This window comes from Bos indicus, chromosome 16, assembly GCF_029378745.1.
Source record: "Bos indicus isolate NIAB-ARS_2022 breed Sahiwal x Tharparkar chromosome 16, NIAB-ARS_B.indTharparkar_mat_pri_1.0, whole genome shotgun sequence".
NCBI classification, from domain to species: domain Eukaryota; kingdom Metazoa; phylum Chordata; class Mammalia; order Artiodactyla; family Bovidae; genus Bos; species Bos indicus.
Window position 1 is genome coordinate 8,622,062 of NC_091775.1, and position 144,179 is coordinate 8,766,240.

Genomic DNA, 144,179 nt, shown 5'->3' on the forward strand with positions numbered 1-144,179 from the left:
TCTCATGATGTACTCTGCATATAAGTTAAATAAGCAGGGTGACAATATTCAGCTTTGACGTACTCCTTTTCATATTTGGAACCAGTCTGTTGTTCCATGTCCAGTTCTAACTGTTGCTTCCTGACCTGCATACAGATTTCTCAAGAGGCAGGTCAGGTGGTCTGGTATTCCCATCTCTTTCAGAATTTTCCACAGTTTATTGTGATTCACACAGTCAAAGGCTTTGTGAATAAAGCAGAAATAGATGTTTTTTTTTTTTTTTTTTTCTGGAACTCTCTTGCTTTTTCGATGATCCAGCGGATGTTGGCAATTTGATCTCTGGTTCCTCTGCCTTTTCTAAAACCAGCTTGAACGTCAGGAAGTTCACGGTTCACATATTGCTGAAGCCTGGCTTGGAGAATTGTGAGCATTACTTTACTAGCATGTGAGATGAGTGCAATTATGTGGTAGTTTGAGCATTCTTTGGCATTGCCTTTCTTTGGAATTGGAATGAAAAGGGACCTTTTCCAGTCCTGTGGCCACTGCTGAGTTTTCCAAATTTGCTGGCATATTGAGTGCAGCAGTTTAATGGCATCATCTTTCAGGATTTTAAATAGCTCAACTGGAATTCCATCACCTCCACTAGCTTTGTTCGTAGTGATGCTTTCTAAGGCGCACTTGACTTCACATTCCAGGATGTCTGGCTCTGCGTCAGTGATCACATCATCGTGTTTATCTGGGTCGTGAAGATCTTTTTTGTTAGTTCTTCTGTGCATTCTTGCCACCTCTTCTTAATATCTTCTGCTTCTGTTAGGTCCATACCATTTCTGTCCTTTATGGAGCCCATCTTTGCATGAAATGTTTCCTTGGTATCTCTAGTTTTCTTGAAGTGATCTTTAGTCTTTTCCATTCTGTTGTTTTCCTCTATTTCTTTGCAATGATCACTGAAGAAGGCTTTCTTATCTCTTCTTGCTATTCTTTGGAACTCTGCACTCAGATGCTTATATCCTTCCTTTTCTCCTTTGCTTTTCGCTTCTCTTCTTTTCACAGCTATTTGTAAGGCCTCCCCAGACAGCCATTTTGTTTTTTTGCATTTCTTTTCCATGGGGATGGTCTTGAATCCTGTCTCCTGTAGAATGTCACGAACCTCATTCCATAGTTCATCAGGCACTCTATCTATCAGATCTAGGCCCTTAAATCTATTTCTCACTTCCACTGTATATCATCTAACCCTAATTAGTCAGACAGACATAGACAGCATATTAAAAAGCTGAGACATAATTTTGCTGACAAAGGTCTGTATAGTCAAAGCTATGGTTTTTCCAGTAGGCACGTATGGATGCAAGAGTTGAACCATAAAGAAAGCTGAGCACCAAAGAATTGATGCTATTGAACTATGGTGTTGGAGAAGACTCTCAAGAGTCCCCTGGATGGCAAGGAGATCCAACCAGTCAATCCTAAAAGAAATCAGTCCTCAATATTCATTGGAAGGACTGATGCTGAAGCTGAACCTCCAATACTTTGGCTACCTGATGTGAAGAAGTGACTCATTAGAAAAGACCCTGATTTTCAAAAAGACTGTAAGCGGGAGAGCAGAGGATGACAGAGGATGAGAGGCTTGGAGGGCATCACTGACTCAATGGACATGGGTTTGAGCAAGCTCCCGGAGTTGGTGATGAACAGGGAAGCCTGGAGTGCTGCAGTCCATGGGGTTTCAGAGTCAGACATGACTGAGTGACTGAACTGAACTGAAGGAAAGTAACTAAATTACTATATAATAGCAAACTGCTTAAAACTGACTTAAAGCAGAATTTAATACAAAACACCAAATCTTGATTTTTCCAGTTTTTCTAGGAGTGTCCTTTAAAAAACAAAACAAACAAAAAAAAACAAAAACAAAAACAAAACATAATGGTGCTTTTCTAGGTATAGAAAATGTGTCAAAAATCGTTCTTTTGAAATGGACATTGTACACTTTGCAAATAGACCTTCTGTTCCGAACTTTGGATTTAAAAAAGGAAGTAAAAATGTCTTTGCTCTTGAAATCCTCTCATTCATCTTCTTGGTTTTGTTCTTGACTGCATTAGCAACATGTCCCAATTTATTATCTTCAGATTATGTTTTTAAAATCATGTTTGTCAGAGTTTGTCGTCGTTAGGGTTTTCTACAGTAATTTACATCACATGTGCTTCCTTCATCTTACTTATATAGTGTCAGATGGTGACTGACAGGAAAGTCTGGTATGTGCATGGGGTCACAGAGACTAGAGGACACAACTAAACAACTGAACTGAACTGAACCCTAATTACTTCCTCAAAGCCCCATATCTAAGTATCATCATATTGGGAGTTAGGAGTTCAATATATCAATTTGTGGGGACACATTCAGTCCATAACACTTTATCTCCTTATCTTCTATTCATCTTCCCCTGATACCTTTCTTCACCCTACTGAACTTACTTTTCACTGAACACACTTCTGCTTCATGGACTTTAATACTTCTTGTTTCGTCTGCCTGGAAATACATTTCAAATATCTTCCCATTTTCCACATCCTGCAGCTCCTTCAATATTTGACTCATCTCAGTAAATAATTCCCTAAATCTGCTCTAGAATATTATAACACTCTAATTCTCCTCAATTCATTTCTTTTCTTTCATAGCACTAATCACCAGTGACCCTGCATGGCATGGCTCATAGCTTCATTCAGCTATGCACAACCCCTCACCATGACAAAGCTGTGAACCATGAAGAGGCACCTAGTAATAGTCTATGTAACATACAATTTTAGGATTCTCAGCCTCATGAAAATTGAAACTTTATTAGAGCAGAGATTTAATTTTTTTTTCAGTTTACTGTTACATTCCCAACTACTATAGTCATGTATGACACAATTAAAAATGCATACTTTTAAACTGAATCAAATTAAAATGAAGTAATTTAAGTCACCTAAGGAAATACAAAATTAAATTATTAAAATTATGACTGAATGTCAGTAACATAATTTGTTGTTTAGTATCTGTTCTTCTTTATTAGAAGGCTAGCTCTATGAAGCAATGAATTATTCAGTACTGAAGTTTTAGCAGTCTGGACACTGTTCATTCCTGGAATTAACTCAGTACTGTTGAGTACATGGCTATATTTCCATTAATTTATCTTATATAATAATAGCTTGCCAATAGCACTCCTGTTGGATTTTCTGCTTTGAACTATAAAACTCTTACTAAACTACTATGCACTATTTTGTATTGTCTATGTGTTATGTATGTGTTACAATAGCAAATGCAAGAAACTGAACTTAATGTAGGAAGAACCCTTCCTTTTGAACTTAAAAGATACTTTTTAGAGCAATTTTCAGTTATTTTACACAAAATGTTTTATTGTTTTTAACTCAATGACCTTAATAAACCTAGCCTGTCAAAATAATGCCACCAGCAGTATTATGTATTATGTTCATTAAAATGACTCATTTGTGCACAAACTTGTTGCTGTATAATGTTTTCCATGAAGGCTGGCACAGCTGGTTTTTAATTTTCTGTAAGGCAAAACCATTCCCTTTGGAGTAAATGTTTTCATTTGGATACTTCGATTTACCACATTTGCAAACAGTATTTTGCTCACTTTGTTGTGCAAAGGAAAGAGTAATAAGTGAGTAAATCTGAACACATACAAGTGCAAATCAAGTAACTTCTTTCCTCTTTAGCTTGCTTCTTATTCTAGATTAGCAGATAATGTTCAAAAATAAATTAATTGGCTTAACATACTTAAATTATGAGCTTGGTTATCCAAATAAACATGTTTGTTTAGAACTTTACATTTCCACCTACTTAGTACAAGCTTGGAGAAGGAAATGGCAGCCCACTCCAATATTCTTGTCAGGAATATCTCATGGACAGAAGAACTTGGTGGGCTGCAGTCCATTGGATCACAAAGAGTCAGACATGGCTGAACACACACACACAATATAGCTTAATGAGATGACAGCAAAAAGCACTGCTGCCATTTTGTAAATGAAGAGGAGAAAATCCAACATCATGAATTGACTTGTCCCTTAATTCCAGGGTCAAGAATAATGCCCTAATTCATTTTGTTCTGGTATTTTTCTCTATTCCGTATATTAGTCTACACATATTATCAGTAGGTTGTGAATTTGGCTTTGGTTTCACTGATATAAGAACATGTTTATACTTGGCTCTCAGAATTCTTTAAAATTTCTACCGCTTTAAAGCAAAAAAAAAAAAAAGTGACCAAGGAGTCAAATGAAGATACTTATATCCAAATATTAAGAAGCCATGATTCTAATGTCATTATCATTCCTGGTGAAATTTATCTAGACTGAAAAGGTAGAACAGGTGAGACAAAGGCCAAGTTTGCTACTTTGAAGAGTGTTTCAATCATAGTGCACAGGCCCTACTTCTTCAAAGTGTAACTAATGTGTAGCATGTTTAGTGTCACAACTGTATTTTAAGGGTTAGCTTTATATTCTTTCATGCCTCATTTATTATGCGTAAATCTGCTTCAGCAATTATGATAAAATAATTCTATCTTTGTATTTATTGTTTCAAGTTGGGGGTTAACATCAATGATTAACAGAAATCTAGCTTTTAACATGCCTTACAGGCAATCCTGTTGCAATCAAAGCCATGAGCAGTACAGATTTAGGGTGTAGGGTCAATCTTTGGAAGAAAGGGCTCCCATAACACAGCAGCTCAAAGATAACAGATATTTGATTTTCTTTTAAACAGGAGTCTAGGTGCAGGAGGGGAGTTCATAATAGTTCATGGTGCCACTGTTACAGGAGACTCTGCTCATAGACCCAGCTGCTGTCATTCTAAGACTGTTGAAGGCTGGCTCTCAAACAAGCATGTATATTTCAGCTTGGGAAAATAAGAAAGACAGGATACGGAACTACTGGTGCAGGTGATGCTTACAGCTCCAAAGATAAACCCAGACCATGGCGGACTTACCACCTGAATTTATTTATTAATTACATGAAGTCCCAAACAGTCCTGTGCACTGGGTAGATTTACTCTAAGAGGATCTTCAAGGACCTAGAACCCTTCCTTGTACATTTGTTATTTTCAACATGTGAATTCCAGGCTAGTCCTGCTTGTCTTCCTCCAGCTTGTTGAGGGGGAAATGATCATGAAGGAGCAATTTGGGAATTACTAATGGAACACAGAAGTGGCATGGATCATTTCCATCACACCCAGTCTCCAGAATGCATGGCCATGTGCAGGAGGAGAGGAAATGTGCTCACTGAGCAGCTACAAAATTTATGCCAACTGGAGTGTAATTTTATTTTTTTAAGTGGTAATCAATAAAATTCTTCTCTATTTATTATTGACTTAGTCCTACTTTGATTCAACAAGTTGTTATTAATTTAGCAAAAGGCTTCTGATTTAAGTACTCTAGAATTTCAAAGAAAGCATTTACTAAAACATTCATAGGTTTAGATAAATGCTTTGCTTTTATTGGGAATATGGCAGATGTCAGTCTAAACAGATTTCTATATAAATGACTAGCAGCTGTCTCTCTGTATAATGTCTAAAAAGCATCACAGCACTTACTGAAGAATTTGTCCTTCATTAGTATGAAGGATGCTCTCTTTCATATGAACAGTATACTCTCAAAGGAAACTGTCTCTAGGAAAAAAGAAAAACAACCTAATATTTAACTAGAATTAAGCAATTGATTGTCAGGAACACTGCTAAATATTTTCACATATAATTAAATGGTGTCATTGGTAGTAAGGCTGTTTCTCTAAGGAAGGGCTGGATAAAGAAGAAATTAAAGAGGAGGCTGAGCACCAAAGAATTGATGTTTCCCAAATTGTGGTGATGGAAAAGAATCTTGAGAGTCCCTCAGACAACAAGGAGATCAAACCAGTCCATCCTAAAGGAAATCAACCCTGAATATTCATTGGAAGAACTGTGCTAAAGCTGAAGCTCCAATACTTTAGCCACCTGATGCCAAGAGCCAACTTATTGTATAAAACTCTGATGCTGGGAAAGACTGAGGGCAGGAGAATGGGGTGACAGAGGATGAAATGGTTAGATGGCATCACTGACTTCATGGATGTGAATTTGAGCAAACTTGGGGAAACAGTGAAGGACAGGGGAACCTGGCATGCTGCAGTCCATGGGGTTGCAAAGAGTTGGACACAACTTAGCAACTGAACAACAACAATGAAGGGCAAAATGTAAAACTAGCGAGAAGCGGAGGATAATTCATGGAGGATGTGAGTCCAGTAAGACAGGTCATTGAGTCAAGGAGAAGAATCTTTGGCAGACACTACAGAGCTGAGGAGTATTACAACGAAATAACAGGAAATTCAAATAGGTCCTGATCCATACCCAGTGATTCTACTCTGTTTTTCTGGTTTGCTCTTATAAGTTTGTTTCCCTATTTTCAGCAAAGGGTCTTAAACACATTTTTTTAAGATATTAGACAGAGAGGAACTTCATAGCAGGCTGGTCCCTAGGCTTTTCATTTAAACTGGAGTGCATCATTTGTAGCAAATACCAATCAGGTTAATCTCCAGCTCACAACAGTCACCCTTCATTGAGAGAAGTCCCAACCATAGAGGTGGGTCTGAAGTAATGATGTACAAGGTCCTTGCACTTGAACCTTGACCTCTGGCCATCTTCTGGAGGTGGACAACTGATCAATGCTGGACCAAGTTTGGTAACTTGAATGGAGACACAGAAGTTGGTTGAAGCTCTTACCTTAATGATCCTGTAATATCCTCCAGCTGCTGAGGACTCCAGGGATCAGAGCGTGGAAGGGGGTGAGGTTCCTGGCTGCTTCCAGGTCTGGACCTGGCCGGTGGGTGGTGGTAAGGGAGGCTCCGGCCTTCACGGGGGCTCCAGAGTTCTGTGAGACACAATCCTCAGCCTGTTCTGGGTCCTCAGCCTGTCCTGGGCCCCCAGCTCACCCAATGGTGCTGAGGCCAAAGGGCCTGGAGGGCCACGGAATAAGACCCAGGGCCACGTCTTGCTGCACTCTGCCAAGAGGACCACCGCTAGGCTAATCATCAGTGGAGCAGGAAGACCTTTAACCACCAGGCTAACGGTCTCCTGACCTTTAAGTAAGTAAGTGAAGTCGCTCAGTAGTGTATGACTCTTTGCGACCCCATGGACTGTAGCCTACCAGGTTTCTCCCTCTCTGCATGGGATTTTCCAGGCAATAGTACTGGAGTGGGTTGCCATTTCCTTCTCTAGTGGATCTTCCCGATCCAGGGATAGAACCCAGGTCTCCCGCATTCCAGGCAGACGCTTTAACCTCTGAGCCACCAGGGAATCCTGAGCCCCCGACCTTTAACCCCCATGCTAATGGTCTCGCGATAACAGCCTCGCGCCTGCGCCGTTACACTTTCATTTCACAGACGCGTTCCGTCTTTGCGGTCACGAGGCAGTCATCCTCATATGCTATCAGCACAGGCTTCACAGTCTGTCACTCTTCATCTCATTCCAGCCAGCTTGTGCTTCTCACATACACTAAAACCATTTCTTCCACTGTCACAAAGGAACTCTGTGTTGGCCGCTCCACAGGTACGTAGTTTTAATCTCCTCGCTTTACTCAGTATTTCAGAGATGTTTAATTAAATGGTTGATTCTCCTTTTGTCAAATGAGCTTCTGCTGTTTAAATTCCTTGATGGTTTCCTCATCCATCTCTGTTTCTTCTAGATAATTTTTTTTCTCGATAATTTTTTTTTTCCCTATCCTTTCCTCGTAATTCTTAAATAAGGTGCTTCGAATAATCTCCCTTTTCCTCATTGGATTTCAAATGAATAAAGAAATAAAAGAAGTGAGTTAAGCAAATGAGAATAAAATATTAAAGTCAATGGGAATAAAATAAAAGTCAACGTTTAACACTGTGGCTTAAGTATGTGGACTGATGGTCTTCCCAGTAACAGATCCTAGATATGAACCCAGTCACTCAGACAGTAACAGGTTAGAGCCTTTCTACATGCCCGGCTCTTTTGGAAGCTGGCTCCCAAGAAAAAGAGAGGAGGAAAGAAGAGAGCTAAGCTTCTGTTGTGCTGTGTTTAGTGGCACAGTCCTATCTGATCTTTGTGACCAACCCCATGGAATAGATAGCCTGCTAGACTCCTCTGTCCATGGGGATTTTCTAGCAAGAATACTAGAATGAGTTGCCATGCCCTCCTTCAGGGGATCTTCCCAATCCAGGGATCAAACTGAGGTCTCCTGCATTCATTGCAGGAGGATTTGTTACCATCTGGGCCACCAGGGAAGCTTATGAATACTTGAGTGAGTAGCCTATGGATTCTCCAGGGAATCTTCCTAACTCAGATATCAAACTGGGGTCTCCTGCATTGGAGGAAGATTCTTTACTAGCTGAGCCAGGAAGCCCAGAGCTAAGCTTAAGCAGGATCATTATCCTAAACTGAATATATGCCATGGTAGGAGGAAAAAAAAAGAGAACCCAGCAGTGCTGTTTCCTCTCTGTGGAAGGAAACATTGCATATGTGTGTGAACAGATACAGACAACCCATGGAAGAGCTGGAACTCTGTAGGATGTATAAAGAAATATTAACCTTAAATACTGTGTGACAAGTATGTGATAAGTCCATAAATAGTTGAGAAAAGACACCTGAGCAGAAAGGCCTTTGTAGGCTACCCAACAGAAGATAGTGTTCTTATCCACTTGTGTTGTCATTTAATCTCTAAGTCATATCTGACTTTTAGTCTCTAAGTCATATCTTCTTGTAGCCCTCTGTCCATGGGATTCCCCAGGAAAGAATACAAGAATGGTTGGCATTTCCTTCACCAAGTGGTCTTCCAGACAGGGGTGGAACCCACATCTCCTGCATCGGCAGGCAGATTCTTTACCACTGAGCCACTTGGGAAGCCCCTTGCACATATACTCCATGCTTGCTCTCCTCTTAGGAGAAGGCAATGGCACCCTACTCCAGTACTCTTGCCTGGAGGATCCCATGGATGGAGGAGCCTGGTAGGCTGTGGTTCATGGAGTGGCTAAGAGTTGGACACGACTGAGCAACTTCACTTTTACTTTTCACTTTCACACCTTGGAGAAGAAAATGGCAAACCACTCCAGTGTTTTGCCTGGAGAATCCCAGGGATGGGGGATCCTGGTGGGCTGCCGTCTGTGGAGTCACACAGAGTCGGACACGACTGAAGTGACTTAGCAGCTGCAGCCACAGCTTTCCTCTTATACCCTTAGAGACTGATCCAAATGGTTACTTGTTTATGATTTGCCTAAAGTGCATCTTCATTTTGTTCAATCTGTATCCCCACTCTCTACAATAGTAACCAGAATGTAGGATGAATGAATGAATGTATAAAACAAATATATAAAAATGTCATACCACTTCCATTGTTGGAAGAGATTACTGCTCTGTAGGCTTCAAGGAGATAAAATTTGAGCTGGATTATAAAGAATATTAAAGGAAATCAACCCAGAATATTCGTTGGAACGACTGATAGCTGAAGTTGAAGCTCCAAAACTTTGGCCACCTGATGCAAAGAGCTGACTTATTAGAAAAGACCCTGATGCTGGGAAAGATTGAAGGCAGGAGGATAAGGGGATGACAGAATGAGATGCTTGGATGGCATCACCGACTCGATGGACATGAATTTGAGAAAGCTCCAGGAGTTGGTGATGGACAGGGACGCCTGTTGTGCTGCAATCCATGGGGTCTCAGAGTCGGACACTGACTGAGCGACTGAACTGAAGTGAACGGATGTATACATATACATAACACCAAAATTTACTTGCAATTTTCCTCTCTAGTCTCCAAAAAGAAGTTAAAATGGGGATATTTTTCTTTCTCCATGGAAATTAGATTAGTAATACTGTCAGATTTTAAGACAAATCGTGAAAAACTTCAGAATGAACTCTGGAGAAAATATGCAAAGGCCACCATATGTTCTCTTGTTTTTACTTTTCATGATTCATGAGTCCAGAGTCAGTTGTTAGAGACTTAAACTCTATATGAAACTAGAAAACTTATTTATTTTCAATAAGAAAAATGATTAATGCCTCACATTAGCAGAGTGTTTGCAGATCACAGAAAACTTCTTTGTGGATATCTATTGATATTTGCAATATTAAATATTAGACTTAGAGAATAAATATTTATTTATTCCAAAAATGATAGAATGAATGTATTTGGTTAAAAGTGTCACTAAGTAACCTATTATGGGTTAATATATTTCCTAGTCCAGGGTATCTTCCTGAACTAGGTATTGAACCTGCATCTCTTGCATCTCCTGTGGGTTCTTGACCACCATGCCAATTGGGAAGCCCTGGTAGCAGATGGCTTAGTAGGATAAAGTGATTAATTGCTAGATATGTTCAGAAGACAGAGTTCTTAGGAATTTCTAACTGGTTGAATGGATGCTGTGAGAAAAAGACATGTGTAGAAAGACTCTAGAGTTCTTGACCTGAACTTTTGACATGACAATATTACCATTAATGATAATAGTTTGCACTTTGTGTAAGTTTGAACAAGATCAGTGTAGTTTTTACACAGGACATTTGAGGTATCTTTTAGATCCATAACATAAGATACTAAGTATGTAGTTGAATGGGATATATTGGACAGGCTTGAGGGATGAGTTGATGCTAGAGATAAGGAGTTCCTCATCGTTAGACACAGAGTGTGTATAGATTGAGAAGAAGAGAAAATACATACTTAAATACATACTTAAATACATACTTAAATACATACATAGACCCTTCCCATATTAGGAAGATGGGCAGAAGAGAAAGAAGAAAAGACACCAGAAGAAGCAAACAGTGAAGTAGAGGTTCATTAAAGGGATTCTGAGTTTATTAGGTCAAGTGAAAAATAGTAGGGCTGATTTTCTATGTCAAATTTTGTCAACAATAAGATGAGAACTGATCATTGAATTTAACAACATGAAAACCAGGGGTGGCATATGATAAAAAGTTGCCTAGCGGTATTATAAGCAAAATCCTGATTACATTGATCCAAGAGACAATAGGATCCTTAACATTAAGCTGGAAATCTTAGAATACTTTGAAGCAAAACACAATAGAGCCTTTTAAAGCAATCTATTAATATCCTTCAACATCATATTTAGTTTTGTTATAAATCAAGGCTAGTTGTTGTTTTTCAGTGACTAAGTAATGTCATACTCTTTGTGACTCCATGGACTGCAGCACGCCAGGCTCCCCTGTCCTTCACTATCTTCTGGAGTTTACTCAACCTCATGTCCATTGAATCAGTGATACTATCCAACTCAACTATCATCTTCTACCACCCTCTTCTTCTTTTGCCTTCAATACTAAACATTACCCATTTTCAGATTTTGTATTCTATTTAAAATTCTAAAAATAAGAAGTTCAAGAGAAAAAATACAGCATGTTTAAATAGGCATTTAACTTTTATAATATTATGGAAATTATAGTTTATCAAAATATGCAAGTTTATCAAAACTATATGATCATTGCCAAAAAGGATGCTAGATTTTCAGCATTTTTAACTTTCCTTTATGTCAGGAGAAAGTCTTGTAAGAAGCACAGGGGACATATATAATCAATTTCATTCAAATAATTTTTTCTTAACTTATAAATACAGAGAAATCAGTATAGTACCACTAATTATGTTTGCATTAATCACATTAAATACACCTCAAAGAAATAATACAGTTCATACTGAGATATCACTGTTGACATGTGCTTTCTTCCTTAATATGTGAAAAGTTACCTAAGCTTCACTAAGTTTTAGTATTTTTAAAACTTTCAATTTATTTATTAAATCTTTTTTTTTTTTTTTTAAGCTCTATCTGCTAGGCACTTTTCCAGGAACTGGATGAAAGTCAGCAAAGAAAACTGCTAAAATGTGTGCTTTCTGTCTATAATGCTTTGCGATTTAAAAAAACAAGAGGTCATGGAAGACTGCAATAAAATGGCAAACATTTAGCAAAACTTAAATGCTAAATTGAAAACATTTGGCAGGTTCTTCTATACGCTGTACCCAGGGCACATGATCAATCATGACATTTCCCCCCACCCGAAATTGGCTTAAACTCTTTTTTTGAGTAAAAAAATATATAATATTTTTTGATACCAGGTGTAACACCATGTAACCATATCTGTTCCTGATGTATTGTGACTGTCCCAGAATTATGAAACTAAGCTTTTGCCTTGACTCTATTTTTACAACCAAAGAGAAATGAAATGACATGGAAACCCAGAGAATAGAACCCTAAGGAATGAACCCGAAAAATGAAGATATGTTTCAACCAGGCTTGAAAAATATCTGGAAACCACATATCTCTAAGAGATAAAGGAAAAGAAAGTGCAAGAAATATTTGTAAGAAGTCATTAGGGAGAGATGTATATTTAGGTCTTTCCCCCATTTTTTGATTGGGTTGCTTTTTTGATGTTGATCTCCATGAGCTATTTTATATATTTTGGAGGTTAATCCTTGGTTGCTTTGTTTGCAAATATTTTCTCCCATTCTGAGGGTTGTCTTTCCATCTTAATTACCTAATTCTGAGGCAGGGTAAGAGACAGATGTGCAGAATGGACATATGGACACACAGAGATTGGGAGGGGAGACTGGGACAAATTGGGAGATTGGGATAGATATATATATATATACATTACCATGTGTAAAATAGATAGCTAGTAGGAATGTGTTATAAAGCACAGGAAGCTCAGCTTGGTGCTCTGTGGTGATGTAGAGGGATGGGATGGGGTTGGGGTGGGAGGGAGTCTTAAGAAGGGTTGGATATATGTATGCATATGGTTGAATGACTTCATTGTACAGCATAAACTAACACAACATTGTAAAACATTTATATTCCAAAAAAAAAAGTCAGAAGGAGAGTCTGTGATTCAAGACTAAGCCCTGGAAAAAATAAACTGAATGCATATTGCTGTCTTATAGCTTAGACATGGAACTAATAGAATAAATACAGAAAAGGTAGAAAAAATAAGAATAAACAAATATAATTGATAGAACATAAATTAAGACAATAGGTATGAATCTAAGAATCAGTCAATATAGTAAATCTGAATATGTTAAATTTCTGTTCTGAAAGGTAAAAAGGTTTATGGAAATGAATTCAACCATATGCATTTTTGCAAATGATTCACTAAATTATATTAATAGATATACAGAAAAGTTGAAAATGAAGAGTTAAAAGGTTTCAGGCTAGCAAGCAGACAGCTATATTAATGTTGTCAGATAAAAAAGAATTTAAGAAAAAACTTTAATACAACAGAGGACAGTTCAGATTATTGTTATGAACTAAATTCTTGTGTTACCAAGTTCAGGTGTAGAAGCCCTTATCCCCGGTGTGATGGTATTTGGAGATAAGACTGCTAGGAGGTAATTAGAGTTTATGAGGTCATGAGAGTGGGATCCTTCTAGATTTTAGGATTATTTCCCTTCTAAGAAGAGACCCCAAGAGTATAGTCTTTGTCTTTCCACTCACACACGAAAGAGGGGTCATGTTACCACATTATGAGATGGAAACTGCCTCCAAGCCAAGAGAAGAGGCCTCAGAATGAACCCTATCTTGATGGCACTTGGATTTTGGACTGGCCAGCCTGTAGATGTGTGAGAGAGAAATTTATATTTTTTAATCTGAATGTGCATGCATGCATGCTAAGTTGCTTCAGTCATGTCTGAATTTTTGCGACCTTAGGGCCCATAGCCTGGTAACCTGTCTGTCTGTGGGATTCTCCAGTCAAGAATACCAGAGTGAGTTGCCATGCCCTCCTCCAGGGGACATTCCTGACTCATTAATTGAACACATGTCTTTTATGTCTCCTGCATTTGCAGGTAGGTTCTTTACCACTAGTGCCACCTGAAAAGCCCCTTAATCTGCCCAGTCCATGGTATTTTATTATGATAGGTCAAGCAAACTAAGACAGTTATTTTGAGATAAAATCCATAATATTCATGGGTCTTTATACATGTAACTAGATATGTATTACAGCAAAAAAGTCACTATAAAATTGAAGACACTGAACTTCTTTCAGAAAAGAAAAAACAATAACAAAAGAATAGGAATAAGAAATTTGATTGACACAACTGTAAATCTTGATCTAATGAATGTATATTGAACCATACACTCACAAGTTCAGCATTTACACTCTTCTGAAGCATGTATAGAAACACTAGTAGATAGTTTCTGTGTACATCGTCTTAAAAGAACTGTCAAGTAATTTTAAAAGAAAAAGCCTAATTTTACTTAATACATTTTAAAAATGCAAAATGCTACACAAAATTATGCTTCACCATTAATTAAAATACACTATTCTAAATAGTTATTGAATAAGAAGAAAATTTAAATTATCATTTTTAAGAACAAAAATATGTGATATGAGTAGTATAACAGGAAAATATATAAATAAAAAATGGCTAATGCTAAAACAAGATTTATTCTATGAAAGCCTATTTTATATAATAAACTCAAGGCAAGAGAAATCCTAAAAGACAAAAAATAATAATTTTAAATAGAATAAAAAACTTTCATATTCATTAAAACTCAATATTAGTCTTTTGGGAAACAAACAAAAGAAATACTGGCAAATTTGATCACTTATAAGTACACATAACCTTAAAAATCAAAAAGTAAAGACAGAGTAGATAAAATCATGGGAGCATATTATATATGTTTATGTCAATAAATTTAAAACTTTAAACAGCATAAATGCTTTTCTAGAGAAAAAATTCCATACAGCAATTCTTTTTTTTTTTAATATAAATTTATTTATTTTAATTGGAGGCTAATTACTTTACAATATTGTATGGTTTTGCCATACATCAAGTATTTGATGAAGCAGTTTTTTTTCTTGAATAACATACAGCTCTTTGATGATATTACTGAAAAAGAAATAGAGAATGTTGCAATTCTGTCCATTCTAAGTTATATAGTTAAAAAACGGTCAACAATTAATACAAAAAGAAAGTTATGGAGGGTTTTTGTTTTCTTTTATCCCTTTCTGAAGGTATCATCAGCTGTTGTTGTTTAGTCGCTAAGTCATATCTGACTCTTTTGCGACCCCCTGTCAAGCTCCTCTGTCCATGGGATTTCTTAGGGAAGGATACTGGAGTGGGTAACCATTTCCTTCCCCAGGGCATCTTTCCAACCTGGAGACTGAACCCATGTCGCCTGCATCGGCAGGCAGATTCTTTACCACTGAGCCTCCAAAGAAATCCATCATCAACTGAGTCACCTCAAACAAAACTATCCAGGCTCCAGCAGGCAGTGGTTCTAAAGTGGTTATGGTCTGGTTCCAGTCATTTTAGGAGAAGGCATTTTGGATCTGTGGAAGGGAGTCAGCATCTCTCATTTGTATATACTTCTGAAATAATTCTGTATGTGTCCATATGGAATTTGTGACTTAATTTGAATATGATGCTAATAAAAGCAAATTGGACTTCCAGTGTCTTGATCCATATCTACACTAGGCAGTCAGGACCCTGAGTTAGGAACATGACTGGTGAGAACCCCAGTCTAATTCCCAAAAAGGTTTGGTTTCTACTGTGTTTGGAGTGATTTTTGAAAGTATGGGAATATTTACATTAATATTTTTAATTAACTTTTGAAGTAAACTATCCTTGTAAACACATATACTTAATTAAGTAGTAAGTAATAATTTGAAACACTCAGCAGTGGCCACAGGACTGGAAGAGGGCAGTTTTTATTTCAATCCCAAAGAAAGGAAATGCCAAAGAATGCTCAAACTACCGCACAATTAACACTCATCTCACACACTAGTAAAGTAATGGTCAAAATTTTCCAAGCAAGGCTTCAGCAATATGTGAACCATGAACTTCCAGATGTTCAAGCTGGTTTTAAAAAAGGCAGAGGAACCAGAGATCAAATTGCCAACATCTGCTGGATCATCAAAAAACAAGAGAGTTACAGAAAAACATCTACTTCTGCTTTATAGACTATGCCAAAGCCTTTGTGTGGATCACAATAAACTGTGGAAAATTCTGAAAGAGATGGGAATACCAGATCACCTGACCTACCTCTCGAGAAACCTATATGCAGGTCAGGAAGCAACAGTTAGAACTGGACATGGAACAACAGACTGGTTCCAAATAGGAAAAGGAGTATGTCAGGCTGTATATTGTCACCCTGCTTGTTTAACTTCTATGTAGAGTACATCATGAAAAACGCTGGGCTGGAAGAAGCACAAGCTAGAATCAAGATTGGTGGGAGAAATATCAATAATCTCAGATATGCAGATGACACCTTATGGCAGACAGTGAAGAGGAACTAAAAAGCCTCTTAGTGAAAGAGGAGAGTGAAAAAGTTGGCTTAAAACTCAACATTCAGTAAATGAAGATCATGGCATCTGGTCCCATCACTTCATGGGAAATAGATGGGGAAAAATGGAAAGTGTCGGACTTTATTTTTTTGCGGCTCCAAAATCACTGCAGATGGTGATTGCAGCCATGAAATTAAAAGACACTACTCCTTGGAAGGAAAGTTATGACCAACCTAGGTAGCATATTCAAAACCAGAGACATTACTTTGCCAACAAAGGTCCGTTTAGTCAAAGCTGTGGTTTTTCCAGTGGTCATGTATGGATGTGAGAGTTGGACTGTGAAGAAAGCTGAATGCTGAAGAATTGATGCTTTTAAACTGTGGTATTGGAGAAGACACTTGAGAGTCCCTTGGACTGCAAGGAGATCCAACCAGTCCATTCTAAAATAGATCAGTCCTGGGTGTTCTTTGGAAGGAATGATGCTAAAGCTGAAACTCCAGTACTTTGGCCACCTCATGTGAAGAGTTGATGCATTGGAAAAGACTTTGATGCTGGGAGGGATTGGGGGCAGGAGGAGAAGGGAATGACAGAGGATGAGATGGCTGGTTGGCATCACCGGCTAGATGGACGTGAATTTGAGTGAACTCCGGGAGTTGGTGATGGACAGGGAGGCCTGGCATGCTGTAATTCATGGGGTCGCAAAGAATTGGACACGACTGAGCGACTGAACTGAACTGAACTGAATAATAAATCTTACATCTATCAGACTAGTGTTGCCCCATGAGTGAAGAGTTCTCTTGAGGGCTGTCTGTCTTGAGGGAGAGGAAGAAGCAGAGCAGTTGTTGTTTAGTTGCTCAGTCGTGTCTGTCTTTTTGCGACTCCTTGGACTGCAGCATGCCAGGCTTCCCTGTCCTTCACTATCTCCTAGACTTTGCTCAATCTCATGTCCACTGAGTCAGTAATGCCATCCAACCATCTCATCCACTGTCGCTTCCTTCTCCTGCCCTCAGTCTTTCCCAGCATCAGGATCTTAAAGCAGGGAGGATGTCTGATCCTCTGAGGTGGCAGATCATAAGATTGTGGGTTGCACCTCATCTGTAAATTGCTAGAATAACAGGAATCCTTTCCCATGAATGCTGAAAACTGCCCTAGGAACCCTAGAGTGTTTTTTGTATCAATGCTAGAAGCACTCAGTTATGCACTAGAAACTGCAAAACTGCATAGCTGGAGAAAACTAATTTTGAGGAGGCAGTAACTATAATTCTAAGGTTAGTTTTGGATATAATGGTTGTGAGTCAGGGTTTCTAAACTAAGAAACACTTTAAAAAATGTTTCTTCTATCTCTCCATGTCAGACCAAAATTGGCCTTCTAAGAAAGCCAGCACACAATGGAAAAAAGCAATCCAGAGAGACTTAGATATTTCAAACACATTATGTGGAATAGTTTTTGTTGACCTCTTTTAGCAAGATATTTAAAATAGTCTTTATGTCCTGCCATAGAATTTTCCAGTATTTCTATTTAGTAATTTTTACATGATGATTCTTAGTTTCTTGATGCTGCTATGTAATTACTTTTCAGAAGCAAGACTAGGCCCATTTTCTTATTTCTATTGAGCTAGTGTTCATTTTGGCAGTCACTATAATTATATTGTGCTGAATTCAGGAACACTGGTCAGAAAAATAAAATGCAAATGGGTGCAGCACTATTACAGTCCACATACTAGTTTCCCTATAAATGATTTCACAAGTGTAACATTCCTGTCTCTCCAAAGACTTTCAAAACACTACAAAAGGAATATTATCAAAAGCATTTTTTCTAACTCAAAGCAAAACAAGTGGAAGAAAACAAAAACATAAAAGGAGCAAAGCAATCTCTGTAATTATACTTGCAAAAATGTTTCATTTTCCCTAAATATCACATGTTATTTTTAGCAGTACTTATTTTGCATGTTTTATATTATACAGTTACTGGAAAAAAAAAACTGTTCTTGAGAATCAAGTCCATTACATAAAAAAAGCCCTCTTCTGTTAAACTAGTTTGAATAACAAACAAACTTCTCTAATATATTCAAGATTGTAATTGTATTTTTTAAACAGATAAATCTATTTTTAAAAAATAAGTTTTTCTGGGATAGAAAAGCTTCATCTCAAAAGTGATGAGAGAGAGATTTATAAAATCAAAGAATCTAGAAATGCAAATAGTTGATCCAGGCAACAAAGGGAAAAGAATAACATTCTCAAATAATGATAAAGCTTCCAAGATTTTAATAGTAGTGGGGACCATTTGAATATTCTTATTAAATGAATGGGATTCCCTAGTGGCTCAGATGTAAAGAATCTGCCTGCAGTGGAGGAGACTTGGGTTCAGTCCCTGGGTTTAAAAGATCCCCTGAAGGCCGAAATGCCAACCCACTCCAGTATCCTTGCCTGGAGAATCCCATAGACAGAGGAGCTTGGTGGGCTACAGTCACTGGGTTGGAAAATAATAAGAAGACATAGTTAAAAAATATTTATTATGTTCCTGCTTTCCATTAAGCTAATATGAAAAATTCAAGCATAAAAATGCATTGAAATTTATAATAAGGCTATACCCTATGAGTGAGCAGTCTGATCTTTGTGATTTTTGTTGACATGTAGCAGTTCAGGTGTCCATGTGGCCTTTGTGATAACTACTTATACTGAAAATTTAGGACTACTCTTTCCAGTTCTCCATTTTTCTAATTTCCCTGCTATAGTTTCTTTATATACCTATTTCATCACTCCAAAAGTAGTCCAGGTAATGGTTATCAAATAAACTCTAAGCACTTGATAAGCTTTCAATTAATGTTCATTAAAGAAAGACTGAACAAATTACTCTCTTTCAGACTTAGCTTATGAGTAAATATTTTATTCATCAATGGATAAAAGAATACTTAGGAAATTTTATAATACATAACTAATTTTTGTGTAGTACTTGGCATATATAATCATCTAAGCTGATATATTTGTTACATTTCAGATTACATCATTTTAGCTGGCTTATGTACTGTGTAAAAGGGCAACCCCAGAAAAATAAATATTATTTTACATTTGATACATTTTTAAAAATTTGTTTTGGAATAATTATGAAATCATTGCAAATTCCAGAAATAGTACATTGATTACTCTGTAACATTCACCAAATTTCTGCTAGTGATAACCACTTAAATAATTATAGTACAGCTAAGAAATTTTACATTAGCACTGTTAAAGAGGAAAAATTTTCCTCTTCTCATGATGGTTAATTTGGTCTAATAATTAAGTTGACATAAGAAAAACAAATGTGATTTTGTGTATATGGAACCTCACAAAAACTTTGGAGGACTCAAGACAGGTGACTGAGGCTTATATGCCATCCTGAGCTAGGGAGAAAATGTGTGGGTCTGGGACTATAAAGGGGAGGAATACAATTTACAGGGAGATAGGAAAAACCAGTGTCTGGAAAACAAATGTTTGTCATGCCATGTAGAGATAATGGGACAAGAGGAAGTTCTTGAGAACAAGAGCAGTGGTAGCATTTTTTCTTATAATATTTAGTCTTTTGTCCTCAATTCCTAGAAAACTCCAGAGCCATAAAGGTGAAATGGGTGTCTTATTATTTATAGCAAGCCCCTTTCTGCCACAACTGGGTTTAAATTAATGGGGTGACTTTTGAAAGCATCAAAAGGTGGAGGCTGGTGGTCTGGAGAACCAACATTGTGGTTAGAGAGTTGGAACATTTAGTCCCACTTGAGGATATCTGGAGGAGGAAGAGGGGCTAGAAATTAAAGTAGTCACTGAAGGCCAGTGATTTACTCAACCATGGTTAGTCGGGAAGCCTTCATGAACATCCAGAATGACTGTGTAAGAGCTTCTGGGCTGGTGAACACATTGGGAGAGTGATGCTTTCAGAAGTTGTAGAAGTTCCTGCCCTTCCTCATACCTTGCCCTACATGTCTGGCACATCCCAAGTTATATCCTTTTATTAGAAAACTCGTAGCCAAGTGAGTCAGTGGGTTTCCTGAGTTCTGTCAGCTACTCTAGCAAGTAATAGAACTCGAAAAGGAATTTATGGGAACCTGTGATGTACAGCCAGTCAGGTAGAAGTACAGGTGATACCTTGGGCTTGTGACTGGTGTCTCAGATATGTGGAGGAGAGCAGTGTCCTAAGGCTGATCCTCTAACTTGTAGAGTATGATGCAGTCTCCATGTAGATCAGGTAAATGGTGTTTGATTATAGGAGACACAGCTGGTGTCTGGAAAATTGTTTGGTGGTTATGAGGAGATCAATATTGCTGGGAGAAATATCAATAACCTCAGATATGCAGATGACACTACTCTTATGGCAGAAAGAGAAGAGGAATTAAAGAGCCTTCTGATGAAACTGAAAGAGAAGAGTGAAAAAGCTGAAATAACTAAACATTCAGAAAATTAAGATCATGGCATCATCCAGTCCGCTCACTTATTGGCAAATAGATGGGGAAACAGTGGAAACAGTGACAGACTTTATTTTCTTGGGCTCCAAAATCACTGCAGATGGTGACTGCAGCTATGAAATTAAAAGATGTTTGCTCCTTGGAAGAAAAGCCATGACAAACCTAGACCACATATTAAAAAGCTGAGACATTACTTAGCCAACAAAGGTCCATATAGTCAAAGCTATGGTTTTTCTAGTAGTCATGTATGGATGTGAGAGTTGGACTATAAAGAAAGCTAAGCACTGAAGAATTGATGCTTTTGAACTGTGGTGTTGAAGAAGGCTCTTGAGAGTCCCTTGGACTGCAAGAAGATCAAACCAGTCAATCCTAAAGGGAATCAATACTGAATATTTATTGGAAGGACTGATGCTGAAGCTCCAACACTTTGGCCACCTGATGCGAAGAGCTGACGCATTAGAAAAGACCGTGATGCTGGGAAATATTGAAGGCAGAAGGAGAAGGGGATGACAAAGGACAAGATGATTGAATGGCATCATCAACTCAATGGACATGAGTTTGAGCATGTTCTGGAAGATAGTGAAGAACAGGGAAACCTGGTGTCCTGCATTCCATGGGGTCACACAGAGTTGACATAACTGAACAACAATGAAGTGAACTCCTCTCTCCATGGTAAAACTGGGCAAAACCCAAAAGAGTAGAGTTAAACGATTATAGGTACCTGAAAAATTAATTAATTACCTCCTATTTTTTTTTTTCAAATCAGAATGTAAACAAATAGAAGTTGTAATTTGTATAATCACAGTGAAATTATTGGTAACACTCAGGCTGACTTCTGAATGCTGCAAGAATCATGGTGACCAAACATTGCAAGAGAACCTGCTACTGGAATGAAGAAAACTAATAAAAAGAACCAAGCAATAACAGCAACACATTCTCGGCTTCACTCATAATTTGAATTGTTGTTTAGTCTCTCAGTTATATCCGACTTTTTTATGACCCTGTGGACTATAGCCTGCCAGGCTCATCTGTCCATGGATTTTCCCAAGCAAGAGTACTGGAGTGGGTTGCCATTTCTTTCTCCAGGGGATCTTCCCAACCCAGGAATCAAACCCATGTCTCCTGCATTGGGAGGTGATTCTTTACTGCTGAGCCACCAGGGAAGCCCCATAATTTGACTACATAACATTAAAAACTGCAGTGGTATTTATTTAGACATTCATATTTTTAGTGGCTGAAAATTCCCCTTCATATATGAAAGACTGGATCTAAATTCAGGAGACCTGATATTAAGTCCAGACTCTAATAATTATTGGCTACATGATTTCAGATGATTTCTCCCCTATTTTTCATCAGTAAAAGAGAATGAGATCTGTGACCATCAGACAGGGTCATTTTGAATGTCAAATAAGACCATTTAATAAGATCTCTTAACTCTAAAATCATATGCTAAATTTAGTAGTTATTTTTGCTCTTCAATCCTATGTATCTTAGCTCATAATTGAATCTATAAACATAATCCATCTTTCATTCTGTCCTAACTTTATATTCTTCTAATGATCTAGCTATTTTCAGTGGAAAACTACAATCAGTTTCAGTTCAGTCGCTCAGTCGTGTCTGACTCTTTGAGACCCCATGAACCACAGCACGCCAGGCCTCCCTGTCCACCACCAACTCCTGGAGTCCACCCAAACCCATGCCCATTGAGTCGGTGATGCCATCCAACCATCTCATCCTCTGTCATCCCCTTCTTTTCCTGCCCTCAATCTTTCCCAACATCAGGGTCTTTTCAAATGAGTCAGCTCTTCACATCAGGTGGAAAACTACAATGAAAATATCACAATAAAAAAATAGGTTTCTGAATGACTTCTAAATATATGAAACACTAAACTTGTGTAACTTTTTAGTTCTTCTATTTATTATTATTTTTTTACTTTACAATATTGTATTGGTTTCGCCATACATGAACATGCATCTTTAAACAATTATTTTTCTTTCTTTTTTATGATGACCTCATAGCATTTCTTTTCTGTCAGGCTAGTAGTTATTTTTTTTTTACACAGTGTCTAAGGTAGGATATAGCCTGCTCTGTGACATCCTATGTTTGCTTGTCTGATTTTTTTAATAATAACTGAGAAATTTTTGAAGCAAAGTAAATACGTGAAACTGCCCATCAAAATGATTTTTGTTGTTTTACTTTAAATACTGTTTTGTACAACTGGGAAATAACACTTCCAATAGCATTGGCCTTGTATCATAGAAATTATTTAAATACACTAAATCACATTTAAAGTATTCTGAGAAGTGGAAAAAAGCAAAATTCACCTTTTTTCACCTTATTTACCTGAATCTAAAGAAATTTATTTCATTTACACTTAATAAACAGCAATCAGCAACATATAGGTTCACATTAAAACCCTCATTAAATTAAAGGACTACTTTAATGTATTTTCCTGAGTACTGCCATGGAAGAAAAACTGAATTTTTGGCTCATTTTAGAGTTAAGATCAACAGGTAACAATATTAGACCTATTATCTAAATTGACTTGTTTAAGCATTACCAATCATGATACAAATTAAAAGGAAAATAAGAAGACAGGCATATTATTGAAAACTGAGTTGATAAAATACTTGGTTTATTGATGTCAGTGGCTTATTTTTGTAATCAAGTTTTTCTCAGACTAAAAAAATTATTTCATAACTTGTCAGCAATTCTTTGATAAAGAACAATTAAAGGAATGTCAGCAGAAGTTCAAAATGATGCTAAACTGGAGAGGAAGGTCTGCCTGGAATTATAATGTTGCCAAAATGATCCTTGAATGATCTGCAACTATTAGATCATTATATTTTCAATCCAGTGGAGGCCTCTCAATACAGGTATTGTTGCCCTTGTAACAGAAAGGAAAATCACAAAGAAGGGAAAAAAGAAAAAAAAAAAAAAAAAAAACCCTCAATGCTTGTAATTTAAGAATCAATGTTAAACCTGATGTCTGATGATGGTATTTATTGTATTGCTTGAATAATTTCTGTAACTCACAGATTAGTATTTTTCTTTGAATTTGTACCAAGATGATAATATATATACAACTAGGGTGAAAGACAAGCAGAAACAAGTCATGTACAGAGACTGGGGAATAACATTCCAGGTTCAAAAGCCCTAAGGTGAGAACTGTGTTATCATGTTAGCATTCATTCAGTAGTGTAACATTTACAGAATAAGATAAATATTCACCCTTTGTCTACATAACGTACAGGGTTGATAATTATGTACAAAAGTTAACACATGTATTTCTCTGCAAGCATCTTGGGTTAGTTACTGGTGAAAATACATATTCATTTAGAAAATATTACTAGATAGGAATACTTGATCTTTACCTTTATCAATAAAATTGTAAACTTGGATTCAGTTCAGTTCAGTTCAGTGTCTCAGTTGTGTCCAACTCTTTGAGACCCCAAAGCACACCAGGCCTCCCTGTCCATCACCAACTCCTGGAGTTCACTCAAACTCATATCCTTCGAGTCGGTGATGCCATCCAGCCATCTCATCCTCTGTTGTCCCCTTCTCCTCCTGCCCCAAATCCCTTCCATCATCAGAGTCTTTTCCAGTGAGTCAACTCTAGTGGGATTAAAATGTGATATCTTCTCTTGTTCTTTATTTATTATCTTTACAGCACAGCAGTGAGCCAGAAACCAGTTCTTTTGAGGATAGTAGTATATATTATTGGAGAAGGCAATGGCACCCCACTCCAGTACTCTTGGCTGGAAAATCCCATGGATGGAGGAGCCTGGTGGGCTGCAGTCCATGGGGTCGCTAAAAGTCAGACACGACTGAGTGACTTCACTTTCACTTTTCACTTTCATGCACTGGAGAAGGAAATGGAAACCCACTCCAGTGTTCTTGCCTGGAGAATCCCAGGGACAGTGGAGCCTGATGGGCTGCCGTCTATGGGGTCGCACAGAGTCGGACACGACTGAGCGACTGAACTGAACTGAACTGAATCCAAGTTGACAATTTTATTGATAAAGGTAAAGATCAAGCATTCCTATCTAGTAATCTTTTCTAAATGACTTTGTTTTCACCAGTACCTAACCCAAGATGCATGCTAACCACACTAACAGGCAAATTTGGCCTCTAAATATGGAATGAAGCAGGGCAAAGACCAATAGAGTTTTGCCAAGAAAATGCACTGGTCATAGCAAACACCCTCTTCCAACAACACAAGAGAAGACTCTACACATGGACATCACCAGCTGTGACAACATGAAAATCAGATTGATTATATTCTTTGCAGCCAAAGATGGAGAAGCTCTATACAGTCAACAACAACAAAAAAAAGACCAGGAGCTGACTGTGGCTCAGATCATGAACTCCTTATTGCCAAATTCAGACTGAAATTGAAGAAAGTAGGGAAAACCACTAGACCATTCAGGTATGACCTAAATCAAATCCCTTATGATTATACAGTGGAAGTGAGAAATAGATTTAAGGGCCTAGAACTGATAGATAGAGTGCCTGATGAACTACAGAATGAGGTTCATGACATTGTACAGCAGACAGGGATTAAGACCATCCCCATGGAAAAGAAATGCAAAAAAGCAAAGTGGCTGTCTGGGGAGGCCTTACAAATAGTTGTGAAAAGGAGAGAAGTGAAAATCAAAGGAGAAAAGGAAAGATATAAGCATCTGAAGACAGAGTTCCAAAGAATAGCAAGAAGAGATAAGAAAGCCTTCCTCAGCTACCAATGCAAAGAAATAGAGGAAAACAACAGAATGAGAAAGACTAGAGATCACTTCAAGAAAATTAGAGATACCAAGGGAACATTTCATGCAAAGATGGGCTCAATAAAGGGCAGAAATGCTATGGACCTAACAGAAGCAGTAGATATCAAGAAGAGGTGGCAGGAATACACAGAAGAACTATACAAAAAATTCTTCACAACCAAGATAATAACGATGGTGTGATCACTCACCTAGAGCCAGACATCCTGGAATGTGAAGACAAGTGGGCCTTAGCATCACTACGAACAAAGTTAGTGGAGGTGATGGAATTCCAGTTGAGCTATTTCAAATCCTGAAAGATGATGCAGTGAAAGTGCTGCACTCAATATGCCAGCAAATTTGGAAAACTCAGCAGTGTCCACAGGACTGGAAAAGGTCAGTTTTCATTCCAATCCCAAAGAAAGGCAATGCCAAAGAATGCTCAAACTACCGCACAATTGCACTCATTTCACACGCTAGTAAAGTAATGCTCAAAATTCTCCAAGCCAGGCTTCAGCAGTATGTGAACCGTGAACTTCCAGATGTTCAAGCTGGTTTTAGAAAAGGGAGAGGAATCAGAGATGAAATTGCCAACATCTGCTGGATCATGGAAAAAGCAAGAGAGTTCCAGAAAAACATCTATTTCTGCTTTATTGACTATGCCAAAGCCTTTCACTGTGTGGATCACAATAAACTGGAAAATTCTGCAAGAGATGGGAATACCAGACCACTTGAGCTGCCTCTTGAGAAACTTGTATGCAGGTGAGAAAACAACAGTTAGAACTGGACATGGAACAACAGACTGGTTCCAAATAGGAAAAGGAGTACATCAAGGCTGTATATTGTTACACTACTTATTTAACTTCTATGTAGAGTACATCATGAGAAACGTTGGGCTGGAAGAAGCACAAGCTGGAATCAAGATTGGTGGGAGAAATATCAATAACCTCAGATATGCAGATGACACCAACCCTATGGCAGACACTGAAGAGAAACTAAAAAGCCTCTTGATGAAAGTGAAAGTAGAGAGTGAAAAAGTTGGCTTAAAGCTCAACATTCAGAAAACAAAGATCATGGCATCTGGTCCCATCACATCATGGCAAATAGATGGGGAAACAGTGGAAACAGTGTCAGACTTTATTTTTGGCAGGCTCCAGAATCACTGCAGATGGTGACTGCAGCCATGAAATTAAAAGACGCTTACTCCTTAGAAGGAAAGTAATGACCAACCTAGATAGCATATTGAAAAGCAGAGACATTACTTTGCCAACAAAGGTCCTTCTAGTCAAGCCTATGGTTTTTCCTGTGGTCATGTATGGATGTGAGAGTTGGAGTGTGAAGAAAGCTGAGCGCCGAAGAATTGATGCTTTTGAAGTGTGTTGGAGAAGACTCTTGAGAGTCCCTTGGACTGCAAGGAGATCCATCCAGTCCATTCTGAATGAGATTAGCCCTGGGATATCTTTGGAAGGAATGATGCTGAAGCTGAAACTCCAGTACTTTGGCCACCTGATGCGAAGAGCTGACTCATTGGAAAAGACTCTGATGCTGGGAGGGATTGGGGGCAGGAGGAGAAGGGGATGACAGAGGATGAAATGGCTGGATGGCATCATTGATTCGATGGACGTGAGTTTGAGTGAACTCTGGGAGTTGGTGATGGACAGGGAGGCCTGGTGTGCTGCGATTCATGGGGTCGCAAAGAGTCGGACACGCCTGAACAACTGAACTGATCTGAACCACAGCTTGGTTGATAAAGATGTCACATCTAATTTAATCTAAATTCTCTGTGGATATTAGCAATTTAACACACTGTTACCTGAAGTTATGTTAACTTTTTATGTTGGAAAATGATTTATTTTCATAAGTATAGGATTAAATTTTTTTTTCTTCCAAATAATAACAGACATTATCTGAGAGTAAATTTCAAGTATATAGTTTCTAAGGGAATACAAGTTAAAGCCAAGAAACTCAACTAGACTCTTCAACTATCTTAATATACAGGACTTCCTATAAAAAATACACTAAAATTTTCATTGATTCCCAGTACCTGCTGCACCTCCCTGCTTATATTCTTGTGACTTTGTGCACCCCACTGTTTTAAAATTCCTGGTATCTGCATCTCGGTGCTTTTCTCCCCAATGGTGCTTCTGGAACCTCCTTATTCTGGTCTTCCTTAAAGCATTCAGGTTTGTATTTTCCGTCAGTGTAAACCACCCTGTAACTTTTCATATTGAAAGCATTTTTCAGATACCCAAGTTGGCTTCTCACTCTATGATTGTAATTCTTGGTTAGACATCTAATCTTCATAATTTCTACTTTGATAACACATGGTTTCAGTATCCATGAAGATAAAAATTTCCACCTTCTTGGTTATCTCATCAATATTCAGTATATCAAATGCCAGATATATGGGGGGTAACCAATGTTTTGTCTAAATTCTCCCTTTTTACATCTATGAAAGTACTGGCACAATCAAGATTCTGAGCCTCTAACCTCCAAGAGTTTCCTCATTCCCTTTGAACTCCCCGTCCTGTGCTCCTTCTCTCCCTGGCCAAGGATCTGTTTGCTTTAAAGTGCTATCAGCTAGTTAAATCTGTTCTCTGCTCATATTGGCTGCAAGTGAAAGCTAATTTATGTGGTTTTAAAATTTAGAATAACCCTTATTTATTCCTGGCATCTTCCAAATTTTTCTTTTTTTCTTTTTGGCCAAATTGGTTTTGGAAAGAGTAGAAACCATAAAAGAGAAATAAAAGTATCAGACAGTATATGTAATATCAAGATTAAAATAAGACAATGACTTGATTTACTGATCCATTTTTAAACTCTGATTCCATCTCCATTCTACACTCCCAGACTTTTGTCCTACTATTAAAAAGAGTCTCTAGGGACTTCCCTGACAGCCCAGTGGTTAAGACTGTACTTCCAATGCAGGGAGGGCATTGGTTCAATTCCAGGTCAGGGAATTAAGACCCCACATGCTGTATTGCATGACCAAGAATAAAATAAAAAGCCTTAAAAAGTGTTTCTAGCTTATTAAAATCTGCTCCGTACTTTTAAGTTTGATTTTTATTTTTTGAGATGAACAGGTATATCTACTGTTTAGTATTTATGAACATGACCTTTAGAATTTTAATTCTGGTTGAGGTATTAGGCAAGGTATTTAATCTTCCCATGCTGTTTTCCCTCCACAGTAATACAGTGATATACATTGTGCTTACTTTCTAGGGTTGTGTGAAGTTCAGGTTAGTAAATCACAATAAAGAAAACAGAAAAAAAAATCAGCCTTACTCATAAAACCATTTCAAAATAATTTCAGTAACATTTAGAGACAAATGTATTCATTTTTACAATGTTTCAAATGTTTGTTTTCTAAAACTGTAAGAGTAGGTACACTAAACATATTATCTGGCTGGTCTAAAGTTCCATCTATTCTAGTGGCATCAGGGCTTATTTTTGCAAGAACCATCATAATAATTACTGGTATGAGGCAATGTCCTTCATGATGACCAGCCTCACTTCATCACCTTCAAAAGGTCATTTTTGGCCAATTTTCCTCGGTTCCTGTGACCTCAGGGAGCTGATCACAGCAACCTTGCAAATCAGAAACAAGATTTCTCCCTTCTTGGTCCATTATATATAAAATTGTGATGTTAAAATGCTTTCTGGAAACACTTGGATTAGCCCAAATGATGATGGTTTGATGTTTTCCTGGAATTTCTTCATACATTGTCTGCTCCAAAATGAAATAATGATTCATAACGTAGTCCTCACTCAAGGCACAAACACATTACTAATGAACATTTGCCTTAATGGAGTGGGTTCTATTACAGCGAAAGATGACTTATTATTCCTTGGCAAATCTATCTTAGTACTTCTGTGGATTTATAAAGAATAATAATGATTTAAGCAATGCAGAAACATGTGCAGTTAGATTTCTCTACAGAGAGCAATGCAACAAAAACTCAGCAGTGGATCTTTTACTGTGAGTAGATGTTCAATAGATGTGTATAATTGATAAAGTCAAATCATTTTTAATACAGATATTGAGGGGTGGGCTTCCCTCATAGTTCAGTCGGTAAAGAATCTGCCTGCAGTTCAGGAGACCTGAGTTCAATCCCTGGGTCTGGAAGAGGAGCCTGGTGGGCTGCAGTCCATGGGGTCACAAAGAGTCAAGCACAACTGAGTGACTAACACTTCATTCATTGAGAAGCACCACTTGAGGTTGATAATGGTGACTAATTTTATTTTTTATTTGTATTGGAGTGTAATTGCTTTACCATGTTGTGTTAATTTCTCCTGTACAATGAAGTGAATCAGCTATAGGTGTACATATATTTCCTCCCTCTTGAGCCTCTGTCCAGCCCCCACATCCCACTCCTCTAGGTCATGAAGAACACTGAGCTGAGTTCTCTGTGCTATACAGCAGCTTCCCACAGCTGTCTGTTTTACACATGGTAGTGTATATATGCCAGAACTACTGGCTCAGTTCATCCCACTGAAGTCTTATAACTATGTTTCTAGTGCAGATCAGTTGGAAATCTTGTGATTAAAATAGTAATAAATACGATTTGGGAGTTAGGAATCTAATAATCTGTTGCAAATAGATTATCAACAGTTTTTATTTCTGAAATAGAAAAGTTACTAAAGATACCTAAAACATGCAGAAAGACAGAGAGAGAAGGGGAACAGATTCTATCAAATGTTTATATTTTATGTAGTATGTGGGTAGGTGATAGATGAATTATAGATGATTAAAAAAAACAGCTGCGTGTGCATGTATACTTGTCTCACACTCCCTGTTTGCAATAACACAGGCCTATAAAACAGCAAGCGGGGTAGGACCCAGGGTCTGCCAGAAAGGCAGGCAAAATAAGTAATGTATTTGAGCCTTCAGCAAGTGTCAATCAAATGATTTAAATCTCCACACTTAACCTTCACAACAACCCCACACAGAATGCTCAGGTCAAGATCCCACATCCAACCATTCCTAAAAACAAACAAACAAATAAACAACAACAACAACAAAAAATGGTAAAAACTGAGTTTGTTTTGATTGTAAACATCTATAAATGTATTTGGTTAGCAAATCATACTTTAAATTGTGATGCTGTTAATGTTATTCATAGTCTTTTTTTCATCTGACCAAGTGAGAGTATCCAGTTGCTTCCCTAAAGAAATATTAATAGGTTTGTTTATGAGGTGTAACATAGCTTGCAAACTGTGTAATGTAATACTTATCAAAATGTTTAAAAAATAGATTCAAACATATATCTGGCCCCATGGATTTGGGATCATAGAATTACGGGACTGTGTCCCTCCTGCATCAGGGAGAGAGTATGATTATAGGCCAGCATATCAGTGCCTTATTCTTTCTGCTTAAACAATAGTGTAGACATAATAAGTAATCACCATCATTAGCAGCAACAGCAAAGGGAATTTTCACTTAATTGCAAATAAATAAGCTGGGATCTTTGGGATTGTCTCTCGATGAGCCAGAGAATAATTCAACTCTTTTTATTTGTCCATTTATTACAGTGATGCTTTTAAGAAAACTGGTTGAATGTTTCTATTCTGTTTCATCTCCCTTCCTGCTGAAGAGAACTAAATTTGCTCATAAAGTGCTGAGGAGTCTGAGACAGCACAGAAAAGTCTAGCAGGTGATGTGTCAAGTTTATCTGGCTCGTACTAAAACAGCCAGCTTGCCTTCTCTTGCAGATGCTCTAAATCATATAACTGAACTTGGTTTTTATTAGGAAAAGTTGGTTTTGAGGATGCTTACAGTAAATTATGGGTCCAAATACAGCAAGTGTGTAAAACATCCTTTGGCAAATTTTCACAAGTAAAGTTGAATAATGTTTCACTTTATTACCTAATAAGTTTCCCTTTTCAATCATTTACGCGGTATAACATATTTTTGTCATGTTGAATAATGTGCAGTTTTGTAAGCTACCTTAAAATTTTTGCAACAAAGTAGATAATATGAAAAGTAATGCAATGTAATTCATGGTTTTTCATTCAGCATTGTAACAAAAATCTTTTTATTAGAACTTTTCATAAATATCATATTTCAATGACTACCTGAGATTACATTCCTCCATGATTTACTTTGTCACTTCCTTCTAGTTCGTTGAACAAATCTCCACACAGTTATTAAAATAATTATGTGATTAACATAATTATGTATAAAGTTTATAATTTAGTTTAGGTAGATTGATAGAAAAATAGAATAAAGGGTATTGGAAAGCAAGAAAGAAGTCAGTTTAGTATTAGACCAATGTATATATTTTCAAAATTAATGTATACTTGAAAGACAAAATATTAGACTAAAATATATGAAATCTCTGGGAACCCATGCTTGTCTAGAGGTGAGGACAGAGGCAGTCAAGCTCCGACATGAAGCCAGTCCAGGAAGAGACAAAATCACATTTTTCCTTTCATGGGGGAAAATTGTTGAATTAAAACCTGTCTGTAATTAATTTTAAAGAAATTTTAAACAACTCACTTTAAATATAGCTGGGGTTAGACAAACTCAATCTAAGTCTTTATATTATATTCAAGAAGAAGTAAACTCACTTCAAAATCTTAGGTTAATAATAATTTTATATGTTGAAATATTCATTTGATTTCTAAGAATTCCAGAAATCATGAATATTTATAGTTAAATCCTTCAAATATGGTCAGAGTATAAAATAATCAAATAAATAAAACATATCACTTTTAGTCTGTCTTCATTTTTAAGGAAATTTATTTCGCTAGCTAATGAGAATAGTTCAGACCCTCCTTCCTTTTTATACACTTTGAATAATTGAATCCTCTTCTCCTCCTCCAAGATTTACCTCATAATTATGGAAAAACCAATACAATATTGTAAAGTTAAAAAATAAAATAAATAAAACAAAAATGAATATAAGCAAGACTCCTAAAATGCTTCATATTTGCAATCCTACACTATCTGCCTCTCCACTCATAGTTCTGCCTTTAAGCTTCATACGAAGAAAAAAGATAATTCCTGTTACTATCAAAGTCTTGTCCAGATCCTCCATTTTTTCTCGAATTCTCATAACCTCTAGACCTCTTAAAAAATTCATTCCTGAAATAACCTTCATGCAGAATCCTAAGTTTCTCCTATGGTACTAAATCATTTTCATTAACATAAAATAAAAGAAATACCTCTCTAAAAAATCAAACAAAAATGGCAGTTATAAAACCTTTAATCTGCCTTTGCTTATGTTTATCACCCTGTTTTTTCCTCTCTTTCACAGTGAGCATTTTAGAAAGTATATTCTATGATATTGACTCCAGTCCTTACCACCTGTTCTCTAGCCAGTTCACTCCAATTGAATTTCAAGTGGAAATCCATTTTTTTTCTTAGTAACTTGTAGAAATGTGCTTTATTTCATGCTAAGCTAATAATACCCCATATTTTAACAGCTAGACAAGTATTTTTTAAAAACTCATTACATCAATAAATTAAAATGCTGCGAAGCAATTCCAAGTCCATGACTTTGTCAAAAACAAACTGAGAGAACATTATGCGAAGTTAAGGGAAAGATGCTATCTTACTTATAGATAGCAGCTTACAGGTTTTTTCAAATACATACTGAGTGAGAATAAGTAGAGAATAATAGTTTCCTGGAACTGTTCTCTTTAAGTCATAGTGAATTCAAATTAAATATTGCTGTCTGATCTCCATATTTAGCAGTCTCCTTGAGACACAAACTTGCCTTACTCGCAGATATGAAATAATTTTCTCACTTGCTGTCAACATCCCTTTAGTGGTGCTTTCTCCTCACCTGTATTTTTAATGCAAGAATCCACAGAGCTTGATTCAAGTCTGTCTCTGCTATATTTTTATTTTTATTTATTTTGAAAATTAATCATTATTTATTTCTCACCACTTCTACATTTTTTTCAAGTTTTTCCATTTTAATTTTTAATAGAAATGAGTTTCAGGCTTAAATTTACACACTGGCAAACACACTTGCAAATCATATAGTTAAGCTTCACATTAATAAAACCAAACATATATTTTTCTTTTTAAAAAATATTTAATTGGAGGATAATTACTTTGCAGTGTTGTGATAGTTTTTTTGCTATATATTGACTTGAATCAGCCACAGGTGCATGTGTCACCCTCCATCCTGAACCCCCCCCCCAACCTCCCCCACTCCCTCTCTACCTCATCCCTCTGGGTTGTCCCAGAGCACTAGCTTTGAGTGCCCTGCTTCATGCATCAAACTTGCACTGGTCATCTATTTTGCATATGGTAATATATATGTTTCGATGCTATTCTCTCAATAGCCTTCTCCCACATAGTCTGAAAGTCTGTTCTTTACATATGTGTCTCTTTTGCTGCCTTGCTTATAGGATCATCATTACTGTCTTTCTAAATTCTTCATATATGCATTCATATAGTGCATTGGTGTTTCTCTTTCTGACTTATTTCATCCACCTCACTAGAACTAACTCAAATGTGTTCCTTTTTATAGCTGAATAATATTCCATTGTGTGTATGTACCAAAACTTCCTTATCCATTCATCTGCCAATAGACATCTAGGTTGCTTCCATGTCCTAGCTATTGTAAACAGTGTTGCATTGAACGTTGGGGTACATGTGTCTCTTTCAATTCTGGTTTCCTTGGTGTGTATCCCCAGCAGTGGGATTACTGGGCCGTATGGCAGTTTATTTCCAGTTTTTTAAGGAATCTCCACGCTGTTCTCCATAGTGGCTGTACTAGTTTGCATTTCCACCGACAGTGTAAGAGGGTTCACTTTTCTCCACACCCTCTTTAGCATTTATTGTTTGTAGACTTTTTGATGGCGGCCATTCTGACCGGCATGACATGATACTTCATTGTGGTTTTGATTTGCATTTCTCTAATAATGAGTGATGTTGAACATCTTTTCGTGTGTTTGTTAGCCATCTGTATGTCTTCTTTGGAGAAATGTCTGTTTAGTTCTTTTGCCTGGTGTATTTTTAATATGCCACAGTTTGGTGATCTCCTCTAACCTCATGAATATTAAATATCATCTTTATGATAAAAATTCCTAAATTTCAGACAAATGAATAGAGTACAGGTATCTCAAATTGGATATGTTCTCCAGATATCTAAGCTTAATAAGGTAGCTTTGCATTCTCCATTTAACCTGCTCTGTAACTGTGTACCCCAAGTTACCTACAGTTTAGTAAATGGCACCATCATCTACTCTGGTACTAAATCACCTAATATCAGAAGCATCCTTAATTATTCCCATTTCCTTAATCTGCACATCTATTCAATTAGTAAGTCTTATCACCTTTATTTCCAAAATGAAACTTGATTTTACCACATTCTCTCCATATGATCTCCATTTCCAGTGGGACCATTCTGTCATTTCTAGAGAAGGATTATCTCTTCTTTCCCAGCTGGACTCAGTGCTTCCCCATGTAACCTGATAGTGCATTTCCTTTTTAGTGCCAGTGTGATAATTCAAATATGGAAATTGGATCATTAGCAGACATAAAGAACAGACTATTGGTCACAGTGGAAGAGGTGGAGTGGGGATGACTTGAGAGGATGGTAGTGAAACATACACATTACCATATGTAAATTAGAGAGCAAGTGGGAATTTACTATATGATGCAGGGAACCCAAAGCAGAACCCAAAGCTGGTGTTCTGTGATAACATGGAGGTGTGGGGTGGGGAGGGATGTGGCAGGGAGGCTTAAGTGGGAGGGGACATGTGTATACCTGTGGCTGATTCATGATGATGTGTGGCAGAAATCATCACAGTATAGTAAAGTAACTATCTTCCAATTAAAAATTAAATTTAAACAAAGAAATTGGATTACTTAATTCTCCTGTTTAAACATCTTCATTGACTTTTCATTGCTCTTAAAGGAACATATGTATTCCTTTGATGGTATTCAAGATACCACCTATATGGACACACCTCTTATTCAAATATGTGTCCTGATTCTTTTACCCTTTTCCCCCAGATCTTCAAATATTTGTGTCTAGGTTATCATTTAGACCTCAACACAAACATTATCTGGGCATGATCAAGATTGTCACAAAAATTTTCAGTGAATTTCCTATAATCAAGAAACGGAAACCAAAAAGGCTTTGTCCGTATAAACGTTGGATATATATAATTTGACAAGCAATATATATATTTTTTTTATCTTAAGGAGAATCTTTAAGTAATTTGTTCTAAAACAGTAAGAAAAGCAGAAGAGTTCCACGGACATGAGGCAAAATCTTTCTCCCCTTGGAATCCAGGCACAGTGAACTTCAGGTCCCTCTGTCATAGCCACATACATTCATACCATCTTTTTTCTGAATTTATTTGTGTAAGTTTTTGATACTTTAACAGTAAAACTAAGTGAAGACCAACAGAACGAATTTCAAGTCATGCTTTACTCTAATTTTCAAATCTACATCAGTCTCTTAGATCTGGCATAGCTCAACCCATCTTACATGGGATAAGGGACCACTTTAGTTTACTTCTCTGCTTAGCGTTGAACCAGAAATTCGGCCTCTATAATCCACCATCTAATTAAATCTCAGAGATAGGTTGTCAATTGAAGTAGAAAAGAATTGTTTTATTGCTTTGCCAGGCAAAGAGGGCCACACTGGGTTAATGCCCTCAAAACTATGTGTCCCAACCTGGAACGGACAGTGAGAAGTTTTATAATCATGGTTCAAACGGCATGATCAGCTTGTGGACATTCTTCTGATTGGTGGTGAGGTAAGTGGGAGTCAGCATCATCAACCTTCTGGTTCTAACCAATCTGAGGTCTATGTGCTTATGGGCAGCATACAGTTAACTTCTTCTACGCAGTAGGGGTTTTGGTCTCTGTAAAACAGCTCAAGATATTGTTGTATGTATCTCTTGATGGGGAACCAGGACCCTGCCCCAAGGCTGCACTATTTCTCTTGACTGTCAGTTTCTCCTTTGTCTCCATCCCCTCCTTACCTAATGAGCAACTGCTTGAATCTCCCCTTTGGAACTCAGGAAGGTCATGGACACTAAATGAAGCCTATTTCCTGAAATCAAGAAATGGGAAAACAGAAAGGCTTTGTGCTCAGGAGTCCCACAGGGTCCTGCTGGATTTCACCATCGTCAGTCATTCATTTCATTTTCTTGATGACATTTATCACTATCTGAATATAGGTTATCTGTTCATTTGCTTTCTTTTTACCCTCTCTCTCCTTCCCACAAATGTTAAGTTTTGTTAAAACAGAGATTCTTATCTCTAGTTCTTTTTATATTCCTACTTTATAGATTGCAGTTACTAGCATAAAGTAGGTGGTCAGTAAATATTTTACTAAAGTAATGTTGTTGTTCAGTCACTTAAGTCGTGTCTGACTCTTTGTGACCTCATGAAGTGCAGCATGCCAGGCTTCCTTGTCCTTCACTATCTCTCAGAGTTTGCTCAAACTCATATCCTTTGAGTCAGTGATGCTATCTAACCACCTTACCCTCTGTCATTCCCTTCTCCTCCTGCCCTCAAAGTTTCCTAGCATCAGATTCTTTTCTAATGAGTTAGCTCTTCACATCAGGTGGCCAAAGTATTGGAGTTTCAGCTTCAGCATCAGTCCTTCCAATGAGTATTTAGGGTTGATTTCCTTTAGGATTGACTTGTTTGATCTCCTTACTGTCCAAGGGACTCTCAAAAGGCTCTTCTCTAGCACTAGGTTTCAAAAGTATCAATTCATTGGTACCCAGCCTTCTTTATGATCCAATTCTCACATCCATGCATAAGTACTGTGTCAGGAAGCATTTTACAGGAGGCTTCCTGTGTGCTGTTTTGGATCTGTCAGGAATCCTCTGTTCCTTATTAATTCAGGAACTAAGACGAGAAGCAAGCTTCTCCTGGGGCTGAGGGATCCAGGCATTTTCTTTGTTAGTTTTTCAATACAATGAAAAGTACCCTCTTCCTTCTTGTGAACCATACGGTAAAAGTGATTGTTTACAACTCTCTCTCTCTTTAATATGGATCGCCTATGTTTTGTAAGTCTGGAATTTTAATCTTTGTCTTTGCTGAGAATAACTACAATATATATGCCCACACCATGTTGATTAAAACACCTTTGCTCCATCAGAGCTTTGGTCCCCGTGTCTTGCTTTCTATCTCTCTTTCTCTCTCTCTCTCTTTCTCAGGCTATTTCTTTGGAGTGCAGAGGCTCTCTGAGTTCACTTTCCTGCCCGAGCTTCTAGGACCCTCTCGAGAAGGCGCTCTGTGCCTTCACCCCATCGAGAGGGCACCTGAGGCCTCTGTGAACAGAGCAAGCCCCGTGTCAGGGACTTACTGGCTTTCTGCATAAACCAAGGAATATCAGCCTCTTTCACTCTCCTTTACTTTCTTATTGATCGACTCAGGACCACCAGGTTCCAGTCAATTAAAGGACCTCAACAGTACTGAAAACACCATAGGTTTGACTATAGGGAACTATGTTAGCAAAATGATGTCTTTGCTTTTTAGTACACCGTGTAGGTGTAGCTACACATGTGGCTACACCGTGTAGCTATGTATAGTCATAGCTTTTTCTTCCAAGGGGCAGGCATCTATAGCTAAATCATATTTCCTCCCAGAATGTTTTCCATTAATTGTTATTCTTAGTTAATATACAAAAACATGAAATAGTTAATACTGTATAATTACTCGTGCATCTTTCTTTCATTTTCTCTAGCATATTTACAGTTTTGCTCACCTGCATTTATTATACTGATTAATGTACTTGTAGCAAAAGAAGTCTCTATGGATGAATAAATTTAATACCACTTATAATTGGAGATACAATTTGATTATAAAATTATCATTTATGCAGGGGGATATATTCAGACAACATATGCTTAAACCAAAGTAGTTATAAGAAATTAGGGAAGTAAATACATGTGTTATTGGCATGGAACATGTATTATTTACACAGAAAAATACTTATAATTAGGATAGCCAGAAACAAAAATAGAGCATTTCTAATTATAATTCAAGAATCAGACACATAACTGTATTTTAATCTATCAGTTAATAAAATGTAAAAACATTTCAAAAAACATTAGAGATCTTTAATCAAGTTACATAGTTTTCTGTCTGTTTGTGGCAGTGCGCTAGAGAAAGAAAGCAACAATTCTAAAGCATGCTTATCAAACACCTTGGAGTTCAATATTCTTCTTTTTTTTTTTTTTTTTCTTTTTAGATTGAGAAGCTAAATGGTCTCACAGCAACACATCTGGTAAAGTGACAGACTGTGACCTCAGGCTCACCCTCTTGCTTTCCTGTTGCTTCTCATACAAGGTCTGTGGCATTACTCAGTGACCAGGAATATTTTAACCTGTATTTCAGTATTGCATCCAGAGTTATATGATAATGACTGCTGTGAATTGCCATTTAGCTAGAACTTTTATTTTTCTAATGCGAAACCCGACCTTTCTTTTTTGAAGGAAACTTACTAGCTTTGTTCCTGTTTTGCTGCTTTTTTTCCAATGATATTTAGAATTTATTTCAGAATCTTAGAAGATGTTTCACAAGACAGTTTTCAAAGATGGAATGTGCTGTATCAGCAGGCATAATAGCACAGAAAATATTTTTAAATTTGTAATTAAATTATTGTATCCTGATCAGTTATTCACCAGTAGTTTTGGTGTTGCAGCAAGTTATAGTTTTATAGGAATTAATAACTTAAAACTTAATATGACATTCAAAACTATATTGTGGAATAGATTAATGGCTACAGTCAGTCAGATATTCACTGGGAAACCATTTTTGTTATCTATTTGAGCTCTTCTGTATCCTTCCCAAAATATAAAATATGATTATGTCATACAAGATACATATAGGGCTAGTCACCCAGTGGTGTTTCACATATAAAATGATGTTTTGCACTTCTTGTTCATGTACATTGAACATAGTAATTTTGAATGAAGTATACATAAAATGAAAAATCGTGATCATTCTCATATTCTAGGACACAAAACAGTTTAAGAAGCTAGAAAAAATTGTTCTTAAAAAGTTGGGCTTGGGACAGGGCTGTGCCTGCCGCTTCCCACCCAAGCTGAAAGGGCTCGGGAAGCTAGCTGGCCTTGTTGGCCCTTAAATCGCACACTGGATGGCCTGGCCGGAGCTACCCTCGCCGAGCCATGCAAAGAAGGATGCTCCTGGCTCTCGTCGGCCTCCCAGGCTTGCTTTCCTTCTTTTCCTGAAGGTGGGCCCTTGGGTTCACCGTACAAAGCCTGTGGCCGCAGGGAAAGCCAAACCCCAAGTGTCCGAGAGTCCGGAGAGTAACCGGAAGTGCCCTTCCAGGCAGAGGGGTGGTGCCGGCAGTAGCCAGGGAGAGGAAGGAATTGAGTATTGTTAATAACTATGGACTAGAGACCTTTTGGAGCCAAAAGGAAGACAGTCTTGAGTCTTTCTTGTTATGGGTTGTAAATACCACATAAAGAACAAGTGCATGTAATGCTGGAAACTTGTAAAGAGGAACTGCTTGTGACGGAAAGGCCTAAGACAGATGTATCTTTCAAGTTCTTATCGAGAAAATGACTATGAAGAAAATGATGGGTCAGTAATACCAGTGGAAAACTCCCTAGAAGAGAGCCATCGAAAATGTACACTTCAGAAGAGAAATATAATCAGAGAACTCAAGGAAAATATACCAGGTATGCCCTCAGAAGGGTAAAAAAAAAAAATTTATTCATGTGCATGAGATTACTCAAATAGATGATCAGATATACCAGTGCCTTGAACTTGACCAAAACTTTTGTGAAAACTTAGCACTTATTATGTGTGAGAGAACCCACACTGGGGAGAAAACTTGTAGATTGTTATGTGTGAGAAAACCTTCATCCAAAGCTCAGATCTTATTTCATATCAGAGGATTCACAGTTAATGAGAAACCTTATAAATGTAGCAAATGTGAGAAGAGCTTCTGGCACCACTTAGCCCTTTCAGGACATCAGAGAATGCATGCAGGTAAAAAATTGTATACATGTTATATCTGTGGCAAGAATTTTGGTCAGAGCTCTGATCTGCTTGTCCACCAGCGAAGCCATACAGGTGAGAAACTGTATCTCTGTAGTGAGTGTGACAAATGCTTCAGCCGAAGTACAAACCTCATTAGGCACCGAACGCACACGGGTGAGAAACCATTTGTCTGCAGTGTGAAAAAGCTTTTAGTGGGAAATCCGATCTTACTAGCCACCAGAGAACTCATAATGGTGAAAGACCCTACAAATGTAATAAGTGTGAGAAAACTTACCCACACCAGTGAGCCTTCATTGTTCATAAAACAGTACATACTGGGGAGAAGCCCTATGTGCGGTGCCTATGAGAAATGCTTTGCCCAGAAATCAGATCTTATTGTACACCAGATAGTCCACACAGGTGAGAAGCCATATAAATGCTTGGAACATATGAGAAGTTTTACCTGGAGTGCCAACCTCATCAGGCACCAAGCAACTCACACTCACACTTTTAAATGCCTTGAATATGAGAAGAGCTTCAGCTGTAGTTCAGACCTTATTGTTCATCAAAGAATTCACATGGAAGAGAAACCGCATCAGTGGTCTGCATGTGAGAGTGGCTTCCTCCTAGGCATGGACTTCATTGCCCAACAGAAAATGAGAACTCAGACAGAGGAGCTGCATTATAAATACAGTGTCTGTGATGAAAGCTTTCATCAGAGCTCAGCCCTTCTTCAACATCAGACAATCCACATTGGTGAAAAACCATATATCTCTAATGTGGCTGAGAAAGGTCTTGAGCTCAGCCCTCCCCATGTATCAGAATCCTCACAGATGTCTTGACCAGACAAGAAGTTATTATACCATTAAAAAAATATATGTATTTACAATGTAAGAGAACTCATTTAAGATGGAGAACTCAAAGCAAATCTCAGACTTTCCTCAGAGCTCAGACTTTATTGGGGACCAGAAAATCTGTAGTTGTAGGAACTCGACAAATTGTTTGACCAGAGAGCTGTCTTTACAGAACTGTATCAATCACTCCAGTGAGAAACCTTACAAATGCCTTGAGTTTTTGGAAAACCTCAGTCCAAGCTCATGTCTGATCACCCACAAGAAGATTTATACAGGTGGGAAACTTACAAGTTCAGTGAATGTGAGAAAGCTCTCTAGCAATGCTCACCTCTCCTCATTCCAAGAGAATTCAGATCAGAGGATGATATTTTTTTAATGCCCTGTGAAACAGTGCTTCAGACAATATGCACATCTCATTGGACGACAGAAAGCCCCACTGGAAAGAAACCCCAACAGTTGTGAAAAAGCCTCTTAATATAACTGTGACTTTATTACCTATCAGAGAAGCCATACTGGTGAAAATTTGTGTATATGCCTTGAATGTGGCAAAAACATTAAGTGGAGAGCCTTCTTGGGTTTGCAACCCCCCCCCCAAAAAAAAATCTGATGAAGGACCTTATGAATTATCTGAATGAGAAAAACTTCTATCAATGATCAGTTCTTGTACACCAGGGAACTTGTATAAGTGAAAGACCCTATAAATAACCCTAAGTCTAGGGGGAGGGGAAAAGTCCTTGCAGGAAATCTCTACCTTATTGGGCCCCAAAGAACTACTCTGGAGAGCATTTTGTAGACCTCTATGGAGGTCTAACTGTGGACTGTGTACGTTTAATAGGTACGAGAAGAACTGTTCTCATAGTTAGTTGACCCCTGTAGTAGAGATGACTTTTAATGGAGTCGACATGCAAACCGTTTTGTTCAGATACCCAGAAACTTGTTCTGGGAAGAGCTAGGGCAGGTGAGAGTAGGCCTGATGGGTAACTCAGGTAAAGATGCTTTTCTTTTATCTGAACCACTGAATGATTGCTTTACTTTCAGTTTTTAAAATTTGGAACTCCAATAAAAGAAAGGACTGTAATTGAAAAAAGAAGAAAAAAAGTTGGGCTTTCGTAAAATAACTGTTCGAAAACTTAGGACATATTCTTAAAACCATCTACATAAACAGCATTCATAATTTTAAGATAATAATTGAAATTTAATTTATATACAGAAGAAGTACACAAATCATGAGTGTACATTTAAGTAAACATTCAGACAATGAACACAACCGTGTAAGTACCACCAGTTCAACAAATAGAGTATTTCCAGAAAGTTAGAAGCAATTCTCATGCTCCCTTCAACTTACGAGCTTTTCATTTATTTTATAAAAGTAAAGGTTGCTCTGACCTTTAGCCCACCATAATATATGTTCCTGAAATTTATATAAATCAAATAATAAAAAAGCATTCTATTCTGGTTTTTGCTCAAATTTACATTTTTGAAGTCTTATTTTTGCTCTTATGAATGTAGTTTTTTATTAGTAATCTCATTCATTTATTCATATTAGTGTTGATGGCCATTAGAGTTGTTTGCTGCTTCGGGATATTACACATCAGTTCAGTTCAGTTCAGTCACTCAGTCATGTCCAATTCTTGGTGACCCCATGGACTGCAGCACGCCAGGCCTCTCTGTCCATCACCGGCTCCTGGAGCTTACTCAAACTCATGTCCATTCAGTCTGTGATGCCATCCAACTATCGCATTCTTGGTCATCCCCTTCTCCTGCCTTCAGTCTTCCCCAGCATCAGGGTCTTTCCAAATGAATCAACTGTTCGCATCAGGTGGCAGAAGTATTGGAGTGTCAGCTTCAGCATCAGTCCTTCCAATGAATATTCAGGACTGATTTCCTTTAGGATGGACTGGTTGGATCTCCTTGCAGTCCAAGGGACTCTCAAGAGTCTTCTCCAACACCACAGTTTAAAAGCATCAATTCTTTGGTGCTCAACTTTCTTTATTGTCCAAATCTCACATCCATACATGACTACTGGAAAAACCATAGCCTTGACTAGATGGGCTTTTGTTAGCAAAGTAATGTCTCTGCTTTTTACTATGGTGTGTAGGTTGGTCATAACTTTCCTTCCAAGGAGTAAGCGTCTTTTAATTTCATGGCTGCAATCACCATCTGCAGTGATTTTGGAGCTCAGAAAAATAAAGTCAGCCACTGTTTCCCCGTCTATTTGCCATGAAATGATGGGACCAGGTGCCATGATCTTAGTTTTCTGAATGTTGAGCTTTAAGCCAACTTTGTCACTCTCCTCTTTCACTTTCATCAAGAGGCTCTTTTGTTCCTCTTCACTTTCTGCCATAGGGGTTATGTCATCTGCATATCTGAGGTTACTGATATTTCTCCCAGCAATCTTGATTCCAGCTTGTGCTTCAGCCCAGCGTTTCTCATGATGTACTCTGCATAGAAGTTAAATAAGCAGGTGACAATATACAGCCTTGCCATACTCATTTTCCTATTTGGAACCAATCTGTTGTTCCATGTCCAGTTCTTTTTTTTTTTTTTTTTTCCATGTCCAGTTCTACCTGTTGCTTTATGACATGCATACAGGTTTCTCAAGAGACAGGTCACCTGGTCAGGTAATCCCATCTTTTTTAGGAATTTTCCAGAGTTTATTGTGATCCACACAGTCAAAGGCTTTGGCATAGTCAATAAAGCAGAAATAGATGTTTTTCTGGAACTCTCTTGCTTTTTCCATGATCCAGTGGATGTTGGCATTTTGATCTCTGGTTCCTCTGCCTTTTCTAGATCCAGCCTGAACATCTGGCAGTTCATGATTCATGTATTGTTGAAGCCTGGGTTGGAGAATTTTGAGCATTACTTTACTAGTGTTTGAGATGAGTGCAATTGTGTGGTAGTTTGAACATTCTTTGGCATTGCCTTTCTTTGGGATTGGAATGAAAACTGACCTTTTCCAGTCCTGTGGCCACTGCTGAGTTTCCAAATTTTCTGGCATATTGAGTGCAGCACTTTGACAGCATCATCTTTTAGGATTTGAAATAATTCAACTGGAATTCCATCACCTGCACTAACGTTGTTTGTAGTGATGCTTCCTGAGGCCCACTTGACTTCACATTCCAGAATGTCTGGCTCTAGGTGAGTGATCATGCCATCAAGAGTATTTAGGTCATGAAGATCTTTTTGGTACAGTTCTGTGTATTCTTGCCACATCTTCTTAATATCTTCTGCTTCTGTTAGATCCTTACTGTTTCTGTCCTTTATTTTGCCCATCTTTGCATGAAATGTTTCCTTGATATCTCTAATTTTCTTGAAGAGATCTCTAGTCTTTCCCATTCTATTGTTTTCCTCTATTTCTTTGCATTGATCACTGAAAGGCTTTCTTATTTCTCCTTGTTATTCTTTGGAACTCTGCATTCAGATGGTTATATCTTTCCTTTTCTCCTTTGCATTTCACCTCTCTTCTTTTCACAGCTATTTGTGAGATCTCCCCAGACAATCATTTTGCCTTTTTGCCTTTATTTTTCTTGTTGATGGTCTTGATCCCTGTCTCCTGTACAATATCAAATCTAATCCCTTGAATCTATTTGTCACCCCCACTGTATAATCATAAGGCATTTGATTTTAATCATTCCTGAATGGTCTAGTGGTTTTCCCTACTTGTAATTCAAGGCCAAACTTTCCTGTTACTCCAGGTATCGCTTGACTTCTGCTTTTGCATTCCAGTCCCCTATGATGAAAAGGACATTTTTGGGGCATTATTTTTAGAAAGTCTTTTAGGTCATTATAGAACCATTTGAGTTCAGCTTGTTCGGCAGTGGGTTGGGGTGTAGACTTGAATTACTGTGATGTTGAATGATTTACCTTGGAAACAAACAGAGATCATTCTGTCATTTTTGAGATTGCACCCAAGTACAGCATTTCAGACTCTTTTGTTAACTATGAGGGCTACTCCATTTTTTTCTAAGGATTCTTGCCCACAGTATTAGACATACTTAAATTTGCCCATTCCAGTCCATTTTAGTTTACTGATTCCTACAATGTTGGTGTTCACTCTTGCCATCTCCTCTTTGACCACTTCCAATTTACCTTGATTCATGGCCCTAACATTCCAGGTGCCTATGCAATATTACTCTTTATATCATCAGACTTTCCTTCCATCACCAATCACATCCACAACTGGACGATGTTTTTACTTTGGATCCATCTCTTCATTCTTTCTGAAGTTATTTCTCCATTCTTCTCCAGTAGCATATTGGGCACATACAGACTTTAGGAGCTCAATTTTCCATGTCATATCTCTTTGCCTTTTCATCGTGTTCATCAGGTTCTCAAGGCATGAATACTGAAGTGGGTTGCCATCCCCTTCTCCAGTGGACCACATTTTGCCATAACTCTTAACCATGATCCATCCATCTTGGGTGGCCCTACACAGCATGGCTCATAGTTTCATTGAGTTAAACAAGGCTGTGGTCTATGTGAATATTTGATTAGTTTTCTGTGATCATGGTTTTCATTCTGTCTGCCATCTGATTGATAAGGATAAGAGACTCATGGAAGCTTCCTGAGGGGAGAGACTGACTGTAGAGGAAACTGGTTCTTGTTCTGATGGGCAAGGTCATGCTCGGTAAATCCTTTATCCAATTTTATGTTGATGAATTGCTTGGGACAGTGCAAACTATTAGTGAAGAAACTCATCTCGGTGGTCAAACTCAAAATGGCTCATGTATTCCACTGCTCTTCTTTTTCCCAGGATTTAAAAATCAAGCAAACTGTAAATCAGTTCTCTCCAAATGTCAAAGTACCGTGTTGCTAGATTGTTTTTGAAGTGTTAAATAAATGTTAATAATCATGAGAGAGAAGAGGAGTATACAAAATGGGTAAATGGTGAAGTTTCTAAGTGGGTCACACAACCTGGATGCCCAGCAAAAACATTTCTGGAGAAAGGAACAAAGTTCCATTTACATAGTGACCTAGGAACTCAGAGGGGCTCTCCTGACCTCATCCACTTTGATCATGGCCTGGATCAACCACCTCCTCCTTAGCATCCATATATCCTCCATTCTCATTGTGTTTAGGACATGGACTGGATTGTCCAGCAAGAAGAACTTGATTTAGTCACATCGTGTCCTTCAGACCATCCTTTTGAGATCACATTTTGAATCTGCCTAAAGACAGAGAGTCCCTTGGACAGCAGGGAGATTAAACCAGTCAATCCTAAAGGAAGTCCACCCTGAATGTTCATTGAAAGGACTGATGCTGAAACTGAAGCTCCAGTCCTTTAGCCATCTGATGCCAAGAACCAACTCATTGGAAAAGACCCTGATGCTGGGAAAGATTAAGGCAGGTGTATAAGCAGGCAGCAGAGGATGAGCTGGTTGCATGGCCTCACCGACTCAATGGACATGAGTTTGAGCAAATTCTGGGAGGTTGTGAAGGACAGGGAATCCTGGCATGCTGCAGTTTATGGGGTGGCAAAGAGTCAGCACAACTTAGTGACTGAACAACAAAGGAAGAGAGGGCTTTATGAGGAAGGTAATATGAGATTTTTCCTAGAATATTTTGTAATCAATAGAGTAGAGACATTACCTGAAAATAGTATTTTGCATATGAATAATATTTTAGAATACTATATTATTATAATATACTCAAGAACGTGTTCTTTGTTGTATCCCACCACTGCTGATGTGTTTATTAAGTTTATTGCTCATACCAATTGAGTGAAAAGAAGTGAACCTGATTACTTCACTGCTTCTGGAACTAGCTCTGAGGATGATGTTTCTCTATGCTTAATCTGATATTAGGTATCAGGTAAGTTCTACAAAGCATTGGAAACAAAGTTTTAAATATAGTTTTATTGTGTGTGCATCTTTATTAAGAATTAAGACTTCTCAACTCAGAAATACACCTGAGCATGCTCATGAGAAATTAATTTACATTTTTATTAACATTGATATAGATGATATAGATATAAATTTACAACCTAATTTAAACTTTTAAAAATACATCTAGGTTCTGTGCTACAAATCTCAGTTGTTATATTTTCAGTAGAACGTTAGCAAAACCAATACAATATTGTAAAGTAATTAACCTCCAATTAAATAAATTTTAAAAAAAAACATTAGAGATCTAAAAATACCAATACCATTTCAAAAATACTAACTTAATCAAATGATCCGTGCTCATAGCTAACCCAGAAAATGATGTTGGCCATATAATAACATTAATGTTGACAGAGGATGAGATGGTTGAATGGCATCACAGATTCAACAGACATGAGTTTGAGCAAACTCTGAGAGATAGTGAAGGACAAGGAAGCCTGGCATGCCACAGTCCATGGGGTCACAAAGAGTCAGAATGACTGAGCAACTGAACACCACCAGAATATAATATCCAGGGTAGAAACCAATGGTAGTTATTATACAGAAAAAGTTTGCTTAAGGGGGGATATAGGAGTCCAAAAATACTTTCCAGAAAAAATAAATATATGCTTTAGTCTTATATAGTAATAGTCATTGATATTTCAGCAGCAGGAGAATTGGCAATAATAATATGGTTTCATAACATGATCATAAGGTGTAACAACACATTCATAAATTTCCAAAAGACAAAGAGTACAAAATAAGATGAAAAAGATAGGTTATCTCTACAAAATGCCAATGAAATATACAGGCTATGAAATGTATTTCTTAAATAGAATCCTTAAGCCCAAATCTTATTTTGTGCTACTTCCATGAAGCTTTTTTAAGTTTTTTGTTTTGCCTTTTCATTATGCTTATAGAGCCTACATTTTATGATAGTGTATAAATGTACTCTAAACAGTGATTTGACAAACATAATATCTCTTTTCTATAATTACATCATTCCTAAACTGAAAATGTTATTTTTATCTTTAGGATCTGGTAAGTAGCTCACTCCTGGGAAATAATTTTTACTGTGGAAAAATGAATGAAATATGATAGAAATAGCAGGTGAAATGTAGAAAGAGAAAATGGTATTTGTTATAGCTTACCTAACCATGAAGCAGAGATGTTCAGTTTGAATCGAGGTAAGGTGCTTGGTGTTATATTGAGGCTTTTGCTGAAACAGCAAAAATCATTCAATCTCTTTTGAAGAACCTTGCAGTAGTTCAGAAACCTGAATCCCCTGGATTGGCTCACTATGAAAGAATAATGTTATAACATTGTTTTCACAGTTAGATTTATTCAAATTAGCCTCAGTGAGAGCTTTAAAGTTAAAAACCCTTAAATAAGAAAACTCAAATGCCTATTGAATTTCCATACAACATTTGCAAATTGATGAACACAATGTCCAAATATTTTGAGATGGAGCCAGAGCTATGACCTTGTAAACCATGAATGTATATACTGCAAAAAATCCTTGATGTTTGTTTATATCCCCTGGGATGACCAAGTTTTAATGGAATCAATTTAAACAATAAAAGAAGTAGATAATAGTTGGAATTATGAGTGTGACCATTTTTGCACTTACTGTCGCTCAATTTTAATTAGAAATGTATGGTTTTTGAATGAATAAATTATAAACCAAATGAAATGTGACTTAACTTTCCATTGTAAGCCTTTGGAGCCCTTTATCTTTATCTAAGTAAAGAAAGTTGTGAGCTGCAATAATATAAAACAACAAACCCACAATGTTATTAGCAGTGCAGGAGTCACAGAGTTAAATAAAAGGAATTAGGTTTGCTCTCAGAAAAGTGGTGTTAAATACCCTTAAATTGAAGCATTCTGTTCTGGTAATATGAAAGTCTTTAGTTTCCTTTACTAATGATTTTCTTTTCATAGAAATATAGTTTGGATTGACCTAATTAGACATAAAATGAGATGTGCTCTTTGCGATAATAAAGGACCTAGTTTGGCTAAATTCTCATAGGACCACTGTTCCTCATTTTCCCTCACGATATGTTCTTGATCGCCAAAAGAATTTTTGCTTGTGTGATCACAGTGTGTGATGGTTTCTCTTGAGATATTCCTCTACTTCAAGTGACCCATAGGTTTACTGATTCAGAACTTGATTTTAAATACAGCTATGTCTGTTGTTGATCACTTCATTGATGGCTTCCTTGGGCTCACAGATTACAGAAGGTTGAAAATAGGGCAGATGTCTTCTAATTTGAAGATATTTTTTGGTGTGGACCTTTTTTTTTTTTTAAGTCTTTAATGAGTTTGTTACAGTATTGCTTCTGTTTATGTTCTGGGTGTTAATCTATTTATTTTTTTGGTCATGAGGCATGTATGACCTTAGCTCCCCAACCAGTGATTGAAACTGCACCTCCTGTATTGAAAAGTGAAGTCTCAACCACTGAATCACCAGGGAGATCCCAAGGCTAATTAATTTTCATTTCAACAGGATCTTTGACCACAACTTCCTGTGAATTAAAATGGTGAAACATGCATTGGAGGCTACATCAAAACGGAGGCTTTTCTAGTTGGTCAAGAAAAATATATGTAGCATGCTGGTTAAAGGTTAAATATCTCTATATAGATCAAGAATTTTTTGTTGCCAATGAGAGGTACCAAATCCAGCTAACTTAAGGATACTGTGCATCCAGTGTGTCAAGAGACAGCTACTCTGCTGAGCTTGAGACATTCATGATTGGGAGGTAATGTGAATGATACCCGCCACCCACCCCCCTGCAGTATCTAAACACTGATAGCAATTATGGAGGAAATTACAGTGAAACACATTTATCTAACATAAGAGAATTTTCCAGAAAATCAAACTGTACAATAATTTAGTGGTAGTTGTCTAAAATTGAATGCCCATGCCATATTTGAAGAGTTACATAGAAGTTCATTTGTCAGTGCATGCGTGCATGCTTAATCACTTCAGTTTAGTTCAGTTGCTCAGTCGTGTCCGACTCTTTGCGACCCCATGAATCGCAGCATGCCAGGCTGCGAAAGTACTGAAACTCCAGTACTTTGGCCACCTCATGTGAAGAGTTGATGCGTTGGAAAAGACTTTGATGCTGGGAGGGATTGGGGGCAGGAGGAGAAGGGAACGACAGAGGATGAGATGGCTGGGTGACATCACCGGCTAGATGGACTTGAGTTTGAGTGAACTCCAGGAGTTGGTGATGGACAGGGAGGCCTGGCGTGTTGCGATTCATGGGGTCGCAAAAAGTCGGACACGACTGAGCGACTGAACTGAACTGAACTGAATATGGGGTGAAATGTCAGACAGGACTTGATAAGTAACATTACAGTAAGTCTAGAGAGCACAACAGAGTCTATATATAATCAGGGTTTCAAATTGTGTGCCCACTCCGCCGAAAGCAATGAGACTTCATGAATCATATAAAGTAGCTATTTTGGGTTTTGTTTTTAAAAAATGTTTTGTGCTATGTGCTTACTTGCTCACTTGTGTCTGAATCTTTGTGACCCCATGGGCCTGCCAAGTTTCTCTGTCCATGGATTCTGCAGGCAAGAATACTGGAGTGGGTAGTCATTCCCTTCACAGGGGATCGTCCAACCCAGGGAACAAACCCCAGTCTTCTGCATTGCAGTCAGATTTTTTACAATCAGAGCCACCAAGCAAGCCTTAAAATACATTTTACACTTTCTTATTTTTTACTGAAATATACCTGATTTACAATGTTGTGCTAGTTTCAGGTACATAGAGCAGTGACTCAGTTTACCAGTGTCGATATCTATATATATTTTTTAAAGATTCTTTTCCCTTATCAGTAAGTTCAGTTCAGTCACTCAGTCGTGTCCAACTCTTTGCCACCCCATGAATTGTAGCACGCCAGGCTCCCTGTCCATCACCAACTCCCGGAGTTCACTCAGACTCACGTCCATCGAGTCAGCGATGCCATCCAGCCATCTCATCCTCTGTCGTCCGCTTCTCCTCCTGGTCTCAATCCCTCCCAGCATCAGAGTCTTTTCCAATGGGTCAACTTTTTGCATGAGGTGGCCAAAGTACTGGAGTTTCAGCTTTAGCATCATTCCTTGCAAAGAAATCCCAGGGCTGATCTCCTTCAGAATGGACTGGTTGGATCTCCTTGCAGTCCAAGGGAATCTCAAGAGTCTTCTCCAACACCACAGCTCAAAAGCATCAATTCTTCAGTGCTCAGCTTTCTTCACAGTCCAACTCTCATATCCATACATGACCACTGGAAAAACCATAGCTTTGACTAGATGGACCTTTGTTGGCAAAGGAATGTCTCTGCTTTTGAATATGCTATCTAGTTTGGTCATAACTTTCCTTCCAAGGAGTAAGTGTCTTTTAATTTCATGGCTGCAATCACCATCTGCAGTGATTTTGGAGCCCCAAAAATAAAGTCCGACACTGTTTCCACTGTTTCCCCATCTATTTGCCATGAAGTGATGGGACCAGATGCCATGATCTTCGTTTTCTGAATGTGGATCTTTAAGCCAACTTTTTCACTCTCCACTTTCACTTTCATCAAGAGGCTTTTTAGTTCCTCTTCACTTTCTGCCATAAGGGTGGTTTCATCTGCATATCTTAGTTTATTGATATTTGTCCTCGCAATCTTGATCCCAGCTTGCGCTTCTTCCAGCCCACCATTTCTCATGATGTACTCTTCATAGAAGTTAAATAAGCAGGGTGACAATATACAGCCTTGACGTACTCCTTTTCCTATTTGGAACCAGTCTGTTGTTCCATGTCCAGTTCTAACTGTTGCTTCCTGACCTGCATATAGGTTTCTCTTTTCCCTTATAAGTTACTAAAAAATATTGTGTATAATTCTCTGTGATGTACAATAGGTCCTCATTGATTATTTTATATATGATAGTATAAATATGCTAATGCCAAGCTCTTTATAAAGCCTTACTCTTCTGTACTTGAGGGTAGAGTACAGGGTCTATCACAGAGCTTGGTGTATAATAATATTTCAAGTTCATTTCAGTTGTTTAGTCTTGTCCAAATCTTTGCGACCCCATGGACAGCAGCACGCTAGGCTTCCCTGTCCATCACTAACTCCCCAAGATTGCTCAAACTCAGGTCCACTGAGTCAGGGATGCCCTCCAACCACCTCATCCTCTGTTGTCCCCTTCTCCTTCTGCCTTCAGTCTTTCCCAGCATCAGGGTATTTTCTAAGGAGTCAGTTCTTAGCATCAGGTGGCCAAAGTATTGGAGTTTCAGCTTCAACATCAGTCCTTCCAATGAATATTCAGGACTGATTTCCTTTAGGTTTGACTGGTTTGATCTCCTTGCAGTCCAAGGGACTCTCAAGAGTCTTCTCCAATACTACAGTTCAAAAGAGTCAGTTCTTCAGTGCTCAACTTACTTTATAGTCTTAACTCACATCCATAAATGAGTACTGGAAAATCATAGCCTTGACTAGACAAACCTTTGTTGGGAAAGTAATGTCTCTGCTTTTTAATATGATGTCTAGGTTGGTCGTGGCTTTTCTTCCAAGGAGCAACCGTCTTTTAATCTCATGCCTGCAGTCACCATCTGCAGTGATTTTGGAGCCCCCCAAAATAAAGTCAACCACTATTTCCATTGTTTCCCCATCTGTTTGCCATGAAATGATAGGACTGAATGCTATGATCTTAGTTTTTTGAATGTTGACTTTTAAGACAACTTTTTCACTCTCCTCTTTCACTTTCATCAAGAACCTTTTTAGTTCTTCTTCGCTTTCTTCCATAAGGGTGGTGTCATCTGTATATCTAAAGTAATTGATATTTCTCCTGGCAAGCTTGATTCCATCTTGTGTTTCTTCCAGCCCAGCATTTCATATGATGTACTCTGCATATTCTTGTCTGGAGAATTCCAGGGCCGGTGGAGCCTGGTGTGCTGCCATCTATGGGGTTGCACAGAGTTGGACACAACTGAAACAACTTAGCAGCAGCAGCAGCAGCAGCATGTAAGTTAAATAAGCAGGGTGACAGTATACAGCCTTGACATACTCCTTTCCCAATTTGGAACCAGTTCATTGTTCCACGTCTGGTTCTAACTGTTACTTCTTGACTCGCATGCATATTTCTCAGGAGGTAGGTAAGGTAATCTGGTATTCCCATCTCTTTAAGAATTCTCCAGTTTGTTGTGATCCACACAGTCAAAGTATTTGTCATAGTTAATAAAGCAGAAGCAGATATTTTTCTGGAACTGTTTGCTTTTTGTGTGACCCAACGGATGTTGGCAATTTGATCTCTGGTTCCTCTGCCTTTTCTAAATCCAACTTGACTCTCTGAAAGTTCTCGATTCACATACTGTTGAAGCCTGCTGACCCATGCCTCCACAGGAGACACTCAAACATTCAAATGCTGGTCTGGCTAAGTCTCTGTGGTGTCATGGGTCCTTGTGTGCACAAGGTTTTGTATGAGCCCTCCAAGTGTCTCTGGCAGATACGGGATTTGATTCTAAATGTGATTTCGCCCCTCCTACCTTCTTGCTGGGGCTTTTCCTTGCCCTTAGGCATGGCGTATCTTTTTTTGGTGGGATTCAACATTCTACTACTGATGATTGTTCATCAGCGAGTTGCAGTTTTGGAGTTCTCACAAAAGAAGATGTGCACATCCTTCTACTTCATCATCTTTCCTATCCAAGATGATGAAGATGTATGCATATCCTTCTGCCCCGCCATCTTGCCTGTTCATCTTGTCTATCCATAGTATAATAATAAGTTGAAACTAAATTAAATAATAAATACTTGCAGTATCAAGAGAAAGTCTGACTTTCAGTAGGCTTCACTGAATTGGTTTATGACAGTCCTATTCTATTAAAAAACAATCACTCCATAATAATTATAAAGGTAGAAGCCACAGAATCCAGCGACTGGAGACTTCTTGATGGTACATAAGCTTGTCAGTCAGGCATCTGTATTCACCAAACACTATGAGTCAACCCCTGGGGAAACACTAATGGCAAAGAAAGGCAGACTCTAACATTCACATGAATTGTGTTGATGTAAGGTCAATGCTGTTGCTGATTTGTGATAGATAATAGTGTAATGACTTAAGATTGACTCAATATTGAAATATTTTAAATAAGGAAATCCATCCCCAAACATATGTCTGTATATATGTGTGTATGTAACATGTATGCATTTAACCTAAAGATTATACAAATACATAAAGGCAGATATCTGATTAAACATGATAAATTGAATACATATGTTTATCTTCATGCCATTCTAAATTTTCAGAAAAAAAAATAAAACAGTTCAAAGAGTCCAATTTTACAAAGGTAAAGAGAAGTGGAGAAAATGTTAAAAAAATAATGAATAGTAAGATAAATATTTGAATACTTATCAGAATTGTTGTTGTTTAGTCACTAAGTTATGTCTGACTCTTTTGCAACCCCAAGGACTATAGCCTTCCAGGCTCTTATGGGATTTCTCAGGCAAAAATACTGGAGTGATTTGCCATTTCCTTCACCAGGGGATCTTCCCTGCTCAGGGATTGAACCTGCGTCTCCTGCATTGGCAGGTGGATTCTTTACCACTGAGCCACCAGCAAAGCCCCATATTAACAAATGTGTTATGTGCTTAGGCACTCAGTCGTGTCCAACTCTTGCCGCCCCATAGACCGTAGCCTGCCAGGCTACTCTGTCCATGGGATTCTCCAGGCAAGAATACTAGAGTGGGTTGCCATTCCCTTCTCTAGGGGATCTTCCTGACCCAGGAATTGAACCTGGGTCGCCTGCATTGCAGGCAGAGTATCAACTGAGCAACCAGAGAAGCCCCATATTAACAAGTAATCAGATTTAAATATTTAAGCAAATATTCATCCTGGGTAGAAAATGATAATACAATAGAAAATGGAACTTTACTACAGGATTTATCATTGTCATTATAATACAAATAACGATGCCATTGTGATATAACCATAGTAAGGAAATAAGGTAAGAAAATGCGTTTGTGATTATGTGTGTGAGAGTATGTTCTGTTTATGTGTGAATGTTTTGTGGAGAAGGACGTGTTGAAAAGAGTGCTGAATTTTCATCTTCTATAGGGAAAATACAATAGTGTCCAAAATTGAAAAGTCAAGAGAGAGCGTAGGATAAGAGTAATGTTGAGAATTTGTATGTAGGGAAGTGAAGAAATGGTTAAAATATTTAACATGATTGCTTTTGAAAGTTGCTGTTAGGATATGGGGTAGACTTTTCATTATATATCTGCCAATATTTTGTGATTTTTATTTTTTTATGATTTTTAAAATAGTGTAGATGTGTTGCATTGATAAAAGTTTTAAAAATAGCGTAAAATGGGTTGAAATTTGTTGGAAGACAAAAAAATAAGTCATCATCAAATACTTATTGAAACTCTGACATATTAAAATTTGATTTTAATAAATGTGACTATATGTTAGAAATCATCAAATGATGACTGGTTCCCTTGGGGAAGAATTTAAGGTTAGAAGTTAAGGCTCTGATATAAATAATTTTCTCTAGAAGACTTGCCCTCAACCCACAAGGGTTGGTTCAATGTTCATTGTATATGGCCTTTATAACTTTCAAAACATTTCTGTCAGAGTTAATACACATAATATTGTGACTAGTCTGTTGCCTGTCTGTCTAGGCTGAATGTCAGGTAGGGTCAGAAAATGGAGGAGAGAGAAAACTGTAAATTCATTCATTAGATCTTAGAATTACATCATTGACTTTTACCCACTAGTTAATCTGGATTGCAAACTATTTTATGATACAAACTTATTTTGAAATATGTTCATATCAGAGTCTCTTGGCAGATTTTAGTCACATTTACAAATCCATGGCCATTTGTGAATTTGCATCACAGTCCTGATTTCATTTTTTAAAGGAAACATGGGCTTTGGGGGAAAAAATGTAGTATCATTGGTCTAAAAAGGACAAAAAAGCTTTCGTTAGTCTTTGATTAAATTTCTAATCAGTATTCATTTCCAGTTTCTTCCAAGTTTCACTAGAACATAGCAAATAAAAAACAAAACACCAAGTCTGGCAATATTTAAGATATTAATGTCACTTTCCAAATTCATTATTTTCTTTTCTTCAAGGCAACAGACAGCTTATTTTTTATGGAAAGAAAAATAGATCCTCTGTGGCCATTTCTGTGCATTAAAAGATTTTTAGTTTTCTAAGACACCATTCCAATTTTATCTAAACAAATGCTGAAGGCAACCAGACTGTTTTATGCTTTTCTCCACGTGAATGACTTGTACATGCTTCTGATAATAGGAGAGTCTTTCCACTTTAAAAAAATATATTATTTAATGAAGGATAATTGTTTTACAGAATTGTGTTGTTTTCTGTCAAACCTCAACATGAATCAGCCATAGGTATACATACATCCCCTCCGTCTTGAACCTCCCTCCCTTCTCCCTTCCCATCCCAGCACTCTAGGTTGATACAGAGCCCCTGTTTGAGTTTCCTGAGACATACAGCAAAATTCCATTGACTATTTTATATATGGTAATGTAAGTTTCCATGTTATTTTCTCCATACATGTCTCCCCATCCTCCCCTTTCCGCATGTCCATAAATCTGTTCTCTGTCTGTTACTCCATTGCTGCCCTGCAAATAAATTCTTCAGTACACATATTTCTAGATTCCATATGTATGCATTAATATATGATATTTCTCTTTCTTTTTCTGACTTACTTCACTCTGTATAATAGATTCTAGATTCATCCACATCATTAGAACTGGCTCAAATGTGTTCCTTTTAATGGGTAATATTCCACTGTGTATATGTACTGCAACTTTTTTATACATTCATCTGTTGATAGACATCTAGGTTTCTTCCATGTTCTATCGATTGTAAATAATGCTGCAAGGAAAAATGGGATACATGTGTCTTTTTCAAATTTGGTTTCTTCAGGGTATATGCCTCGGAGTGGGATTGCTGGGTCATATGGTGGTTTTATTCCTCAATTTTTAAGGAATCTACATACCGTCTTCCATAGTGGCTGTATCAAGTTACATTCCCACCAAAAGTGCAAGAGCATTCCCTTTTCTTCACATCCTCTCCAGCATTTATTGTTTGTAAACTTTTTGATGATGGCCATTCTGACTAATGTGAGGTGATATCTCATTGTAGTTTTGATTTATATTTCTCTAATAATGAGCGAAGTTGAACATCTTTTCATCTGTTTGTTAGCCATCTGTGTGTCTTCTTTGGAGAAATGTCTGTTTAGATCTTTTCCCCATTTTTTGATTGGCTTATTTGTTTTTCTGGTCTTGAATTTTATGAGCTGCTTGTATATTTTGGAAATTAATCCTTTGTCAGTTGTTTCACTTGTTATTATTTCCTCCCATTCTGAGAGTTGTCTTTAACTTGCTTTTTGTCTCCTTTGCTATGAAAAAGCTTTGAAGTTTAATCATGTCCGACTTACTTACTTCTGTTTTTATTTCCATTGCTCTAGGAGGTGGGGAATAAAGGATCTTGAATTTTTTGATTTATGTCATTGACTGTTCTGCCTAGGTTTTCCTGTAAGAGTTTTATAGTTTCTGGTCTTACGTATAGGTCTTTAATCCATTTTGAGTTTATCTTTGAGCATGGTATTAGTTCAGTTCAGTTCAGTAGCTCAGTCGTGTCTGACGCTTTACGACCCCAAGAACCACAGCACGCCAAGGCCTCCCTGTCCATCACCAACTCCTGGAGTCCACCCAAACCCATGTCTATTGAGTCGGTGATGCCATCCAACCATCTCATCCTCTGTCGTCCCCTTCTCCTCCTGCCTTCAATCTTTCCCAGCATCAAGGTCTTTTCAAATGAGTCAGCTCTTTGCATCAGTTGGCCAAAGTATTGGAGTTTCAATTTCAACATCAGTCCTTCCAATTAATACCCAGGACTGATCTCCTTTAGGATGGACTGGTTGGATCTCCTTGCAGTCCAAGGGACTCTCAAGAAGCCTCTCCGACACCACAGTTCAAAAGCATCAACTCTTTGGTGCTTTCTTTATAGTCCTACTCTCATATCCATATATGACCATTGGAAAAGCCATAGCCTTGACTAGACGGACCTTTGTTGGGAAAGTAATGTCTGCTTTTTAATAGACTGTCTAGTTTGGTCATAACTTTCCTTCCAAGGATAAGCATCTTTTAATTTCATGGGTTCAGTCACCATCTGCAGTGATTTTGAAGCCCAAAAAAGAAAGTTAGCCACTGTTTCCATTGTTTCCCATCTATTTGCCATGAAGTGATGGGGCCGGATGCCATGACCTTAGTTTTCTGAATGCATTAAATGGGATTAAAACAAATACCCCAAAATGAGAAAGTAAAGACAAACCCCAGAAGAATGACAATTACAAAACCAGTCAAATAATAATTAAACTAACAATATACACATATACATATACAGCCATAAGCAAAATCAAAACGGTCCAACAAATATAACGTACAATACATTGACTCAGTGAACAAAGGAAACCAAAAGTGATATCCACTAGTTAAGAACAAAAGGAAAGTACAAACTGGAAAACAGAACTAAAGCAAATTGCCAACTGGGAAACTAAGCAATAAAAACAAAACTAACAAATATGACGAGAAAAAGAAAGAATAGAAATGCAAAGTTAGATAGAGGTAGATAAAGAAAATCTGTATATATTAAAGATTAACTGCAAGAGGGAAAGAACAATAGGAAAAGCAAACAAAAGAATAAATGTAGAAAAAATAATAAGTTTAAATAATTTAAATATTAAGAGAAAAAAGGGAAAATTCCATAGAATTTCAGAAGTCCAGTGTAGAGGAAGAGGTTTATAACAGCAATGAAAATTGTGATTGAAAAAAAATATGGAAAGCTTAAGTAGATTTCATAGTGCTAATAAAGTTGACAGCTACAGCAGAGGGGGGGAAAAAGGAAAGAAAAAAAAAAAAATACAGAAGAAACTACAGAACAAGTCCAAACACAAGAATAATGAATGGTTTTCTTGAGTCTCTGCTGTTAGCATTCTTTCCCTCACTGGGAGCCACAGTCTACCTCACCTCCCTACGATGCCCTCCAACACTGCACTGGTCTCTGGACCTGCTTGGAGGCAGCTCACTCTAATGTGGTCATATTCCTGCGTATTCTCACCTCCAGTGTCCACAGCTACCAGAATTCATCTGTTTTCTTTTGTGGGACCTCTCAATGTCCTTTTATATATTCCATAGACACAGAGTCTGCCTAGTTGATCATGTGGATTTAATCTGCAGCTTATACAGCTGGTGGGAAGGTTTTGAGTCCTCTCACTTAGCCACACTGCCCCTGGGTTTCAATTGTGGCTTTATCTCCACCTTTGCATGTGGGTCGTCCACTAGGGTTTTCTCCTGAGGCTGCCCTGGAGGACTTCTGACTGACCCAGTGATGGCTAGGTTAAGAGGTGGTACAGCTACTTGGATGCAGGGGCCCTAGCAGCACCTGGTATTTACGGAAGTTGGTGGCTAGGGCACAGGAAATATAGAGCTTTAGAAGGGTATGACAACCCACTCCAGTATTCTTGCCTGGAGAATCCCACTGACAGAGAAGCCTGGTAGGCTATAGTCCACAGGGTCCCAAAGAGTTGGATATAACCGAAGCAACCCAGCATGCATAGATGCCAGACATTTTTTGCCTGTTGCAGCTCTGCCATAGTGGGGGTTGAGTGTGAAGGGGGCATAGCTGCTTGGGTCGTGGGGACCCTGGAAGTACCAAAGTGCAGGGACACGGACTGCCTCAGCCACAGGAGTTATGGCCCCATCAGAGTCTGTTTTTCAAGCCTCTGTCAGCTGGTGATCAGAAGACCTCTCTGGCTAGACTTTCTCCATTGTTCTGCCTGTTCATGCACTGAGAGGGGTTCATGCACCCCTTCTTGGGGTCCTTCTCTGTTATTCATCACATCAGGCACATAAGGGGGCCCCATGGCTAGGGTCCTACTCTGTTGTTTGGTATGTCAGGCACTTAATACTGCATCCTGGGTGGGGTCCTACTGTATTGTTCTGGCATGTCAGGCACTTAAATGGCCTCCTGGGTGGGGTTCTACTCTGTTGTTCCACATGTCAGGTGCTTGATGGACCAACCTCTCTGTTGTTCAGCCACCAATGCTGAGGGGGTGGGGAGAGAGAGGCTACAGTGATGGCTTCACCGCCAAAGTGATACTCAGAAGTATCACCTTGCTTCCATGGCTGCCTGGCTTTCCTCCACAGGTGTTTCCCACCACAATGTCCTCCCTCACGTCCCCTCAGTCTGTCTGTCTCTGCAGTCAACAGTAGCTCTTGCCCTGGAATTGCTCCACAATTCCTGTGCTCTAGCTCCCAGCCACTACACCTTCTAGGGGACCTTCATTCCTGTCTGGGGTATGTATGGCTGTGGCAAGGACTGTCTGATTCTCATTCTCATTTAGGCTGCCACAGAGTGGCTGCTTCACTCTCAGCCTTAAATGTTTCTCCTCTGACCCAGTCAGTTGCTCCGATGTGGGCATCAGACCCCTGCTTCAGTTCCCCCACCTGCCAAGAGCAGGTCCAGTCCTAAGAACACTCCCCCTAGTTCCTTCATCCTACCAAGTTTTGCATGGTTCTATATATTCTTTTCCAGTGGTTAGATACTCCTGCCCACCCTCAGCTGGTGTTCTGCAAGCACTTCTGTTTCTGAAGGTGTATTCCTGATATATCTGGGGAGAGAGATGAACTCCGTGTCCACCTGCTCCTCTGCCATCCTGTTCCTGCTTGGAGTCTTTCCATTTTTAAATGGTATTTATTTCATTAATGTAATAAAGGACCTGGACCTTCGTTTTTGAAAACTGCATCAACATCTTCCCCCAAAGGAAGGTGAAATTATGTGACAATGAGGAAAAAAAGAGCCAAATCTCTTCCTTTTTTTCCCCTGAGATACTTTTTAGGGTCACATGGGAGGCATGTCCTATAAATAAATCAGAAAAAAGTTTAATGCAGCAATTTTTAAGAACATTGTTAAGTATTATTGTAGTGTCTCTAATTCATTTGTCTATTAAACCTGATCTGTAAAATTATAGTATTTTTAATCTTAAAAAGTACATGTCAAATTTTAAGAGTAGAATTGAAAAAAGTGTTTGCCCGAATTTTTTATAATATATCTAAATCCTCAAATTGCTGGTGATTTTTTTTTTTTCCTAGTACTTTGTGTTTGAATCTAGACCTATTTTTGAGTTGTTCCTTATTTTGTTATTCTGCTTTATTTCTGGGATATTTATCTTAAAGTTTTAAAACAATTTTCTTGGTTATAGATAGACTGTAATTGTCCCCCTACCCCATTTGAACTTCAAAGCAAATTCCTTGAACCCTCCTTTGTCACTTTTAAAAGAATATTTTATGCATTTCTGTATAGTTGTGGCAAGATTAACAAAATTTAGGTCTGCCTTCCAACAAACTGAGCTTCTAGGATTTATAATGTAACCTTTCTCAGTTTTAAATAGATTCACTCAGTTCTCACAATGAGCCTATGGTATATGAATTTTATAATTTTTCCCATTTTACTGAATTTTTTGAAGGTTCAAGAGTTTCTTAGAGTCCATATAACTATCAAGTACTAAGTTAATATTCTAGTCCATCAAGTTTGGCTCCAGTGCAGTGGGGACTTAACCTTTCTGCTAGTTGGTATAAGATGTTAACATCTGTATAATGTTTATCTGGGTAGTACATATCATAATTATTTGGTGGTGGGGTCGGGGGAGCTTTCCTGGTGGCTCAACAGTGAAGAATTCACCTACCAGTGCAGGAGATGCAGATTCAATCTCTGGGTCAGGAAGATCCCCTGAAGAAGGAAATGGCAACCCATTCCAATGTTCTTGCCTGGGAAATCCATGTGGAGAGGAGCCTGTTGGTCTGCAGTCCATGGGTTTGCAGAGTTGGGCATGACTGCAACTAAACAACAATGACAATTAGTTCTTATGGGCTTTGAAATGTCTTTACTCCAAAAAAATTACAAAGTAAAGTAGTGAAATTCTACACTTCTTTTTAATTTAACCACTGTCTAATGTATTCCACACATTTACCTTCAGATCTCCTGGGAGATGATATTACTAAAGAGCACTGCTACCTGGTATCTGTGTTCAAGTTGGCATTTATTTAATTTAAAATGTAAGAATTAAGTGATCCTGCAAAAGTTTGGTTTTTAGCAGCGTTCCACTAAGGGGCAGATGCTGACCCCTGGGAACATCTAGATACATTCTAGAGGATCACCCTACCACTATGAAAAACTGCTTTATGTGAATACAGAAAAATCCAACCCATTTTTATTTTGCCTTGAAGTGTTTTTGCAACATGATTAAGAAAGTGAGGCATCTACCCATTAATTGAACAGAGACAACTTAAGGCAACATATACCCATGCGACAAATTGAGTGGAGTCATAAAAATTGAAAGATTTTTAAAATCTTTCTGAATTAAGTTAGCTTTTAGCAGTATGCAAATGCAGTATGTATGTGTATGTATAAAGGTTTGAATAACATTGTACCAAATGCCAATGAGCCATAGGCTTTTAAATGGCTAATTTTGTTATGTGAATTTTACCTTGATAAGTAATCTACATTTATTGTATGCATAAATAATAAATACTGTAATTTTTTTGGCTTGTTTATTAGACATTGAATGAATAAAAAGTCAGTCATTACTTTCAGATAAGTTTTATGGTATAGAGAAATTATTTTCACTGAATTCAACAATGAGCTCTCTCTGTAGCCAAATATAACCAAAGCTAATATTTTAGTGATATGTTGCTCATTACAGTAATATGAAGTGTTTAATTTTTATGGACCAATAAATTAAGTAAATTAAAATTATATAAATGCATAAGCAGAAGTTGCAATGAGGGAAATCTTTGAAATAACACAATATCTTAAGAATCATATATTTAAACATCCATTTACTTAATACAACCAGGGTCAATTGTAGATAAGTAAATCAACAGTTTATTTTCCCACTTTTCATATGGTAGCTTATTAGCAATATGAGCTGAACTAATTATATTTAAATATTATTCTGAATTTGGACTACAGAGATTTTATATCGTAAACCAAACATTAAAATGATTTTACAAATGACTGTACATGGAAAAGATTTTAGCTACCTTCTCAGTAAAGTGGACTAGTGCAAGTTTAGTCTGTAAAAGTAAATATTCTTTTAAAAATTGTTGAGTTTCTTTTTTATTCTTAATCTGTTTACATAAATTCTGTCATCAGATATTTATGATTCAATTGAAGTCAGTTTTTCAGCATGTTTATGTAAAAACAAGTTTTCAACTGCATCTTGGAAACAAAAAATGCAAAAATATTTGTTACATAATTCAACATCATTAAAATCTAATAAGAGACTGGCTGGATGTTTTCAAATGCTAAGTCATTTGTGCTTAATTGAATTGTTCATTATGAATTATGATTTCTTACATATACTGCAATTGAGATATAACACAGATACTTCAAAATTGAGTTTCGAACCAGGAACTTTTAATACTTTGCTCAAAATGTAATTTAATGTGAGATTAATTTTTAAAATTAAAAAGTTTTTAAATCACTAACAGTTATGCTTTTTCTCATTGTCTCTGTCCCCAAAAAGGCATCCAATTACTTGCAGTTCTGTGATTGATGAAAGAAACAATGGGAAAAAAAGGGTGCAAACTTTATCAATTCTCCAAAGGAAATCATTATTCAAACATGAGGAATATTAAATCTTGATAAAGAGATCAATTTCAAGTAGCTCTGTATGTTCACTCAGAATTGTGTGTTTCAAGTAATAAAGTCATATCACTTGGATATAAATCATATCAGACTGGATTTAAATCGTTGAGATTTGATAAAATCTAAGGAACAGATTATTACTGTTATTATTTGCTTTAGGTGTGCAAATAATTATTTCAATTTGTTTCAAGACACAATGAGAATATAAATCATGAGTTTAAAGGAAGTTACATTTTTACTCATTTTTATTTTTGCCTTTAAACTTGGAGGCTTTCCTAGAAGCTGTAGACATTACAGGTCCATGTAAATGGAATTATGTTCTCTGATCAGTGAATCTAAACGTCTAGTAATTTTTTTTACATTGAGATAAAAATACCCACTCTTCAAAAGAAGTCACCTGACATTTTTAATCTACTTATCCTGTTTTATTCAATTATAAAATGTATAGAATTATAAAACACTATAGAAGTTATTCTATAGTGCTAAAGAAATATATTCAATCTGACAACATGTCTGCAAGTTAATTTTCTCCCACCAAGGTTAGTGAATAGCCTCCCACTGACTTTCAATAACCTATACTCACACAATCAATCCCCTACTTGAATTCTTGGAATCAAGTAATGTCAAATCATTGAGGGTGTCGTCACTAGTGTTTGGAGCTTTATAGAATACTGCTTTTCTTCAAAAAATAAGCAATCTACTGTAAAAATGTTTTTCTTCCTGTGATTTTTACTTCAGTACAAACTCCAGAATATCTTTTTATAGGAAAATTTATAATATTTTGAGGAGATTGCATGATACAATAGCTTGGCAGTGAGAAAGCAGCTTAAATGAAGGACTTAAGAGTGTGATTTTTTTAAATCTAGTGACATAGTGGAATTGATGGGTGACAGGGTATGGACTTCTCTGTTGGCTCAGATGGTAATGAATCTGCCTAGAGTGCAGGAGACCCAGGTTCGATCCCCGGGTTGGGAAAATCCCCTGGAGAAGGGCATGGCAAGCCATTCCAGTATTCTTGCCTGGAGAATTCTTTGGACAGATGAACCTGGTAGGCTACAGTCCATGGGATCGCAAAGAGTCAGAAATGACTGAGTGACTTAGAGAGAGAGAGGCTTTGCAGGAGATACCCGTATAGAATGATCACGATACTTTTTGTTGGATGTACTGTGTGTAGCTAAGCACTGCTCTGCTTATATACATTTATAATATGGTCATATATTTGTTTTTAACCCTGCCAATTTTGGATTTAGCCCCTGCATAAATATTGGACAATGTAAGCCATAGTTTATTCATATTATCTATTCGAAGGAAAAATGATTTGGAGAAAGGAGAAGGGATGAAAATATACATGTTTTAATAAATTATTTAAGAATAAATAACAGTGATCCACAAAGCTTTTGTTATCTTCTTAAATATTTAAAGTAGCCTATTATGGGAATCTGTTCTGAGTTTTTCTTGGCTACATGTTAAAATCTTATAAATTGGGATATATTAGTTATGTTAATGTATACAATTCATTTTCCTATCAAGTTATCATATTACAATAACTCCATGTATACTTTACATAGAGGAATGGTCTTACAGTGATTCTTAAAATGGATTTTTAGTATAACCTATTTATCTTAAACGTGAAAGAAAAAATAAAGGCAAAACATTGTTTCTAAGCCATTATCATTTAAGTTTTACAAGTCACATCATTTTTATTTTTCTGTTCTTCCTTTGAAAATTATTAAGAGTAATAAAAATATCCTTTTTGTATATGTTTGATAGCTGATAGGCAGTACAGCTGATAGGCTCATTGAATTGCTGTATGTGGTGCAATGTAAATAATGTTAGAACCATGTCACACAAAAAAAAGATCCTAAATGCTGTCTGTTCTTCAACTTAATAGGGCTGCTCAATTTGCTGTCTCTAAATTGAACTTGTAGCTTTTATTTCCATGCCCCTCTGTTAGTCTAGTCACCTAGATGCTGAGTTTTTCCACATTCCCAGAACTTGGAGGTCACTTCCACAGCCATAACCATTATAATTTTATATTATTTTATTTCTAACTTGTTACAGAATGCTTTTAGTGGGCTCTTAAATATTCATTGAATGAAGTTTAGAATATTGAATAACTAGCTTAAATACCCTTTATAAGACACTTTATTTACTTCTCTTATACAGAAATTTTAAGGTTTACAAAAAGAGGTAAATTTAACTGTAAAAATTTGAAAATGAATTAAGCCTTGCATCAGTAAAATTTTAGACACTGTTGAATACAGTGTACTCTTTCTCTCTCTGAGTTAACCTGATTGAAGAATATGGGAACAGTGGATTAAATATGGCTATATTTGGAAAATTAGTGGATTGCAACATAGAAACCTACATGTGTGTGTGTGTGTGTGTGTGTGTGTGTATAATTTTGCAAATGTTTGTAGCCTGTTCTTGATTTAAACTAGTTTCATTTATTTTATTCCTATCTTTCATAGTAAATGTGCTATGTTATTAATATATACTACCCCAGAGTGAAGGTTTAAAGAAGAATCAATTACTTTGCTCATGGAATCAGTCAGGATCAGGCTATGACATAATGAGGATGCATCTTTTCTGCTGCACAGTATCAGAGTCCTCAGCTGGAAAGACTTTCAAGATAGCTTCTTAGTCACAAGTCTCTGGGCTAGGCTGGTGGACTTACTGGACTGGATGTATTGATCTGAGTATCTACCTGTGACCTCTCCATGTCGCTTGTGTCTCTCAGAGCGTGTCATCTGGGTTCTCAGTAGGAGTGTGCAAGTAGGGGGCTTCCAAAGATCGAGTCTTCCAGGAGAAGCTTGTGGAAGATGAATGGCTTTTTACGACCTACCTTTGCAAGTCACATAGCTTCCATTCCTCTGCGGGCTATAGGCTGAAGCAGTCAGAATAAAAGGGATGGGGTGCCTCAGAGGTTAAAGAATCTGCCTGCAATGCAGGAGACCTGGGTTCGATCCCTGGGTCAGGAAGAACCCCTGGAGAAGGAAATGGCAACCCACTGCAGTATTCTTGCCTGGAAAATTCCATGGACAGAGGAGCCTGGTGGGCTACAGTCCACGGGGTCGCAAACAGTCGGACATGACTGAGTGACTTCACTTCATAGACCCTACTTTTAAATGGGAGGGTTGTCAATGAACTTGAAGTCTTTCTTTGTAATATTTCTCAGTGGTATTATAAGTACAGTATTTGTCTTCTAATGTTTCCATAGACATATTTTGTGAAGTTCCTTTATATTTAAATGTTAAGCAGTGTTTTTATAGCATACTTATTTTTTTAAAAAGCTCTTGAGAGGATGAATATAAATTTATGAATAAGTAAACAATAAACAGAGGAGACAGTAGCATTTACCATTTTTATAATTAACAAAAAGAAGCTATGAATCACCTAAATTAAGTTTATTATGTAAATGTAACAAGCATGGTCAGGTTCATGACTCTCCAGGTTCTAGAAATATTATATTTCTTTATTTTCTTAAATCAAGCTCAGTCTGTCTTGAATTTGTCTCAAGGTCAATGAAAAATTCAGTATCAGTACTTTGGGCGCTCCCTCCTACAGTCTCCTCCCTCCACTGCTCGGAGAAAGATATTTCTCTTTTTGTTTTATATAACATTTTAATAGAGTTTTTTTTTTTTTTTCTTTTTTCTTGAGTAGGCCCTTGATGATGTACTTCTCACCTAGCTGTTTATCATAGCAGTTTATTGAACTTTTGCTTCCAGCAACACAGTGTTTCTTATAAGAAGTCTGATGAATAAAATTACATCTTTATACAAATACACATATACATTATTTTCTTTACAATTACACAGTCTTCTTACATAAATGAAATGCAGTCTTGCCTGATATTTCTTAATATGATAGAGAACAACTTTCAGTTTTGCTTATAATTAATCAATATGTTTGCCATTTTGCTTGAATTAGTTTCTTTTTATTTAATATCTTCAGCTTATTTCAACAGATAAAAGCAACTTTGTGAGAATAATTGCCCTGAAAAGAGAAATAAGGAGAGAAGGTTTTATTATTACCTTAATAATTCATAATGTGACACATGGCACACTTGCTTTGGTAATGGACCACATTAAAACATATTTAGTGTTAATAATAGGTTTGAAACTACTATTCCTATTCCTGGATGACTTTATAAATTGTATTTAAAACATATATTTAAAGATGTAGATAATATTTCCAGAAAACTAAAACTGCCAAAAGGACCTGAGGACAGGAACAATGGAATAAATATAGCTATAATTTGGATAATCTGTGAATTACAGTATAAAGACTATATTTTATGATTTTGAAAATGCTGGTAGACTGCTCATGGTTTGAACTGATTCAGTTTCTATTATGCCTACCATTAGAATGCTAATTTTCATTTTTACTTTCTACACATTTTATTAGTTGAGGTTGGAATTGTGATATGTGGAAAAATCTGTTTAATTAGTGAATGACTTAGTTAATTAATTCTCATTTTGCAGCTTCTAACCTCATTTCAGAAAATGATTGCTGTTCTCATCATGCATGTATGCTAAGTCACTTCAGTCGTGTCTGAAAATTTGTGACCCCATGGACTGTAACCCACCAGGCTCCTCTGTTTATGGGATTCTCCAGGCAAGAATATTGGAGTGGGTTGCCATGCCCTCCTCCTGGGGGTCTCCTAGTTATTACTAATTCATTTCTATAATGTATAACCATTTTGAATTATACCCTGACATTATGAATCTTTATCTTTCTGTGCAGCGACATAAATAGAAAATTAACTGTTGTACCTAAAATTATGTTTAAAAAATGAAAATGTGAAATTATAGTGAAAATGTAAAAATATAAAAAATAACAATCTACAGAAAAAAATATATGTATATCTAGAATGATGTATATAATCAAAGTTATTCCTTCATTAAAATGTGAACTATGAAGTTTGGCTGTTGGTGCTTTTCCTCATTTATTGAAATTTCCTCTGCACCATATTATGTAAGACTTTAACTTCCTCAGTCTTAAGACTTTTTCCTCTTTTTGTCCCCGCTCTTTTTCTTCCTCCTTCCCTTCCTTCTTTCTTCCTGTTATTCTTTTTTTCTATCATTAAATACTTCCTTGTAGCCCACTGGGCTCTAAAGAAATTTTGAGGCGGGTAATAGTAAGATGGCATTACTCAAGTTCCTCTTTTTAGGAAGATAACATTAAGTAATCAATTTTGGTGGATAAAAATCTGTTGGGGGATTAAGTATAAGAGCAAACCTATGAAAATTCTTAGTAATTTTTTAATGTTGATCAAAAATACCAGTGAAATTGCAGATCAAATACAGGGATAATTAGCTTTGTTTTATGGCTTATAAATTAGAGTTGGTGGAATATACTATTATTTTTCATTTCTCATAGTTTCATTTTGACTATGTAATTTTTAGGACCTTCATCTCATTTCAATTTAGGTTGGTGGGTCAGTGGTAAAGAATCTGCCTGCCAGTGCAGGAGACACAGGTTCGATCCCTGGGTCAGGAAGATCCCCTGGAGAAGGAAATGACATCCTATTCCAGTATTCTTGCCTGGGAAATCCCGTGGACAGAGGAGCCCAGCAGGCTACAGTCCATGGAGTTGCAAAAGAGTCCCACCCAAGTGAAGTGACTAAACAACAATAAAACTACTTATAGTTTTTCTTCTAAAGTTTTTAAATTCTGAATGAATTTTTTTTTTGCATTGATTGATTTTATTTTTAAACTTTACATAATTGTATTAGTTTTGCCAAATATCAAAATGAATCCGCCACAGGTATACATGTATTCCCCATCCTGAACCCTCCTCCCTCCTCCCTCCCCATACCATCCCTCTGGGTCGTCCCAGTGCACTAGCCCCAAGCATCCAGTTTCGTGCATCGAACCTGGACTGGCAACTCTTTTCTTACATGATATTTTACATGTTTCAATGTCATTCTCCCAAATCTCCCCACCCTCTCCCTCTCCCACAGAGTCCATAAGACTGTTCTATACATCAGTGTCTCTTTTGCTGTCTCGTACACCGGGTTATTGTTACCATCTTTCTAAATTCCATATATATGCGTTAGTATACTGTATTGATGTTTTTCTTTCTGGCTTACTGTTGGTGGGAATGCAAACTAGTACAGCCACTATGGAGAACAGTGTGGAGATTCCTTAAAAAACTGGAAATAGAACTGCCTTAGGATCCAGCAATCTCACTGCTAGGCATACACAATGAGGAAACCAGAAGGGAAAGAGACACATGTACCCCAATGTTCATCGCAGCACTGTTTATAATAGCCAGGGCATGGAAGCAACCTAGATGTCCATCAGCAGATGAATGGATAAGAAAGCTATGGAACATATACACAATGGAGTATTACTCAGCCATTAAAAAGAATACATTTGAATCAGTTCTAATGAGGCGGATGAAACTGAATGAATTTTTATCATTGAATTTTTAAAAACTTCATTGTTGGATTTTTTTAAACTATTTTTTTAATTAAAAAAAATTCAGAATCTATTGAGATAATCATATGGTTTTTATTTTTCAATTTGTTAATGTGGTGTATTACATTGATTGATTTGCGGATATTGAAGAATCCTTGCATCCCTGGGATAAATCACTCTCAAAATGATTCAGAATAAGTAGCAACCAAAAAGTCCTTGATTAGAAGTTGTTTCATTTGTGAAAATACATACATAGGCAAATTTTTCATTAGGGAAAATTGAGATTGAGAAAGGAGTCTTCTATTAGATAAATTTTCATTGCTGTCAACTGCTTCATATAAGTGTAAGTCTTCTCAGTATATTTCCTTTAAGTAACACAACAAGCTTATGAATTTTCATCTCATATTCTTTTATGGCTTTTTGGCTTAATGCGATTTAAAAAAATCCTAATTGATTTGATCTGCACTATTCAGCAATGTTCAGTCAAAAGCAGTGGTTTTTCTTTGCACATGAGATAAAATTTGCATGATCTTAAGGTTTGACTAACAGTAGAAACTTTGCAACACTCACTTTTGAGAGAAATACTTTCTCTTAATCTTTGTTGACTTTTAAATCTCATTACCTAATTGCATTCTTTGTTCAGTAGGACCATGTCTCTAGTTAGTCTTCCAGAAGCTGTAATTGTACCACAACTCATGTCACCAGTTTTCCCCACCAGGGAAGTCCCAACATGATTGTCTTAATTTGAATTGTATTCTGATGTTAGTCAATCTATGTACCTTTTTCTGCCTAACCTGGAGCAGCTTAGAACAGAGATTGTTTTCACTCATATTTATATTTACGGGGCCTCACTCAGTGACCATCTGGGCTTCCCAAGTGGCTCAGCAGTAAAGAATCTGTCTATCAATGCAGGAGACAGATTTGATCCCTATGTTGGGAAGATTCCTCGAGAAGGAAATGGCAACCCACTCTAGTATTCTTGCCTAGAAAATTCCATAGACAGAAGAGCCTGGCAGGCTACAACCATGAGGTTGCAAAGAATGGGACACAACTGAGCAACTGACCTCACTTGCCCTCAATGACTGCACTCCTGAATGAATGCAGTTTAGCATAGGATCTTACCATCCTTAATTTTAAAAACAAATGCATAAACAATTTGATTTATTAATATTTTATCTAAATTACTCTTTTTCTTCCCTATCCAAATTCTAGATTGTACTAGTGATCTGATAATTATGCTTTGTGTAATTAATATTCTGTGTTGATATTGTTCAGTTGCTGATTTGTGTCTAACCCTTTGAGACCCAATGGACTATAGCATACCAGGTTCCTCTGTCTTCCACTATCTCCTGGAGTTTGCTCAAATTCATGCCCATTGAGTCAGTTCTGTTCAATCATACTTAAAATAATTTGTTTCAAATAGACATTTCTATCATGATCATACCACATACTACCTACTGTTATATAATTAGTTGGATATTGGATATCTATTGAAACAGGATGGAAGGGAGCAGAGTACAACCTTTGAAAGAATGATGTAGGCTGAAGACACAATATTATCTGATTACAACCAAATAGATCCAAGATGGCAAAGGAGTTAACTTCCAGTACACTTTGAGCCTCATCATATGCTCACTGTAATATATTCAGCTCAGTTCAGTTCAGTTCAGTCGCTCAGTCATGTCCGACTATTTGCGACCCCATGAATCACAGCATGCCAGGCCTCCCTGTCCATCACCAACTCCCAGAGTTCACTCAGACTCATATCCATTGACTCAGTGATGCCATCCAGTCATCTCTTCCTCTGTCATCCCCTTCTCCTTCTGCCCCCAATCCCTCCCAGCATCAGAGTCTTTTCAGTGAGTCAACTCTTCACATGAGGTGGCCAAAGTACTGGAGTTTCAGCTTTAGCATCATTCCTTCCAAAGAACACCCAGGGCTGATCTACTTTAGAATGGACTGGTTGGATCTCCTTGAAGTCTAAGGTACTCTCAAGAGTCTTCTCTAACACCACAGTTCAAAAGCATCAATTCTTCAGTGCTCAACTTTCTTCACTTTCCCTGAGAGTATCTTCTTTAATCATTAAATTATAAATATGTAAGTTAAAACACACCTTTTCAAAATAAATGATAAATTTCTCGCCTCTTCTTAAAATGATATTCAAAACCTGTTAACAGTGTTAATTCTAATTTGAATAAATATCTCACTCTTTAAAAAAAAAAATAGAACACAAATTCTCTTTAATTGGATCTGTTTATTGTAGAAATGCATATCTAAAGAATAAAAGGAAAAAATGTGTCCCAGATTGCCAAACCCAAACACTGTAAAGTTTAGTTTTCAATAACCCTGGAAAAGGCAATCAAGGAAGAAAAGATATTAGCTAATGATACTGAAAACTTCATTTGTTCTGGCCTCAATATTGAAGTAGTTAGGACATTCTTTTTTGCTGCCGTGTAACCTGTGTTGCTTATCTACCACTTGACAATCACTGAAGTTCCTCAGTCTCAGCATCTGTATTGACTCTTGCTCTCCTGAATGTTGTTAGTGATGGTCCCACGATTCTCTTCAGAGCATGGTCCTCTCCAGGCTCATCTGAACTTCTTAAGGCACAATTTTATAACATAGTGCAAATTGGTTTTTTTTCAATCTTTTAAATGCCATGTGATATAATTTATATGTGGAATCTAAAATATGACACAAGTGAATTTATCAATGAAACCAAAACAGATTCACAGATACACAGAGAACAGACTGATGGTTGCCAGGGTAAGGATGGGGGCAGGGGTTGGGGTTAGCATATGCAAACATATATAGAATGAAAAATAACAAGGTCCTACTGTGTAGCACAGGACAGTATATTCAATATCCAGTGATAAAGCATAATGGAAAAGAATATGAAAAATAATGTATGTTTATATATGAATAACTGAATCTCTTTGCTGTACAGCAGAAATGAACCTAACATTATAAATCAACTAAACTTCAATAAAATAAATTTTAAAAAATGTAAAATGATTTACCCTTTCAGCATTTCAGCCCTTCTCCCTAAGGAAATAGGAAATTCCTCTTGATTTTCCTTATTAATAGATCAGGGGAGATTTTAAATAAGTAGTCTGCAAAGGGAATTCACCTCTATCATTTCTTATCCAGTTTACTTGGAAACTGTTCAGACATTCTTTACACCCATTTGGTGTGAGTTTCTGCTTATTAGGGAATTATCTGATAGGGTCTGTGGTAGGCTTAAGATCCAACTTTACTGCTGAAACTCATTCCCTGGCATTTTCGCCCTTACCCATGGGATAGTTATATGTGGAGCACCATTGAAGATTTATGTACATAGAAAGTTATCAGCCTTCCTGATAACTAGAAGAATAGTTGACAGTTCTGTGACCCTGTTAATGACCTTTGAGCCTTTAACTAGCATAGAACACCAATCAAAATGATAAAAAAAAAAAAAAAAAAAAAAAAAAACAAGAAGATTTGATGAGTCATGTTGTACTCAGTTAAAATTCATTTTGGTAGGATTGCAAGCTCTTTAACTTATTGTGATAAACTGTTAAATGCATTCCTTCAATTTTATTCATTCAATAAAAAAAATTATTGTGTGCCTGACATATGCTTGATATTGGGTATTGTTTTATGCAGTGAGAATAAATTAGTGAAACAGAGAAAATCTTTCACCTTAGAAAGTTTACATCCTCAAGGAAACAAAAAGAAGATATAAAATAAACAATACATAATTTATTCAATATTTTATTTTATTTTTTTTTCAGGGTGAGATGACTTTATTTATTTATTTAAATTTTTTAATTTTTTTATTTAATTTTTTAATCCAGCATAAACCACATTTATGTGACCACAGAAACTTTTAAAAATTACAACAATTAAACCCTTTCAAAATGAATGTTGAGGGAAATACAATTAGGAATTGCTGAAAGTATTTCCCTTTATTCTCTATCCCTTGACTTCTCTAAGCCCTTATGTCCAAATAAATGGCATATGCTTCATTAGTTCCTGAGATTATTTTTTAACAAAAATAAATATAGTTTATATAATTATTCCATACAAACCAGCAGCTGGACAGGCCTCCCACCTCCACCGTGACTGCCACTGTGTGTACTGGCTTTCGGCTGGGGTGTCAGGCTGAGATTAAACAGTAATTATAATTGAAGCTAATGCAATTAATAACATAATTTTGAGTTGTTCCAAGTTAATTCCACTACTAAAATTACATCATAAAATTAGAGCATTAAGAAGGATTACTGTCAAAAGTGTGAGTCAAGTACCTGACTCATGTGTGATTTATCTCCAGAATACTTGGCTCATATTTTTTTTTCTTTTTTTTTTTTTAATTTTATTTTATTTAACTTTACAATATTGTATTGGTTTTGCCATATATCAAAATGAATCTGCCACAGGTATACATGTGTTCCCCACCCTGAACCCTCCTCCCTCCTCCCTCTCCATACCATCCCTCTGGGTCATCCCAGTGCATCAGCCCCAAGTATCCAGTATCGTGCATTGAACCTGGACTGGCGACTCGTTTCATATATGATATTATACATATTTCAATGCCATTCCCCAAAAACATCCCATTTTAGAGATTAATAAAAGAGAACAGATGCAGTTACTGGTTAGAGAAGGAGGCTGCAGTGTGGAATAGGCTAGTTGGGAAGTAGACCCAATGAGAAGGCAAATCTGATCTGAGATTTGAAGAAGGTTAAGAGTTCATTGTTAGGATGTCAGAGTAGAAGCATTCCAATCAGAGAAAACAACCACAGCCCACTCTCAAATACTCTTGTGTGTTAAGACATGAAGTATGGCTGGAGCAGAGAGCAGGGAAGGAGCAGTTTGATTTCTGGAAAAAGAGAAGGATTGGAGACACTTTGTGTAAAAGATTTAGCATGGCGCTAAATCACTGCAGATGGTGACTGCAGCCATGAAATTAACAGACGCTTACTCCTTGGAAGGAAAGTTATGACCAACCTAGATAGCATATTCAGAAGCAGAGACATTACTTTGACAACAAAGTTCTGTCTAGTCAAGGCTATGGTTTTTCCTGTGGTCATGTATGGATGTAAGAGTTGGACTGTGAAGAAGGCTGAGCACTGAAGAATTGATGCTTCTGAACTGTGGTGTTGGAGAAGACTCTTGAGAGTCCCTTGGGCTGCAAGGAGATCCAACCAGTCCATTCTGAAGGAGATCAGCCCTGGGATTTCTTTGGAGGGAATGATGCTGAAGCTGAAACTCCAGTACTTTGGCCACCTGATGCGAAGTGTTGACTCATTGGAAAAGACTCTGATGCTGGGAGGGATTGGGGGCAGGAGGAGAAGGGGACGACAGAGGATGAGATGGCTGGATGGCATCACTGACCCGATGGACGTGAGTCTGAGTGAACTCCGGGAGTTGGTGATGGACAGGGAGGCCTGGCGTGCTGCGATTCATGGGGTCGCAAATAGTCCGACACAACTGAGGGACTGATCTGATCTGATCTGAATAATGCCAAAGATATTTAAATGATATCCTATACTGTGAAACCTGGATTATAGAACGACAAAGTTACCTGGAATATATCAGTTTCCCATGGCTGTTATTACAAAGTACTACAAAATTGGAGGCTTAATACAACAGAAATGTATTCTCTCACTGTTTCTCAGCCCCCATATATGAATCAATATTTCTGGACTCAAATCAAGGTGTTAGCCTCTCCCAGTTTCTGGTGGCTTTACCATTCCTTGAAAGAAGTGAAAGTGTTAGTCACTCAGTCATGTCTGACTCTTTGCCACCCATGGACTATAGCCCATCAACTCCTCTGTCCATGGGATTTCCCAGGCAAGAATGTTGGAGTGAGTTGCTATTCCCTTCTCCAGGGGATCTTCCTGACCCAGGGATTGAACCCGGGTCTCCTGCATTGCAGGCAGATTCTTTACCATCTGACTCACCAGGGAAACCCATTCCTTAATTTATGGCCAAATCACTCCAGTCTTCAAAGTCAGCATCTTCAAATTTTCAAGGCCAGCATTTTCAAATCTCTCTGTTTTCACGTTGCTTTCTCTTTTGTGTGTGTCAACTGCTTCCCATTTATAAGGATACTTGAGATTGTGTTTAGGACCTACTCAGATAATTCAAGACAATGTCCCCTTTAAGCTCCTTACATTAATCACATCTTGAAACCACTCTTTCCACATAAGGTAATATATATGTGTGCAAGAGTTTATGATCCAATTTATTTTTTGAGCCTTTAACTAGCATAGAACACCAATCAAAATGATTAAAAAAAAAAAAAAAACACACAAAAAGATTTGATGAGTCATGTTTTACTCAGTTAAAATTCATTTTGGTAGGATTGCAACCTCTAACTTATTGTGATAAACATTTAAATTATGTGTGGGCTGTTACTTGGCTGACCACAAACGATTAGGAAATTAGAGTATCATTACAATTTTTAAAGGGATAAAATTAGTTCTAAATTTTACCTATAAAATTTGTTGGGACCACTCTGTTCCAACTAACCTGAAGCCCTACTGGTATTAAGATGGATACTGACATCCTATAATCTTTCTAGCAATCTTATGTTTGATTGTCCACATGGCATGTCTACCTTGCAGGGAGGGTAAAGCAGTGTTTTGGTAAAAGTCCATTTCATGGAGAGAGAAGGTTTTGCTTTATAAGATCCCAAATTACAATTAATTTTTATCAGTTTCTCACCATTCTCTCCTCATCACAAAATGCATATGAAGTATAAGTCTTTTTTCAAGAGACACCCTATAGCTATGAATTTAATCTACTTTGTTCTTGTAAACTCCTACAGTTTTATCTTCTTCTTCCACTGGAGAATGTAAGATTTTACTGAATTTTGTTGGCCTTGGGTTTGAGTCAACACCCTACACACTCTGCATCCTTCAGGTGGGCCCTGGGACTGGAAACATGTACTATTGTTTAATTTATTTATTTTAACAACAAAAAAATTCTAACTGGGACAAAACATTATTATACCGATGAATGTGTTATGCAAACCCATTCTGCTTTGAAGTACTCTATGAAATGAGTGAACAAAGAAATGAAGTTGGAATATACTGCCAATACTGTATTTATTGTAGACTTTCACATGATTACTCCCTTGTTGAGAAAGCCTAGCAGTGTTCCAGGAGAAGCCTTCATCAGGGGGGAGAGCCCAGGATGTCAAAGTTGACAGAAGAGATTATTAGCATTTTGCACTTTTGTAGGAACATGACTAGTTTCTTTATTTTTAAGAATTTACTGAATTTGTTGCAGTATTGCTTCTGTTTTATGTGCTTGATTTTTGGCCACAAGGCATGTGGGATCTTAACTGCCTGACCAGGAATGGAACCCTCACCCCTGAATTGGAAAACGAAGCCTTAATCACTGGACCACCAGGGAAGTCCCAATTTTGTTTCTTGTCATGGCATCTGATCTATTAACATATAAAGGGGTATAAGGTGTAGGATCATGTATTCACCTAGTCCCACCTGGGATCCTGAAGCCAGTGGTGAGAATGAAAAGTGTCTCCTGGAGATGAACCTTCTTGACCCCATGTGTCTGCTTCTGAAGTGATTTATTCCTTTAAACACCATAATCCTGCCCTGGAAGCACAGCCCTCTTATCCCTGCTCTACTTTAGAGAAATTTCACAGTGTCTCTAGTGGACCACATGAGGAAGCTTTGTTTCTACACTTTTTAAATTGTTGTTCAGTTGCTAAGTTGTGTCTGACTCTTTGAGACCTTGTGGACTGCAGCATGCCAGGCTTCTGTCCTTCACTGTTTCCCGAAGTTTGCTCAAACTCAGATCCATTGAGTCAGTGATGCCATCCAACCAGCTCATCCTCTGCACTTTTAAAATATTGACTCCTATTTAGAATCCACCTTCCAAGCAGGAGACGTGGCTTTCATCCCTGGGTCAGGAAGATCCCCTGGAGAAGAAAATGACAACCCACTCCAGTATTCTTGCCTGCGAAATCACATGGACAGAGGAGTCTGGTGGGCTACAGTCCGTGGGGTTGCAAAGAACTGGATGCAACTGAGCAACTAAACAACAACAGCAATTGTAGTAAATGCAGTACATGATACTCTCCTCCAATTATTGTCTTATTATGATTGTCTTCAAAACTCTAAAATGTTACTTCCTCTATAAAATCATCTGAATTAAAAAGTGATAGGTGCTAACTCTAATCCTCCTTATGAAATATACTTCAGTGTCTCCTTTATCAGGAAGTTACATCAATGCTTTCATTTTCTTAATTATCTCAGGAGGGTTTCATTGGGAGGGATGGAGTCTAATTATTCTTACATTTCTGCAGTCTCCACCACTGTTGCTGAGTCTTGTGTGAGGGGAATATAGTCATATTTCTTTTATATTACATAGTTCTGAGCACAAAGCGGCACTTTAAAAAAATTGCTTCTTGATGACAGTGATTTTGTAAAGTGGCAGTCATTTGATTCAAGCACATGTAAATTTCACTTCAGTTAGCAGAACTAGAGATTAAAATGTGAGCTTTTAAAATGAGCAAAAATTCTTAGTAAATTCAGAATATCAAATGAATGATGATAGTACTATCACACTGGGAAGTTGTGTGGTATTACGTTGATTTTGAAGGCAGCTTTCACCAGAGAATTTTGTAGTCAGTAGATGGCACTCTTTCTTTTATTAATAACCACTGACCACTTCTTTATTTTTATAAAAGTTATCAGTGATAGTTTATTTTTAACTATTTTAATGAAGTTCCCAAATAGCTTTTTTTTTTTTTTTCAATTTAAAAAATTTTTCATTTTATATTGGAGTATAGTTGATTTACAGTATTGTCTTAATTTCAGGTATACAACAAAGTGATTCAGTTATACACATACACATACTTTGTATCTCTTCTTTTTTCAGTCTTTTCCCATGTAAGTTGTTACAGAATATTGAGTAGAGTTCCTTTTGCTAGAGAGTAGATCCTTGCTATTTATCTATTATATATAGTTTTTATCTGCTAATCCCAACTTCCTAATTTATCCCCCACCCCTGCATTGACCTTTCCCCTTTGGTAACCACAAGTCTGTTTTCAGTCTGTGAGTCTGTTTCTGTTTTGTAAATAAGTTCAATCGTATCATTTTTTATTCCACATATAAGTGATATCATATTTGTCTTTCTCTTTATGACTTTACTTCACCTGGTATGATAATCTCCAGGACCATCCATGTCCATCGAAATGGCATTGTTTCATTTTATGAGTAAAATTCCCTTGTATATGTGTACTACATCTTCTTTATCCATTCATCTGTCAATGGAAGTAACTTAAGAACTAATATCTCATAAGTGGCAGAGCTTGGCTGTCCAACCTTTGGTCTACTTATTTTTGTAGAAAGGAGGAGGTAGGCATGGAAATAAATGCTTTCTTCCCTGTCATAGTTTTTCTGACCACTAGCATTAGATGTGCTGGAGTTTCATATTACTTTGCCCCTCATCTCTGTGCTCACATTTTAAGGTAGTGGGATGGAGTGGAAAGTAGACCAAATAGCTTTTATCTAGCTTATCAAATCAATCATTTTGATTGCTTGTGATGGTGACTTTTGGGGCTTCAATTTTATTGGACAGTTCTGAATGAGGATCCAAACACTTTTTACTCAAAGTTATCACTTTAAGCTGGAAATGAATTTTCAGCTTGACAGAGACTACAAAGCGGTTATTACAAGTATATTTCTTTTAAAAGGATTATTACTTTTTTTTTTTTTTTTTTTACTGCTTATAAGAGATTGTAAAATGGAAAACTGAGATAGAATACCCAAAGGGGTCTGATATGAAAGAATTCATTTCAACCTCAAAATCTGGACAAGCATTCACAAAAATTCTGTATTAATTAAACACACACACACACACACACACACACACATACACACAATATACAAGCAAACATGTGGGCAAATGAAAAGATGGTATGTTTCATCCAAGGGAACCTGCATGGAAGAATCAGAACTGATGATTTGGTAAAAAGTAAAATAGCACACAAATCCAGAGGACTTCTCGTATCATAAGTAACTATAATGTTTCATATTAATATGACAGTAACTGGTATAAAGTATAATGTTGGTCAGCTTTGTGTGTCATGTTGGCTAGGCTATGGTCCCAGGTTTCGGTCAAACACTCCTCTAGTTGGCTGCTGTGAAGGTGCTCTGTAGATGTGATTAACATATACAATCAGTTGGTTTAAGTTAAAAGATTCCCCTCAAAAACAGAGATGGGGAAAAAATTAGGGATGAGACTGTGACATAGGAATCCATCCTGCATCTCCCGGTACAAGCCTGACACATAGATTTCATATTTGCTTGCCTCCACATTTATGTGACCTGGAAAGGGAAACAGCAACCCATTCCAGTATTTTTGCCTGAAAAATTCCATCGACAGAGGAACCTGGCGGGCTACGGTTCTTGGGGTTACGAAAAACTCGGACATGACTTAACAACTACTACAACAACAACAGTTATGTGAGCCACTTTCTTAAAATTCCTTTCTCTCTCCCTCTTTCCTTGTTTTTCTTTATTTCTCTAATTATTTATTTGTGCTGTTTCTCTTTCTCTGAAGAATCCTGAGTGATACAAAATATAAATACAAATTTACATTAATTCCTTTATAACATTTCAGAGGACATTGTGCTTATGGAATAAGCTCTGATAGTAATGAAAAGGGAAAGACTGGAAAACAATTTCTGAATTTAAAACAATAATAAAGGAATAAAACACTAAGTTATTAATAGGACCAAAATCAAATTAAGGGAGAAGAAAAGTCATAACAAACTTCCCCTCAAAAGTCATTAGAAGTGGAAATGCAGACTATAAGTCATTAGAAAAGATGAAACATGGGGAATGTGTGAGAGTTCTGATGTATGGGTGGTAAGATTTCCAAAAGGAGACAATTTGTGATAAAGGGATCGTCATTGGTAACATGAATAGTGGATTCTTCAGACTCATTGACTATCAGGGAAAATAATGAAACAAGATCAAAATATGCACTATATTCAATAAAGGAGCAAAGTTTGTTTACCTGCAGAGGAACAAGCACCAGGCAACCTTAGACACAAACCTGCAGAATATTATGAGGAAAACGAACATGAGACAAGAATTCTATGAACAAAATGACATTCATGTTCAAGGGCTAAATAAAGACAGTCTTGCTTATGCAAAGCTCAGGACCATTAACCTCACTTGATTCTTCTTCTGCTACACCTTTCTCTCTGGTCCAATTGAACTCCTCCCAGTTCCTCATAAGAACCTCAGATTTTGCTGTCTGTCCCATGAATCCAGCTTATGGCTTCCTCTGTCTGAAACATGCTGCTTTCTTCTCTTTCGTTCAGCCTTGCTATTCCTTAAGATCTCACTTAAAAATATATATAGATAAAAAATAAACATGTTCTGATTCCTCCACAGAGAAAAGCCTGCACTTAGCCTCCAAAAAGTAGAGTAACTACTTCTTTTCTATACTTCTATATATTTTTCCTTTTCTCATCTCTTTATTTACTGAATTTAAATTTGGATACAAAAACATTGATTTTGTGTATACTTCAAGGAGTTGTGAAAAATCAATATACTCAAGTAACCACCAGGACAATCAAAACAGAGAACATTTTCATCTCTTATTTAAATTGCCTCAGACCACACGCACCTCAATCCCCATCTGGTTGGTTGATGACTGTTTTCTATACATAGATTAAAATTTTCTAGTAAATCATCTAGTGTATATTCTTTTGTTTCTGGCTTCGTTGCTCAGCTTCATCATTTGTTTCCAGTTTTTGTATGTTATGAAGAAAGATAATATAAAAATACGTGTGTGTGTGTAATCTTGTGGACATGTTTTTTATTTTAAGAGGTATTATTGAGTCTTATGATATCATTCTACTTTAAAGGTGTCTTATAAATGCCATGGAACCAGATGGTTTGCAAAATATCAAATATGAGCATTTGTCTTTTAAAAACAAAGTTTAACTTGTCTTTGAATTTATTCCTACTATCTTATTTTATATTTTCTATGCACCATTAATTCTTCTTCTACCCCCTTTTCTGCATTTGTTTCTTTTAATTTATTCTAAGTGTAAATATAATGAAATATTGAAACATTGAGATCTCTAAGATTTCTGATGATGCAATTTAATGTATTTTTAAAAATTATGCTTTTAAAAATTTGGATTTCTCTTTTTCCACTTCTTCTCCTTGTTGGTTAAGAAAACCGTAAAGATTAAGCTTGGTTGTACAATTAAATAAAAGCCAGACAAGGGTGGGAAGGGAAGACACTGTTTTCAAACCTTCTTCTACCCATTAATATGTGCATATTCCTATGTAAATAAGATTATATACTTCTCTGATTTAAAACAGATCTCACACTATACCTGTTTTAAAATTTTTATTTCTCTTTACGATATGTCATGGAGTTTTATTCTTATATAAATAATCTAGCTCTATCTCAATCTCTTAAAATGTTCATGATATTCCATAGGTTAGACATAGTATAGTCAAAACCCCATTGGTGGACAATTAGGCAGTTAAAATTTATTTTCTCTTAACCAATAACAGTGCTTTGAAGATCCTTCTCTATGCTTCCTTAAGCATAGGTGTGAATGCTTCTTTACACATTTATATCACTTTTTATGCTGAGATATTTTAAAGTAAGTTACCTGTGTGATGCCTATAAATAACCAAGAAATAGAAATGGGTTCACAGAATTTGTCTCTTGTTTTTATTTTAAGGAGTCCTGCCACACTGCTGTCAAAAAGGACTACACCTATTTGCCCTTCTTTGACCTCTACATAAATACCTACCTCCCCACAACCTTGCCACCACTTCTTAAATGTTTGGAAAATCTGGTCTGTCATTTGTCTTCATTTATAGCAGGGAATGTCTTACACAGAAATCCTTAATTGTAGTATTCTCAAACTTAAACATTTTTATTTGATGTTTTCTGCATAACTATTTAAAAAGACTTTCTCTATCCAAAAGTTATAAACTCATGTCTGTTTTTTGTCCTACTGCTTCCATAATTTAAAAAAAAATAAGTTTTTGATCCACCTGAAATACATTCTTATGAATGCTGTGAAATATTAATCTAAACATTTTAAATGTATAGCCAATTTGTGATTATCATAGTAATCACTAATATTTGACAACCCTTAATTGTTCCAGAAGCTTTCAATTTAATTTCACTTTCCTGAGGTTTGAGGATTAAACACAGCATTCAGATGAAGGCACAAGTAAGGCACCAAATGGTTACTTATTTTGCACAATTCATATATATGTTAATTGGTAGAATCAGGATTCTAACCCTAGCAGAATGACCCTGTACTATTCAGCCTTCTAAAACAATTTTCTTTTCCCACAGATTTAAAGTACTAAATTCCGATAAATATATATGTTTGTTTATGAATTTTCCATTATATATTCTTACCCCACACATTAAAATTTCATCTGATCATATTATCCACTCTGCTTACTATTTTTACTGCTTACTATTTTTAATAACTCCTTACAGACCTTACAATCGACTTCAGCCCCTTTAGCCTCCCCCATCTCCTTTCTCTGGAATCTCAGATGAGCGCACAGACCCTTTTCTATGTTATTTCCTTATTTGAGTTACAAAAACCTTCTGGTGCTTATCTGAACAGAGCAAATACTGTCATTTCATGAAACATTCCCTTCTCCATGCCTTTGTTCACACTTCTTCTTACGCCTCATCTTTTATGCCTCATTTGCTGGGTGAGCACATACTAATTTTTGAAGATGAACATAAACATCACCACCTGAGCTTTCCCTCCCTCTCCATCCCAACTAGGTAGGAAGGAACTATTCTTTTCTTCTTTATGTGTCCATACCCTTCCCCTGAGAACTGCATTTATTCAGTGACAATGTGAGTGTCTTCAGGGCAGGACTATATCTTATTATGAATGTAATATGAATTGAATAAATATTTACTGAGTAAATTAATATAAAACAAAGAACATCAAATCATGAGAGCAGTAATGAGGGTATTTATGAAATGGTGCAAGACATTTTAAAATGAGACAAAATACCTTTTTCAAAAGAGTGTCAAGAAGCGAGTGTACTTAAGCACACTCAATTAGTTTAGAACAGAGCAAATGGATAACTGGAAAGATAACTTGTGCTACAGCATGCTAAATGAACTAGTAAATGAGAAAGAAAGGGACTTCTCTGGTGGTTCAGTTGTTAGGACTTTATGCTTCCACTGCACAGGACATGAGTTTGATCCCTGCTTAGGGAACTAAGAACCCACATGCTGTGGGTTGTAGCCAAAAAAAATAATAATAATAAATTATATATCCCATTGATTTAATAGAGAAAGCCAGTCAAAGGAAGCCAGAGAACCTTGTCTTGAGAGAATTAGATCTGAGGGACTTCATAATCATCATCTGCTGCTGCTGCTGCTAAGTGACTTCAGTTGTGTCTGACTCTCAGCGACCCCTGGACTGCAGCCTGCCAGGCTCCTCCGTCCATGGGATTTTCCATTTCTATCTTAATCACCACTCAGCATCTCTACCTCTACATCAAGTCTCTATGATTTCTCAAATTGTAATAGTTTCCTAGTGGTTGTCCTGTTTTTGCCTTTGCCTCCCTACCATCTCTTTCAGGATGATTTTTTAAAATTATAATTCAAATAATGTCCTCTTTTAATCAAAACCAGGACAGTAATTTTGAGTCCATTCAGCTTCCTAATGGGCCATACTGAATATGTCCCTTCATTTTAACTACTTTCTTTGATTTTACCTTCTACTCTTGGATTTAATTAAATACAAATAGTCCCCAAATAATAAAGAAATATATTATTAACTTTTTAATAATTTACATAGAAAAGGCAAAACTGGGAAACAAATTATTAATGAATGACAAGAAGGTATAGAAATAGAATTTAAACCTGGGCATTTTGCTTTTAAAGATCAAATTCGTAACCACTAGACAATATCTGCTTGTTCTTTAGAAACGTGTAAACAAACTTCTTATTCAGTAATAAAACCTTAATTAAATAAAATATTTAACTATTTTGGTATATAATATGATAACATTAAAATTACATTCAAAGAGCAAGATATATAAGAAAACAAATTGGAAAACATAATGCTCAGTAAGACCAAATTTGTTGTAAATGAAAATAGTTTCATAAGACTTCACTAATAATCCTATTCTCTGTTGATGAAGTTACTGTGAATTTTTGTGATTTTTCTTCAACAATTTAGCATTTAAAATTTTTCTAAAATAAACAGTCATTATTTTTAATTTCAGAAATGAAAGCAGGACATTGTCACAACCAAATTTAGCTAAAATTGCTTTCTTTTTTCCCTAAATCAGAAAACTTAGAGAAAAATCAATGACCTAATTCATTAAACTCTTCATGTATAGCCTGATACTTTTCCTTAGATAAGTTTTATTTCTGTTTGAGCAATAAACAAAATTTTGCAGTATGCTTTCAGAGGTAAGTTGCTTTAGGTTCTCTTAAATGTGGTTAAGAGAAGATACATGTACCTGATAGTAATAAAAATAACATTCTTGCCTGGCTTGTGGGCGTATCAGAAGATCCATGTAGATGTAGTGCCAATTGTGTGTTAAGGATGCAGGTTTTCTTCTCTGTGTATTACCTATTGACAGGCTACTGCTAACTGTACTGCACCTTCCTGGATATGTTCCCTTGTCATGTAGATGGTGTGTACACAGAGAATGTAAACTCATCATAACGTGCACTGAAGCAAAATATTACCGAGAAAGTGAAGCTACACAAATAGATAGCATCTAATTTTTTTACAAGCGTCATGACTTTATGATTATCAGGCATCCTGGATATTTCACACTGCTACGCCTCCCCATTAAGATAGATAACCAAGAGATGAGCATCACTTTCATAGGAAAAAAGAAAAAAAGAACCTTAGTTTTCCTTTCGTCTCATCCAAGCAATTTACACTTCAAGGTATTCATAAGGGAAAATATCAACTTTTTTGAATGTATTCAATTATTTGATCATGATTATGCCCTAACTTGTATAAGAGTGCTTTCAAAGCACCTAGAAACTCCCTTCTAATTACTTATTTAATGTATATTGTGTACATTTTAATCAGAAGAAATATTTCAAGGAGGAGCTTAATGGCTAGAGAAGTCACTTTTCCAGAGCTTCAACTGTAGGTTATTTCTATTGCTGAACAAATGACCCTAGAGTTGAATAAGTATAACACCCAGTTTATAGTGTCCTTAGGCTACTGGTAAGAGGTCAGATGTAATTCACTTACCAGCTCTGTTCCAACATTTGTCCCTAGAGAATTTTACCCACAGCCACTTTCATAGGATTTATTTGTCATTGTCATTGGGTGCAGTTCTTTGTTACACTGGTCATTTGGTCAGTACAAGGGGAATGTGCAGCTTTATGGCCCTACAATGGATGGCCTGAAAACTCAAATACCTGTTTGTCTTGTGAATTTAGGAAGCTGGCTATACAAAGAGGATTCTAGTCCCCACTGAGCTTGCAGTTACCAGCAGCATCTCTCTTTTTCTTCTCTTCCTCCTTGTTCCCTGGATTTCCCTGATGGCTCAGACGGTAAAGCGTCTGTCTACAATGTGGGAGACCTGGGTTCGATCCCTGGGTCGGAAAGATTCCCTGGAGAAGAAAATGGCAACCCACTCCAGTACTCTTGTCTGGAAAATCCCATGGACGGAGGAGCTTGGTGCAGGCTACTGTCCATGGGGTTGCAGAGTCCGGCATGACTGAATGACTTCACTTTCACTTTCACTTTTCCTCCTTGTTACCTTTTGGTGGACATATACATGGTCCACTTGAATACTTCTAAATTCCCCCAAACATGTCCATAACTGAATCTAACATATTGTGTTGATTTTTAACTGTGAGTGTGCCAAGCAGGATATTTTTTTCATAACAGATCAATTTAGGGATAACCTTTACTTTCCAATCACACAGAGCTGATTTATGCAACTGTACAGCAAAGCTATTGGCTAAAGACTGAGACTGTGAATGTCCAAATATTTTCTAAAGGGTGAGACCTCCTATTTCACTGATAATTATTCAGTTGTCATCTCGCTCCTTCAGTGTTGTTCAGTTACTGAGTCATGCCTGAATATTTGCTACCCCCATGGACTGCAGTATGCCAGGTTCCTTTGTCCTCCACTGTCTCTGGAGGTTGCTCGAGTTCATGTCCACTGAGTCATTGATGTCATCTAACCGTCTCATACTCAAAAGGAGAAGGTTGTCCCCTTCTCCTCTTGGCCTCAGTCTTTCCCAGCATCAGGGTCTTTTCCAATGAGTCACGTCTTTTCCAATGAGTCAGCTCATTGCATCATGTGGCCAAAGTATTGGAGTGTCATCTTCAGCATCAGTCCTTCTCATGAGTGATTCAAGGTTGATATCCTTTAGGATTGACTGATTTGATCTCCTTATTGTCCAAGGGACTCTCAGGAGTTTTTCCAGCACCACAGTTAGAAAGCATCTTGCCTTGCCTTTCCCATTAAGGATTTATTGTACTGAAAGCATATGTTTGCTGGTTTCCAAATAGCAGTACAGCCCTCCTTCCAGGCTCTCCCATTGGTAAACCAGACAACCTGCCTTGCCTTGTCTGGGAGAGACTGAATACTTTACGCTACACTGCTGATACTGCAGGGTGGTCTCATAAGGCCTCTGTGTTTTATACTATGGATGGATAAGTAAGTTCTCCTAAGCCTCTTCCCTAGGGAGTATATCTGATTCACTCCACTTTCTGACCAAACTTTGTTACAAGGTTCGCTGCCTTTTTGACTGTCTCTCTGACACCACTTAAAAGTTGGCTTAAAGCTCAACATTCAGAAAATGAAGATCATGGCATCCGGTCCCATCACTTCATGGGAAATAGATGGGGAAACAGTGGAAACAGTGTCAGACTTTATTTTTGGGGGCTCCAAAATCACTGCAGATGGTGACTGCAGCCATGAAATTAACAGATGCTTACTCCTTGGAAGGAAAGTTATGACCAACATAGATAGCATATTCAAAAGCAGAGACATTACTTTGCCAACAAAGGTCTGTCTAGTCAAGGCTATGGTTTTTCCAGTGATCATGTATGGATGTGAGAGTTGGACTGTGAAGAAAGCTGAGTGCCGAAGAATTGATGCTTTTGAACTGTGATGTTGGAGAAGACTCTTGAGAGTTCCTTGGACTGCAAAGAGATCCAACCAGTCCATTCAGAAGGAGATCAGCCTTGGGATTTCTTTGGAAGGAATGATGCTAAAGCTAAAACTGCAGTACTTTGGCCATCACATGCGAAGAGTTGACTCATTGGTAAAGACTCTGATGCTGGGAGGGATTAGGGTCAGGAGGAGAAGGGAACGACAGAGGATGAGATGGCTGGATGGCATCACTGACTCAATGGACGTGAGTCTGAGTGAACTCGAGGAGTTGGTGATGGACAGGGAGGCCTGGCGTGCTGCGATTCATGGTGTCACAGAGTGTCAGACATGACTGAGTGACTGAACTGAACTAAACTGAACTGACAGCACTTAAGACTAGGTCAAAATTCCAAGTCAAAAATCATTGTGTTCCTTAGGGATGACTTTGATAACAAAGTGCAGTAGGAGCAAGAAAGACATTACCTTTAATTAGATCTTAGTAGCTGCTTCAGGTGGATTTCCTGTCTGAAACCCTAAAACACTTTCACTGAGAGGATCTGTGGATTTTGGTCATAGGTCCTCATATATGGGTCCTGATACTTCTAATATCAATAAGGAGTTAGATCATAAGACCTAGTATAGTAACCACTGCTGCTAAGTCTCTTCAGTTGTGTCCAACTCTGTGCAACCCCATAGATGGCAGCCCACCAGGCTCCGCTGTCCCTGGGATTCTCCAGGCAAGAACAGTGGAGTGGGTTTCCATTTCCTTCTCCAATGCATGAAAGTGAAAAGTAAAAGTCAAATCACTCAGTCGTGTCCGACTCTTAGCGACCCAATGGACTGCAGCCTACCAGGCTCGTCGGTCCATGGGATTTGCCAGGCAAGAGTACTGGGGTCAGCTGCCATTGCTGACCACTAATTGTTAATCTGATTTGTAAGGCTATACCCATTCACCTTGGTTTGTTGCCCATCCTGTGAGTCTTCACTATATAAATACAATTAAAACACTTGGAAAAATCAAAATAGTCTAAGAGTAGACTATTTCTGCGGAAAAGGCAATAGCACCCCACTCCAGTACTCTTGCCTGGAAAATCCCCTGGGTGGAGGAGCCTGGTAGGCTGCAGTCCATGGGGTGGCAAAAAGTCGGCCAGGACTCAGCGACTTGACTTTCACTTTTCACTTTCATGCATTGGAGAAGGAAATGGCAGCCCACTCCAGTGTTCTTGCCTGGAGAATCCCGGGGATGGGGGAGCCTGGTTGGCTGCCGTCTATGGGGTTGCACAGAGTCGGACACGACTGAAGCGACTTAGCAGCAGCAGCAGCAGACTATTTCTGAATAGTCTACTGTTAACCTCCAGGAACAAATATTTCCTAGAGCAGTGGTCCCCAACATTTATGGCACCAGAGACCTGTTTTATGGGAGAAACAGGAAGACAGTTTTTTCACAGACGAAGGGGTAGGGGGATGGCTTCAGAATGATTCAAGCATATTACATTTATTGTGTACTTTATTTCTATTATTGCATCAGATCCACCTCAAATCATCAAGCATTAGATCCTGGAGGTTGGGGACACCCCTGTTCTAGAAGATGGGAAACCATACAAATTGGCCAGATAGAGCATTTTAAAAGTTAATTAGTGAGAATTGAATTTCTGGCTTCAACTATTTCTTTAATTAGAATAAGGGCCTTTTGACACTTTACTGGAATTCTAAGTTGCTTTAATGTTAACTAACAGAGAGATTAGGCAGCTCTAACTTTCACATTGAGCAAGAAAAACTAAAAAAAAGCTTGGCATGAGTGAAGCGGCTGTTGGTCAGTATTCCTGTGGAAAGAGCGCATGTGACTTGCTCCATTCATATGTAATACCTGTCTCAATTATGTGCCCAGGTAAAGTCAGTGCAACAACTGTGATATTTCTAATATTTAAATAACTCAAATAAAATTATAATGAAATTAAAATGAAAACAGTAACACTTGGAGAAAAATATAGTTTATTTGTATTATATAATAAATATCTAAAATTTTAATGAAATAGATTTACTATAAGAACAAAATTCCATTAAGAAAAAGATGAAATTATGCCATTTGCAGCAACATGGATGGACCCAGAGATTATCATACTAAGTGTAGTAAGTCAGACAAAGGGAGATATCATATGATATCACTTATATGTAGAATCTTAACAAATGGTACAAATGAACTAATTTATAAAGCAGAACCTAAAGGGAAAAGTGAGTGGAGAATAAAGAAATTGAGATTAACATTTACATACTACCAATCAAATCCCTTATGATTATACAGTGGAATTAAGAAATAGATTTAAGGGCCTAGATCTGATAGATAGAGTGCCTGATGAACTATGGAATGAGGTTCATGACATTGTACAGGAGACAAGGATCAAGACCATCCCCATGGAAAAGAAATGCAAAAAAGCAAAATGGCTGTCTGGGGAGGCCTTACAAATAGCTGTGAAAAGAAGAGAAGCAAAAAGCAAAGGAGAAAAGGAAGGATATAAACATCTGAATGCAGAGTTCCAAACAATAGCAAGAAGAGATGAGAAAGCCTTCTTCAGTGATCAATGCAAAGAATGGGAAAGACTAGGGATCTCTTCAAGAAAATCAGAGATACCAAAGGAACATTTCATGCAAAGATGGGCTCGATAAAGGAAATAAATGTTATGGACCTAACAGAAGCAGAAGATATTAAGAAATGGCAAGAATACACAAAAGAACTGTACAAAAAAGATCTTCATGACCCAGATAATCACGATGGTGTGATCACTGACCTAGAGCCAGACATCCTGGAATGTGAAGTCAAGTGGGCCTTACAAAGCATCACTATGAACAAACATCACAAGTGGAGGTGATGGAATTCCAGTGGAGCTGTTTCAAATCCTGAAAGATGATGCCATTAAACTGCTGCACTCAATATGCCAGCAAATTTGGAAAACTCAGCAGTGGCCACAGGACTGGAAAAGGTCAGTTTTCATTCCAATCCCAAAGAAAGATAATGCCAAAGAATGTTCAAACTACCACACAGTAGCACTCATCTCACATGCTAGTAAAGGAATGCTCAAAATTCTCCAAGCCAGGCTTCAGCAATATGTAAGCCGTGAACCTCCTGATGTTCAAGCTGGTTTTAGAAAAGGCAGAGGAACCAGAGATCAAATTGCCAACATCCGCTGGATCATCGAAAAAGCAAGAGAGTTCCAGAAAAAAAACATCTATTTCTGCTTTATTGACTATGCCAAAGCCTTTGACTGTGTGGATCACAATAAACTGTGGAATATTCTGAAAGAGATGGGAATACCAGACCACCTGACCTGCCTCTTGAGAAATCTATATGCAGGTCAGGAAGCAACAGTTAGAACTGGACATGGAACAACAGACTGGTTCCAGATGGGAAAAGGAGTACATCAAGGCTGTATATTGTCACCCTGTTTATTTAACTTCTATGCAGAGTACATCATGAGAAACGCTGGGCTGGAAGAAACACAAGCTGGAATCAAGATTGCTGCGAGAAATATCAATAACCTCAGATATGCAGATGACACCACCCTTATGGCAGAAAGTGAAGAGGAACTCAAAAGCCTCTTGATGAAAGTGAAAGTGGAGAGTGAAAAAGTTGGCTTAAACCTCAACATTCAGAAAACGAAGATCATGGCATATGGTCCCATCACTTCATGGCAAGTAGATGGGGAAACAGTGGAAACAATGTAAGATTTTAGTTTGGGGGGCTCCAAAATCACTGCAGATGGTGACTGCAGCCATGAAATTAAAAGACGCTTACTCCTTGGAAGGAAAGTTATGACCAACCTAGATAGCATATTCAGAAGCAGAGACATTACTTTGCCAGCAAAGGTTCATCTAGTCAAGGCTATGGTTTTTCCTGTGGTCATGTATGGATGTGAGATTTGGACTGTGAAGAAGGCTGAGCACTGAAGAATTGATGCTTTTGAACTGTGGTGTTGGAGAAGACTCTTGAGACTCCCTTGGACTGCAAGGAGATCCAACCAGTCCATTCTGAAGGAGATTAGCCCTGGGATTTCTTTGGAAGGAATGATGCTAAAGCTGAAACTCCAGCACTTTGACCTCATGCAAAGAGTTGACTCACTGGAAAAGACTCTGATGCTGGGAGGGACTGGGGGCAAGAGGAGAAGGGGACGACAGAGGATGAGATGGCTGGATGGCATCACTGACTCGATGGACGTGAGTCTCAGTGAACTCCAGGAGTTGGTAATGGACAGGGAGGCCTGGCGTGCTGCGATTCATGGGGTTGCAAAGAGTTGGACACGACTGAGTGACTGACGTAATATAGAAAGTAGATAACCAACCAGGATCTGTTATATAGCACAGAGAACTCTAGTCAATATTCTGTAGTAACCTATACGAGAAATGAATCTGAAAAAGAATAGGTATATGCATGTGTATAACTGAATCACTCTGCTGCACAGCAGAAACTAACACATTATAAATGTTGTGTTTATTTATTGTTCTCCAATAAATATTAATTTTAAAAAATTTAATAATCAAGTTATATGCATACAAATATATATGGGGTTTTAGCAAGTTTCTTGGCATGTATTGCACTTTCCAAATATAGTTGTCATTTTGGATATGGTGAAATAATAACTCAGGGAAATATATTTCATGTTTATGTACAGAATGTTTATGTGTATGTATATATAAATATATATGTATATGCATGCTTATATATTTAAACTTAATTCAAAAAAGCATGCTTATATATTTAAATTTAATCAGAAAAAATACACAATTTCTTTATTCCACTTTTTCTGATGAAAGCATTGCTAGTATTTCAGAGAACAATTTCCTTTTTCTTTTTTATGAAAAAGTTTATCAAAGCATAAAAATATGTGTTGTTTTTATAGTTTCAGAGTAAATGATAGTAAATTTCACACACCATTTAGAAATGGTTCCAGCCCCTTGCACTCTGAAACACAGTTCCTGCACTATATTTTCTCCTTCTTTCTTCTCCATAGGGGCAAAAGTTATATAAACTTGCCATCTGCTCTAAGACTTTCTAGCCATCACAACTGCAGTTAAAACCATGCAAATAATTCAGTTCAGACAAGAATGATGCCTTAATTTTCATTTATTCTAGTGTAATTCAATTAAATCCATTAAGGCCACTTTCTCACTCCACAAGGTTACTCAGGTTCTTGTTTGCTTCCATTTAAGAATCCCAGACAAATTCAACATACCTCCATAATTTCATTCCTACAAAGCCTATTTTGTATAGCATCCTGACTCATACATTTAACTGCTAAAATGAGTTTTACCAATTTATTTTATATAGATACATTGTTACTATGATTAAAATTGTTTTGATATTGAATAAAAATATCTTTGTTGAGGAAGAAAAATCACCTAGGAGTCTATTCATGCCCTATAACAAGGTGAAAACATATGCAGAAAGGAACATAATACATAGGACCCCAAAGATGAAGAATATGATTCTGGGGCTGCTTCATCTTCATTGGGGGAAAAAAAAAAAAACTCATACAATGCACAGAAATACAATATCATAATAGCACAACTATAGGGTACTGTTGTAAATTCCTACACTGGAAAGATTGTCAGGCTTTCATCCTGAGTCTCTAGCTTCCTGTTGAGTCCACAGTAAGATGTTTATGGATTCCATTTTGAACAAAATATTTTGGGAAGGCAGATGAGGAACAGAATACATTTGGGAGCACTTGGGTAGGCCTATTTGAGGAGTCTTTGATGATTAATAAAATTTGTCAGGTTAATAAACAGATGAAGATATGTCAGAAGAAACAGCAGGTTATTCCTGTAGTGATTTTCTGAACTCTTGCATGACTCAAAATTAATAAAAGTTCCTGTAGGATATTCTAATATTTCCAGCTAAAACCTCATCCATGTGTTCAGTTGACAAATATTTATTGATTGCTGACTGCGTGCGTGGGGATAAAGAGGTATTAGAGACATACTGAGCTTATTATGTGAGAAAAAGTGAGAAAAAGTAGAAAGGGGGTGTAGTCATAGGGTTGTGACAGGGCTAGGATAAGGTAAGGATAAGGTGTGTGAAACACGCAAACAGGCATCTGATCCCATCTGGACATTTAGGAAAAAATCAAGAATTTAAGTTCTGCTAATTTTTTTTTTTTTTCTTTTAAACTGGAGAATAATTGCTTTACAATGCTGTGCTGGTCTCTGCCATAAACCAATGCAAATCAGTCATAATTATATATGTGTGTTTTGTACGCTTGGCAAAACTAACGAAGCAGGTCAAAGGCAAAAAGAATTTTGCTCAAAGAAAGCACTGGTCATAGCAAACACTCTCTTCCAACAACACAAGACTCTACACATGGATATCATCAGATGGTCAACACCGAAATTAGACTGATTTTATTCTTTGCAGGCAAAGATGGAGAAGCTCTCTGCACTCAGCAAAAACAAGATTGGAAGGTGACTGTGACTCAAATCATGAACTCCTTATTGCCAAATTCAAACTTAAATTGAAGAAACTAGAGAAAACGATGAGACATTGCAGGTATGGCCTAAATCAAATCCCTAACAATTATACAATAGAAGTGACAAATAAATTCAAGGGATTAGATCTAATAGAGAGACTACCTGAAAACTGTGGATGGCGATTCATGACATTGTGCAGGAAGCAGTGATCAAGACCATCTCCAAGAAAAAGAACTGCAAAAAGGCAAAATGGTTGACTGAGCAGGTCTTACAAATAACTGAGAAAAGAAGAGAAGCTAAAGCCAAAGGAGAAGAAGAAAGATATACCCATTTCAATGCATAGTTCCAAAGAATAGCAAGGAGAAATAAGAAAGCCTTCCTCAGAGATCAATGAAAGGAAATAGAGGAAAACAATAGAATGGGAAAGACTAGAGATTTCTTCAAGAAAATTAGAGATACCAAGGGAACATTTCATGCAAAGATGGGCACACTGAAGGACAGAAATGATATGGACCTAACAAGAAACCGAAGATATTAAGGAGATGGCAAGAATACACAGAACTATAAGAAAAGATCTTCATGACCCAGATAACCATGATGGTGTGATCACTGGACTAGAGCCAGACATCCTGGAATGTGAAGTCAAGTGCTTAGGAAAGATGCTTAGGAAGCATCACTATGAACAAAGCTAGTGGAGGTGATGGAATTCCAGTTGAGCTATTTCAAATCCTAAAAGATGATGCTGTGAAAGTGCTGCACTCAATATGCCAGCAAATTTGCAAAACTCAGCAGTGTCCACAAGACTAGAAAAGTCAGTTTTCATTCCAATCCCAAAGAAAGGCAATGCCAAAGAATGCTCAAACTGCTGCACAACTGCAGTCGTCCCAGATGTTAGCAAAATAATGTGCAAAATTCCCCAAGCTAGATTTCAATAGTACATGAACTTCCAGATGTTCAAGCTGGATTTAGAAAAGGCAGAAGAACCAGAAATCAAATTGCCAACATCCTCTGGATCATTGAAAAGGCAAGAGCCCCAGAAAAACTTTTGTTCTATTGACTACGCCAAAGCCTTTGACTGTGTGGATCACAACAAACTGTGTAAAATTCTTAAAGAAATGGTAATATCAGGATACCTGACCTGCTTCCTGAGAAATCTGTATGCAGGTCAAGAAGCAACAGTTAGAACTAGACATGGAACAACAGATTGGTTCCAATTCAGGAAAGGAGTATGTCAAGGCTGTATATTGTCACCCTGCTTATTTAAGTTATATGCAGTGTGCATCATGCAGAATGCCAGGCTGGATGAAGCACAAGTTGCAATCAGGATTGCTGCAAGAAATATCAATAGCCTCAGATATGCAGATGATACCACCCTTATGGCAGAAAGCAAAGAAGAACTAAAGAGCCTCTTGATGAAAGTGAAAGAAGAGAGTGAAAAGGTTGGCTTGAAACTCAACATTCAGAAAACAAAGATCATGGCATCTGGTCCCATCACCTCATGGCAAATAAATGGGGAAAAAGTGGAAACAGTGAGAGGCTTTATTTCGGGGGGCTCCAAAAACACTGCAGATGGTAACTGCAGCCATGAAATGAAAAAAAAAAAAAAAAGCTTACTTATTGGAAGAAAAGTTATGACCAACCTAAACAGCATATTAAAAAGCAGAGACATTAATTTGCCAACAAAGGTCCATCTAGTCAAAGCTATGGTTTTTCCAGTAGTCATGTATAGATGTGAGGGTTGAACTATAAAGAAAGCTGAGCACCAAAGAATTGATGCTTTTGAACTGTGGTGTTGGAGAAGACTCTTGAGAGTCCCTTGGACTGCAAGGAGACCCAAGCAGTCCATCCTAAAGGAGATAAGTCCTAGGTGTTCATTGGAAGGACTGATGTTGAAGCTGAAACTCCAATACTTTGGCCACCTGATGCAAAGAGCTGACTCATTGGAAAAGACCCTGATGCTAGGAATGATTGAGGGCAGGAGGAGAAGGGGATGACAGAGGATGAGATGGTTGGATGGCATCATCGACTCGATGGACATGGGTTTGGGTGGACTCTGAGAATTGGTGATGGACAGGGTGGCCTGCCATGCTGTGGTTCATGGAGTCACAACTGAACTGAACTGATGCTGAGAAAGAATGAAGGCAGGAGAAGAAGGGAACGACAGAAGATGAGATTTATGTCAGAGAGTGTTTTGTCTATGTTCTTCTCTAGGTGTTTTATAGTTTCTGGTCTTACGTTTAGATCTTTCATCCATTTTGAGTTTAATACTTGCACCTTCAAAATTACAAAACCTGAATTGTGCAATGCATTTATAATGGTATTGTATTGTTTATGTTAGTGTTATATTTATACTAAGGTATATTATTATAGTATATTTTAAGTAAGTAAGGCATATGTTGTAAATTTAAGATTTATAAAACTCAGTAAAGTATGACTTAAATGTAATATTGCTCTGGACAATGTAGATTGCTTCTTATTTCTGAGACAGAAAAATATTTCAGAGTAAGAATGATTGGAAAATAGAGACTGCTGAAGTTTTGATCAGCCTCACTCCCATCAAAACAAAGTTATGTTTGTTTCATAAGTATTTTTTTAACCTATATTTGAGTACCAGGCACTCTTCTAGATAACGAAGTTTCAGGTAGGAATAAAACTGATTAGGTAGTAAGATCATAATCCTGGGAGTAATTAGGAACTCTCTCTTCTTCACTAATCCATGCACTCATTCACAGACTCTTCTATGCATCACATTTAGCAAAAATTATTTTTCCTATCTGGCAGCCACAGTCCTAGGTCCAGGAATTCAACAGTGAGGAAAGCTAAGTTCAGATTTCCCTCTTAAAATCTAAAATCTAATGCAAGAGACAGAATTTACACAAATAATCACAAAGTAAATATTTAAAGACATCATATTTAATATGATACAGGAAAATTCATGAAAATATGGATGACTGCAAGATCAAAGATAGCTTTCTCTAAAAAAAAATGTATTTAGCACAAAAAATCAAGGCTGTCTGGAAAGAAATATTATTAGTTTTAAGGAAAGAGAATTCCAGACAGCACTACATGTTTAAAAGCTATAAAGCAGAAAAGAATTTGACACATTTAAGACCTGAGAAAAAATATCCACAGTCTGGAGTGTGAGGAGCAAGAGGAGCAGTCATGATTAAGTAGAGCAGGCTGTGGGGATGTCATGAGGTACGTTGAGTGTTCTCATTTAAGAAATTAAAGCAAATATAATGAAAAACTAAAAGAAAAAAGTGTATATATGTATGTGGAATATCAGAAGGATACAAATGAAGTTATCTACAACACAGAAAAAGAGTCACAGATATAGGAACTTATGGTTAGCAGAGAGTAACGGGAGAAGGATAAATTGGGAGACTGGGATTGATGTATACACTGCTATGTATACAATAGGTATATAGTAATATATAATATATAATAATAACAATATAAGGACCTATGATATAGCACCAGGAACACTACTCAACAATCTGCAACAATCTGTATGGGAAAAGGATCTTCTAGGAAGAGTGGATATATGTACAACAGAAGCAGTTTGCTGTACACCTAAAACTAACACAAATTGCAAATCAAATATATTCCCATATATTGTTTTAAATGCATAGAAAAACCTGGTAAAGATTTCCAAGCAGTAGAATTACCTATCAGTGGTCATCAGAAAGGAAGTTCTTTGAGGTTATCTTTTGTGTTTATAATATTGTGCTTTTACAAATTTGTTAAATTTTCAGATAAAATGTAGTATATCCATGTCCTTATATTTTAATACTCTAAGAAAATAACAGAAACACTATATTTGAAAAGGGGATTTACTTGAATATAAAGTTATTTTAGTATTTATTTTAATGAAGAATCCCAAAGCAAAATTTTCTACAATAAATGCATTGAAGATTTTCCCTCAAGATTAAGTACTGTTGCCTTTGGATCACCCTGCTACCAAAACAGACTTCCTCTCAAGTTTATAAAGAATAGTCTGACAGTCTACAGAGTATAATAGGAAAATTGGGTTTCATGTCCTTGTTTGATTTGTTGTTCAGTCTCTCAGTAGAATCTGGCTCTTTGCAATGCCATGGACTGCAGCATGCCAAGCTTCCCGTCCTTCCATATCTCCCTCAGTTTGTGAAAACTCGTGTTCATTGTGTTGGTAATGCCATCCAACTATCTCATCCTCTTATCGTCCCCTTCTCTTCCTGCCTTCAATCTTTCCCAGCATCAGAGTCTTTTCCAATGAGTCAGTTCTTCACATCAGATGGCCAAAGTATTGGAGCTTCAGCTTCATATTGAGTCCTTCCAATGAATATTGAGGACTGATTTCCTTTAGGATTAACTGGTTTGATCTCCCTGCAGTCCAAAGGACTCTTAAGAGTCTTGTTGAACACCACAGTTCAAAAGCATCAGTTCTTTGGTGTTCATCTCTCTTTATGGTCCAACTCTCGCATTCGTACATGAGTACTGGAAAAACCATAGCTTTGACTAGACAGACCTTGTCAGCAAAGTAATGTCTCTAATTTTTAATATGCTGTCTAGGTTGGTCATAGCTTTTTTTTTTTCAAGGAGCAAGCATCTTTTAATTTCAGGGCTGTGGTTACCAACGACAGTGATTATGGAGACAGAGATAATAAAATCTGTCATTATTTCTACTTTCTCCCTTCTATTTGGCATGAAGTGACGGGACCAGATGCCATGATTTTAGTTTTTTGAATGTTGAGTTTTAAGCCAGCTTTTTTACACTCCTCTTTCATCTTCATCTTTCATTCCTCTTCATTTTCTGCCATTAGGGTGCTGTCATCTGCATATCTGAGGTTATTGATATTTCTCTCCACAGTCTTGATTCCAGCTGTGCTTCATCCAGCCCAGCATTTCCCATGGTGTACTGTGCATAGAAGTTAAACAAGTAAGTAAAGCAAAGTCGCTAAGTCGTGTCTGACTCTTTGTGACCCCATGGACTATAGCCTATCAGGCTCTCTGTCTATGGGATTTTCCAGGCAAGAGTACTGGAGTGGGTTGCCATTTCCTTCTCCAGGGGATCTTTCTGACCCAGGGATTGAAACCCGGTCTCCAGCATTAAATAAGCAGGGTGAGGGTGATAATATATAGCTTTGATGTGTTCCTTCTCCAGCTTGGAATAAGTCCATTGTTCCATGTTAGGTTCCAACTGTTATTTCTTGAGCTGCATATAGTTTTCTCAGGAGGCAGATAAGGTCATCTGATCACTTCAGTTCAGATCAGTCGTTCAGTCATGTCAGACTATTTGCGACCCCATGAATCTCAGCACGCCAGGCCTCCCTGTCCATCACCAACTCCCGGAATTCACTCAGACTCACGTCCATCGAGTCAGTGAGGCCATCCAGCCATCTCATCCTCTGTCGTCCCCTTCTCCTCTTGCCCCCAATCCCTCCCAGCATCAGAGTCTTTTCCAATGAGTCAGCTCTTCACATGAGGTGGCCAAAGTACTGGAGTTTCAGCTTCAGCATCATTCCTTCCAAAGAAATCCCAGGGCTGATCTCCTTCAGAATGGACTGGTTGGATCTCCTTGCAGTCCAAGGGACTCTCAAGAGTCTTCTCCAACATCACAGTTCAAAGTCATCAATTCTTCGGCACTTAGCTTTCTTCACAGTCCAACTCTCTCATCCATACATGACCACCGGAAAAACCACAGCCTTGACTAGACGGACCTTTGCTGGCAAAGTAATGTCTCTGCTTTTCAGTATGCTATCTAGGTTGGTCATAACTTTCCTTCCAAGGAGTAAGCATCTTTTAATTTCATGGCTGCAGTCACCATCTGCAGTGATTTTGAAGTCCAAAAAAATAAAGTCTGACACTGTTTCCACTGTTTCCCCATCTATTTCCCATTAAGTGATGGGACCAGATGCCATGATCTTCATTTTCTGAATGTTGAGCTTTAAGCCAACTTTTTCACTCTCCACTTTCACTTTCATCAAGAGGCTTTTTAGTTCCTCTTCACTTTCTGCCATAAGGGTGGTGTCATCTGCATATCTGAGGTTATTGATATTTCTCCCAGCAGTCTTGATTCCAGCTTGTGTTTCTTCCAGTCCAGCGTTTCTCATGATGTACTCTGCATATAAGTTAAATAAGCAAGGTGACAATATACAACCTTGACATATTCCTTTTCCTATAGTCCCATCTTTTTAAGAATTTTCCACCATTTGTTGTGATCCATACAGGCAAAAGCTTTAGTGTGGTCAGTGAAGCAGAAGTAGATATTTTTCTGGAATTATCTAGCCTTTTCTATAACTCAATGGATCTTGGAAATTTGATCACCGCCTTTTTTCAAATCCAGCTTGAACATCTGGAAGTTCTCGGTTCATGTACTATTAAAGCCTAGCTTGAAGGATTTTGAGCTTTACTTTGCTAGCCTGTGATGAGTGCAGTTGTTCAGTAGTTTAAACATTCTTTGGTATTCGAGAAAAACTGATCTTTTCCAGTCCTGTTGCCACTGCTGAATTTCCAAATTTGTTGTCATATTGAGTGCAGCACTTTAATAGCATCTTTTAGGATTTAAACTAGCTCAGATGGAATTCCATCAGCTCCACTAGCTTTGTTCATAGTGATGCTTCCTGAGGCCCACTTAACTTCACTTTGCAGGACATCTGGCTCTATGTGAGTGACCACACAGTCGTGATTATCCAGGTTATTAAGATTTTTTTTTTGTCTAGTTCTTCTGTATTTTATTGCCCTCTTCTTAATATCTTCCACTTCTATTAGATCCATACCATTACTGTCCTTTATTGTTCCTATCTTTGCATGAACTGTTCCCTTGGTATCTCTGATTTTCTTGAGGATGTCTCTAGTTTTTCCCCTTCTTTTTTTTCCTCTGTCTATGCATTGATCACTTAAAAATACTTTATCTCACCTTGCTGTTCTCTGGAACTCTACATTCAGATGGGTATATCTTTACTTTGCTCCTTTGGCTTTACCTTCCTTTTCTCTGCTATTTGTAAGGCCTCTTCAGACAACTATTTTACTCTTTTTTATTTATTTTTCTTGGGTCGATTTTCATCACTGTCTCCTGTATAATGTTAAGAACCTCCAGCCATAGTTCTTCAGGCACTCTGTCTATCAGATCTAATCCCTTGAATCTATTTACTTCTATTGTATTATCATAAGGATTTGACTAAGGTCATAACTGAATGGTCTAGTGGTTTTGCCTATGTTCTTCAATTTAAGTCTGAATTTTGCAATCCCACATCCATGATCTGAGCCACAGCCATCTCCGGTCTTGTTTTTGCTGATGTTATAGAGCTTCTCCATTTTCAGCTGCAAAGAATAATCTGATTTCGGTATTGACCATCTGGTGAAGTCCATGTGTAGAGTTAGCTCTTGTGTTGCTGGAAGAGTGTGTGTGCTATGACTATCAAATTCTATTTCATCATTGGAAATGGTGGGCTGGATGTAGATCAAGCTAAAATCAAGATTCTGGGGAGAAATATCAATAACCTCAGATAAGCAGATGATATCACCCTAATGGCAGACAGTGAAGAGGAACTAAAAAGAGCCTTCTGATGAAGGTGAAAGAGAACAGTGAAAAAGCTGGCTTAAAAGAAAACATTGAAAAAAACTAGATCATAGATGGCATCCAGTCCCATCATATCATGGCAAATAGATGGAAAACAATGGAAACTTTATTTTGGTTGCCTCCAAAATCACTATGGACGGTGACTGCAGCCATCAAATTAAAAAATTCTTCCTCCTTAGAAGAAAGGCTATGCCAATCCTAGCATATTAAAAAGCAGAGATATTCCTTTGTCAACAAAAGTCATTATAGTCAAAGCTATGGTTTTTCCAGTAGTAACGTACGAATGTGAGACTTGGACTGTAAAAAGTACTGAGTACACAAGACATAAAAGATATGGGTTTGATCCCTGGTTCGGGAAGATGCCCTGGAGAAAGGACCGACAACCCATTCCAGTGTTCTTGCCTGGAAAATCGCAAGGACAGAGGAGCCTGGCTGGCTACAGTTCATAGGGTCACAAATAGGCAGACACGACTGAAGTGACTTACCATGCACACACTAGAATGGAGATACAAGGACTGAAAGTACAAAAACGAACTCATTTATAGGAGACATAACATAAAAACCAATAGAATATACATATGATACCCATGACAAATTCATGTTGATGTATGGCAAAAACAATAGAATATTGTAAAGTAAATATACTCCATTTAAAATAATTTAAAAAACAAAACTATAGGACAGTTAAAAAAAAAGTTTGCTTAGAAAAAAAAAGGATTTACTAGGTTAGGTTTATATTAGGAGCAATATATAAAAGTAATCATCTACTCACTGACTACAAATATTTACAAACATGGCTTTTAAAAAGACATTTGTTAATATAAATATAGTTGCAATATAAATACAAATATTTAACTTACCTAGGGATGAATGTAACAATAGGTAGAAAAATCTTTATGGAGAAAAATATAAAAATTCATTTACCAGCATTAAGAAAACATAACCAGTCAAATGATATTCATAGAAAAATTTTCTATAATGAAAATATTAGTCCTCCCAAAATTGATGCATAGTGGTGTCTCATTGTGGTTTTGATTTGCATTTCCCTGATGAGTAGTGATGTTGAACACATTTTCACGTATTGGGGGACATTTGTATGTTGTTTGTGGACAAATGTGTATTCAAATAGTATTTTTATTTTACTCTTGTGTTGTATAAATTTATTATATATTATGGATATTATTTATCAAATATATGATTTGCAAATATTTTCTCCTGTTCTGTATCTTGACTTTTCGTTGTGTTTCTCATTCCGTATGTTATGCAAAAATTTTTTGGTTCAATGTAGTCCTACTTGCCTATTTTAATCTTTCTTTCTTGTGTTTTTGATGTTATTTCCAAGAAATCATTGCTGAGACTAATGTCAAGAAACCTTCTCTGTGATTTTTCTTCTCAGAGTTTTACAGCCTGCGTTGAAGTCTTTAATAAATTTTGAGTTGATTTTTATGTATAGTTTAAGCTAACTATCCAAATTTAATCTTTTAAATATAAATATCCAGTTTTCCCAACAACTTTTTTTGGAAGAAATTGCCCTCCCCCATATCTTTGACCGGAGAAGGCAATGGCAACCCACTCCAGTACTCTTGCCTGGAAAATCCCTTGGGCAGAGGAGCCTGGTAGGCTGCAGTCGAAGGGGTTGCTAAGAGTCAGACACGACTGAGCAACTTCACTTTCACTTTTCACTTTCATGAATTGGAGAAGGAAATGGCAACCCACTCCAGTGTTCTTGCCTGGAGAATCCCAAGGACGGGGGAGCCTGGTGGGCTGCCGTCTATGGGGTCGCACAGAGTCAGACATGACTGAAGTGACTTAGCAGCAGCAGCAGCATACATTTGACAGGGTATGTTCTTGATGCCTTGTCAAAGATCAATTGTATATATGTGGGCAAATTTCTGTGTTAGCTCTGATACCTTACGGTGAGCAATGTCGGATTCATGATCTGTGAAGATGAAGATTTAGCTTCAGGGTCAGGCACCAGGCTTGACTGCTCAGGGCTCTTGTGTGGCTGAAGTTTTATTACAGTGAACAGGGGCAGAAAAAGCTTCTGACATGGACATCAGAAGAGGATGGAGAGTGCCTCCTCACTAGTCTTAGCAAGGGAGCTATATAATTTTTCAATTGGTTCTTACAGTAAATCAAAAGAATGTCTCAAGGCTGTAAAGGCCTTACCAGACCCACTCCCACAATTTACGTTTTAAAATGATGGGATTAGAACTAACAATAGAAAAATCTTACCAGACCCACTCTCACAATATACATTTTAAGATAACAGGTTCAGTCAGAAGGTTCTCAAGAAGGAGAAACATGTCCTCAAGCAGGATACATTGTTGTTATATGATCCTTAGTACAGAGTTGAAGCTGAGTTTTGTGTGTGTGTGTAATCATCAGCTCTGGGCTTTATGTGACTAAGACTAAGGAATGTAGAAAAGAAATATTTGTCCTTTTTTCGTCCTTGAGAACCCCAGACCCCTATCTCCCCCTTGAGAGTCAAAGACCCCTTTCTCCTCCTCGGGTCCCCAGACTTCTTATCAACCTACCTAAGAATTAACTCTCCCATTCCCTCCTTTTCATTTAGGAGAACTATGTTGCCAAGGGAAAGGGGCATCATTTTCATTCCATAACTCCTTCCTGTTTGGATGGCCACTGTCCCTAAATTTTTGAGGCAACACATTCTCTAACCCTCATATTGAGGGTCTCTGATACAGGGACACCAAGTAATATCTGGGAGAGGCTGTGGCACTCTGGTGCTTGGACAACCATTTGTAACTTAAAAGCTTTCAGATAGAAACAAATCCAGTTGCACAGTTACAGATGTAGGGAGAAAACAGTAAAAACAGAACAATTAGTGCCAGGGTCCAGCCCCAGCTGATCCAGGGTATTCGAAGGAGAGACGGTGTTGGTGACCTATTTATTTAAATATTCATCAAAGATATAAAGAGTAATAGAATGAGGATAGCTCAGTGAGGAAATTCAGTGGAGAAAAGTGGCTGAAATAAGGATAGCTCAGTAGGAAAATTCAGTGAAGAAAAGAGGCTGAATAAAATTCCAAAGCAGGGAATTTACATCACCTATGAAGGCCGCAGGCATCCTCCCGTTATCCCGAAGGAGAGGAAACACTAAGGCCTCCCCGGTCAGATCTTAGAAGCCCAGGCAAAATTAGTAGGCTTGACGAGCTTTCCCGCCTCAGAGGAAAAGTTAAGCCAGAAGGTGGAAGAAAGAACGACATGGGGTGACCAAATTTCAGTGAACAAAAAAAGGGCATACTTTATTTTCCAAAGTAGTTTTATACCTTAAGTTGTGCATAGAGGATAATGGGGGAAGGGGTGAAGTCATGCAAGGACAGCAGTTCCTGATACTAATTGAAGCCAGGCTTTCAAACTTATCATATGCAAAAGTTTAGTGATTTACATCATCTTCTGGCCAGGAGGCCTGTTAAAATTTTAAGAAACTTATTTTTCTCTAAAGGTGATTATTCTAAAGTCAGGCGCCAGCCTCCAAAAAGCATTGGAGAAAGTTGCATTCCTATAGGGCAAAGGTGAGGTGGGATCAATCCAGAAAAGAATTAACTCAAGGGTCCAAGGTTACAAACATTGAGGCTACTACTTACATTTCTATACACCCATTATATCAATCAATACACTGCCAAGGACACAGTAGGTAAGGGATATGGAGACTTAGCAGCAAACATTGGCCCAATAAGTGAAAAACCCTTCACCAATACAATTTCTAATCAATCTTTTAACTACTCAAAGGAATCTGTGTTTAGACAGTTTAGAACATCTCCTGCCTTTCACAGTTGGGAGGCTCTGAAGAATCACATGTGGCCGGAAAAACCTATTCAGGCAGGCTAGAGGATTTCCAAAGGAGTTTGTAGGTTGAAACACTGTCACACCCAGGAATTATTAACTGGAGCTGTAAGCTAACTCTTTTTTCAGAGAGAGGTAGTGGGAGACAGCCCCCTGTAAAGTCAGAGGTGTAGGTGAAAGCACAAAGCAGAAAGTAGGCAGACTCTGGTTTTGGGGGTAGATGCTCGAGAATTTCCAGGGGAACTCCTGAGGCTCGATCCCACCTTTGCGTATGCCAAGCCTCCTTCCTCATGACCTTTGCCATGGGTGGAGCTCGCTCCCAGCAAATTAGAATTATTATTATTAAGATAGTTTTCCACCATGAGGAGCTAGTTAACGTTTCCCAAAGTGAGGTGACTGATACTTCAGGAGTATCCATAGCCTCAATCATCGTGTTCATGTGTTTAGTAAAGTGAGTAATGTTAGTGCTCATAACTGGTATATATGTACAATACTGGGTGTGAATAATGGCACAAATTCTTCCTTGTGCAGCCATTAGAATATCTAAGGCCAATTTGCTTTGTAAAATCACCTTTCTAATTTGTATTTGTTTAGCATTAAGGGCTGAAATGGCTTTTTGAGAATCCTGTAAAGCTTGTTGACTAAATTAGTCAACTCTGTTGACTAAATAACATCTGTGGTTCCCAGAGAGGGAACAAATATTGCAGCCAGATAATCATGCCAGTGAAATACAGACCTTGCCCAACTAGCTTTAAGGTGTGAAAGATTAGCAGGCTTCTCTGGAAGGTCTGAAAATATGCAGCCATGAGTAAAAGCTAGACCTAGGGTATATCTCCCTATCCAGTCAGGGGAAGCCACACCCATAGGTAAGAGCCACATATCCAGTAGGTCCCATTTGCAGCAAGCCAGTGTGACTGAGGGATCCAGTCAGTCCCTGGGTACGGAAAAGAAGGACCTGAACTGTGATTGGAAAACACAGGAATGATTACATTGTATATTTCTTGAGGCAAAATCACAATTGTTTTCCAAGCATTATAATTAAGTTGTCGGCTAACTTCTGGGGATGGTTCTATTTGTTCCCAACATATGGGCGCATTAGATAGTAGGCATCCCTTTTCAAGAGTTAGCCATATGACCTCATCCCATATTTGATAAACATCAGGAAGAAAATCACCAGATCTAGACTCATTTACCTTCTTATGTGCAGCAAAATTGTCATTAAACCAAGATAATCTATAATTAAGTTGAAAGTCACATTATGCCCATAGATAAGGTACAAAGTGTTACACCAGTCCATCTTAGGACTGCTAGATGTCATCGGATTAAAAAGAGGCATCACATGTGACCATTGTTGGTGAAGGTATTCACAGAAATGAAGAAGGTATTTTCCTAGAAGTTGAAAAACCAACCATGGGAAGCCTTCAACTGATAAAGAGGGGAGTGCTCCACAGACCCATCAATTAGACCAATTGTGGAATGTGGCATAAGAATGAGCCCAGGACAGGAAGGCATTGTCTTGAGAGTCAAACGGCAGACTCAGGACTTTTGGAATCAGCAGAAGCAGGCCCACATAGTTTATCAGGCCCATCTGTAAAGTTAAAGGTGAAAGCACAGAGGATAAAGAAATAAAATGACTTTGTTTAGTTTCAGTCAGGGTGCCACTTTTTAAGTCAAGTGTGTTGCACCCACGAATCAATTCCTGGCACCTTGACAGCTGTGTGAGAAGAAAGAATAACCTGGTAATGGCCTTCCCAGAGGAGCTTGAGCAATTGCCCCCCCAGATCCCAATGTCTTTATTAGAACCTCGGTTCTTGGCTCAAACAGCAGTTTGTTTGACTCAGAGGCTGGGTCAGTAGTTACCCCCCGGATTTTTCTTTTGAAGGTCTGAAACCTGAGTCACATAGTTAATTCCAAGGCTTCAGGGTCTATTACAGTGTCTGTGTGTAAGAAGGGTCTTACATAGATACATTCAAAGGAGGACAGTCCCTCTTTTTTGGGGCGCAGTTTGAGTCCTCATTAAAGCTATGGGTAGAACTTTAAGGCAATTGTCCTGAGTCTCTTGAGTTAATTTACACAGATGTCTTTTAATAAATGTCTTTAGCCTTTTCTACCTTTCCTAAAGATTGGGATCTCCAGGTGACATTCTATTCCTAGAGCTTTTGACACCCCTTGAGTTACAACAGCTTTAAAGGAGGAGCCATTGTCTCTCTGGAGGCCCTGAGGCAACCCAATACTGAGAGTAATTTCATGGATTAAAATTTTTATAACTTCCTGAACCTGTTCACTACAGCAGAGAAAAGCCTCAATCCATCCAGTAAAGGTGTCTATCAAAACCTGTAAGTAAGAAAATTAGTTTGATTTTGGTATATGAGTAAAATCAATTTCCCAGTTCTCTGAAGGATACTTTCCACTTTGTTGTAACCCAGTTTTTGCTAGCTTTTCAGTCTTTGGGTTATTTTTCTGACAAATCTCACATCTCTTGATAATGATCTTTAAAGTTTTCATTACATTTTTACCCTCAAATAGGTCAGAAGCCATCTGGTAAGTGCTCTTAACACATAAATGAAAACTCTGGTGTAACCCCTTAAGAATTTTCCTTTGACCATTTTCAGGAATTGTTAATCGTCCATCCTTAGACTATCAGTTCAGTTCAATTCAGTTCAGTTGCTCAGTCGTGTCAGACTCTTTGCAACCTCATGAATTGCAGCACGTCAGTCTTCCCTGTCCATCACCAACTCCCGGAGTTCACTCAGACTCATGTCCATCGAGTCATTGATGCCATCCAGCCATCTCATCCTCTGTCATCCCCTTCTCCTGTCCTCCTGTCTCCTCCCAGCATCAGAGTCTTTTCCAATGAATCAACACTTCGCATGAGGTGGCCAAAGTACTGGAGTTTCAGCTTCAGCATCATTCCCTCCAAAGAAATCCCAGGGCTGATCTCCTTCAGAATGGACTGGTGGGATCTCCTTGCAGTCCAAGGGACTCTCAAGAGTCTTCTCCAACATCACAGTTCAAAAGCATCAATTCTACGGAGCTCAGCCTTCTTCACAGTCCAACTCTCAGATCCATACATAACCACTGGAAAAACCATAGCCTTGACTAGACGGACCTTTGCTGGCAAAGTAATGTCTCTGCTTTTCAATATGCTGTCTAGGTTGGTCATAACTTTTTTTCCAAGGAGTAAGCGTCTTTTAATTTCATGGTTGCAGTCACCATCTGCAGTGATTTTGGAGGCCCCCAAAATAAAGTCTGACACTGTTTCCACTGTTTCCCCATCTATTTCCAATGAAGTGATGGGACTAGATGCCATGATCTTTGTTTTCTGAATGTTGAGTATTTTTTTTTTTTAATGGTCATTCCAAAGTCAGTTTATCTGAAAATGACAAATTATATGAAGTCTGTGTTAATCTTTATTTAACTAAATGTTTTTAAAACTTCCTAAGCTCGAATGATATGTCACAAAATAGTGTCAGAAATATGAAGATATAAATTAAAACATTTGGATTGTACTGTCAGTTTTAATTTTAATAAAATAGATAATTTCCTACTACATGGAGAGCAGGTCCATCCACTCATTGATAAATTTTTAGTAATATTTCCTATAAAAAGTTTAGTAGTTGATTGGGAATGAATCCATTAGAACATGATTTCTATAGGTACAGTGTTCCCATTCTCACCCCCATTCTTGCTAATTTTGGGAAAATTTAAAAATACAGAAAAGTACAAAAAATAAGACAAGATATCCATATACCACAATCCAGAATTAACCAGTATCTCAATATATTTTCTACAGTCTTTTTTTTTAAGAGAAATTGATGTTTATGTATAAAACTGAAGTCCCCCTCTAACAGCCCCCTCCCCCACACACATTCCCTTCCCTTTTCCACTCTTCACAGGCAACATTCCTCAACATAATAAAAGCTATATATGACAAATCCACAGCAAACATTATCCTCAATGGTGAAAAATTGAAAGCATTTCCCCTAAAGTCAGGAACAAGACAAGGGTGCCCACATTCACCATTATTGTTCAACACAGTATTGGAAGTTTTGGCCACAGCAATCAGACCAGAAAAAGAAATAAAAGGAATCCAAATTGGAAAAGAAAGTAAAACTCTAACTGTTTGCAGATGACATGATCCTCTACGTAGAAAACCCTAAAGACTCCACCAGAAAATTTCTAGAACTAATCAATGAATATAGTAAAGTTGCAGGATATAAAATCAACACACAGAAATCCCTTGCATTCCTATACACTAATAAAGAGAAAATAGAAAGAGAAATTCAGGAAACAGTTCCATTCACCACTGCAACGAAAAGAATAAAATACTTAGGAATAGACCTACCTAAAGAAACTGCTGCTGCTGCTAAGTCACTTCAGTTGTGTTCGACTCTGTTCGACCCCATAGACAGCAGCCCACTAGGCTCCTCTGTCCCTGGGATTCTCCAGGCAAGAACACGGAGTGTGTTGCCATTTCCTTCTCCAATGCATGAAAGTGAAAAGTGAAAGTGAAGTCGCTCAGTCGTGCCCGACTCTTAGCGACCCCATGGACTGCAGCCTACCAGGCTCCTCCGTCTATGGGATTTTCCAGGCAAGAGTACTGGAGTGGGATGCCATTGACTTCTCCGACCTAAAGAAACTAAAGACCTATATATAGAAAACTATAAAACACTGGTGAAAGAAATCAAAGAGGACACTAATAGATGGAGAAATATACCATGTTCATGGATTGGAAGAATCAATAGAGTGAAAATGAGTATACTACCCAAAGCAATTTATAGATTCAATGCAATCCCTATCAAGCCACCAACAGTATTCTTCACAGAGCTAGAACAAATAATTTCACAATTTGTATGAATAAAAATTTCAAAAAAACCTCGAATAGCCAAAGCAATCTTGAGAAAGAAGAATGGAACCGGAGGATTTAACTTGCCTGACTTCAGGCTCTACTACAAAGCCATAGTCATCAAGACAGTATGGTACTGGCACAAAGACAGAAATATAGATCAATGGAACAAAATAGAAAGCCCAGAGATAAATCCACGTACCTATGGACACCTTATCTTTGACAAAGGAGGCAAGAATATACAATGGATTAAAGACTATCTCTTTAACAAGTGGTGCTGGGAAAACTGGTCAACCACTTGTAAAAGAATGAAACTAGAACACTTTCTAATACCATACACAAAAATAAACTCAAAATGGATTAAAGATCTAAACATAAGACCAGAAACTATAAAACTCCTAGAAGAGAACATAGGCAAAATACTCTCTGACATATATCACAGCAGGATCCTCTATGACCCACCTCCCAAAATATTGGAAATAAAAGCAAAAATAAACAAATGGGACCTAATTAAACTTAAAAGTTTCTGCACAACAAAGGAAACTATAAGGAAGGTGAAAAGACAGCCTTCAGAATGGGAGAAAATAACATCAAGATGCCTTTTAGTTCTTCTTCACTTTCTGCCATAAGGGTGGTGCCATCTACATATCTGAGGTTATTGATATTTCTCCCGGCAATCTTGATTCCAGCTTGTGCTTCTTCCAGACCAGCGTTTCTCATGATGTACTCTGCATAGAAGTTAAATAAACAGGGTAAAAATATACAGCCTTGACGTACTCCTTTTCCTATTTGGAACCAGTCTATTGTTCCATGTCCAGTTCTAACTGTTGCTTCCTGACCTGCATACAAATTTCTCAAGAGGCAGATCAGGTGGTCTGGCATTCCCATCTCTTTCAGAATTTACCACAGTTTATTGTGATCCACACAGTCAAAGGCTTTGGCATAGTCAATAAAGCAGAAATAGATGTTTTTCTGGAGCTCTCTTTCTTTTTCAATGATCCAGCGCATGTTGGCATTTTGATCTCTGGTCCCTCTGCCTTTTCTAAAACCAGCTTGAACATCTGGAAGTTCACAGTTCACGTATTGCTGAAGCCTGACTTGGAGAATTTTGAGCATTACTTTACTAGCGTGTGAGATGAATGCAATTATGCAGTAATTTGAGCATTCTTTGGCATCCTTTATCAGTAATTTTTGCTCTTCTTTTTTCATATATTTCTAATTCTTCCTCAGTGTGTTGTGGTTTTCCTTGTCCACCAGGACCTGTCCAGACTAGACGTGTTTACAGGATGGGATTCCTAAAGTGTCACTTTTCTTGCTTGGGAGTTAGCCAACTGATTTCCCTTGCCTACTTTACTCCCCTCCCTACTGTGCCCTTTCAAATGCATAATATCTGCTTCTTTAGGACAATATACATCAGTTAAAAGTCTCAATCTCTTTGAATAGGTTCTCCTGTTCCCCTGTTGCTGTTTTAAATTGTCTTTCTTTCTGTATTGCAATATGAGCATGTAAGTCAAATAAGCATATGTAGAATCAGTGTAGATATTTACTCGCTGTCCTTTGCTTATTTCTAGGGCTCCGGTCAAAGCAACAAGCTCAGCCAACCAACTGGGGCACTTGTACCAGGGAGAAGAGACTTCCTAAAACCTGTTCAGATACATTGCAACATGAGCATATAAAGTCAAAGAAGCATACTTAGAGTCAGTGTAGATATTTACTTGCTTCCCTTTGCTTAACTCTAGGGCTTGGGTCAAAGCAACAAGCTCAGCCAATTGGGTACTTTTATCAGGGGAAAGAGACTTTGTCTCTAAAACCTGTTCAGATATAACCACAGTATAACCTGTTTTCTGCTTCCCATTACTAACAAAAGAACTGCCATCTGTAAATGTATCCATGTCAGAATTGTCTAATTGGGATATTTATTAAATCTTCCTGAGCTGTGTAGTTAGAAATTGGTTGGGAACAGTCTCGATCGGGGGTTTCATCTTCCTTTTCAGAAAGTTTAAAAGTGGCAGGATTTAAGTTTCTACAAACTTAGAGCTTAGTTATTCATCCTTCTAACACAATAACTAATATTTAAGAAGCCAGCTGTCTGTTATCCATTAACTTTAGAGTTTAAGATTCCACTCATATTATGAGACGTCAGTACAGTAAGATTTTGCCCATTAGTAAACTTAGAGCTTCAGACACTAACAAAGCAATAACAGCAATTACTCTTAAACAATGTGGCCAGCCCCTGGGCAACTACATCTAATTCTCTACTTAGGTAAGCTAAAGTTTGCTGGTGAGGGCTTTGGGGTTGTGTCATCACTCCCAAGGCCATACCTTTCTTTTTGGTAACATAGATTAAACTCTGGTCCCATGGGCAGGCTTAAAGCAGGAGCCTGCAGGAGAGCAGTTTGAAGAGACTTAAAAGCCATTTGAGTCTCTGGGGACCAAACCAGCCTGTGGGTTTTGGCCTGCTGAGTCTCAGTTATACATTTAGATAAAGGCTGGGCATGTTCCCTATAACCTGGAATCCAAATGAGGCAGTAACTTGTGATACCCAAGAATCCTTTCACTTGTCTCAAGGTCATAGTTAGGGGATGGTTTAGTATAAGTTTAATTCTCTTGGGACCTATGGCCCTTCCCTTCTGATATGATTAGGCCCAGATATTAAACAGATTGTTAACAGAGTTGAGCCTTTTCCCTTGATGCCTTATAATCACAGCTGGTGAGAAAGTTTAAGAAATCTTTTGAGGTTTGTGAGCAAGCTTCCTCTGTCTCAGCACAATGCAGAATATCATCTACATATTGTAGCACCACTGCCTTGGGGCTATTAAAGTTTTGTAGGCTCTGTGATAGGCTCTGCCCGAATAAGTGAGGGTGATCACAAAACCCTTGAGGCAAAACTGTTCAGGTTAACTGAGAAGTTTTCTGGGTAGGATCCTCAAAGTCAAATGAAAATTTGCTTTCCTCCAACAATGGTATAGTAAAGAAAGCAGGCTTCAAATCAGTAACTGAAAAATATTTGGCTTCTTCAGGAATTTCAGACAATAAAGTATAAGGATTAGGAACCACAGCCTCATTTATTATTTGTAAGTCTTGAACTAGTCTTCATTTATTATTTGATTTTTTACACCCAAAATAGGACTGTGGCATGGACTGTTAAAGGGAATTAATAGCTTCTGTTCCTTTAAATTTTCAATGATGAGTTTTAAATCTTTCTTAACATTGGGCTTTAGTGGATACTGCTTTTAATGTGGAAATGGGTGAGGGTCTTTAAGCTTAATAATGACAGGAGCAACATTTTGTGCTCAACCCATCTTTTTCCATCAACCCACACTCTAGGATTTACATTTTGTTTAGTTAATGGGAGAGAAAGAGCAGTCTCCACATTCATTAAAACAGAGACCTGGACCTTGCTCAGTATATCCCTCCCCAGAAGGGGTGAGGGAGACTCAGGAACAATCAGAAACTAATGAGAAAACAGCACAGAATCCCAGTTGCTGCTTAAAGGATGACTGGGATAATACTATTTGGCTCATCCAGACAGTTCCATTACAGCAGTGGATCAGGAGGAAAGTGGACCGGGGCTTCAGTGAACACAGAGAAAGTTGCCCCAGTGTTGAAAAGAAAATCAACCGATTGCCCACCCCCACTCCCCACAGTTATTAATACTGTGTTCCTCAGGTGTTATTAGGATGGGAGCTTGTGTGGGAACCCCCAGGCATCTTCAGTTCTGATTATCCTGAGAGTTAAACCCCTGAGGTGTATGTCTTTCAGAGCAGTTTCTCCTTGCGTGTGGTACTTTATAGCCTTGACAGGGGGCTGAGGGTGCTCAAACATCTGAGAACAACCTTGTATGAGATGCCCCTCCTTTTCACAGTAATTGGAAGTCTGTCCCTTTCACCTGGGTTCCTCTGGGCATTTTTCTCTCAGTCTGATTCATAGCAGTTTTCACTGCCAACACTAGGATCTCGGCCTTTGATTCTTTTCTGTTTTTGTTTCTCCTCTTCATATTCTCTACTTTAATAATCTGTCTGAGTCAGCTGCAACAGTTTTTCTAAAGACTGATTCGGTCCAAATGTCTGTTTTTGTAACTTATGGTCAATATCTGGAGCTGACTGTATGAGGAATTTATCTTTTAAGATCTTCTCTCCCTCTGCACTCTCAAGAGAAATATTAGTGAACTTTTGAAGGCCTTCCTGAAGTCTTTCTAGAATCTGCCAGAGACTTACTTCTCTCCTTGTTTTGTCAGCCAACTTAGCATAATTTAGAGGCTTAGTTTGGGCTCTTTTAAGCCATTCAATAATGCAATTGACAAAGTAGGTCTGCTCTCATCTCTGTTCCTCTTTGTGATAATGTTAGTCTGGCTCTGTTATGGTAACTGCTTGGTCCCTAGTAAGAAGGAGAGCTATTTTGTGCTCCTTCTTTCCTCTTGCCTCACATTCAAGCCATTCATCTCCAAAAGTAGTAGCTTCCCCAAAACGCGAGCTCTTGCGTCAGGAGTCAGCGTCTGTCTGAAGACATACATTGCACCACTCAAAGTAAGCTTATAAAGTAAAGTTAGTCTCGTAAAGGCTTCTGGATCCTCTAGATAGTCTATCAGATCTCTCTTTATTTCTTGTACCTCTGGGTAAAAATTTTATGGATGGGTTATTTTTCCCATTGGGGGCCTCCTGAAGAGGCAGTAACTTGTGTGGCTGTTCCTCAGCTTCTCTAACTACCCTTGCATACATTCCCAGGAATAGATTAGAGAAACCTGTTTTTTCTCATCCTCATCCTGTATCTCATCCTCTGTCTCATCTTTTCTATCTTGTATTTTACCCTTAGTTTTGGTTGTCTGAGCCTTCTCTAATTTGACTGTCTGAATTCCTGTTGAAACCAGTTTAGTCTAAGATTGTATTGGAACTGGGTTTGTTTGAACTTCTCTGGAGACTGAGGCAATGCTTCTTGAAGGGATGCCTTGACCCTCAGCTTCCTCATTTGGGAGCCCCAGATGCAGGGGCAGAGTAAGAGGACAGGAGGAAGCTGAAGGCTTTACACCCAAATCTGTGCCCATAGGACACAAGTCTGGCATATCTTGCAGAAAGAAAAAGACAACACATTTGGCACTTCTACCATTTCCCTTGTTTTCTACAGAACTGGTCTAGTGGTAAAGTTCAGTTCAGTTCAGTGGCTCAGTCATGTCCGACTCTTTGTGACGCCATGGACTGCAGCACACCTAGTTGTTAAACAATATCATAATTAAGAGACCCTTTAAGTGGCCATTGTTTGTCACCCTCCAATGGATATTATGGCCATGCAGGTTTGCAAAAGAAAGTCAGATGTGTCTACCTGAAGCTCTGGGAATCAAACTTACTCCAGTTTTTTAGGACACCATCCAAGGGTATCGGTTTGGAACTTTGAGTAGCTCCCATCTATAAGAGAAAAAAATGTGACGTTCAGTACCCCCCCCCCTTTTTTTTTTCCACCAGAGGTGTCCCTCCCTGCTCTAGATGGGGTGGAGACAGACTTTACACTGAAGCTTTCCTTCCCTGGTTGATCTTAGCCTGTTTCCTTACCGATGCAGGTGCCTTATTTGTTCCCTTCAGCACTTGTTCTACTATCAAGGTGGGGTGGAGATGCACCAGGGGTAGACCTGACGACATCCCAAATTGATTTCCAGTTATTTACCACCAAAACCTTTGTTTGATTTTCTCTTTTCCTCTGATGCCACCTGGGGTGTAACAGAGTAGTTTCCCAGAAAGTTTCGCAAGCAAGGACTACTAGCAGAAGCATCCATCTTCCATGTGCCCATGCACATTCTTGAGTATAGTCCTGACTGGAGTAGAAGCAGTGAGTCATCACCCCATTAGTAAGCCACTGGAGAGCTTTATCTAGTCCAATAGAGCTAGAACTATCAAAGGAAGAATCCCACTGTACTTCCAAACTGGGATTCCTGACCTATGTTCTTAGAAACCTCATGCTCAGCAGCAGCATTTCCATCCATGTTGTTTGGAGGCACATCTATGACAAGGATTCACCTTTGGGACTCTGACCCCATGTGGAAGTAGCTAAGAGAGACACTGCTGAAGCTAGAATTCCACCGAGTTCCCAAACGTGCTTCTAGAGCTAGAGTTCCACTTCATTCCTGTTAGGTAGGTAGAATAGGGAAAAGGAATGGCGGTGGCTAAAAGACAATGAAGGTCAAAGGAAGGTCTGAGGACCAGAGTGAAGACTTCAGGCAGCACAAACAGCGCTACTGGTTAAGCCCTACTTGCATATGACAGGCCCAGGTGGAGGAAAAAACATATAAAAGGAGGAGCCAAAGCGCTTTCTCACGGACTCTCTCCCGCGTGCGTGCGCTCTTCTCTCTCTCTCTCTCTCTCTCTCTCTCTCTCTCTCTCTCTCTCTTTCTCTCTCCTGCTATCTTCTAAATAAAATGGCGCTGTAACACTGATTTGCTAGTTTGTCCAAGACCTGAGAGCAGTGATGTGCCAAGGGCTTTAATGTCCGTTGCTCCAAATCTTTGTTGTGACGAGACAAAAACCAAGGAACATACACTCGCGTGACATCTATAGAAGATAGGACATACACTTGCGTGTCATCTCTGGTGCTGTGACTCGGATATAACCTGGCTGAAACAACCTCTGCGTGGAAGAGGCCAAGCACAGCAGGAGCCCAGCTCAGCGAAGCTCCCGCGCTAGAAGCAGAAGGCAAATAAACCCAGCGCAGGGGAAGGCCCATAGTGCTGGAAACCGGGACAGTGAAAAACGAACTCAGCAGAAAGCTCACGTGGCCCAGTTTCAGATTCCAGAAGACCTCCAGTTAAGGTAAGAGGTCCTCGCTCCTATGGCTGGAGAGACCTTTACAATCTCTCATTTCTTGTTTCCTCAAACCTCCTGCAAACAGGCGGGTGGCAGGGGCACAATTGAGGGACTCTGGAGAGGCTACTCCTCAGTATGTCCCAAAGGCGCTATCTGCTGAGCCCCAGTAGCTGTTACCCAAGCCGGTGGGGGTTCTTCTGTCCTTTCTCTTCTCTTTGCCAGAGATCAGACCAATGAAACTGTGAGCACTGGTCAGACATTTAGCAAATTTTCCAGCGGGCTATGAAGGGGATTCCGTGGCACGTTTTCCCCCACTGCTTTTTCCTCCTGTCCTTCAGCTCTTTCCCAGGACTCAAGCCTGGCCAAAACTAATGAAACTCAGGCTCTGATGTCTCGTTGCAAAAATTCATTGAGAGACAAAGCGATAAGAGGTAGATTTTTTAGGATCCAGAGAGAAGCCACCCTTCAGGGTGTGAACCATTGCTGAGGGCAAGGGCTGTGGCCATGGTATTAGGCCTGGCTAGGTTTTGTGAGGGGATGGAATTCATATGCTAATGAGTGAGAGGATCATCCCAGCCATTGGGGAACCACTCACTCCTCCCTCTTTTGACCTTGTGCCTTGGAGCTGTCCTGCCACCTCTGGGTGTGTCTGTTGGCTTATAGATTGGGGATTAAGGTTTACTTGAATTTGACTTGTCATCTTGGACCCAATTGATTTTACTTGCTTTACATTATACCCTTGTGCTATGTCATTCTTTCAAAGGTGGTGCTCTGCCCCCTTCCCTCCTGTTTCATGCTCTTTTCCTGAGCCCCATCCAGGCCCACAAGGCTGCCTCTACAATCTTCTGGAGAGACAACCAGAAAATAGTTGGCCTTGGGAGGGAAATACTCTATAATATCCAACCCCCTAATCCTACCCAATACTGGTCACACTGGAGATCTTGGGGATGCCCAAACTCCAGTCCGGGGGTTCCCAGGAGGTCATCACGCCTTGACCTGCCTAGAGATTGGTCTTCAAAATGTTGTCACGCCTCAACCTGTTCAGGGATCCTCTAGTCCCAGGGGTCCCAGGAGGTTGTCATGCCTCGACCTGCCCAGGGGACCCAGTCCTCTGGAGGCTGTCACGCCTCGACCTGCCCGGGGATTTGATCTCTAGGAGGCTGTCACACCTCAATCTGCCTGGGGATCTGCACCCTGACCCGGGGACACCTGGCTCTCAGGTTGCAACAGTTCTGGGTAAGATGAAGTATTCCCGTCCACAGTGGGCAAACTAGCAATGAGTTACGAATCTCTTAATTCTACCCAGCACTGGTCACACTGGAGATCTTGGGGATGCCCAAACTCCAGTCCGGGGGGTCCCAGGAGGTCATCACACCTTGACCTGCCTAGGGATTGGTCTTCGAAAGATTGTCACGCCTCAACCTGTTCGGGGATCCGCTAGTCCCAGGGGTCCCAGGAGGTCGTCACGCCTCGACCTGCCCGGGACCCAGTCCTCGGGAGGCCGTCACATCTCGACCTGCCTGGGGATTCGATCTCTAGGAGGCTGTCATGCCTCAGCCTGCCTGAGGATCTGCACCTTGACTCAGGGACGCCTGGCTCTCAGGTTGCAATGGTTCTGGGTAGGATAAGCTTCAGAAAGACTCACCCTTAAGGAAATCGAAAGAGGTATTTTTCTTTTCTCCCTGTCATGACTGTCTTTCAGATGGGAAATAATCAATCCACTTCCCGGCAGATGCCCTTGAAATGTATCCTTGATAACTGGAAGCTGTTCGTCCCTCTAGCTCTAAGGAGAAGTCGTTTGAAATTCTTTTGTGCCACTGCGTGGCCACAGTATCCACTGGGGGACGAGGAACACTAGCCTGAGGATGGAACTTTAAATTACAATACCATCCTGCAATTAGAATTATTCTGCAAAAGAAAAGGGAAATGGACAGAGATCCCCTATGTCCAAATTTTCTTCCGACTAAGAGATATGAAGGAACTCTGTCTTAAGTATGGGATTGTAGTACGCCCTAAAAGTGAGCCCACTAGGCAAATAATGTTAGGCACAGGCAACCAAGAAAAGGAACCCCCTCATGAAGGCTCACCTGCCACAGCTCCCGAGTTGCCTGGTGCTCCTTCCTCGTACCCAAATGTGCCCCATATCCGGGAGCACCTCCTCCACAAAAGCCAGCTCGAGTATGTCCCTTAGTTGAAACTGGAGGAGAATTTGGACCAACCCGGGTCCATAAGCCCTTCTCCCTCTTAGAACTAAGGCAAATCAAACAAGACCTGGGAAGCTATACAGATGAACTGGGCAAATATATAGATACATTCCAACATATTACCTTGGCATTTGACTTGACATGGAAAGACATCATGGTCATATTTAGTCAAACTTTATCTGATCCTGAACATACCAAGGTCTTAAAGGAAGCCCAGAGGTATGCAACAGGGCTCCACATGTCCAGTGATAGATACCCAGTAGAGGAAACTGCAGTCCCCTCCTCCGATCCTAATTGGAATTATAATGACCCTGAGCACATCTGGGAAAGAGATCATTTTCTAATCTGTATGAAGGCAGGACTGAAAGCAGCCCAACAAAAAGTAATTAGCTATGCCCTGGTCTCAGCAATAACTCAGGAGCCCAATGAGAACCCCATTGCCTTTCTGGAGAGGCTAAAAGAGGTACTCCAAAAGTTTATCAACCTGGACTTAGACTCTTACAAGGGATGGGTGATTTTAAAGGACAAATACCTGTCCCAATGTGCATCAGATATCAGAATTAAGTTACAGCAGCTACAACAGCAGGACCCTGCTGCCTCTTTAGATGAGATGGTCCAGACAGCCACCAATACCTTTTGTAACAGAGAACAGGAGAAGGAGGCCAAGGCCCAGAAGAAGGAGAGAAAGAAAGAGACAAGTCATGCCCAGATGCTGGCCACCCTCCAGAGAAGCCCTATGGCAAACCCAGAGTCTTTGAGGGACAAGGCACGAGACAGATGCCTGATCTGTAGACAGGCAGGGCATTGGGTCAAAGAGTGTCCAAACCATGACAAGTCTCCTAGAACGGCTTGCCACAAATGCCATCAACTGGGACATTGGGCGGCACTCTGCACTTGGGACCCAAGAGCCTCAAGGTCAAGCGCCAAGCCTACCCTCACGATGGTTCAAGAGGACTGAAGCGGCCCACTCCAGCCAGCCCGCCTGTCACAGATAACCATCATGGGGCTGGAGCCAAGGGTGCAACTGGATGTGGCAGGTAGGTCTGAGAATTTCTTGGTTGACACAGGGGCTACCTACTCTGTCTTGATCTCCTACTCCGGAGCCTTCTCCTCCCAAACCTGTACCATTTTGGGTGCTACAGGAAAAGCAACTACTAAAAGATTCGCCCGAGTACTTCTTTGTTGCTGGGATGGGACAAATATGTTCCCACCAGTTTCTGGTGGTCCCTGAGTGTCCTACTCCCTTATTGGGGAGAGATATACTCACTAAACTGGGGACCACCCTTGTGATGGGAAGTTTTTCAACCCCTAGAGCTCTACAGCTCCTGGTTACTACTGAAGAACCCATTACGCCTTCAATAGACAGGAACCAAAAACTATGGGAAGACAAAATTAACCCCCAGGTGTGGGACTAGGGGATTCCTGGACAAGCCCACCAAGCTGAACCGGTCATCATTGTCCTCCGAGATCCCACTCGGTTTCCTAACCGGAAACAATATCCTCTCAAAAGAGAGGCTCGGGAGGGACTACAGCCTTTAATAAATAAATTCCTTGCTTTTGGGCTATTGGTCCCCACCAGTTCACCATGTAACACCCCAATCCTCTCAGTAAAGAAAAAAGATGGAACCTGGTGAATGGTTCAAGATCTCCGGATTATAAATGAAGCTGTAGTCCCCCTCCATCCCACAGTACCCAATCCCTATGTAATCTTGGGAGAAATCCCACCCAGTGCCAAGTGGTTTACAGTCTTGGATCTCAAAGATGCATTTTTTTTTTTTTTTTTGCATACCACTGGCTAAAGAATCCTAATACCTTTTTGCCTTTGAGTGGGAAGCCCCATGAGAAAAACACCAACAGATGACTTGGACAGTATTACCTCAGGGGTTCAGAGATAGCCCCCACCTGTTTGGACAGGCCCTGAGCTGGGATCTCCTAGATCTGGACCTGGGACCTAATGGGAAAATATTACAATACGTAGATGAACTACTAATCTGCTGTCCAGATGAGAAAAGTGCCCAACAACATGCAATTCAGGTTCTAAACTTCTTGGCAGAAAGGGAATATAAAGTCTCCCATGCTAAGGCACAGATGGTCGAGACAAGGGTCACTTACCTGGGAGTTCAGATTACACACGGGTCCAGGAGGCTGTCCTCTGCTCGGGTACAAGGAATCCTCCAGTTGCCCTCTCCCACGACTCGAAAACATTTGCGAGCTTTCTTGGGGCTAACTGGTTATTGTAGAATCTGGATACCCAATTATGGTCTAATTGCCCAGCCTTTATATGAAAGCTTAAAGGGACGAGATGATTCAATCCCGTTGATGTGGGGAACTCCGCAAAAGAAGGCAGAGGCTACACTAAAACAGGCCTTAACTCAGGCACCTGCCTTGAGGTTGCCAGACCCAGAAAAAGCATTCCAACTTTATGTCCATGAAAGAGAGGGAGTAGCCTTGGGAGTGTTAACTCAAAGGTTGGGATCTGAGCCCCAGCCTGTAGCTTACTTATCCAAGAGGCTCAATCCAACTTCCAGAGGTTGACCCCCCCTGCCTTCGAAATCTTGCAGCTATTGCAATCATGATAGAAGATGCTTTAAAACTCTCCTTTGGGGGAAAACTAACTATTTTTACCAGCCACCAAGTAAAACAACTCCTAAATGGGAGAGGCCATTTATGGATGTCTGATCAAAGAATCCTCAGATATCAAGTAATGCTGATGGAAAATCCAGGCCTCACTATATTCCCTTGTGAGGTTCTTAACCCAGCCACCCTTCTACCTACCCCTGAGGGCTCTCTCCCGTTTCACTCTTGTCTAGAAACCTTGGACCACTGGACAAAACCCCGATAGGGATTGTCAGAAGATCCTCTGACCAATCCTGAGGAAATCTGGTACACTGATGGAAGCAGCTTTGTCTTGGATGGAAAAAGAAGAGCCGGGTATGCAGTAGTCTCCAATTTTGAGACCATAGAGGCTAAGCCTCTGCCACCAGGTACTTCAGCCCAATTAGCTGAGCTCATAGCTCTGACTCGAGCTTTAGAGCTGGGAAAAGGAAAAGTAGCCATTTACACTGACTCCAAGTATGCCTTTCTGATGCTACATGCACATGCGGCTGTTTGGAAAGAAAGGGGCCACTTGACCACCCGAGGGTCCCCAATCAAATATGGTGATCAGATTCTTTGACTCTTGGAGGCAGTCCATCTGTCCACTGAGGTTTCAGTCTCCCACTGTAAAGGACACCAAAAAGGGAACACGGAAGTGGCACGAGGGAACCAAGCAGCTGATCAGGCAGCTAGGAGAGCAGCATTACAGAACCATGACCTAATAGGGATTGCCACCTTAGTTGCACAGACTAATTTGCCAGAAACTCCTTCATATACTGAAGGTGAGATTCTTAAAGCTAAGAGCAAGGGCTTTCAAGAAGATCATATGGGGTGGTTCCAAAAGGAGGGACTCCTTTTTCTGCCTGGAAACCTCCAATGGAAGTTGGTTAACTCCTTACATGTCACTACTCATTTAGGAGAAAAGGCCCTCCAAAGATTACTAGAAAGGTCCTTCAGAGGAACAGGCCTCCAAACAACTATAAGACAGGTGGTCTCCTCTTGTCCCACTTGCCAATTAAACAACCCCCAAGGAGCTCGAAGACCCCAGCTGTCCCAGCCCATCCAACGACGTGGGGCCTACCCAGGAGAGGATTGGTAGATGGACTTCACCCAGATGCCAGTTTCTCAAGGGTATAAATACTTATTAGTTATGATAGATACATTCACAGAATGGATTGAAGGCTTTCCCACCCAGACCGAGAAGGCTGAGGAGGTGGTAAAAAAACTTCTCCATGAAATCATTCCAAGATTTGGTCTGCCCAGGTCATTACAAAGGGACAATGGAACATCATTTACTTCTAAGGTCACCCAAGGAGTCTTGAAAGCATTGGACATTATTATTATCTTCATTGTGCCTGGAGGCCTCAATCTTCAGGAAAAGTAGAAAGAGCCAATCAATTCTTAAAATCAGCGATAAAAAAGATAACCCAGGAGACCTCCCTGGGATGGAAGGAGGCTTTACCAATGGCTCTCCTCTGCACTCGCATTGCCCCTAAGAAACAGGTTGGTCTTAGTCCTTATGAGATGCTATATGGGAGACATTTTGTTTATGTCAATGACCTCTTCCTAGATTCAGAGGTTCAGACCCTCCAGTCTTATACCATAGCCATTAGGCAATTCCAAAAGGATATATGCTTGTGGGGTATGAACCAGGACTCAAAAGATTCTAAAGAGTCACCACTATATGCTCCAGGAACTCAAGTCCTAATTAAAGTCTGGAAAGATGGGTCTCCAAAGGCTCAACTCCAGCCCACATGGAAGGGCCCCTACCCTGTAATACTTTCTACCCCCCACAGCAGTCAAGGTACCAGGACATGACTCCTGGATTCACTACTCACAAGTCAAGCCATGGAAGAAAACAGAAGAGGACACTCAATACACCTGTGAGCCCCTGGGAGATCTCAGATACCTATTCAGGACTACCAATGAGTGCCATTCTAATGAACACCCCCACAATCTGGTTTCTGGGAATAAGATTTCTCAGGATAACTCTAAAGAGCCAACACAGCTTGACAGAGACTGTACTCCAAAACAGACAGGAGACAGATCTTCTGATCCCTGAACAAGGAGGGACTTGAGCCATCCTGGCCATGTGAATTTAAAATTGACCAATGTCCCTACTAGTCCTTGTTATGCTATATTGATGATGCCTATGATTATTCCATGTACTGTCAATTGTCTAATCTGTTTTGTCTCTGTCCAGGTCAACCAGCTACAACATGCAGTGCCAGTTCAACAAAGATATAAAACTACAGCTGATCACAGAAAATATCACACACCCTTGGACACCGCTAGAAGGACTCTGAGGACTGAGACTAGCAAGAGGGGGAGGCCCAATACCCCTCGCCGCCCCAGTTCAGCAGGAAGTAGCCAGAAAGACCTCGACGCCCCTATTCCCAAAGAATTGAGCCTCCCATCTCTTGAGGGGGGAATGTTAGGTAGGTAGAATAGGGAAAAGGAGTCCAAAATGGCGGTGGCTAAAAGACAAGGAAGGTCCGAGGACCAGAGTGAAGACTTCAGGCAGAACAAACAGCACTCCTGGCTAAGCCCAATTTGCATAGGGCAGGCCCAGGTGGAGGAAAAAAACATATAAAAGGAGGAGCCAAAGCGCTTTCTCACGGACTCTCTCTCCTGCGTGCGTGCGCTCTTTTCTTTCTCTCTCTCTCTCTTGCTATCTTCTAAATAAAATGTAGCTGTAACACTGATTTGCCTAAGAGCTGTAACACAGTTTGTCCAAGACCTGAGAGCGGTGATGCACTGAGGGCTTTAATGCCCATTGCTCCAAATCTTTGTTGTGATGAGACAAAGAACCGAGGAACATACACTCGCATAACATCTATAGAAGATAGAACATACACTCGGCGTGACAATTCCCAAACGTGCTCCATCAAGTCTGGGTTCCCCATGACTACCAAGCTTGGGGTCTAAGTAGAATTACACAGTAATGACTAATGAATCACAAATCCCTTGAAAGTCTATGATCTGCCAGATTAGATTAGTAATTCTAACTCCCCAGGCAGTTATCAAATGATTAAAGAGACCAGGAAAAGATGACCAAAAAAGGAAAGTTTAGTCCACATGCTTCACCCGTTTCTGGCCACTCTACTCATAGGGATATTGGGTGTCTCTTGGCATTGGTAGGTCTGTATGAACCCCTGACAAGGCTCCCACTTTTGGGTTGCCTTCAGTCATTAGAAGGCACCGCAAAACATCAAAGCTGGGCTCATCACTCGCTTTGCAGAGAGCACATCTCAAACTTGCAACTTTAATTCACATAAACACACCTTACAGTTAGTAGAGTAAAAGGAGAAACATCTGTAGAGTAAAAGAAGAAACCAGCTAGAGCTCTGAGTATCTTTACCTACCTCGTCCTGAAGATCACAGACAAGCCCCCAAGATGATAGCTTCCAGTTAACATTGTCAGATTTGGGAACTGTGAAGTCAAAGATTTAGCTTCAGTATCAGGACCAGGTTTCACTACTCTTGTGTGGTTGAAGTTTTATTACAGTGAAAAGGAACAGAGAAGGGGATGGAGAGTGACCCCTCACTAGTCTTAGCAAGGGAACTGTATACTTTTTCAATTGGCTATTACAGTAAATCAAAAGAATGTCTCAAGGTTTTAATGGTCTTACCAGACCCACTCCCACAATTTGCATTTTAAAATGATGGGATTAGAACTAACAGTACAAAGATTTTACCAGACCCACTCTCACCATATACATTTTAAGATAACAGGATCAATCAGAAGGTTCTCAAGAAGGAGAAAATAGGATCCTTAAGTCATTAAGTAAGATACATTGTTGTTATATAATCCTTAGTACAGAGTTTAAGGTGAGTTGTTTTATTGTATAATCATCAGGTCTGGGCTTAAAGAGAAAAAAAAAAAAGCATTTTATGTAACTAAGACTAGGAAAAAATTATTTGTCCTTTTCCTCCTCCTTGGAGACCACAGACTTCTTATCAACCTACTTGAGAATTAACTGTCTCAGCTCTTCTTTTCCATTGGTCTGTATGTCTGTCTTTATGTCCAGAACATGTCATTTTAATTACTGTAGCTTTGAAATATGTTTTAAAATCAGAAATTTGATCTCTCTGGCTTCATTCTTCTTTTTCAAGATTGCTTTGATTATTCTGGGTTTTTCATGCTCCCATATAAACCTTATAGTTTGTTTTCTTTATCTATAAAAAAAATACTGTTGGGATTTAATGGAGATAATATTGAATCTATAGATTCCTTTGAATAGTAAGTACATTTACCAGTATTGTTTTCCAGTTCATGAACATGGCTTGTCTTATCATTTATTTATATACTCTTTAATATTTTCTATAAATTTTGAAGTTTTCAGTGTACAAGTATTCGATCTTAAGTTAACTGTATTCCTAAATATTTTATTCTTTTACATCCTACCAAGACCATATCATGGAAAAACAGAAAATCTGAACAAACGAATAACGTGTTGGGGGATTAAATCAATAATCAAAATATCCAGCTAAATCATTGATCAGTGTTACAGAAAGTGAAAAAAAAAGTCAGTGCTTTAGGGCCACAGATATTTAATGTAACTATAGATAACTGATATTGGTATTTAAGGAAGCCTGTCCATTACTGGTATTGTTTATAACAAATCAAAGTAAAACAGGCTATCCAACTACTGAGCCTGGAAACCATTCTTACCTATTTAAGTATAAAAATGTAGTTATTGTTTGTTGACTATTAAAAATATGTGTATCTTTATGAAGGTCCCATATTTTAAAGTTGCTCCTTCCTCAACAATCTTGTACAGCAATCATTTTTGTCCATTAGTCAAAACAAGAAAATCTGAGCTTAGGAAGCCAGTAATTTCCAAACTTTGCAATTTATAAGGTAGCACATTTTGGATTCATTCCAGAGCCTCCTGACTGCCAATCTGGTATTCTTATCCTCAACATGTACACAACTTTCCTAACAGATTTCAAACACTCTCATGATGTTCCTCCCCAAAGTTTTCCTGATAGATCAGTGAAGTTCATGTTGTAAAACCACAAAGCTGCAAAACTCTCACAGTCTCCTTACCTGTCAGCTTTTCAGAAACATGGATTTGCATTTGGGAAAATAACAAGTTGTGATTCAACAGGGAAATATTGGAATCTAAAAGCCATTTAATGCCCCATACTTCTATCTCTGTGTTGGCATGCAAATACATAAACACACACACACACACATTTATGTATCTGATTTTTTAAAATTTATTTAGTTTTAATTTAAGTATAATTGCTTTATAATATTGCTCTGGTTTCTGCCATACATTAACATGAATTAGCCATAGGTATACATATGTCCTGGAGAAGGCAATGGCACCCCACTCCAGTACTCTTGCCTGGAAAATCCCATGGATGGAGAATCCTGGTAGGCTGCAGTCCATGGGGTCGCTGAGGGTCAACATGACTGAGCGACTTCACTTTCACTTTTCACTTTCATACATTGGAGAAGGAAATGGCAACCCACTCCAGTGTTCTTGCCTGGAGAATCCCAGGGACGGGGGAGCCTGGTGGGCTGCTGTCTCTTGGGTCACACAAAGTCGGACACTACTGAAGTGACTTAGCAGCAGCAGCATACATATGTCCCCTCATTCTTGAACCTCCCTCCCACCTTCCACCCTTTCCCACTCCTCTAGGTTGTTACAGAGCCTTGGTTTAAGTTCCCTGAGTCATACAGAAATTTTCCATTAGCTATCTAATTTGCATATGGTACTGCATATGCTTCCATGCTGCTCTCTCCATTCGTCTCATCTGGGCTTCCCTCATAACTCAGTTGGTAAAGAATCTGCCTGCAATTCAGAAGATCCTAGTTCGATGACTGGGTTGGGAAGATCCGCTTGAAAAAGGATAGGCTACATACTCCAGTATTCTTGGGCTCCCCTTGTGGCTCAGCTGGTAAAGAATCCGCCTGCAATGTGGGAAACCTGGGTTCAATCCCTAGATTGGGAAATCCCCTGAAGAAGGGAAAGGCTAACCATTGCAGTCTTCTGGCCTGGATGGGGTCGTAAAGAGTCAGATATGACCGAGCGACCTTCACCTTCATTCTCTCCTTCCTCCCCACCACACATGTCCATAAGTCTGTTCTCTATGTCTGCATCTCCATTGCTTCCCTGCAAATAAGTTCATCAATACCATCGTTTTGATTCCATGTATATGTGTTATATGTGATATTTATTATATATATGATTTTGTATTAATTTTTACAAGAATATATTGGGATAAACAATGTGTTGTATTTTAAATCTGGATTATAATTAATATTAGCCATATACTGTTTATTTTATAGGACTTTGGTGATTGTTGGAATTTGTACTACTACTGATATTATTTTAGTACATCTGCTAGCTACGGTAGTAAATAGTGCATTTGCTCAATTAATTTATGACAAAGGAGCTACGAATATACAATGGGGAAAGACAGTCCAATAAATGGTGTTGAGACAACTGGTCAGCCACATGCCAAAAAAAAAAAAAAAAAAAAACTGAATCACTATCTTACACTACACATAAAAATTAACTCAAAAGAGAGTTTAAACACTTGCATATAATACTTAAAACCACAGAATCTCTCCCCAGTTTTCTCAGTCCATTAAATTCCTCATTAAATAATGTGCATTGACTGACTCTAGAAATAACTATAGCACCAAGGAAAAAACTGCAGCAGCTATCGATAGGACAGGACATTTTTCCCCATCAGATATTATGCTTGAGCATATATAAGTGATTAGAAAAATCCAAATTGTCCGTGGAAGCAAAAACTTTGATGAAGGTTCTAAACAACCCTTTCTTTGAAGAGAGAAACGATAGGAAACATGATTTTATCAAGTACCTAGTGTTTTTTTTTTTTTAATCTACAGGAAAGATGAGTTCTGTAAAATAAGAGCTAAAATGATTAAATTATAAAGTAAACTTTGAGTTGAAACACCCACTATGATGACTAACCAAAACAACAGAAAATAACAAGTGCTGGTAAGTATTTGGAGAAATAGGAGTGCTTGTGCAATGCTAGTGGGGATGTAAAATGATTTTGTTTGCTGCTATCACATATAGTAGCTTACATGTGTGCTTAGTTGCTCAGTCGAACCTGACTCTCTACAATCCCATGGACTATAGCCTTCCAGGTTCTTCTGTCCATGGGGTTTCCCTAGAAAGAATACTGGAGTGTGTTGCCATTTCCTCCTCCAGGGGATCTCTGAGTGTCCTTACATTAAGACCAGAATTACTATACGACTAGAAATTCCACTCCTAAGCTATATAGCCCAAAGTACTGAAAACAGATACTCAAACAAATAGTTGTACACTGATGTTTATGGCAAGACTACTTGCAGTAGCAAAAAGGTCACTATGGACACAGCCCAAATACCAATGGATAGATGAATAGACAAATTGTAGCATTTTACATACCATGGAATATTACTCAAGCATAAAAGAAATTAAATACTGATAAGTGCTAAAGACAAAAATGAAGATAGAAAACATTATGCTAAGTGAAAGAGTCAAGATGCAAAAAGTCACATATTGCAAGATATCATTGATACTAAACATCCAGAATATGTTAATACAGTAGAGACAAAGCAGATGCGTGGTTGTCAGGGACTAGGAAGAGGTGTAAATAGAGAATAATTGCTTAATGGGTAAAAAGGTTTATTTTGGGATGATGAAGTGTTTTTGAACTAGTTAAAGCAGTAGTTGTACTGCATTGTGAATAAATTAAATGTCCCTGAATTATTCACTTTGAAATGTTTAATCTGATGTTATGTGAATTTCACATCAACAAAAAGATGAAAATAAATTTGAGGTAAAAATAAATTTTGATGAGTCAGGCAAGAATTAATACTCCAGAGGATTGGAGAGAAAAGCTAGTAATTGCCAAGGGGCAATATAATCAAACAAAGAATATTGTAGAGAAAACACACAGGGCAAACACATGCATATTAATTATACAAAGAAATATGTCTGCATATCAGTCTTCCTTCAGACATTTCTTCATTCAACTAAATGTAGGAAAAATCAAAATAATATATTGAGAGTCTTGAAGTGAAGAGTACTAACAAAAGTATATAGCATGAACATTTTATTTATACATGAATGTTGTAGAAATGTTTTTAGTTTTACAAAATTGGATAAAACTACACAAAAGTGGATAAATAATTGATTTTATTTTCATGAATGAAAATATTTGAAAGAACTTAAAAATATGAAGGAAATACTACAGAAAACAGTCTAGAGATTCCTCAAAAAATCAAATAGAACACTATTTTGATCCATTAATTCCAATCCTGAGTATATATCTGAAGAAAACAGAAATAATAATTCAAAAAGATATGTACACCCCAGTGTTCACAGCAGCACTGTTTACAATTGCCAAGATATGGAAGCAATTTAAGTTTCCATCAACAGAGGAGTGGATAAAAAATATGTAATATATACCATATATATTATATTTTATATATATGTCATATATAACTATTACATATAAGGCTTCCCTAGTGGCTCAGTGGTAAAGAATCCACCTGCAATACAGGAGACCAAGGTTCTATCCCTAGGTTGGGAAGATTCCCTGGAGGAGGCCATGGCAACCTGCTCCAGTATTCTTGCCTGGAGAACCCCACGGACAGAGGAACCTGTGGGCAATAGTCCATAGTGTCACAGTCAAACATGACTGAAGTGACTGAGCATGCACACATGCACATTATATATATTAAGTGCATACAATGGAAGTTACTCTCATAAAAAGAGTTCAAATGTGTGGTTACCAGAGGTGACTGGACTATTGGGGAGGGAGAACTGAATGAAAGTGATCAAAAGGAACAAACTTACTGTTATAAGATAAATAAGGGGTGTAATAGCAATATGATAAATAGAGTTAACACTGCTATCTATCATATATGAGAATTAAGAGAGAAAATCCTGAGATTTTTTATCAAAATAATTGTTTCTATTTCTTTAATTTTATTCCTATCAGAGATGATGGATCTTCACTGAATGTACTGTGGTCATCATTTCCTGATGTATGTAAGTCAAATTACTATGCTGTATACTTTAAACTTGGTCAGGTCTGTGTGTCAATTATATATACATGAAACTGGAAGAAAATGCAAAAAAAAAAAAAAAATATATATATATATATATATACACACACACACACACACATCACCAACTCCCGGAGTTCACTCAGACTCATGTCCATCGAGTCAGGGATGCCATCCAGCCATCTCATCCTCTCGTCCCCTTCTCATCCTACCTGAATCCTTCCCAGCATCAGAGTATGTTCCAATGAGTCAACTCTTCACATGAGGTGGCGAAAGTACAGCGGTTTCAGCTTTAGCATCATTCCTTGCAAAGAAATCTCAGGGCTGATCTGCAGAATGGACAATTCTTTGCATGAGGTGGCCAAAGTACTGCGATTTCAGCTCTGGCATCATTCCTTCCAAAGAAATCCCAGGGCTGATCTCCTTCAGAATGGACTGGTTGGATCTCCTTGTAGTCCAAGGGACTCTCAAGTGTCTTCTCCAACACCACAGTTCAAAAGTATCAATTCTTCAGCGCTCAGCTTTCTTCACAGTCCAACTCTCACATCCATACATGAACACTGGAAAAACCATAGCCTTGACTAGACGGACCTTTGTTGGCAAAGTAATGTCTCTGCTTTTGAATACGCTATCTAGGTTGGTCATTACTTTCCTTCCAAGGAGTAAGCATCTGTTAATTTCATGGCTGCAGTCACCATCTGCAGTGATTTTGGAGCCCCCAAAAATAAAGTCTGACACTGTTTCCCCATCTATTTGCCATGAAGTGATGGGACCAGATGCCATGATCTTCGTCTTCTGAATGTGGAGCTTTAAGCCAACTTTTTCACTCTCCACTTTCACTTTCATCAAGAGGCTTTTGAGTTCTTCTTCACTGTATATCTGAGGTTATTGATATTTCTCCCAGCAATCTTTATTCCAGTTTGTGCTTCTTCAAGCCCAGCGTTTCTCATGATGTACTCTGCATATAAGTTAAACAAGCAGGGTGACAATATACAGCCCTGATGAACTCCTTTTCCTATTTGGAACCAGTCTGTTGTTCCATGTCCAGTTCTAACTGTTGCTTCCTGACCTGCATATAGGTTTCTCAAGAGGCAAGTCAGGTGATCTGGTATTCCCACCTCTTTCCGAATTTTCCACACTTTCTTGTGATCCACAAAGTCAAAGGCTTTGGCATAGTCAATAAAGCAGAAATATATGTTTTTTCTGGAACTCTTTTGCTTTTTCCATGATCCAGTGGATGTTTGCAACTTGATCTCTGGTTCCTCTGCCTTTTCTAAAACCAGCTTGAATATCTGGAAGTTCACGGTTCACATATTGCTGAAGCCTGGCCTGGAGAATTTTGAGCATTACTTTACTAGCATGTGAGATGAGTGCAATTGTGCGGTAGTTTAGCATTCTTTGACATTGCCTTTCTTTGGGATTGGAATGAAAACTGACCTTTTACAGTCCTGTGGCCACTGCTGAGTTTTCCAAATTTGCTGGCATATTGAGTGCAGCACTTTCACAGCATCATCTTTCAGGATTTGAAATAGCTCTACTGGAATTCCATCACTTCCAATAGCTTTGTTCATAGTGATGCTTCTAAGGCCTACCTGACTTCACATTCCAGGATGTCTGGCTCTAGGTCAGTGATCACAGCATCGTGATTATCTTGGTCGTGGAGATCTGTTTTTACAGTTCTTCTGTGTATTCTTCAGAGAAGGCAATGGCACCCCACTCTGGTACTCTTGCCTGGAAAATCCCATAGGCAGAGGAACCTGGTAGGCTGCAGTCCGTGGGGTCGCTAAGAGTCGGACACGACTGAGTGATTTCACTTTTACTTTTCACTTTCATGCATTGGAGAAGGAAATGGCAACCCACTCCATTGTTTTTGCCTGGAAAATCCCAGGGACGTGGAAGCCTGGTGGGCTACCGTCAATGTGGTCGCATAGAGTCTTACACGAATGAAGTGACTTAGCAGTCTGTGTGTTCTTGCCACCTCTTCTTAATATCTCCTGCTTCCGTTAGGTCCATACTATTTCTGTCCTTTATCGAGCCCATCTTTGCATGAAATGTTCCCTTGGTATCTCTAATTTTCATGAAGAGATCTCTAGTCTTTCCCATTTTGTTGTTTTCCTCTATTTCTTTGCATTGATCGCTGAGGAAGGCTTTCTTATCTCTTGTTGCTATTCTTTGGAACTCTGCATTCAGATGCTTATATCTTTCCTTTTCTCCTTTGCTTTTCACTTCTCTTCCTTTCACAGCTATTTGTAAGGCCTCCCCAGACAGCCATTTTGCTTTTTTGCATTTCTTTTCCATGGGGATATCCTGTTATCTTAAAATGTATATTATGGGAGTGGGTCTGATAAGATCTTTCTATTGTTAGTTCTAATCCTGTCATCTTAAAATATAAATTGTGGGAATGGGTCTAGTAAGACCTTTACAACCTTGAGACATTCTTTTGATTTACTGTAATAACCAATTGAAAAAGTATAGACCTCCCTTGCTAAGACTAGTGAGGGGGCACTCTCCATCCCCCTTCTGATGTTCATGTGAGAAGCTTGCTCTGTCTCTTTTCATAATTTAATAAAACTGCTACACAAAAGGTCTTGAGTGATCAAGCCTGGTCCATGGACCCAAAGCTAAATCATCTTTGGAGATCAGGAACCCATAAGCTATCATTTCCTAATTTTGCTAGGTATAGTTTGATTTTGGATATCAATAATTAAATGTTTTAAATCAACAAGGCACAATCAGAACAAATGTCACTGATAATTAGCACATAGGTAATGCATCTGTGAAATTTTAAGGGTACAATTTTAAAATTTTGTTTTAAGGGAACAATTTATTTTGATTCTTCTGAAATTCAATTTATATTTAAACATATTATATTTTATTTCATTAAAACCTAATAAGCTCTTGACAGAGAAAAAGAGTTTTTTGAACCCTACTAGAGAGAGATAGGGCTTCCCAGGTGGCATTAGTGGTTAAGATCCCCCCTGCCAATGGAGGAGACACAGGAGATGTGGGTTCGATCCCATGGTTGGGAAGATCCCTTGGAGAAGGTCACTGCAACCCACTCCAGTATTCTTGCCTGGAGAATTCCATTGATAGAGGAATCTGGCAGGCTACAGTCTGTGAGGTCTGTGGAGTTGGACACGACTGAGGAACAAACACATACACATGTGTAAGTTAAGTGTCATGCAAATTAAAACATTATGTTTCTATGTAACTGTTATTTCAAGTTTTCAAGTAAATATTCTGTGTTAAGAAAGATGGTGTTACATATCTAAAAAATAATCAATCTTCCAATAGATATACACTGACCTTGTAAAGTGTGATCTCTTAGTGGTAGTGGTATATTGAAGTGGATTACAAAAATTGTGTTTTAAATCATATGCTAATTAAACTTCAGAGAAACTTCAAGGGAAAAATAGCGATCATATGAACAGGTACCCCAAATATAGTACAATGAAGTTATATAATATGAAACAATATATGTTGAAACATAAATAATTAATGTCTACTTATATTGTAGACCTTAAATCGATATGGGAAAACAAGCGGAAATGTGTAAGCTCTATATAGAGAAGATGCCCAGAAATCAGTATTGTGAAATCAAAGATGGAAAAAGAGAACTTCAGAATTTGGGACACAGAGATGAATCGGTCTTCCATCTTTTTTAAAATGACTTACAAAATAAAACTGTAGAGAAAATGGGCAAAGTACATATTCTATCATGATAAAGAATGATTTCCTAGAGATTAAGAATTGTTTTTAATTTGGAAAAATTATACTAAGTCCTGAGCAAAATGAATGAAACAAATCTGTACCAAATGAATATAATAAAATGGTAGGACGTCAAAAAATAAAGAAACATGCCAACTCATACTATTGGAAACAGTACAGTAGGAAATATCACAATTCTGGCATTAGAATTTGTCCTAAAGATAACAATACTAGCTTTCTTTGTTTTTGTGTGTATATGTGTATGTGTTTTGTGTGATTCCTTTTCCTGTTTTTTTAGTTGCAGCACTGACATGTAACATTGTGCAGATTTAAGGTGTACAATTTGTTGATATGTTACATTTATGAAATAAGTGATTAGCACTCAGCTTTAGCTGACTCCTCTATCACATGACATCATTATCAGCTCTTTTTTGTGGTGAGAAAAGTTAAGTTCTAGTTTCTTAGCAACTTTAAAGACAAAGTTTTAATTCAATCCATTGACCTAAGCTCAACGCTTTGTGTGTGTGTTCGTGTGTGTGTGTGTGTGTGTGTGTGTGTGTGTGTGTGTGTGATGAGTCCACTGTTACAGATACAGCTTAGTGTCTCTAAATTTAGACTTCTTGAAAACTCGTTGTCAACTCTTCTTTCCTTGAATAAAGTAGAAGTGATTAAAATGTTGAATTACAGAATCAACTGACAAATGACAAGCTACACAACAGATTCAAGAAATGAATTAAACTCAACATAGCACAAAGATACTAAAATTAGTCTATTTCTGAGTAATTGTTTCAGTTCAGTTCAGTCACTCAGTCGTATCCGACTCTTTGCGACCCCATGAACAGCACGCCAGGCCTCCCTGTCCATTACCAACTCCCGGAGTTCACTCAGACTCACGTCCATCGAGTCAGTGATGCCATCCAGCCCTCTCATCCTCTGTCATCCCCTTCTCCTCCTGCCCCCAATCCCTCCCAGCATCAGAGTTTTTTCCAATGAGTCAACTCTTCGCATGAGGTGGCCAAAGTACTGGAGTTTCAGCTTTAGCATCATTCCTTCCAAAGAAATCCCAGGGCTGATCTCCTTCAGAATGGACTGGTGGGATCTCCTTGCAGTCCAAGGGACTCTCAAGAGTCTTCTCCAACACCACAGTTCAAAGGCATCAATTCTTCAGCACTCAGCTTTCTTCACAGTCCAACTCTCACATCCATACATGAACACTGGAAAAACCATAGCCTTGACTAGACGAACCTTTGTTGGCAAAGTAATGTCTCTGCTTTTCAATATGATATCTAGGTTGGTTATAACTTTCATTCCAAGGACTAAGCGTCTTTTAATTTCATGGCTGCAGTCACCATCTGCAGTGATTTTGGAGCCCAGAAAAATAAAGTCTGACATCTATTTCCCATGAAGTGATGGGACCAGATGCCATTGAAGAAAGTAGGGTGTAATTGTTTAACATCTTGTAAATTCAAATGCAATCAATAATTTTCCCTAACCTTTATGAATATGGCTTTGAATAAAAAATTTCAACTTTCTATTAGAGGAAAATACTCTTCATTTTGAGTTTTGAGTGACATTTTAAAATTCTAAGGTTAGAATTTTTATCCAGTGATAAATGCTCATTTTAAAAATAAAATAAACTCCCATGATAGAGAATAATGCAAAGAATAAAGTATCACTTTAAATATCACCATCAGGAGCATTTAGCATTTGTCAAATATTTCATAATTTAACAAATTATATGTATTTCATAAATTGGTATGTTACAAAGAGAAGTATGAGTGAATTGATAAGAAAAGAATAATTAAATTTTAGCAAAATTAAAAGACAACCTATGAAATGGGAGAAAATATTTGCAAATTCTACATCAATCTGGTAAGGGGTGACAAAATATATAAGAAACTCATTGAGGTCAACAGCAAGAAAACAATGACTAAAATATGGACAGAGTGCTTGTGTAAGCAAATTTCGAAAAAAGAGATATAGGTGCCCAACAAATACATGAAGAGATGCTCAACACCAAATATAACATCAGTACTCATCAGGAAAGTACCTATCCGATATCACTTAATACCTGTTAGAAATGTAAAGTTACCCTTGTTAGAATGGCTACCATCAATATGACAAGAGATAGGATGTGGAGAAAAAGGAATTCTGGTGCACTGTAGGTAGGAATATGAGATGTTCCAGCAATTATGGAAAACACTTCATGATGGAGGTTCATCATCAAGTGAAAAGTAGAATTACCATCTGATCCAATAATCCCACTTCTGGGTGTATAACCAAGAAAATGAAATTAGTAACAGACATCTGCACTTCCATGTTTGTTGCAGAGTTATTCACAATAATCAAGATATGTAAATGAAGGGTCTCTCTACAGATGAATAAAGGAGATATTTTATACACACAATGGAATATTATTCAGCCACCAGAAAGAAGAAAATCTTGACATTTGTGACGACATGGATGGACCTTGAGGTCATTAAGTTAAGTGGAATTGTATGCTATCACTTTAGAAATCCAAATTCAGTCATACACATTGAAGCAGAAGAAAGGATTGTGGTCACCAAGGATTAAGGGGTGAAGAAAATGGGAGATGTTGGTTAAAGGATGCACAATTCTGGTTATAAGTTGAGTAAGTTCTGGGTTCTAATGTACAGCCTGGTGACTAAAGTTAACAATAATATTGATACTATATAACTGAAAGCTACTAAGAGATTAGATCTTAAATATTCTAACCACACACATATGCACACACAAGGGTTAATACACAGGTGATAGAAATGTTAACTAACCCTATTGTGATAATCATTTCACAATATTTAAATGTCAAATCTTCATGTTGTACCCCTTAAATTACACAATATTATATGTCAGTTATATATTGATTAACCTGAGGAAATGTTTTAAATAAAAATAGCCTATTATACAGAGTGAAGTAAGCCAGAAAGAAAAACACCAATACAGTATACTAACGCATATATATGAAATTTAGAAAGATGGTAATGATAACCCTGTATGCGAGACAACAAAATAGACACAGATGTACAGAACAGTCTTTTGGACTCTGTGGGAGAGGGAGAGGGTGGGATGATTTGGGAGAATGGCACTAAAACATGTATAATATCATATATGAAACAAATCGCCAGTCCAAGTTCGATGCATGATACTGGTTGCTTGGGGATGGTACAGGGAAGGAGGAGGGAGGGGGGTTCGGGATGGGGAACACGTGTATACCTGTGGTGGATTCATGCTGATGTATGGCAAAACCAATACACTATTGTAAAGTAATTAAACTCCAATTAAAATAAATAAATTTATATTTAAAAATACCAACTAAAAATAAATTATTGAATAAATAAACATATGAGAGTTAAAAGGACGAGTCTTCTTTGCAGAACAATTCAAAATAGCATATATAGGTGCTTCTCCCTTCAGGAGACATGCTTAATTATCAGACCCTCCACCTTCTCCTCCACCCACACCCCTACCCCCACCCCTGGTTGAAGTAAACTTAGGGACTTGCTTCCAAAGAAGAGAGTATGCAAAGAGAAAAGTAGTAACTTGAGAGCTCAGAAATCTGGCAAAACTACCTTAAACACATGAACTGTGGGATTCTGTAACAGATCCATCCTGAAACAGAAAGAGGACATTAATAGAAAAGTGAAATCCACGTAATATCTAGAGTTTAGTTAATACTAATGTGTTAATGACAGCTTCTTTATTTTTATAAATGCACCATGGTAATATATTAACAACAGGAGAAACTGGTTTTCTACTATCTTTTGCAACTACTGCTATCTTTACAGCATTCTATAAATCTAAACTTAGCAACATATATTTTAATATGTGTTAAAATATTTTTGCTTTCATGTTATTCTATTTGCTATGGATTTTAGGATTCATTACTCAAATTATATCTTCTAGGCTAAATCCAAACTTCTCTTGAAGCGATGAATGGCAACTTGCTTGAGGGAGAGAATGCTAAGTGAAGATGAGAAAAATCTGTCGTGTATTAGATGAAGATAGAGAAGAACACCCACAGTGTTGGAATCACACTATTTCTGGCTCTAATTGTCAGCTTTAACTTTGCAGAAACTGAATGGATAAAGACGATGTGGTACATGTATGTCTTTCCAGGTGGCTCAATGGTAAAGAATCTGTCTGCCAATGCAGGAGACACAGAAAATGTGGGTTTGATCCCTAGGTCAGGAAGATCCCCTGGAGGAAGAAACGGTAACCCACTCCAGTATTCTTACCTGGAAAATTCCATGGACAGAGATGCCTGATGGGCTACAATCCAGGGATCACAAAGAGTCAGACACAACTGAGCTACTGAGTACGTGCACATGGTTCACATAGACAATGAAATATTGCTCAACCATAAAAGGAACAAAACTGGACATTGTAGAACTGTGGGTGGACCTATAGTCTGTCATACAGAGTGAAAAAAGAAACAGTAAAACAAATATATTAACAAATATATGTGGAATCTGGAAAAATGGTACAGATGAACCAAATTGCAGGGCAAGAATACAGACTCACACATAGAGAACAGATGTGTGGACACATCGGGGGAGGAGTGGGATGAATTGAGAAAGTAGCACTGACATACATACACTACCATATGTAAAATAGAAAGCTGGTGGGAACCTGCTATACAGCACAGGGAACTCAGCCTGGTGTTCTGTGATGACCTAGTCAGGTGGATGAGGGGGAGGGAGGAAGGCTTTAGGAGGGAACATATGTATATGTATACCTGATTCACCATGTTGTACAGCATAAACTAACACAACAGTGTGAAGCAACTATTCCCCAATGGGAAAAAAATAAATAAATAAACTATTGCTGTATTGAATCATAATAAAATTGGCTTTCCTTTAAGTTAGAGAATACTATTAACACCATGGTTATATTACTACCACCTTCTGTATTACTTTGGATTGGAAAAAATAGTAATAACTGATTATACAATGATTGGTATGAAAAATGATGCATTCTAATTTGACAGCATTTATATTTTATTACACACATTACATTTATTATAATATTATAATTTTTGTGGCACAGCACAAAAAATAATTTGATAAGAAAATAGCTACCACCTTTATTCCTCATTTGCTATGAATGTTTACACCATGCTAATGTGTGTGTGTGTGTGTGTTTTCTATTATTAGTGAAATTTTGAGTTAAGGAGTACGATCTTCATCTTATAAGTGCTTTGTGGGAAAACTATTCATTGGCTAACTCAAATTTACACATAAAAAATTTTTATTTTGACCTTGGTAGATTAAAAATACAATTGTGCTTTATATCAGAGAAAGCACCACAAAGTGTCAAAATATTCAGAAAGTTGCTATTTTTTCAAACCATAAAGCATTAATTTACATTAAATAATAAGAGATTTCACAATGTCATACCAGATAAATTTTGTTGATACTGTGTTTTCTAAAATGCTTCCTTCTCCTGCATTTAATATTATCAATTAAAGCATTTACTGTGACAAAAAAAATGCCATAGAAGAAAACAACATGATTATTTTAATGCTGTCATTCAGTTTAGTTCACTCACTCAGTCGTGTCCGACTCTTTGCAACCCCATGAATCACAGCATGCCAGGCCTCCCTGTCCATCATCAACTTCCGGCATTCACCCAGACTCACGTCCATCGAGTCAGTGATGCCATCCAGCCCTCTCATCCTCTGTCATCCCCTTCTCCTCCTGCCCCCAATCTCTCCCAGCATCAGAGTGTTTTCCAATGAGTCAACTCTTCGCATGAGGTGGCCAAAGTACTGGAGTTTCAGCTTTAGCATCATTCCTTCCAAAGAAATCCCAGGGCTGATCTCCTTCAGAATGGACTGGTGGGATCTCCTTGCAGTCCAAGGGACTCTCAAGAGTCTTCTCCAACACCACAGTTCAAAGGCATCAATTCTTTGGCGCTCAGCCTTCTTCACAGTCCAACTCTCACATCCATACATGACCACAGGAAAAACCATAGCCTTGACTAGATGAAACTTGTTGCCAAGTAATGTCTCTGCTTCTGAATATGCTATCTAGGTTGGTCATAACTTTCCTTCCAAGGAGTAAGCGTCTTTTAATTTCATGGCTGCAGTCACCATCTTCAGTGATTTTGGAGCCCAGAAAAATAAAGTCTACACAGTTTCCACTGTTTACCCATCTATTCCCCATGAAGTGACGGGACCAGATGCCATGATCTTTGTGTTCTGAATGTGGAGCTTTAAGCCAACTTTTTCACTCTCCACTTTCACTTTCAAGAGGCTTTTGAGTTCCTCTTCACTTTCTGCCATAAGGGTGGTGTCATCTGCGTATCTGAGGTTATTGATATTTCTCCCAGCAATCTTGATTCCAGCTTGTGTTTCTTCCAGTCCAGCGTTTCTCATGATGTACTCTGCATATAAGTTAAATAAGCAGGGTGACAACATACAGCCTTGACGAACTCCTTTCCCCATCTGGAACCAGTCTGTTGTTCCATGTCCAGTTCTAACTGTTGCTTCCTGACCTGCATACAAATTTCTCAAGAGGCAGGTCAGGTGATCTGATATTCCCATCTCTTTCCAAATTTTCCACAGTTTATTGTGATCCACACAGTCAAAGGTTTTGGCATAGTCAATAAGCAGAAATAGATGTTTTTCTGGAACTCTCTTGCTTTTTTCATGATCCAGCAAATGTTGGCAATTTGATCTCTGGTTCCTCTGCCTTTCCTAAAACCAGCTTAAACATCAGGAAGTTCACAGTTCACATATTGCTGAAGCCTGGCTTGGAGAATTTTGAGCATTACTTTACTAGCATGTGAGATGAGTGCAATTGTGTGGTAGTTTGAACATTCTTTGGCATTTCCTTTCTTTGGGATTGGAATGAAAACTGACCTTTTCCAGTCCTGTGGCCACTGCTGAGTTTTCCAAATTTGCTGGCATATTGAGTGCAGCACTTCCAGAGCATCATCTTTCAGGATTTGAAATAGCTCCACTGGAATTCCATCACCTCCACTAGCTTTGTTCGTAGTGATGCTTTGTAAGGCCCACTTGACTTCACATTCCAGGATGTATGGCTCTAGGTCAATGATCACACCATCGTGATTATCTGGGTCGTGAAGATCTTTTTTGTACAGTTCTGTATATTCTTGCCACCTCTTCTTAATATCTCCTGCTTCTGTTAGATCCATACCATTTCTGTCCTTTATCGAGCCCATCTTTGCATGAAATGTTCCCTTGATATTTCTAATTTTCTTGAAGAGATCTCTAGTTTTTCCCATTCTGTTGTTTTCCTCTATTTCTTTGCATTGATCACTGAGGAAGGCTTTCTTATCTCTTCTTACTATTCTTTGGAATTATGCATTCAGATGCTTATATCTTTCCTTTTCTCCTCTGCTTTTCTCTTTTTTTTTTCTTCTTTTCACAACTATTTGTAAGGCCTCCCCAGACAGCCATTTTGCTTTTTTGCATTTCTTTTCCATGGAGATGGTCTTGCTCCCTCTCTCCTATACAATGTCATGAACCTCATTCCATAACTAATGCTGTCATTAATTGAGTTGATATTCACATTTTATAGCATAATTTCCTTTTTAGTGATTTAATTTAGGCACAAAATCTCTCGTTAAAAGCTCATTTCTGGTGGCTTTTGCAAAGTAGTAAGGTCTGTTTAGTCAAGTGTATGTTTTTTCCAGTGGTCATGTATGGATGTGAGAGTTGGACTGTGAAGAAAGCTGAACATGGAAGAATTGATGCTTTTGAACTGTGGTGTTGGAGAAGACTTTTGAGAGTCCCTTGGACTGCAAGGAGATCCAACCAGTCCATCCTAAAGGAGACCATTCTTGGGTGGTCATTGGAAGGACTGATACTGAGGCTGAAACTCCAATACTTTGGCCACCTGATGCAAAGAGTTGACTCAATGGAAAAGACTCTGATGCTGGGAGGGATTGGGGGCAGGGGGAGAAGGGGACGACAGAGAATGAGATGGCTGGATGGCATCACCGACTCGATGGATGTGATTCTTGGTGAACTCTGGGAGTTGGTGATGAGCAGGGAGGCCTGGCATGCTGTGATTCATGGGGTTGCAAAGAGTCGGACACAGCTGAGCGACTGAACTGAACTGACTGAATTTAAATATAGATACTTCTATATAATATTTACTGTGCTCCAGTCATTGGTCTATGTGCAGTGACTATAAAAATGTACGAATATAAAGAAGAATTGGATTTGTGACTTATTCTCAAAAAAAAACATTTTTTTTATGTAAAGAAATGTTTAAGACTATATAATACATATTAAAGACAATGCAAAATGTAAGTGTATTTTACCAGAAAGAATAAAGGCACTGCTACTGAACTGTGGTGTTGGAGAAGACTCTTGAGAGTCCCTTGGACTGCAAGGAAATCAAACCAGTTAATTTTAAATGAAATCAATCCTGTATATTCATTGGAAGGACTGATGCTGAAGCTGAAGTTCCAATCCTTTGGCCACCTGATGCAAAGAGCTGACTCTCTGGAAAAGACCCTGATGCTGGGAAGTATTGAAGCCAGGGAGAGAAGGGGATGAAAGAGAATGAGACGGTTGGATGGCATCACTGACTCAAAGGACATGAGTCTGAGCAAGTTCTGGGAGATGGTGAAGGACAGGGAGGCCTGGCATGCTGCAGTCCATGGGGTCACAAATAGTTGGACATAACTAAGTGACTGAACAACAATAACCTACTTTATCATAGGCATTTCTGCCTTCTGAAATTTATCTTTATGTCTCAAATTTTAAAATTGAAATGTGAAGTGTGTAATTTACCCCACTGCTGACTGGTTGAATGAGAAAGGCCC

The 144,179-nt window shown here is 38.3% G+C and overlaps 1 protein-coding gene across 3 annotated transcripts; it reads left to right on the forward strand.

Moving 5' to 3' along the window:
* The first annotated feature begins 7,374 nt into the window (after nucleotides 1–7,374).
* On the forward strand, nucleotides 7,375–118,537 carry LOC139176326 (zinc finger protein 322-like). Of its 3 annotated transcripts, XR_011560728.1 has the most exons (5): nucleotides 7,375–7,530; nucleotides 30,953–31,074; nucleotides 36,018–36,148; nucleotides 38,602–38,699; nucleotides 112,587–118,537. XR_011560728.1 is itself a non-coding variant. In XM_070767912.1 (3 exons), exon 3 carries the CDS (start codon nucleotides 40,181–40,183, stop codon nucleotides 41,201–41,203), a length of 1,023 nt encoding a protein of 340 aa, XP_070624013.1. In that variant the 5' UTR covers nucleotides 7,375–7,530; nucleotides 30,953–31,074; nucleotides 38,602–40,180; the 3' UTR covers nucleotides 41,204–43,737. The 3 variants fall into 3 exon arrangements, 1 of the variants encoding a protein (XP_070624013.1); XR_011560729.1 differs by lacking the exon at nucleotides 36,018–36,148; XM_070767912.1 differs by lacking the exons at nucleotides 36,018–36,148; nucleotides 112,587–118,537 and having other exon boundaries at nucleotides 38,602–43,737.
* Nucleotides 118,538–144,179: the final 25,642 nt, after the last annotated feature.

Excerpts from the sequence above, each read along its gene's own strand:
- LOC139176326 (XM_070767912.1), top strand. The coding sequence starts at position 40,181 with ATGTGTGAGAGAACCCACACTGGGGAGAAAACTTGTAGATTGTTATGT.